The sequence below is a fragment of the Salvia splendens genome, chromosome 10 (genome assembly GCF_004379255.2).
Source record: "Salvia splendens isolate huo1 chromosome 10, SspV2, whole genome shotgun sequence".
NCBI classification, from domain to species: domain Eukaryota; kingdom Viridiplantae; phylum Streptophyta; class Magnoliopsida; order Lamiales; family Lamiaceae; genus Salvia; species Salvia splendens.
Genome location: NC_056041.1, coordinates 18,975,764 through 19,118,411, shown reverse-complemented (window position 1 = coordinate 19,118,411; position 142,648 = coordinate 18,975,764). Strand labels below are relative to the sequence as shown.

The 142,648-nt window shown below is 39.7% G+C and overlaps 14 protein-coding genes, 1 long non-coding RNA gene, 2 other non-coding genes and 1 pseudogene across 21 annotated transcripts; 9 read left to right on the top strand and 9 right to left on the bottom strand.

Moving 5' to 3' along the window:
- Positions 1-11,242: 11,242 nt before the first annotated feature.
- Positions 11,243-13,976, bottom strand: LOC121753013 (subtilisin-like protease SBT1.3). The gene has a single exon (XM_042148143.1). It carries the CDS (start codon positions 13,745-13,747, stop codon positions 11,402-11,404), a length of 2,346 nt encoding a protein of 781 aa, XP_042004077.1. The 5' UTR covers positions 13,748-13,976; the 3' UTR covers positions 11,243-11,401.
- A 25,365-nt stretch (positions 13,977-39,341) lies between these two features.
- LOC121750779 lies at positions 39,342-42,366 on the bottom strand (annotated as a pseudogene).
- A 5,747-nt stretch (positions 42,367-48,113) lies between these two features.
- LOC121750420 (alpha-L-fucosidase 1-like) lies at positions 48,114-50,927 on the top strand. The gene is made up of 3 exons (XM_042144956.1): positions 48,114-48,773; positions 49,128-49,367; positions 50,092-50,927. The coding sequence occupies exons 1-3, from the start codon at positions 48,226-48,228 to the stop codon at positions 50,789-50,791; spliced, it is 1,488 nt and encodes a 495-aa protein (XP_042000890.1). The 5' UTR covers positions 48,114-48,225; the 3' UTR covers positions 50,792-50,927.
- A 959-nt stretch (positions 50,928-51,886) lies between these two features.
- On the bottom strand, positions 51,887-56,726 carry LOC121753414 (DEAD-box ATP-dependent RNA helicase 7-like). Of its 2 annotated transcripts, none has more exons than XM_042148715.1 (14): positions 56,180-56,726; positions 55,806-55,940; positions 55,547-55,687; positions 55,314-55,425; positions 55,028-55,098; positions 54,759-54,928; positions 54,535-54,646; positions 54,142-54,243; positions 53,994-54,054; positions 53,733-53,901; positions 53,553-53,649; positions 53,382-53,476; positions 52,734-52,867; positions 51,887-52,656 (listed from the first exon to the last, which is right to left on the bottom strand). In XM_042148715.1, the coding sequence occupies exons 1-14, from the start codon at positions 56,411-56,413 to the stop codon at positions 52,391-52,393; spliced, it is 1,899 nt and encodes a 632-aa protein (XP_042004649.1). In that variant the 5' UTR covers positions 56,414-56,726; the 3' UTR covers positions 51,887-52,390. The 2 variants fall into 2 exon arrangements, with proteins under 2 accessions (XP_042004649.1, XP_042004651.1); XM_042148717.1 differs by having other exon boundaries at positions 54,759-54,913.
- Positions 56,727-74,482: 17,756 nt separating this feature from the next.
- On the bottom strand, positions 74,483-76,312 carry LOC121752169 (xyloglucan galactosyltransferase XLT2-like). The gene has a single exon (XM_042147094.1). The coding sequence runs from the start codon at positions 76,161-76,163 to the stop codon at positions 74,685-74,687; it is 1,479 nt and encodes a 492-aa protein (XP_042003028.1). The 5' UTR covers positions 76,164-76,312; the 3' UTR covers positions 74,483-74,684.
- Positions 76,313-80,133: 3,821 nt separating this feature from the next.
- On the top strand, positions 80,134-81,781 carry LOC121752726 (serine/threonine-protein phosphatase 7 long form homolog). Its single transcript, XM_042147824.1, has 4 exons — positions 80,134-80,516; positions 80,597-80,684; positions 80,763-81,194; positions 81,263-81,781. Exons 1-4 carry the CDS (start codon positions 80,134-80,136, stop codon positions 81,779-81,781), a joined length of 1,422 nt encoding a protein of 473 aa, XP_042003758.1.
- An 8,127-nt stretch (positions 81,782-89,908) lies between these two features.
- LOC121752351 (wall-associated receptor kinase-like 14) lies at positions 89,909-95,590 on the top strand. The gene is made up of 3 exons (XM_042147371.1): positions 89,909-90,961; positions 93,940-94,011; positions 94,154-95,590. The coding sequence occupies exons 1-3, from the start codon at positions 90,199-90,201 to the stop codon at positions 95,461-95,463; spliced, it is 2,145 nt and encodes a 714-aa protein (XP_042003305.1). The 5' UTR covers positions 89,909-90,198; the 3' UTR covers positions 95,464-95,590.
- LOC121752352 (thioredoxin-like protein HCF164, chloroplastic) lies at positions 95,531-97,739 on the bottom strand. The gene is made up of 4 exons (XM_042147372.1): positions 97,529-97,739; positions 97,248-97,457; positions 96,786-96,889; positions 95,531-96,075 (listed from the first exon to the last, which is right to left on the bottom strand). Exons 1-4 carry the CDS (start codon positions 97,694-97,696, stop codon positions 95,793-95,795), a joined length of 765 nt encoding a protein of 254 aa, XP_042003306.1. The 5' UTR covers positions 97,697-97,739; the 3' UTR covers positions 95,531-95,792.
- A 19,342-nt stretch (positions 97,740-117,081) lies between these two features.
- On the bottom strand, positions 117,082-117,639 carry LOC121752725. Its single transcript, XM_042147823.1, has one exon. The coding sequence runs from the start codon at positions 117,637-117,639 to the stop codon at positions 117,082-117,084; it is 558 nt and encodes a 185-aa protein (XP_042003757.1).
- Positions 117,640-118,540: 901 nt separating this feature from the next.
- LOC121753342 (NASP-related protein sim3-like) lies at positions 118,541-121,122 on the bottom strand. Its single transcript, XM_042148607.1, has 6 exons — positions 120,785-121,122; positions 120,391-120,596; positions 119,693-119,872; positions 119,481-119,571; positions 119,123-119,360; positions 118,541-119,049 (listed from the first exon to the last, which is right to left on the bottom strand). The coding sequence occupies exons 1-6, from the start codon at positions 121,021-121,023 to the stop codon at positions 118,816-118,818; spliced, it is 1,188 nt and encodes a 395-aa protein (XP_042004541.1). The 5' UTR covers positions 121,024-121,122; the 3' UTR covers positions 118,541-118,815.
- Positions 121,123-123,112: 1,990 nt separating this feature from the next.
- LOC121753189 lies at positions 123,113-124,727 on the top strand. Its single transcript, XM_042148394.1, has 3 exons — positions 123,113-123,320; positions 123,429-123,778; positions 123,887-124,727. The coding sequence occupies exons 1-3, from the start codon at positions 123,266-123,268 to the stop codon at positions 124,481-124,483; spliced, it is 1,002 nt and encodes a 333-aa protein (XP_042004328.1). The 5' UTR covers positions 123,113-123,265; the 3' UTR covers positions 124,484-124,727.
- Positions 124,728-124,766: 39 nt separating this feature from the next.
- On the bottom strand, positions 124,767-126,402 carry LOC121753190. The gene is made up of 5 exons (XM_042148395.1): positions 126,242-126,402; positions 126,068-126,143; positions 125,726-125,990; positions 125,440-125,633; positions 124,767-125,272 (listed from the first exon to the last, which is right to left on the bottom strand). Exons 1-5 carry the CDS (start codon positions 126,271-126,273, stop codon positions 125,030-125,032), a joined length of 810 nt encoding a protein of 269 aa, XP_042004329.1. The 5' UTR covers positions 126,274-126,402; the 3' UTR covers positions 124,767-125,029.
- A 361-nt stretch (positions 126,403-126,763) lies between these two features.
- On the top strand, positions 126,764-127,625 carry LOC121750345. 2 transcript variants are annotated; one of them, XM_042144867.1, is made up of 2 exons: positions 126,764-127,099; positions 127,188-127,625. In XM_042144867.1, the coding sequence occupies exons 1-2, from the start codon at positions 126,764-126,766 to the stop codon at positions 127,623-127,625; spliced, it is 774 nt and encodes a 257-aa protein (XP_042000801.1). The 2 variants fall into 2 exon arrangements, with proteins under 2 accessions (XP_042000801.1, XP_042000800.1); XM_042144866.1 differs by having other exon boundaries at positions 127,182-127,625.
- Positions 127,626-127,971: 346 nt separating this feature from the next.
- Positions 127,972-130,277, bottom strand: LOC121750344. 3 transcript variants are annotated; one of them, XR_006039855.1, is made up of 5 exons: positions 129,996-130,277; positions 129,251-129,841; positions 128,825-129,050; positions 128,313-128,752; positions 127,972-128,197 (listed from the first exon to the last, which is right to left on the bottom strand). It is a non-coding gene; the product is annotated as an uncharacterized LOC121750344 (long non-coding RNA). The 3 variants fall into 3 exon arrangements; XR_006039854.1 differs by having other exon boundaries at positions 128,825-129,841; XR_006039856.1 differs by having other exon boundaries at positions 128,825-129,841; positions 130,007-130,277.
- Positions 130,278-130,709: 432 nt separating this feature from the next.
- Positions 130,710-130,782, top strand: TRNAR-ACG. Its single transcript has one exon. It is a non-coding gene; the product is annotated as a tRNA-Arg (tRNA).
- A 1,644-nt stretch (positions 130,783-132,426) lies between these two features.
- TRNAI-AAU lies at positions 132,427-132,500 on the top strand. Its single transcript has one exon. It is a non-coding gene; the product is annotated as a tRNA-Ile (tRNA).
- Positions 132,501-132,750: 250 nt separating this feature from the next.
- LOC121752960 (oxygen-evolving enhancer protein 1, chloroplastic-like) lies at positions 132,751-134,245 on the top strand. Its single transcript, XM_042148070.1, has 2 exons — positions 132,751-133,024; positions 133,370-134,245. Exons 1-2 carry the CDS (start codon positions 132,803-132,805, stop codon positions 134,123-134,125), a joined length of 978 nt encoding a protein of 325 aa, XP_042004004.1. The 5' UTR covers positions 132,751-132,802; the 3' UTR covers positions 134,126-134,245.
- A 1,146-nt stretch (positions 134,246-135,391) lies between these two features.
- On the top strand, positions 135,392-137,756 carry LOC121753362 (pentatricopeptide repeat-containing protein At2g22410, mitochondrial-like). Its single transcript, XM_042148647.1, has one exon. The coding sequence runs from the start codon at positions 135,471-135,473 to the stop codon at positions 137,442-137,444; it is 1,974 nt and encodes a 657-aa protein (XP_042004581.1). The 5' UTR covers positions 135,392-135,470; the 3' UTR covers positions 137,445-137,756.
- Positions 137,757-142,648: the final 4,892 nt, after the last annotated feature.

Genomic DNA, 142,648 nt, shown 5'->3' with positions numbered 1-142,648 from the left:
GTTAACAGAATTTGATGAAGTTTTACTGTAGAACACATGCATGAAACGAGCCTCATCAAGAACTAAGCATTACATGCTCGCATACAGAAAATCAGATCATTTGGAGAGATCTTTAGGCATTTTGATTCTGATTTTGTTAGATGCCAATACAGTAAGGATCCATTTTAGTTTACGTGTGTCTGTTGGTTGTGGAGCCATTTCGTGGAGAAGTGCTGAGCAAACACTTGTAGCTACTTCTGCCATGACAACAGAATTCGTAACTTGTTTTGGGAATCTAGTTATTAAATATGACTGCAATATTTTGTCAAAACGATGCATATTGTTAAAGGTATTGAAAGACCACTTAAGTTATGCTGTGACAATAACTCATCGGTATTACATTCTAAAACAACAAGAGCTTCCTGGTTGTTAAATAAAGAGTTCGAAATGGACAAATACATATAGAGCATAAGGGAACGAATTTGATGATGACGAATCCGCTCATTAAGGGACTAACACTCAAGGTCTTTCATGGGCATGTAGCCCAAATGGGTGTTATGTTGTTTAAGGGTACTTCCGTTCAGTGGGAGTAGTTTTGGTTATTGCTCTATATTGTGTTTTAAACATGAAGTTATAAACTCGTGTTATTCTCTGCAAAAATAAAGTATTGTGTTTTGTCCATTACTTTTGTAATTTGGTTTTGGTTTGGTCTCACTAAGGATTTGGGAGGACTAGTTGGAAATAGACATGTATGACCACCTTGCATGCAATTTCCATGCTACACTTCATAATTGATCTGTTGTGGATTATGTTTGCATATGTGATTACGGATGGGTTTAATCATGAAAAAATATGGTGACTGCCTCTTTAGTCCTGTGCTGATATGGTTGACAATAAGATTGTTCGGGAATACACTATGTGATAGCATATTTGAGCGCTCGTTCGGTTTGTACACATTTATTTGGTGTCATGTGTTGCCCAAGTGGGAGATTGTTGGAAATTTGGCCTTCCACATGACTAATTTAATATATATGGCTATCTTTCAGTTGTCCAATTAAAGTGATCTATTAAAGATTAAAGTTTTGGCTCAAGTGTATTTATTTGTTATGGAAATAAGTGTAAATACCATATGAGATTTTCTATTTGATGAGGGACCGAATAGAAAATAAAGGGGTTTATATTTTATATAAATATAAACTAGGTTTATGGTCCCCAGACGTCAGAAGAACATTCGATATCTCTGTATTCTCTCGGCAGACTATTGCGAAGAATGTCTCTGATATCTTGGAAGATCCATAGCCGCTGCAAAGCAATTCCACCATTCAATTCATTATGGATCAAGGTACGCTTCCGCTTTATAGTCTATGCTCCTTCTCCATCATTCTTGGTTAATCATCATAAAAAGGTTTATGTAATTGTTCACTCAATTAATCCAATATAATGGTCTTGATAGCCTGTAATTTTGACAAGGTAACCTCCACAAGCGTTGACAAATTGATATATTTCTACTTTTTAGTTGACCTTGGTAAGAATATATTTGTACATTCTATAGACAACAAACAAAGCTGCTTAGCCAATGTCATATTTGTAGGGATTTACTGATCTTAGACAACGAATACATTTGAATCTAAATGAAATTAGGATAGTAAATTAATTTAGTCATGACCTTCAACCATTCACCATTATACAGATACTGGCTCCAATTTAATATAGTATGTAGGTAGACATAGAAATTGGATAGCTTTTATAAAGTAGAACGCATGCTTTTGTTTTTCTAGATGGAAATATTCGATGGAACATGACATTGACAACAATTACGAAATACTACAAATATTACTACTACAAGAACACGTGAATATTCTATTTCAAACATTTGAAGCTGAAGTATCACTAACAACTAAACATCTTAATTTGACCATTATCAATAAAATAAATGGCCGACATAGTCCTTTAATTTGTTGCAATGGTAAATTATGTATTTAGCAATTAGACCGTTCATCATTTAAATTCAATTTTTTGATGTAATATTTTATTTATATATAAGGGACATTTAGAGCATGAATAACGCTACGGGCTGGGCCGCAAATCGCGAGTCCCGGCCCGTCCCACGCGTTACACGGAGAAGTGGCACGGCCTGGGCCGCGTTCCCGACCTGGTGACCGTCCCGTGGCCCGGCCTGGGCGCGCGTTACACGGCGCGGGACGGGACACGTTGCGGGCCGGAGGGTTATTTGTGTTCGGGCCGGGCCGCAACCTTTTTTTTAATTCGAAATTATGTGTCTATAAATACGAGCCTTTTGTGCATCACTTTTACGTGCATTCCATTTCAATCCTCTATTATACCATTTGTTTCGGCGTCAATGGATTGGTTCAACAGCGATGAACGTCATATGGACGAGTTCGTTAACTCGCAGAATTGGTACATACCGAGGTCGCCACCATCGCAGCCGACGCCTAGTCCGGGAGTCAGTAGCAACGTCGACGTAACATCGCCGGTCAACATCGAAGAGTTCGAGCTCAGTGAGATGGAGGCCGCCCAAGAGCGGGGCAAGGGCAAGGTCGGCGAGGAGGATGGGCCGAAGAAGTATAGTCCGGAAGAGACAATGTGGCTTGCGAGGAACTACGTCGACGTTGCCGATGATCCTATCATCGGCAACCAGCAGACCGGCAAGGCTTTCTGGGAGCGGATTGCCATGAAGTATAATGCTGGTCGTCCTAAAGGGTCGATCGAGCGTAGCTACGTGAAGTTGCGCAAGCATTGGGGCCGGGTCCAGGCGGATATGAGCAAGTGGAATGGAAAGTGGGCCAACGTAGTCCGAATGTGGCCGAGCGGGCACAGTGAGGCGGACCTCGTCGAGAAGGCGAAGGATGCGTTCTTCACTGACGCGAAGAAGGCCTTCAAGTACTTCGAGGTTTGGAAGCTCGTCGAGAAGAGCCTGAAGTACACCAGCGGTGCCGAGCCGACGGCAACTGGGGCGGCGAAGAGAACCAAAGTTTCCCCACCGGAAACTACTCTTCGAGCGAAGGAGGTCCGGCGATCGACCTCAACGTGACGGACGACGACGTCTTCAGCTCCTCTCCTAGCATTCACAGCCGCCCGATGGGAACAAAGGTGGCCAAGAGGAAAGCAAAGGGGAAGGCAACTTCGAGTAACTCCGCTATGGTGCCACTGCCGATCAATCCGTGTCTGGATTAGATGTCCGAATCTTTGTCGGAGATGAGTGTTACATGGCGGATGAGCCAGCTGACGGAGTTGGCATCGAGGGATACTTCGACGATGTCGGAGTTCGATCTCGAGTTGCACCGTGAGATGATCGCCTACCTTCGCGCCCAAATAAAGAAGTAGTAGTCGTGGCCCGGGTTTCTAGTATTTTAAATTTACTTCGTCTAGTAATGTAATGTTAATTTCTAATGAACAATGCATTTTCCCGGTTTCAATTTTTCAACGAATTGCGTTTACGAGTTACATATGTTGAAGTTGTGAATAGTGTCATTTATTAGTTGCGACCCGAGTTGCGGCCTGCAGGGTTAGAGCAGTTGGGGTCTGAGCCGCAACTATAGAGGAATGATGACGTGAAGGGGACTTGGGGCCGGAACTGGGGACGGAGTTATTCATGCTCTCACGGAGAATGGGTCGATAACAAGATTTACATGACGTTGTTGAATTAAAAATTCAAAATTATGGATCCCCATAATAGTAGTACTATCTATTAAGAGCATCTCCAGTGGGCGGACATCCCACTAGGACATCCCAAAAACACCTCCTGCCACGTCACTAGGACTTCCCATCCCACTGCCACGTCACTAGGGCATCCCCTCCTATGTCCGCCCTTCCCACTAGGACGTCCCGCAATAAAAAAAATCATACATTTACAAATAAAACAATTTACATTTACGGAAATAAAATTTGACGTCAACCCCTCCGAGTCCAAACCTCATACATTATTCAAAAAAATTACGGGAAAAATTAACAACTTCATCGGAAAAATTAACAACTTCATCGGAAAAAACATACATGATTCGAAAAAAAAAATTGCATACTAATAAAAAAAAACTTCATACATTATCACGTCAACCCCTCCGAGTCCAAACCTCTTCGATGATATCCTGCTGAAGTCGAACATGGGCATCTGTTTGCCGCATGTCGGCAAATGCACGCAGCCGCGCGACCTCTCCATGAGGTACCCCCATATTCACATTCGCGGTGGACACGCCGTGACTTGGACCTGCACCCGTATCATCTTCGTTGGTCCACTGAGTCAGTTCCGCAGCTTCATTTTCGACAATCATGTTGTGCAATATGATACATGCGTACATGATATCGCCGATGTTGGGAATATACCACTGCCGTGCAGGACCCTTCACAACCGCCCACCGACTCTGGAGCACACCAAATGCCCGCTCCACATCCTTGCGCGCTGCTTCCTGACGGCTCGCAAAGTATGTCTTCTTTTGTCCGAGCGGATGCTTGATTGACTTCACAAAGACGGGCCAGTTTGGGTATATCCCATCCACCAAATAGTACCCCATATTATGCTGGTTGCCGTTGGCGACGAAACTGATGGCGGGACCAATGCCATTGCACCAAGCGTTGAACAGGGGCGACGACTGGAGAACGTTGATGTCATTGTTGGACCCGGCGACTCCAAAATAAGCATGCCATATCCACAACCGGTAGTCAGCTACAGCTTCAAGGATCATCGTGGGATGCTTGGCTTTGAAGCCGGTAGTGTACATCCCCTTCCAGGCGGCGGGGCAGTTCTTCCACTCCCAATGCATACAATCTATGCTGCCCAACATCCCAGGGAACCCGTGCACTGACCCATGCATATCTATCAGCATCTGGCAGTCTTCGGGGCTCGGACTCCGAAGATACCGCTCCCCGAATATCGCTCTCACGCCCGCGCAAAAATTCTGCAGACACTCGACGGCTGTCGACTCGCCAATGTGGAAGTACTCGTCAAACATGTCGGCCGCGCCTCCATACGCCAGTTGTCTGATTGCGACAGTGCACTTCTGCAAGGGCGTGAGTCCGGGTTTGCCAGCTGCATCCTCTCTGATCCTAAAATACAGGTATCTTCTCTCTAAAGCACCCACGATGTGCAGAAACAGCGGACGATGCATCCTAAAGCGTCGCCGGAATAAGGCTTCCCCAAAACGCGGTTGCGGAGCGAAGTAGTCCGCATACAACCGAATATGTGCAGCAATGTGGTCACTGGGTACTTGAGTTCGACGATGTATCGGCCGAGGTACCGCCGCCTGCTGCCGCCGCTGCAACCTCTGTTGTAGCAGCCTCTCTATCGCACCTTCAACAGCGACCTCCAACTCATTCTCGCTATCACTTTCACTAGACATTCTAGATATACTTGAAATTAGAGATGTAGAGAGAGTAACTTGTTAACACAAGTGGTGCGAATGAAATAAAATTCGACGAGCCGTATATATAGAGTTTAAAAAAAAAATTTAAAAACGGGACGTCCGACTGGACGCCACAATGGCGGACGTCCGCCCGCCTGTCGCGCCGACGTCCGAGGACACCCGACGTCCTCACGGGACGTCCGTATCCGACCCTAAACGCCACAATGGCGGACGTCCCGGTCGCCCGTCGCGACATCCGACCGGATGTCCGACCGGACGTCCGCCATTGGAGATGCATGAAATTTGTTTCCGCCTAACAGTACGTACGTACACTAAATAATCAAAGATCAATTAATAAAAATTAATTTTTTTCCAACGAGCCACTAAAGAAAAGACAATCAATTGGTGGTTGCGCTGAATACATGAATTCGACAAAATTCCACTAGTGAAATTAGTTAGATCCATTTTCTACATTAAATTAAACTCGGAATTGGAACTAAAATTGTAATTGTAATTGGAATAAGAACTGGAATTGGAATTGGAATTGAAATTAGAATTGAGATAGTGATTTAGTATCACAAATTAAAACTAATTAATTTTGGAATTCAATTACAATTTCAAATTTTTCATTCTACAATTTGAATTTCATGTACATAAGATATATAATTGAAATTCCAAAGAGTTATTTATTAGATACATTCAATGCATATATGCATATATCCATAGAACAAAAATTGCACATGCACATATACACACACATAAAATACACATAATACGCGCATACACTATACATACACACTACAGATATTTCATATTATGTGTGTGTAAAAAATTTTTAATTCATATTATGTTTGTGTAAAATTTCTTTAATTCAATTTATATCGTAGTACTTTATTTTAACATCTGTGTAATAATATTTTATTGATTTATCATGCTCTTACGTTGTGTTGAATGAAAAGTTATAAAAAGAGGGAGTTTTGATTAAATAAATGTTGAATAGTCAATGAAAATGAGATAGCATGTGGGGCTTGCTTGGACTAATAATAGCTATCAATCTTTGATTTCATAAAAATATAGTCAATGCTCCAATCAGTCCCCACATGCTTTCCCAACATCAAAGTAGGCAATCAAATATTAGTGCTAAAGCCACGTGGGGGGCTACCCACGCTCTTGTCTTTTTTCTTACTAAAACTTCACCCAATCTATATCTTATTAGTCCCTAATTCCAATTTCCAATATTGCTCGTTCAATAAAATAAATTATACTTCCAACATATTTTTAACGGGATATAATTCACCTCATTTATGATTCTATTATGCGACTTTATATATTTCAAATTTTAAGTTAATTATTTAAGGTGTGGAATAATTTCATTACATAAGTAATGATAATTTTATATGTGTATAACACAATTCAAGTCTAGAAAAAATTACTAACAAATTTAACAAATTTGAGAATAAATCCAATGAACGTATGCATATTTCTGATCATAGTATATATACCTAGAAAATTTTGCAAAAATAAATAAAGATCACTTTATATAATAATTTTAAGTAAAGTATAGGGAAGTGAAGGTGGGCAATAGTTTCACCATTGATCATAACTCAACAACAACTATGTGAAAACGATTATACTCCCAACCAGTTTAAACTGAGTGGGTTATAATATGCACGTATTATTCAAAATTGAGTGGGTTGTATAACATTTTTCACTAGTTTAAATTGAGTGGGTTATAATGTGCACGTATAATTCAAAATGTATAGTTGAAGTCAATTCTACAGTTGCAAAAGAAAAGTAAATTCACTATTGGGCTGTACATGCGCGTGCTGTAAAAATAGTTGATTGGGCCTTGCAAGTTACAACAGCTCAAATAGAAGACTTTTTCACTGTATTTCACTAACCAGTCCAATGAGTAAAAGCCCAACACTCATAATGATTAATCAAAATAATTGCAAACCTTCTTTACTTAAATCAAATGGAGTACTAAAAAATGAATTATTTACTCTAATTTCACAATTTAAGACTGCATAATGAACTAAAACTTTAGCATGAAAGATCTAACATATAAATATTATAATGTATCTATCCGCCATTTGTAGTCCTATAATGATTTAGCTGAGTATGAGAAAAGTAATGAATTTTTAGGAGTAGAGTTTTTCTACGCACAACAAGATTTATAATTGTTCACATTCTTCCCAAGGTACTATGAATTAATATATGTTAAGTAGGTGTGTCGAACTCATGAGTAACAGTAGTATCCGTTACATATGTCTACATTTAGAAGCAGTGGCGGACCCACATGTTAGGGTGGGGGGCCACTGGAACCCCCACAAATATTCAAAGCTATGTATATATATCACATATGAAATTAGTAATTGAAGCAGTAGTTCAAGTTGGAGGCTAGTTGGATTATAAGGCTTTGCCTTCTGCTGGCCCGAGTTCGAATCTAGCAAGGCCAATATTTTGTTATTTCTATTTTACTTGTTTATTTTCTTTGTAATTCTTTCTCGTGTTATGTAGTTTGGAAATCTCAGTGTAAAATTCCACTGCTTATATCGATATGTAGAGAATGTGTTTATTGAATTGTTATTTCTTTTTTTCTTGTTTATTTTCTTTGTATTTCTTTCTCGTGTGATGTAGTTTGGAACCCCTGTATAAAATTCCACTGCTTATATCGATATGTAGAGAAGGTGTTTATTGAATTGTTATTTCTTTTTTTCTTGTTTATTTTCTTTGTATTTCTTTCTCGTGTGATGTAGTTTGGAACCCCTGTATAAAATTCCACTGCTTATATCGATATGCGGAGAAGGTGTTTATTGAATTGTTATTTCTATTTTTCTTGTTTATTTTCTTTGTATTTTTTTCTCGTGTAATATAGTTTGGAACCCCGATGTAAAATTTCTGCATCCGCCACTGTTTAGAAGGGGTTGGCAATGCCGCCACGCTCCAATTTTGGGGCTGGGAACTCACTACACACGTAAAAGAAACTAACCTAATTAAGTAAAAACGTGGACAACTAAAGTAAATTAGGACCTACTTTAAATAACTTGGGCAAGTAACTAGAATGAGCAACGTACATAGACTTAACAAAGACATAGGTAAGTTAAAAGAGACGGACATGTTAAACACTTAACAAGTAAGAAAGTAAACAGATAGACCACTTGAACATGTCATGTAAATGAGAACAGTACTCGGAATGGTTTGACAGAAAGTAAATCTGATGACCTAACATGCAAGAAAATAAGCATGACATGAGAAAATAAAGTTACCTAACTTACCTAAACCATGTCTATGCAGATGCGCTTAACATAAGCCATACTGAGCAAGTACAAAAGGACAATGAGTGCAATGATTACTATTCCAGCACTAAAAAATGCTGAAAATTGAGTGGTACTAGTACTCTGAACACAATTTACATGCCAACATTACACAAACAAGACTAATTCCATTTCCATCATACAAAAGAAAATTCAACTTTGAGGGCAAGAAAATTAAGAACAGCTGCAGTCATACAATAAGGGCACCCGCAACGCTGTGCCGTTGCGGTTCCTATGCCGTTCCGGCGGAACGGTTCCGCGGCGGCACGCGTTGCGGGGTGCGTTCCGTCGCCGTTCCGTGCCGTCGCCATTCCTATGCCGTGCCGCGTTCCGTTCCGGAGGAACGCGGAACGGAACGTTCCGCCACGCGCCGAGGCGACGTGGCGGCCTCCCATTCGACGCGTGAAGCCCACTCACTGCCCCGCGAGTGGGTTTCGTCCGGTGACGCAATAATTCATTTTTTTTTAAAAATTCGAATTTAATAAAAATAATTTTTTTTTTTTGCAACGGTAATTTTTTAAAAATTATTAAAATTGTGTACTTTTATTTTTTTAGGATTTTAATTGTGTGCTTTTTATTTTTTTACGTTTAAGTTGTAATTTTTTTTAATGTTGTGTGTTTTTTAATAAAGTGTGTTTGTTTTTTAAAGTGTGTTTATTTAAATTGAATTGGGTTGGAAATAAAAAAAAAATGAAATTGAATGAATAGTAATTTATGGAACGGTTAAGGAACGGAGGGTTGCAGGTTCCGTTCCTTAATTAAGGAATGGAGTAAAAAAGTACAGTGGGACCCTCAAATAGTGGTTTAAGGAACGGTATAGGAACGGTATAGGAACAGCGTTGTGGATGGCCTAACAAGCTTGAAGATGATGCTATGGAATCAAAATACGAAAAATCTAAACAACTTGGTGAACATAAATCAACAAAAAATCAAAGCAACAACTTAAAAATAGGCAGAATTAAACTACAAATCAACATCAACAGCAATATACTCTAATAGTTAAACAACGAATAAATAAAGAACACTTACAAAAAGAAGTAAAAGCTACGAATTTCTACTTTACAAAACAACATTTGGTTGCGTAAACATAAATGCACCCAGTGGTGAACGGAATGTAGAACTAGGGGTAGGTTGTACCCTCATTTATTTTATACTTTCAGCTAATATCCCCATCATTTTGCTTAAGTTAGTTATTTGCAGTACTAACTTGATCACCTACTGTTGGAGTGGCTGATCATTTCATGCCCATTTTATAAAGTGTACTTATATGGAGTATTAGCTAAACCTTCCACAAACAATCTCACAGGAAAACAATTGTAAGTATACCAGGCAAATTAAAGTTGGTGTACTTTAAAATATTACTACTAATCATGATTATATATAAAAAAAATGTGTGCATACTAGAAAGTGGTACAAAGAGGTCGCCAATAGTAAGTATATAAATCTCAAAGGTTTCATTAATAAAATATGCTACCACTGTACTAAATTATAATTATAGAAATTGATAAAAAATATTTTTGTAATGATTGGAAGATATAATTCAAAGTAGTCCTAAATGGTCATATTATGGCCCGCCATAAACTTAAAATATTAATAAAAAATTGTACATATATTGATGATTCACTTTAATTTATTTCATCTAGAAAGCAACAATTTGTTTTTGACTATATTATCCTTGAACATGAACACTCTAGTAAATAACAAAGAGAAATGTAACCCTCTTTCAATTCTTTTATGTTGATTTCATATCACTTTTTATATTTTTATTTATTATTTTTGTATTATTATTTAAATTTTGTGTGAAATAAATTTTAAAGTTATAATATAAATATCTAATGATATTATAATTCAATTGTTACTAATAATTTTTGTTCTCCTTTATAGCAAAACGTCACTTTTTGGCCATGAAGGATAATGAAAAGCAATAATAACTGTGAACTAGCTAATCGTCAATTTAGAATATGGAGTTTAATGTTTGTATTTCTAGAATTCATTATTAGTGATAATAACATATATACCAATAAAATAGCAATTCCTCTTGGGCATCCACATAACATAAGTAGTTTCTTACTCTACAATTACTCTCCATTCTCCATCCAAATGGAGTCAGAATGCTTCATAAAATTTATGACGATTATAATCGAACTCATTCGTCAACATTATTTTCTTAATTATCATGCAAAATTTTTGTTGTAAATTATTATGGAGAGAGAATGTTGTAAATTTAAATTTGAAGTAAAAAAAATGAGAAAAGGGTAATTAAGTAAAATTATCTTAGCACTAACTATTATTATTAATTTATTACATTGACTTTTATAATTATTTACAAAAATATCATAGTGGCTGGCCACATCATGGCCGCATAACATTACTCTATAATTCATATCCGAAGAATACAAGCTTTAGTAATTAAATGACAAAATAATCACGGGTAAGTAGATACCTAGTGAGACACTAAAAATCAGTTCCACAAAACAAAAAAGCAAACCATCCTAATCTATCAATCAACGTGCTCTCTTCTTGTTTTATGAGTAATTTCACAACACATTACCAAATCCATTCACAGCTTACAATCTTGTAAGAAAAAGATGAAACAAGGTTCAAACGAGCTTTCTCCATCCATCTTCCGTTTCTCTTGGAATGATAAAATCTTGCATAAATTTGATAAATTCAATAAAAGAAGGGAGTAAAACATGGGGGATTGGATTTGAACAAACTCTCCTTATTGCTAAATCCACGCTAGGCTGATCATAACGGCGGCAGCCACGTGATCACCACCGGGCTTCTAACTTTATGCACCGCATTCTTCCATATAATAGCTCCGAACTCCGGAGTCGACTGCCTCGACTTGCTCACGAACGTCACCTTGTACGTTATCTTCTTCACCGCGCTGCTGAACTCCAGCCTCGCCGGCTCCACCCTCACCGACGCCCCTCTGAACGCCGACACCACCACGCGGTAGCTCGACACCGCCGGGCCCACATTCGTCACGGTCCTGTGGAGCGTCACCGCCGTCACGTTCGTGTTCTCCGGGAAAACCGCCGAGATCGCCGGATAGTTGAGATCGCCGCCGTTCCGGAGGCTGTGCCGGCACCTTCTGTTGGCGAATTTGGAGAACACCACCAGCTCCGACGACGTCAGCCCCTGCGCGCACAGGAACTCGAAATAGTCCTGCGCCCCGATGTCGTATACGAGGCCGGGGTCCAGGGCCTTGAGCGGGTTTATGTGGCCGGCACCGTGGTCGTAAGGGGTGGAGGGAGTGGCGGAGGAGGCGTCTTTTAGAGGTTTCTGCATGTTGTCGTGGATGTAAGCTGTAGTCATCAAGGCCGACTTGATCGCCGCGGGGCTCCAGTTCGGGTGCTTGGATTTGATCAATGCTGCCACGCCGCTCACGTGAGGGCAAGACATTGATGTCCCCGAGAGTATGTTGAATTTCGTTCTCCGGGGGTCTGTCGGCAGGCTGGACGGGCCCAATGCGCCTGTCCAGGCTGCCAGGATGTTGACTCCGGGCGCTACGACGTCCGGCTTTAGTATCTCTAGGGAGAGGATGTTGGGGCCTCTTGATGAGAATGCGGCCACTACTGGTGATGGTCTGATTTTGAGCTTTGTTCCCTGAAATGAGAGTGTTGCGGTGGCGTCGCGGTGGGTGGCGTAGTGCTGTTTTATGAGCTTTCCTGTTGACTCGCCTACTGCTACGGCAGGAAGGAGGTGGCAGTCGGCGACTAGCTCCTCTCCATTTGCGGCGGTGTTTGTCAGGATCATGCCTACTCCGCCGGCGTCTTTCACCACCTGCCCCTTTTCTACTCTTGGGCTGATTCCTCTGTCGCAGATTACGATTTTGCCGGCGACGGAGGGGCGGTCGAGGGTGCCTTCAAGGCACATTGAGCTCGGTGTTAGGTTGGTTGAATTGCTACCGTGGTAGACCAACGGATACTGTTTGTTTGGGGAGAGATTTCGGCGGCCTTTGTAGAGAGAAGCTCCGGTGAGATACTGCCCTGTTCCGAGCTTAATTGTCGCGGGAAAGTCTCTGTCCATCGTACTAGCGCCGACGGTGGCCACCCACGGGGAGACGTTGGTGAGGCTGATGGGGTCAGGGCCGCCGTTTCCCGCCGAGCACGACACGAAAACGCCCTTCTCCATCGCGCCGAAAGCGCCGACGGAGAGGCTGTCCCGGAAGTAGGACGAGATCCCGCCGCCTAAGGAGATCGAGAGGACGTTGACGCCGTCGGCGACGGCTCGGTCGACGGCGGAGAGGATGTCGGAGCTGAAGCAGCCGCCGGTCCAGCAGACCTTGTAGGCGGCGATCCTCGCCCCTGGCGCCATCCCACGTGCAGTGCCGTAGGCATAGCCCATGAGATTGGCGCCGCGGACGGGGGCGCCGGAGACGGTCGCGGCAGTGTGGGTGCCGTGGCCGTCTTGGTCCCTCGGGGACTTGTACTCCACCTGCTCGTTGATCTTGCCCGAAGCAGCCTCGTATCCCCTGTAGAACACTCTGGCTCCCACGATCTTCTTGTTGCAGTGGCGCCTGGTGAAGCCGCGGCCGGCTTCGCAGGCGCCTCTCCAGTGGGCGGGCGCGGGCGTCATGCCGGTGTCATTGAAGCTGGGGCTCTCCGGCCAGACGCCCGTGTCCAGAACCCCCACCACCACGTCGTAGTCGGACGGGTTGTAGGAGAGTGTGCTGGTGCTGTCTTGGCGCTCGAGGCCGAGGAAGAGAGGGCTTCTGGTGGTGTGGAGTTGGTACATGGTGTCCGGGAACACCGCCATCACGCCGTACTGCTGTTGCACTCTCTCCAGCTCCTCACCGCTTAGCCGGGCGGCCACACCGTGGAATGCGGTCCCGTAGGTGTAGATGATCCTGTCGTCGTCATCTCCGGATTCGCCTTGCGGGTTGATTGCTGCTGATGTTACGGATTTGATCAGTGAGGAATACCATTGATTGTGGTCGTTGAACTCTTGCGGCTTTGCCCATTTGTCCATGTATATTATGTATGTTTTGTGTGTGGATGGGAAGCTGCCGGTGCTGGTGACGATGGTGGTTCCCACACAGCTCAAGAAAACAACAAGGAACCACCATTTTGCTATAAATTTTGCCATTTTCAATGGCGAGAAACTTGTTCTGTTAAATGGATATAAGCAAAGGAAGTGAAAAATGGTCTAATGTGGGCATGGGAGAGATAGATGAGAGAGAGAAAGGGAGGTATATTAGTGAAGTGTGTGTTGTTGGAGGGTAGTAAATCGAGGTGGTTGGATCATCAATGCATGATTAGAATTAGGTTGCAACACTGAGTTATTAAGGTATCTTTTACAGACCAATGCGAGGGTATGCACAGTGGGACTCATGGTGCAAAATGCGTTCAGTCACTAGATTTGAAGGTACAACTATTCGGGCACAAGGTATCATTAAAACTGCAACATGCTGTTTAGTACGGCCTTGTAAATTTTAGGTATAGCAACGAAATAGTACTAGAACGTATCCCAAATGAATGGTAAGATACTCCCTCCGTCCCGCACTACTCGCACGTATTTCCTTTTTGGGCGTCCCAAGTTACTTGCACTCTTTCCATTTTTAGTAAATATTTTCACCTATAGCCGTCATTTTTTACTTTCCTATACACTCATTCCTTAATCTCCGTGCCAAAAAGGAAATGAGCGAGTAGCTCGGGACGGAGGGAGTATTTACATTCACTTAATTAATGATGGCTTGATTGGAGAAGAGGAGTAAATTTATAGACATTTTTCTTCCTTAATTCAAGATTACTAGCTAGTAATAATTTAACTTTATTGAAAAGGCAAAAGTAGTATGCAGGCGCTGTGAATTGAATGCAGGCAACACATTCGGTAGATATGGGTTGCTATTCTGAATTTATTTTTGGTGGAGTCATAAATAAACCCACGAGTACATTTACTGCACAATTCTTATCCCTAAATGTTTGGTAATTTTGCCTAAATGCTTTTATTAGGCCTTCTCTTGGACCATTTCTTTTCTCCAAACTTTGCTCGACTAATTCAGGAAGAGAACCACCCAACTTATATTTATTATTCCAATATTCTCATATAAATTGGATATATGATCAAAATGTCCCTTCTTATTTTCACAAGATGTCTGCTACAAATATCGTGAAGGGCATCACATGATAAAGGAGATAAATTCGAATCTACGTCTAGCTTTATGAAAATATAATTGCAAAATTAGTACAGTGTGATACTTTGTTTTTCTCTCCTAAAAAGAAACCATCATTGTACATTTGTACTACATTTTGCAGCTGTATAATTGGAAAAAAACTAAAATCATTGTTGTGTAATTTTCTTTTGCTTTCACACACTATGAAATGCCAATAATGCAAAAACTATCGAGTAAAAATTTGATTTGACGTCAGAAAAGTGTATAAAGACGAATTATGCATGTCTCAGTTCTGCCACTTGCCTTTCATTAGTAGAGGAATAAAATTTAATCAATGGCGTTGTAAATTATTATTACATGTGCTGTTATTAAAGTTGGTAAGCTTCCCCAATACATAAATTTTCTTTTTATAAATTATAAATGATGGGATATTGTGCAATTATTTTATAACGTTAAACATACCGTTAACATATTTTAATACAGGATACGACTAAAACAAAAAACAGCTTATAGAATATAGATTCATGTTCATATATTCGTATCACAAATACGACTCAAAAAAAGACTAATATTAAGTAATGGGGTAAAATTTAATCAATGACGTTGTAAATTATTATTACATGTGCTGTTATTAAAGTTGGTAAGCTTCCCCAATACACAAATTTTCTTTTTATAAATTATAAATGATGGGATATTGTGCAATTATTTTATAACGTTAAACATACTGTTACGAATGCACCAACGTCCACTGCCCCGGCGGAAGAGAACGTAGAGGAGGCATCGGCGGGCATTTCCGCCGAACGTGACGAACCAGAAAATGAAGCAGACGCGCCAGCCGAACATGAGGAACCAGAGCTAGAAGCCCCGTCGACGGCCACTGCGTCGAGCAGGGTTCTGAGGCCGAGAGATAGGCTAAAGCCTCCTAGCCGACTCCTCAACTAATTTGAGTCTTTTTTGATTAGTTAGTTATTTTTGGTATTTTTATTTCATTATGGTAATTATTTATTTTCTATTATTTACGTCGGGTTTTCTTTGTTGGTTCTTTCCCGATATGATTTAGGATATGTCGAACCAACCCTAGGGTCCGTAGATTATAAATAGGGCTATTCATTGTTCCATCTTTTATCACCAATAAAGCATTATTTGCCCAACTATCTCGTGTAATACTCGTGGATTCTCAACCTCTGCCGACGAAGAGCGTTCTTCGCGCCAGAACAGAAATCAGCCGCCGACCTTCATCGTCGAAGGCTCCGGGATTGTGTGTTACTTTGGTAAATTGGACCTAATCTCTACGTTAGGAGTAGGCGACTCTTAACACATACCGTTAACATATTTTAATACAGGATACGACTAAAACAAAAAACAGCTTATAGAATATAGATTCATGTTCATATATTCGTCTCACAAATACGACTGAGAAAATACTAATATTAAGTAATGGGGTAAAATTTAATCAATGGCGTTGTAAATTATTATTACATGTGCTGTTATTAAAGTTGGTAAGCTTCCCCAATACACAAATTTTCTTTTTATAAATTATAAATGATGGGATATTGTGCAATTATTTTATAACGTTAAACATACCGTTAACATATTTTAATACAGGATACGACTAAAACAAAAAACAGCTTATAGAATATATATTCATGTTCATATATTCGTCTCACAAATACGACTGAGAAAATACTAATATTAAGTAATGGGGTGGGATCAATTACTAACTCAACTTTTAATTGCTAACTATAACTATAAGCTTTGTAGAGATTTAGTAATTTACAAATTGTCATATGTAATTTTATTTTATTATTATTTAAATATAAAAAAGATAAAAAAAACTACCATAATTAGGGTTTTTTTATTAAAACGTCAATATAATGTATCAAACATATCAACACGATTCATTGAATATGTTAAGATGTTTTAACATTGAAACTGTATATGTATTATATTGACATATTATGATACATATATTGACATTAAACTGTTATTGGCAAATTCAAAAATTTCAAGAAACTTTTTCAAATTTTGACATTGGAACATACGCAAGTGAGATCTCTTTAGAATCCTCACACAATTATCTTTAATGTGATATATGTTGTATAAAATTATAAATTAAATTGAGATAGTTATAATCATTTAAAGTTTTGAGATATTTTTTAACAGTTAGTTATAACTAACTTTTTGTTAATTGTCATTAATTCTCTTCATTGTTATTTTTTATAGAGTGAACTACCTCAAAAGTCTCTAACGTTTCCAGTTGTAACACTGCAGGCCCCTAACAAAAAAAATCGCCAGACAACCCAAACCTTAAACATAATCACATATTGTATTTTTTTGTGACTATATTGCCCTTTAGCCCTAAAAGGGCATTTAGGTCAATCATGTTAAATGTCTGACATTGGCCAGGCCTGCATGCTGTCACGTTTACTGTGACTGACACAAGTGATGGTTGGGTTGGCCGGCGATTTGACATAATTTGCGGCCATTACGTATTGTTCACATAAAAACTTGGGGCAGGTATTTTGAAACCATTTCAAAATATTCACAAGTTAACTCTAAACTTCCCTCCACACCACTTAACTCCCACACCCCTACTCAGTAACCTCTCTTTGTCATTGTTGGCTCTTGCATGAATGGCGCCAAAACGAAAGCGGGTTGGGTCCTCTGGTGCTTCCTCCTAGCGAAATGGGTCTCAGCGTAAAACACATCCCGCACCACCGCCATCGCCACCACGACCACATAGACGTGTACCGGAGGTCATCGATGTCGACACAGAAACCTTGGATGTCCGAGATCCTGATCTGGATTTTTTCTATCCCAAAGAAGAATACACTAAGTTAGGGTTGAAAATCACATTTTACAATTTCAGTGATATATAGTCTCAGTTTGTGATTTAGGGCTCCAAAATTTGTACATTTTTGTAATTTAGATCCATGTCTTGGTTTGATTTAATTCCATTTCTCAGTTTGTCAGAAGTTAGGTTATTTAATTTTTGTCTGATTTTGAATAATCTTAACAGGGGACTCTCCTGGGAAGTTTTCCGTTGCTTTCCATTATGGTGGTTCGTTCTTCGAAACCAAAGAAGAGAAGAAGTATGTTGGGGGATATTTGACTTTCTTCGACGACTGCGACATTAACCACTTCGTGCTGATACACTTGTCTAGTATGTTACATAAGTTGAGGTATGACAGGAAGACAATATGCGGTTTTATTACTGTCATCCAAAGTATAGTCCTGGTTGTGAGGCCAAAGTAATAGGAGGCCCTTTGATGCCCATTGTGAAGGATGCACACGTAATTGAATTCCTCAAGGTTGCTGCTACTAGCACAAAGCTAGTTCACATATACGTGTTGGAGATTACCTGGGCGGCCGCTATACTAAAAAAGATGAAAGATGAAGCGCAAGAGGTTCTCAAATTCTGGCCGGCGAAATCCGCAGGAGTGATTATTGAAGAGATTGAAGAAGCTCAACCAACTGTCCCAAAGCGTCCATCGAGAAGGAAGAGAATACAGGAGCATGTGGTGGTGCATAAGAAGCAGCCTTTGATGATTGGGTGGTATGATAAAGATGTAGAGTTCGATGAATTTCTTATAAAAAGTCTAGAAGCTGATCGTGCTAAGAGGAAAAGGGACGACGAGGTAGCACGTCAAAATTTGGAGAAAGCCTTTGAAGAGGTATCATCCGAAGCAGTACCGTTCGAGTCCCCAGTCTTGCGTCAGAAGCTATGGAAAAAGTATCAGATGTTATACCATCGTTGTCTGAGGTCGAAGTTATGCCACAAGTTCAAGCAGTCCCAGAAGTTGTTGAAGCTATACGACAAGCAATACTAGACGTTGTTGAAGCTGTGGCAGATGTTGGAGAAGTTGGAGGAGAAGACTTCCATGCACACGTGCAAGAGGTAATTGGTTGTGATTTGCAATAAATGAGTATGATATATTACCCCCATGTTTGTGAGTTGTGATTTACATGAATGATTTAGTACCCCATTTGTGATTTAGTTCTGTTCTGTTTGTGTTCATTTGTGTTTACTTTTGTCAGTGTGTTGATTGAGTTTTGTTTTGCGTAGGATGTACTTGGTACGTAAAATTTTGAAAAGCAACTGTCGGTGTCAATGCACTAGAAGATGTGTACCAACCGGTCATGGACGATGGGTGTCAACCTCAAGCGGACATACGGGTTGACAGTTCATTCTTCCCGATTGTTGAGGACATTACCCACTTGAGAGGTATGTACCGAGGGCAACTTATGACGGCCATGGGAATTGATCCAAACACGGTTGGTGGCCTATTGCGTGGGCGGTGACTGAGGCTGAGAGCTATGATCAGTGGAAATGGTTCCACGGCTACCTAGCTGAGGACCTTCACATACATGAGAATTCCCTAAGATTTGTCTTCATGTCTGGTCAGCAAAAGGTACGAGTATTGTGATTTCAGTTAAAAGTGTATACTGCAATTGTGATTTCAGTTAAAAGTGTATACTTTAGCTGTGATTTAACCCTATAGATTAATAGTGTGTTTGTGATTATAGATTTTGTGTTGTGGCTTATACATGTCCTACTGGGTGTTGTGTTACATGAATTTGGTAGGGTCTTGCAAAAGCCATCATTGAGGATTTCCCACAGAGCGAGCATCGCTTATGTGTTCAGCACATCTACAACAACTTCAAGAAGAGATTCATCGGGGAAAATTTTAAGGAAATACTGTGGGAGCTTGCATCGAGTACAACCCACGAATAGTACGTGGAGAGGATGGATGCGTTGCGGATTATATATCCCCAAGCGCATCAATACCTACTCGGTGTTGCTCCAAAAGAAAAATGGGTGAAGGCATATTTCTCTTCATATGTTTGTCGTGATGTTATCCTCAACAATATTTGTGAGACCTTTAATTCGAAGATAGCAATTGCTCGCGAGTTGGCCATTATCACCATTTTAGAGGAGATCCAGACGAGTCAAGTGGAGAGGATTCAGATCAGAGGCCAGTGGATCAAGACATAGATCACGTACTGCCGCCCGTTATCAAAGAGATCGTGGATAAGTTGTACGTGAGGGATTCTTCCTGGAGATCAACATGGAACGGAGAGGATTCATACCAAGTGTCGGGACCGTCAGACCAGTATGTAGTGAACATGCGTGAATTTACTTGCTCGTGCAGATCATGGAAGCTGACTGGGATCTCGTGCACTCATGCCATCGCTACAATTAATAAGAATGGGAAGGATGTATCAGACTATGTCTCCCGCTATTATTTGCGGTCCACAATGTCGATTCTGTACGAGAATGTCATGTACCCAATCAATGGGACGGATAATTGGCCTAAGACTTCTGATGTTGGATTTGAACTGGCACCCCCGAGGACAAAGCGACGGCGTGGATGACCAAAGAAATTGAGGCGTGAAGTGCCCCAGGTTCGTCATCATGAGAATAGATCTGAGTCACTACGACGAACCTTTGTACTCAGATGTCGTCGGTGCGGACAAGCTGGTCATAACAGGAGGACATGCACCAATGATCCTCGTGTAGATGCTCGAACTGAAGTTGGACAAAGTTCACAGCCCAGTGAGCCCAGTGAGCCACCCACGACGGATGGCGGTGACAGGGTTGAGTCGTCTACTATGTTTCAAAATCAAGAGGTACTCTTTCAACACGATTATATGAATTCCCTACCCGTTGGCCTGTATTTTAATGGTTTGTTTGTTACAGACCAGTCTACCTTGTCGGTGACGACCTAGCACACGTCGGTCTACGCGGCCAAACCAAGAGGTAGTATTTGGTATCAATTTTCACTTTTCATTTCCTAACCATTGGTAGTCAATTTGACCGGTTTGTTGTTTGTTGTAGACCAATCCCACTGGTACAAGGGCTAGCACACGTCGCACCAGGGCTCAGCCGCAACGCTGTAGCCGTCGCGGGGATCAGGATTGAATAATCGCGGTGATCAAGCTTGGGAACCTGAAAAGTCTAAAAATGGTGTTGGGTTTTTGTTAGTGCTATTGTATGCAGTTAACTGCCTTTTGACAAACATTATTCCTTTTGACAAACATTATGCTTTATGGGAAGGCTCTTGTATGTATTTGTAGTTAACTGCATTTTTTGTCTGTATTTTTGTACTGTACTTTTGTGTATCCTTTATGGGAGAAGGCCCTTCTTCTATGTTGATAACTACATATACATATGTCATTAATTGAGTACTGCATATTTTAACTTTATACATAGGATGTTATTACACAAAAAGTCTTGTACGTCGGTTGTTATTAATTGAGTATTGCATATTTTAACTTTGTACGTAGGGTGTTATTTCACAAAAAGTTTAGTACGTCGAGTGTTATTCAACAAAACATTTTTTACGCACGGTGGTATTTCACCAAAAGCTGGGTACTTAAGTCGTTATTATAAAACTTCATTCGGGAAATTCATTCGTGACTGTAAGTAGGGGTGGGTCGGTACGGTATACCGTACCGACCGTGCAATACCGCATACCGTACCGGAAAGTACAGTATGACAAAATTCAATACCGATACCGTACCGAATTTTCGGTATACCGGAATTCCGGTATACCGAAAATTCGGTATGATATTTTTTGATACCGTTACCATACCGTTATTACGGTATACCGTACCGTGTTTCGGTATACCGTTAAAAATGGTATACCGAAACACGGTACGGTACACCGTAATAACGGTATGGTAACGGTAACGGTATACCGAAAAAAACCTATTGTGTACAAAATATTTAAAATAACAATTCAAGTGTTCAACTATTTAAAAAAGCCCAAAATAATAAAACTTCATCACAATCAAATCTTGTTCATAGCATTCAAATTAATAAAACTTCAACATTCAAATCTAAAACAATTTATGAAGTCATGATCAACAACATTATCTTCATTTCTTGCAGCCACGTTGTCTTCATTTCTCAAAATTCCACAAAAAATCATTGAAGATGACCCTGCATTTGATAACCTTTATTAATAGTCGAGCATAATCACAATACACAAACAACCAAACCAAAAGAAATGTATGGAGTGTAACATCCATATATCAAAACACCTAATTATTGCAACGTAAACTTGCTCCTGCAGTTATAACTCAACGGTTAATTCATATTTTCACAGATTTAAAATGCTTTTTAATTTCAAGTCTGATATTTAAATGTCAAGACAATTTATTAAAATGCCAACACAAATATGTGTTGAAATTTTAATGTGATCGTATTGACATTTTTAAGAAAACATGGCATTTAAACGCACTCTTGTGGCTATGTGGGGTTAATGTGATTGAAAAAGTATAATTCAAAGTAAGAGGATGTCGAATATTCTTTTGTTTATCATTTCACAACTTTTATTTCGCATAATGAAATAAATATGAAGAAATTAAAATGACCCGTGCATCACACGAGAGTGACACTAGTTAGTAATTTAAATTTGACATTTATTTCTCTTTAAGAATGAAGAATGACTGATCAGTATCCTATTTATTCATCCTTCAATTTAAGCAGTATATAAAATAAGATAGCATACTATGAATTAAACACTAATTAAACGATTTGATTCATTTTCAGCTGCACATATTTTTAATTGACATTTTACGAAGTGGGACAAAGAATAAAACAAAAATTTTAATTACTTTGTATATTTGGAATATGACATTACACAAAGAATCATATATTAAATGGTGTAAGTTAATACAAATTCTTTCAAATGTGCTCTGTTGAAACATATTCCCGATATCGTATTTCCAATCTTCTTTCGGTGTTATGTGCTATTGTGTTTATTATATTTAATAGGAGGAGTTGATAAAAAAATAATTCAGGTTAATTTTGAATTTGTTTGAATAAATTATCATTTGAATGTTTAATTTTATTGTATTAATTGATGTATTAAATTTTTTTTAATATATATATATAAATGTAATATATATATTACAACACATTTAATATTAATATATATATATAATAATCTATCGGTATACCGGTATACCACGGTATACCGAATCTTCGGTATATACCTAATATTCGGTATACCGTGGTATACCGGTATACCGAGGATTCGGTATACCGCGGTATAGAAAAATTGATACCGTTACCGTACCGAAACACTGCGGTACGGTATCATACCGTACCGGAAACTGCGGTATACCGAAAAATCGGTATTTTCGGTATTTTTTCGGTACGGTAAGTCCGGTATTACGGTATAATTTCCCACCCCTAACTGTAAGTGCAGTGAAACTTCAAACTTCATTCGGGAACTTCATGCGTGACTGTAAAACTTCATTCGTGTACAACAATTAAAGTGTCTCTTATTTACCTACCCCTTATAAATGCAGTGAAACTTCAAACGTTTAGTACTGAAAAAGCTCATCTTATTGATTGGAGAGGAAAAGTGTTACCATTACATTAGGAAAATAATTACAACACATGACAACAATATTACAATCTTCATATTTCGACACATTTTGGTGGTTTTGATAATTTCTACATTAAGACGTACACACTCCTCGGTCTTCATGCTCAGTTTTAACTTCAGCTCTTCACATTCGTCACTTTTCAAGCGCAATTTATCTTCAAGAACACATACCTCAGTATTCTTGCATCGGAGTTGTTCTTCAAACCTGTCTCGTTCGAGCTTGATTCTTTGAAAGTAAGTGTCTTGGCTTGGCGATAGACCCGCATCAAACCAACGAAAGAATCTGCAATCATCTTCCTTCCATATTGGACAGCGATAGTAACGTCGACCAGGATTAGCAGTCGTCCTAGATATCACTAGCTCAGCCTCAAGATCATGCTTACAGTTCACAATCTGTGGACGAGGCCAATCTCAATTGAAACTTGACCCGAAAGATTGAGAACTAGAAGAAGACATTGCAACAGGGACCTGAATTGAAAATTAAAACCAAAAATGTTTTCATAACTCATACGCTATTATTTGTCAAACGAATCCCCAAGAACTGGAATGACACAACCCAAAATTGGAACGACAGACATAAACCCAAAACTGAACACAACCAAAATAAACCGAAGGAACTCACAAAAAGTATCCTACAGTTAACCAATCACAAAAAAACATCCTAAATTACCTAAATTGCGATATGAAACTCAGCGATAGGGATGAAAACACCCTAAATTGAACACAACCAAAATCAGTCGCAGGAACTCACATAAAACATCCTACATTTTACCGGTCACAGTGGAAGAACTTACCTAAATTGCGATGTGAAACTCAGCGATAGGGATGAAAACACCCTAAATTGAACACAACCAAAATCAGCCGCAGGAACTCACAAAAACCATCCTACATTTTACCGGTCACGGTGGAAAAACTTACCTAAATTGCGATGTGAAACTCAGCGATAGGGATGAATGAACCCTAAATTGCGAGTTCAAGAATGAGTGCATGAATGAAAATGGGGAAATGAAAATGTGAGAATTTGTGACTTACAATTTGTATATATCGTCGGGAAAGTTGAAGTGTGAGAAATGAAATGAGTTATGAACTGTGCGATTACAGAGGGTAGGGCTGCAACGCCAGTTGAGGTCTGCAGTCTAGGTCCCCAGGTTAAAGGTAAGTTGACTAAAATGCCCCTGAAGGCATTTGGGCATTTTGGTTCGAAAAATGACTACAAATATACGATATGTGATTATATTTAAGGTTAGGGTTGTCTGACGATATTTTTTTTTGTTAGGGGCCTGCAGTGTCACAACTGGAAACATTAGGGACTTTTGAGGTAGTTCACTCTTTTTTATACAATGTATTGATATTCGTGTCTAAATGATCTCATGTATTAATTAAATGAACAAATGTCTATTATTTAGTTGTAGTTAGTAATTTAATGGTGAGTTAACAATATAACAACCCTATTAAGTCATATATTTACTCAATAAATCCATAAATGTTACGCAACAAATTCATTGTTTGTGATTTATAAAGTATAAAAGTAAAAAAGGAGTATGTTACTTAACTATTCCCCAGTAATATATGTATAAAGATAAAAAAAAATAATTAATGGAAAATATACTTAAAAGCTAACATAAACTTGATACTTGGACTTACTACTAAGCGCATCTCCAATTTTTTACACCGAATTTAAATTAATTTTTTAGTATATATCACCTCAAAAAGTAATTTACTTCAACCATTTATTCAAATTTTAAATTTTAAATAATCTTTTAGCACGTGTCTCACCAAAGTTTTGCTATACACTCATATTTAGTTTTGTTCCATAGAATATTGTGAAATGAACATAAATTTAAAGGTCGCGCTATGAAGGACTCAAACCTAAGACCTTTAGCATTAGACATTATTAACCTCTCTACCGTTTGACCAACTCACACACACAAATCAAAAGGACTTTCATGTTTCGAGACAATGTGCCTATACTGAAAGGACTATCTTGATCTTGTTAAGTACTCACTCTGTCCGCCATTAGGAGTTCAATTTCTTCGCGGCACGGATTTTAAAAAATATTAAGAAAAGTGCAGAAAAAAAAGTTACAAATTAATATATCATCTATTCATGAAGTTTTTCTTGCAGTTGTGAAATTAACATTGTTGTTACTGTTGTTGTTAAGTTACAAGTCAGTACGTATCATCTATTCATAAAGAAAATGATATTTTTGCATTTTTAAAGCTATTCATATCATCTATTCATAAAGAAAATGATATTTTTTGCATTTTTAAAGCACACAATTTTTGCAAACGACTCCACAATTCAGAGCTATAAACTGCACTTACACAAAGAAAATGATATTTTTTGCATTTTTAAAGCACACAATTTTTGCAAAGAAAATGACTTGTGTAAGCAATATGAATGCTTGATCAAGGATAAGATAATAAATGAGCTCGTAATATGGCCCACCGATATTAAATAGGAGCAGATATTTTTGTCATTCTCAAATAGATTGTGCAATTAGACTCTCAATGGATTTCAAATTATAATGTGTATTTGTTTTAATTATATGAAAAATTAACTTGCTAAATTTTCAAATTACGTGTTAGTTAAAAGTAGAATGAACTACAAAAAATAGTATCTAGAAAGTGTTTTAGTACTCAATATCCAAATAATTACATTTAGGGTCCAAAATGGCGGATGATCACATTTTAGGAGCCATGTTTAACCATTTTGTCTCCATAAGGGCATATCAGTCTTTTACATAGTCAATTAAGACACCTAATTTAGAATTTTTTCCTTTTCAGATATTTAAATTGTGATTTTTCCTATTTTAGGTACTAAAAAAAGTACAAACCTCATTTTCTATTTACCAACTTTGTTGTTTAAATAATACTGTACTAGTTTTTTACAATAATTCAATCATTTGCGTAAGTTATATTCTACAAAATGCATGCTTCTAATATCAAATGAAGTTTAAAATACAATTTGTATTCCTTGAGTTTTAGGCGGGAACCAGGCTGTCATATACTCAAATAATACTATAAGCTATATACATATTGACTATGGACCTATGTTATTAAATAAATCGTGACAAAATTGTAGTACTTGATTATACAGATGCAGCTGCCATTTTCCTTCAATGCGAAGTGTCTTTTTGCGAGTGGAAATGCCTCCATCAATCTTATACTATATGTGATGATTTAGCGAATTTTTGATGGGAATAAATGCAAGTAATAAATGAAGATCACAACACTGAAAATTACGTGGTTCGATTTACTGAGGTAAATCTACGTCCACGGGAAGAATAGAGGGCAAATTTGTATTGCTTGATCTAGCTTACAGATTACAATACTGATTTGCTATATGAGATTCAGGATCTAGAGAACTTAACCCTGGTCTATCTGATCTAAGTTCTATTTATACATTCGAACTAAGATCGTGGTTTGCAGCCCTGGTAGGGGGGTTGATAACTGCTTAATACCACTAAATAGATCGTGGGTGTAATGGAGGTCGTGGAGATCCTGCATGGGTCCACTATCTCCTTGTTCGGTCGAATACTGAGACCGAACTGCTGAATTTTGCCGATCAGCTTTTGCCGATCTGAGAGTTGAGCTCGATTGGTCGGCTTTTACCGAGCTATAGGCTGTGACCGAACTCTTTGGTTGTGCCGAACTGATACTCTTTCTTGGGTTTTGGGCTGATGGGCCGTCACTGCTATTGGGCTCGCAATTATTGTTTAGTTGTTTAGTTTGTATCCCATCACCACCCCCCCCCCCCGAAAAGCGAAGTGAATCACTTCGGCATTTCGGATAAGTGTAAGGGGGAGGCTGACGTCAGGGGACGTGCTCTGCACGTGTCTGCATTAAATGTGACAGCAAATCCGGCCAGAGAATCCAGAAAAAGTGGGATTTGAAACGGTGCGACGAATTTGAAATGCCTCTGCGAATCTGATAAATATTTCCTTTCTTCATCATTGGAACACTTTTGCGATTATTTCTTCTGCATTCTCTCTCTTTTTCGTAAAATTTTCTTCCGCTTCTTCAAGAATTTCTTCAGAGACTTTCGACCATCAAAGAGTAAGAATCTTGTCTTCTTCTTCTGAAACTGTTTCTGAATCAGGTAGTGGTAGGAAGGGGGGTAAGGGATCTTCTGGCCGGAAAAAGTCCGGGGAGAAGACGGTAGAATATTTTCACAGCATTTTGAGTAAGGATACTGTGATATCCTTACACAGAAAATATTTTCTTCCTGGGGGGTTAGTGGTGATTCCCGACGACACTCATAGGGCTAACTCGCCGCCGGAGGGTTATGCCACCGTTTACGAAGCCTGCTTAGAATGCGGGCTTCGTTTCCCTCTTCCCCCCGCCTTTGTAGAGCTTCTTGATTTTTTCCAACTTCCTTTAGGTCAGGTGACTCCAAATTCTTGGAGGCACTTATCGGCCTTTGCTGCCGAGCTGCGTAGACTAGAAAAGGATCTGTCTCTGAGGGCAATCCTTAATTTCTTTCAGTTTAAGAGAAAGGGGATCCTGGTTTTACTTGATCCCTTTACAGCCCTTTAGAGCCTTCTGTAAAACCAAATGGCCGAAGTGGAAAAATCGCTTCTTTTTTTACAATAGGACAGCGGCTCCGGACTTTTCCTGGAGAGGGCCGAAGTCCGTAATTCCTCATCCTCGGGTAGAACCGTTGGACGAGCTCGAGGGCGAGCTCAATAAGATTCCCATGATTAGGAAACAGTATTTGGAATCTGAGCTCGTCAAGGGTGACTTCGTGTTCGACTCCTCGTCTTCGGACGAAGAGACTGAGGGTGAGGATTTCTTTTTTATGCTTTACTGCTTTAGCGGCGAAAACTAACTTTGTTTTCTTGCTTTTTGGCAGTGAACATGCTAAGCAAGCTTGGTCGCAAATCCTCCGAATCAAAGGAGCCGGAGAAACAGAAAACCACCAGCTCGGCGTCTGATGCCGAGAAGGATCCGAAGAGGCAGAAGACCTCTTCGAGTCAGTCTTCGGATCCAAAAAAGCCGGGATCGACCTCGGCAAGGGGGAAGGCGAAGACTCAGAAACCCCCAAAAGCGCCAGAGAGAGACATTGTCCAGGGGGGTTATGGATCAGGAGTGGTTACGGCCACTTCGGAACATATCTCTGAGCCCTTTTTATGGCCAAAGGACTTTGTAGAGGTGAATTTTCTTCTTGATTTTCTGGCTTTGCTTCTTTCCTATATTTTTTTTGTGGCCCCTCTGTTGACTTTTCCTTTTTCCATTTTCAGAGGAACAATATGCTCTGCAAACTCGTCACAGTTGAACTCTCTAAAGCGTCCAGCGATTATGATGAGATGCAGAGGAATTTGAATGCTGCTCGTCACCAGGCCGAACAGGCTCGGGCAGACTTTGAGAGGGCAAGGGCCGCTATGATCTCGGCTCAGGATGAAGCCCAGCGTGCCAAAGACCAGCTCATCATCCAGAGAGAGCGGTCGACACAGAGGGAGGCGGCTGCCGTGGTTGCTCAGGGGGAGGCTCTCCGTGTTTACACGGAGAAACTCTTTTTGAGCAATCAATTTTCGGCCCTTATCGGTGATCTGCTGAAATTGATGACCAATAATGTTGAGCAGGAACCCGAAGTCGTCTTGCCGCTGTATGGCCGAGAGATTGCAGCGCGTCTCCAGAGTCTGCCGCTCCTTGAGGAGCTTGCGTCTTCATCGGTCCTGCTTCTGCTGAACGAGTCCGTAATTGCCGTGCTGACCGTGACGAGAACATGGAGGCCATCTTTGCCTCCTTGGGGCCTGTTTCACCCGCTTCAATTTTCAAAGAAGAGGGTGAGCAGGAAAATGAGGCCGGCAAGGAGACCGAGCAGAAGGATCAGCAGACCGGCGACGGGCACGCCGAGCAAGAGGTGCAGCAGATCGGCGATGGGGGCGCCGAGCAGGAGGGAGGGAGGAGGGAGGCCGAGGCTTAGACCGAGGTCGACAAGGAGAAAGAAGCTGAAACCCACAGGGAAGCCGGAGACGAAACTGGCGAAGTATGATTTCGTCTCCCTTCTCTTAGTTTAGTTTCTTTCTTTCTATTTGTAAAATGGCCTTGAAGCCCTCCTTGTGTAAATTTTTTCTTGTGAATGAAAAAAATTCTTCTTTCTACACTCGTGTCTTCCTTATAGCTCTTCTTAATCTCTTTTACTCCTATTGTGGTTTACTGCCTGCTCGGTATACTGAAATGTCGAACTAACATAGCTGCTTCGTATTCTTAACTCTAAGGAGCTGGAGGTACTTCACTGGAAGCGGCTATACTCTTTGGCTTTAAATGAAGCTGAGAAAAAAGCTATAGATGACCAGATGAAGTATGATGAACTCTTGGCTCGTTTAGTGGAGCTGGAGTCCAACAATAAGGACTTAGAGTGCATAAAGAAAGATCTGGAGGCCGAGCTGAATACTGTCATCGCTGAGAGGACTGCATATGAAGATTTCATCTGCGGGCGCGGGGGAATGACTATATCTGAAGTTCAGAATCAAGTTGATGAACTGTGGGAGAAGCTTCATGTACTCCGGAAGAACAATGTGCTGGAGAGCTCGGCTTGCCAACAAGTTGTGAAATCATTGCGGCGCTTGGCTTCTCTGTACGACATCATTCTTTCCCGGCGTCCCTCAATCGAGAGATTCCTTAGCCGTTTCCCGCTAACAGATGCTCACACTCCAACTCAAACCTCTAATCCACTTACTCAAAATTCTACTCCAAATCAGCAACGGACTCAGGAGCAACCGGAAACGTCAGGACAAGAACGCCCTGAAGTTCGTAGAGGAGTTGTGAATATGAGTGAGCAAGATCAGCGAATGCTTCGTGAAGAGACTCTTCGCCGCCGAGGTGCTAGAACTTCCCGGACTCAGGGAAGAGGCGGTAGGTCGATCAGAGCATCTCGTCCACCTACTTATTCTTCAACTGCTCGGAACGCCCGAACTCAGCATCATGAGGATTTTTCGGATAGGTGGCTCAACTTTAGCAATCGTAGACAGTAGAATAGTCCTTTGTAATGGTGTAACGCATTCTCGTAGGGCAGCGGAATTGTATGCCCAACAAGACTTAGTAAATGAAATTTTTTCATTTCGCTTCTATCACTGCGTATTTACAGTTCAGCGATTTTTTATTTCATTTATTGTACTCGTCCTCGGTCTTATGAAGTAAACTCTTCTTTGACCGGACTTAGTTAGTGTCCTTATTTGGCGAGTTTTATCGCTTGGATTGGACTTTCCCTAGTTAACCGGAGTGGTTTTCGGCTTATTGCAGTTCGTTTCAGACGAATTGCTTGTTTCTTAAGCTGAATTGTGGAATCTTGTATCTTCCTTAGAAGCTTGGACTCACAATTGTCTTTAATACATGATCTAAAAAAAAGGGGATCAGCCTTTAAGGAACAATATACCTCAGTAACATTTGTAAGAGACAAAACGCACATAGAGAGACAAATAAAAAGGACGAAAAAGATTTTAATCTTTTAAAAAACGACAAGTATAAAGAACAATAAAAATATGAAAGCACATAACCCTAGGACCGAACTAGACACAAGACTGACCGGACCTTGTCTCTTACAAATAGAACTTCTTGAGGTTGGAAATATGCCATGTTCGGGGTACTTGTTCTCCTGACATGTGAGTTAATTTATAAGACCCTTTTCCCAGGACTTCTGACACCCGATACGGACCTTCCCATGTGGGTTCAAGTTTGCCCAGCTTTTCTGCTCGGCTTACTTCATTGTTTCTCAATACGAGATCTCCCACTTGAAACTGCAGCTTTTTCACCCTTTGGTTATAATACCGGGTTACTTGCTCCTTGTACTTGGCTTCTTTTATGAAGGCCAATTCTCTTCTTTCTTCGGCAAGATCTAGTTCGGCTCTCAGTCCGTCGTCATTCAGTTCTGTTGAGAAATTAAGGGTTCGGGGGCTGAGTATGCCGATCTCAACCGAAATTACGGCTTCAGTGCCGTACACTAGACTGTACGGAGTTTCACCGTTGGAGGTTTTTGGTGTAGTTCGGTAAGACCATAGGACTTGAGGAAGATTTTCTACCCATTGTCCTTTGGCTTGTTCTAACCGAGTTTTTAATCCTTTCACCAAAGTACGGTTTGTTACTTCCGTTTGTCCGTTTGCTTGTGGGTGAGAGACTGAAGTGAACCGCTGTTGAATATTCAACTCTTGGCACCAATTCTTGAATGTTTTGTCAGTAAACTGAGTCCCATTATCTGAAATGAGGATATGGGGTATGCCAAATCGGCAAACTATGTTCTTCCAGACAAAATCTAATGCCTTTGAGCTTGTTATCGTAGCTAATGGTTCAGCTTCCACCCACTTTGTGAAGTAATCCACGGCAACGATCAAGAATTTCATTTGCCGGGGAGCTTGTGGTAGTGGTCCTACTATGTCTATGCCCCATTGCATAAAAGGCCAAGGGCTTTGCATAGCACATAGATCAGTCTGCGGCGTCCTTGGGATATTTGCATGGATTTGGCATTTCGTACATTTCTTAACTAGCTGTACTGCTTCTTGTACCAAAGTTGGCCAATAATATCCCCATCTCAGAACTTTTTTAGCTAATGCTCTAGCTCCGATGTGGCTACCGCAAGATCCTTCATGAACTTCTCTAAGGATGTAATCCGTCTCTTCTGGTCCTACACATCGCAATAACGGTTGAAGGTAGGACTTTCTATATAGGACTCCTTCATGAAGTTCATACCGACGTGCTCGGCATGTGATTTTCCTTGCTTCTCTCTTATCCTCGGGCAGTTGTCCTTGATCTAGATACTTTAATATTGGCGTCATCCAGTTTGGTGAACTGGTTACTGAGTGTACTTCAGCTTCATCAATGCTTCTGTGCGGTAATTCCTCCACCTTTGAGCTCGGATATGAGGCCAACTTACTTAAAGTATCTGCTCGGCTATTTCCCGCTCTGGGAATGCGGATTATCCGAAAATAAGAGAAATTTCGGCTAATACTTTGCGCTTTGTCCAAGTATTTTTTCATCCTTTCACCACGGGCTTCACTTGTACCCAGCATGTGATTCACTATGACTTGTGAATCACAATGAATTTTGAGAGATTTGACAAGTAGACGTTGCGCTAACTGAAGTCCGGCAAGAAGGGCTTCGTATTCGGCTTCGTTATTAGTGGTTGGGAATAAGAACCGAAGTGAATAAGTTACTTCGTGTCCGTCGGGAGCGATAAGTAGAATACCAGCTCCACTTCCTGTCTTATTCGAAGCTCCATCTACGAATCCAATCCAACAGTCCGGCGGCTCTACTTCGGGTTTCTGGGGCTGTGTTAGTTCATCATCGGTAGGATTTTTCTGTTCGGCAATAATATGGATTGCCTGATCGAACTTTGCCTCTACAAGAAAATCTGCCAAGGCTTGTCCCTTGATGGCTTTCCGAGGTAGATATTCTATTGAATGTTCTCCCAACTCTATGGCCCACTTGGCAATTCTGCCTGATGCTTCTGGCTTAGTCAAAACTTGCCGAAGTGGAAGATCGGTTAAGACGCATACTTTGTGAGCATAGAAATATGGCCGCAGTCTCCTTGCTGCATTTACTAATGCCAGAGCAATTTTTTCCAGAGGTTGATACCTTGTTTCGGGACCTCTTAATGCTCGGCTTGTAAAGTAGATAGGACGTTGTTTTAGGCCTTCTTCTCGTACAAGCACCGCGCTAATGGTTTGATCTGATGCTGCTAAATATAAGAATATCACTTCGGCATCTGTTGGAGCAGAGAGAGTAGGAAGTTCGGTTAAATAACTTTTGAGTTCGTCAAAAGCCTTTTTCTGTTCGGCTCCCCACTCAAACTTTGGTGCCTTCTTCAAAACATTGAAGAACGGCATTTGCTTTTCGGCTGCTTGGGAAAGGAATCTATTCAGTGCGGCTAGACATCCAGTTAGCCTTTGCACATCATGTATGGACTTCGGCATTGCCATGTTCTGAACAACTTGAACCTTTAGGGGATTTGCCTTGAGTCCTTCCTTTGAAACCCAACAACCCAGAAATTTTCCCGAATCTACCAAAAAGGTACATTTTTGGGGATTGAGTTTGAGGTTGGCTTTTTTGAGCACGTCGAGAGTGGATTTGAGATTGTTTTCGTACTCCGAAGTGCTTCTGCTTTTAACAACTATGTCGTCAACATATACTTCAACCTCTTTTCCGATCAGGTGCCGAAATAGCTTATCTACCATCCTTTGATATGTGGCTCCGGCATTCTTTAAACCAAATGGCATCTTTTTATAAGCAAAAATACCGAAGTCAGTAATGAAAGCCGTTTTTGAAGCATCATTCTCATCCATTAAAACTTGGTGGTATCCTTTATACAAATCAAGAAAACAGAAAATTTCGAAGCCTATCAGAGCTTCTACTTTTTTATCTATGTTGGGAAGGGGGTAGCAATCTTTAGGACACTGCTTATTTAGATCCGTAAAATCTATGCACATCCGCCATCCTCCTTCTTTTTTCTTGATCATCACAGGATTGGCCACCCAAGAAGGATATTTTACTTCAAATAATACATCCGCTTTCAGTAATTGGCGGACTTCGTCATGGATGACTTGATTTCTTTCTGCCGCAAAGAGTCTTTGCTTCTGTTTTATAGGCCGGACTGAAGGATCAATATTTAACCGATGTGTAATTACCTCGGGAGACACTCCAGTCATGTCCAACGGAGACCACGCAAAGACATCTTTGTACTCTTTGAGGAGCTGGATGGTCTTTTCCCGGAGTAGAGGTGTTCCCGCGAAACCGATCTTGACCGTTCTGGATGGATCATCTTCGTATAACTGAACTTTCATCGAGTTCGGCTCCGGTGTGACTTCGTTCATTTCGCCTGCCTCTGACTCCGGCTGCTGTGATTGCTATGCTTGATGGTGCCGATCTGATTGTTCGGCACTTTTAAGCGCAATCTGCAAACATTCTTTTGCTCTCTTTTGATCACCTCGGATGACTGCTATCCCTCCTTTAGTGGGGATCTTGATTGTGAGGTGATAAGTAGAGCAAATGGCCCGAACTGTGTTGAGCCAGTCTCTTCCCAGTATAATGTTATACGGGGATCGAGCTTTTACCACAAAAAACTCGATCACCGTACTGGAGCTAGTAGGCGCTCTTCCTACCGTAATCGGAAGGCTGATAATACCTTCAGGGCGGGTGTCCTCCTGGGCGAAACTTTTCAGAGGAAGTGGGGCCGGACTGAGCCGAGCTGGATCCACTTCCAGTTTATCAAAACATTCTTTAAAAAGAATGCTAACCGACGCTCCTGTATCCACAAACACTCTGTGGATCAGTTTGTTTGCCACTCCAGCTTGAATGACAATAGCGTCTTGATGAGGAGAAATGGCCGGGACGGGATCTGCATCTGAAAATGTAATTACTTCCTCCTTCTTCAGCCTTTTATGTGTTGGCTCCTCTCGATTGAAGCCTCTGCGCTCTGATTTTAGAGACGATTTAGTCTTCCCGGCTGGGAGAGCGTCAATAGTCTGGATTACTCCATCATATTGCGGCTCGTCATCGTCTTCGGGATCCTGTTGCCTTTTAGGATCCTGAGGAGCGCAGTTCGCACTTCTCTGTTTCTTATTCTTTTTCGGCGGCTTGCTTTGGTATTTTTTTAACGTCCCTGCTTTCACAAGAACATCAATATCTGCTGCCAAATTTCGGCACTCCTCGGTATCGTGACCGTGGTCTTGATGGAAGGAGCAATATTTATCCTGACTTCGGCGCGTGGCCGATTTCGTCATCGGCTTTGGTTTTTCGAACATATCAGAATGCAGTTCGAAAATTTCCGCTCTCGACTTGTTCAATGGTACGAACTGAGCGGGTGGTTTCTCAGGATTGAGACGTGGTCCCAATCTGTCTTGTACCGGTGCCCTTTGATCTCTTTCAAAAGGAGTTCGGCGAGGATGTCCCTGATCGCTATGATCGGGCTTCCTCTTGTCTCCTCTGGAAGAGCTGTCTAAAGACCGTTTTCGACGGTCTGCCTCATCAGCACGAGAAAACTGGTCCGCAATGTCCCACATCTCTTGAGTTGTTTGCGGACTGCATTCAACGAGCTTTCTGTAGAGAGCTCCTGGCAGAATTCCATTTTGGAATGCCGAAATGACAAGTAGATCATTGAGATCATCTACTTGTAGGCATTCCTTGTGGAATCTTGTCATGAAGTCGCTAATCTTTTCATCGCGACCTTGACGTATAGAAAGCAGCTGAGCCGAAGTGATTCGGGTTTCAGCTTTCTGGAAGAACCTCCTATGAAAAGCATCCATTAGATCTCTGTAAGATCTAATGCTGCCTTGAGGGAGGCTATCAAACCACCTTCTTGCGTTCCCGATGAGCAGCTCGGGAAACAGCTTACACATATGAACCTCATTGAGACCTTGGTTCGCCATATTATACTGATAGCGTCCCAGGAAATCATGAGGATCCACTAACCCGTCATAAGTCACTGACGGAGTTCGGTAATTCTGTGGCAACGGAGTTCTGGTGATGTCATCCGAAAATGGAGTCTTCAGCGCTCCATACATAGCGAATCCGACATCTCTACGGTATGGTGGAGATGGAGTTCTCCTGTGATTTCGGTAACAAGGAGGAGAAGGAACATATCGGTGGTGAGGATTCTTTCTCCTGGAAGATACGACACTACTGCGGTAGTGACTTTCATGTCTGGAGGGGGAGGGAGAATCCGTCGTTTTCTTCTCCGGCTTCTGGCTCTTTTGCAGGAATGTTAAGAACTCATCCTGCTTCTCAGCCAAGAACAACTTGACAGCCTCATTCAAATCGAGCTGCTGGGGAGGCTCGGGGCGATGACTTTTTGAGTGGTTTGTTCTTTCACCGTGAGAACTGGAGGCAGATTTCTCCCGAGGCTGTTTTCCAGACCTACGGGCTGGACTAGCTTCCTCACGTTCATCACGGACGGAAGTATGGGTATTATGTGATCTGGTACGCATTTTTTTGGTGGAAGAGGATCAAAAACTCGCTTTTATCACAGTTTTGGTTTTCTGTGTTCCCACAGACGGCGCCAGTGATGATTTAGCGAATTTTTGATGGGAATAAATGCAAGTAATAAATGAAGATCACAACACTGAAAATTACGTGGTTCGATTTACTGAGGTAAATCTACGTCCACGGGAAGAATAGAGGGCAAATTTGTATTGCTTGATCTAGCTTACAGATTACAATACTGATTTGCTATATGAGATTCAGGATCTAGAGAACTTAACCCTGGTCTATCTGATCTAAGTTCTATTTATACATTCGAACTAAGATCGTGGTTTGCAGCCCTGGTAGGGGGGTTGATAACTGCTTAATACCACTAAATAGATCGTGGGTGTAATGGAGGTCGTGGAGATCCTGCATGGGTCCACTATCTCCTTGTTCGGTCGAATACTGAGACCGAACTGCTGAATTTTGCCGATCAGCTTTTGCCGATCTGAGAGTTGAGCTCGATTGGTCGGCTTTTACCGAGCTATAGGCTGTGACCGAACTCTTTGGTTGTGCCGAACTGATACTCTTTCTTGGGTTTTGGGCTGATGGGCCGTCACTGCTATTGGGCTCGCAATTATTGTTTAGTTGTTTAGTTCGTATCCCATCAATATGTTTGGTAGAACTTACCACACCAAATTCATGTGAAAGTCGAACTGGCGCATCTGCATATATAAATACAATTATTTTTGGACTTTTATAGTATTACAGTTTGTTGTAACTTTGATTTTATACTCGATCAGTATCTTGTTGAGACAACTCAATTGTTTCGTGGATCTTGATTGAGAATTTAAATTCAATTAATTTAATTTATTTGGGATTAAAATAAGTGGACCACCTTCGTGTATGGTTCAACCCGCCCCAAATCAAGTCAGACTGGTCCGAATATGTTCGGTTATTATTTTCAATTTTCATAATTGAACATTACATAAATTTCTAAACTTAGAGAGAAAAGTCAAAAAATTTCTTTAAAGATTTCACAAAATTTATGATCATAAGCACTAGAAGTAGTTTTGTGGTCTGATTCTCTTCCTATACTTATAGAATATTTGTTGGATTTTGATGTGAATCCAAGGAGATTTAGATAGACTTTATTCTAATAGATATCTCTTAATTAAATAGAATCTAATTTAATTATAGTTTAATTAGTGTTACTATCGTAATTAATACTATGTTTAATCATCCAAATCCAGATTACATAATTTTAACCTTTTTTTAATTTAATGTAATCAAGATATTTTATGTTCATCAATTAATTGATCTTGATGCTAGCCCAATTTAATTAATTTCTTTTTCTAAAGAATGCTAAGACTTCTAAAATGACCTTATATTGTACTAGAATAAATTCCGAATAGTTATTAACCCGACAGAACCGAGTCACTATTTTATAAAGTACGGAATACTAAGCATTCTTATGTGTTGGATCATTGGTATCCATGATATCATGAATAATGAGTTAGTGAAAAATCTGCACATATTAACAAATCTAAGTAGCATATGATCATTTCAACATAAATGAATAAATAATTAACTATCAAAATCTAATTTTTCATATGATAGATTTCAGCATGATGAGGTTTCATATGCTTTTCCAAAATATGAATATAAAATTATACTCCCTCCCCTCCGTCCCAGTTTAAAAGTCACATTTTGCCATTTAAATCCGTCCCAATTTAAGAGTCACGTTTAGAATCTACTATATTTGGACATAAAATTTAACCTCATTATTCATCAAATTTACACTCAAATGCCATTACTTTTATAAAAATAAAACAAAATAAAATTCTAAACATACAAAAAGTCAAAATGGTCTCAATTTCCACTACATTACTTCAATTATTACACACTTCAAATTAGAGTATTTTCTAAATCTCTCACTGGCTCTGCCGATATGGACACGCATGTAAGATATTTTGCTATGGATCCCCTAATCATTCAATCTATACTTATATTACTAGTTTTATGAGGGTGAGACATACATTAAATAAAAAGTTTTATGACATAGGCCAGCGAGGACAAATCTAAGGAGAGATAGCCCACAATGTTAGCAGGCGTCGACGACAACCCTCACAACTCATTATTTTGCTATACGCCATAAATTTATTTCATATCAATAGCAGCTGCTACATGCATAACCTAAAAAAGATTTTTCCCCTTTTCGTTTATCACGGTTTATTATGTAAGCTAATTCAGTTACGTGTCTTAATTTCGACAAGAATCTAGTACCAGCACATGCCTAGAATTGACATGGATGATATACTCATTAAATAATTAATTGAGTAGAAACTGTAAGTAGCAAAGTGCAATTAATAAAACCTACTATATCCATGTCTACCTCTCAATATTTAGGTTTGAGAATTTAGTATCGGGTCAAAAGTTGTTCAACGGCATGGTAACTCACAATAAATAGCAGCATTTAATTATATATAGTGTACATGGTGCTATGGGCATCGTGATTTTCTTAAACATCGTGAAACCGCCTTCTAATTTAGGTTGAGTTTCGTGGAGGCTTAACTACTGACAATTGGATTGAAGCTATATATATAAATATCTCAATTTTTTTTAAATTTATTCTATTAAAAGTAGTATATTTTCATTTTCAAATTAAATTTTCTCTCATATTAATAAAAAAATTATATTTTCTCTTTTTATTTAACACTTAAAATAAACCTTATAAAATCTCATATCCCTAAATGTGACGGAAAGAGTAGTATAGATCCATCAATAAATTCGTGAATAATAAATTTATACAAAACCATTCATACTTTTGGGCCGAATTGCCAATCTCCTCTATATTTCAAGATTTGTTCAATGTTGGTATGATTGGGCCTAGTTCCAGCTGGCCATGGGTTTAAAAAAAGATTTAATTAGAATCTTCTTTCAACCAATGAGCCCAATAGAATCTCGTTTTATTTCACTGATGGGATGAGCCTAATCCAGGGCATCCCATTGACAACTCTATTTGTCATAACAATATTTAATAAAAAAGAGAGATCGAGATATTATTTTCTTTAGTCCACCTCCCTCAATCATGAAAAAGAAAAAAATATATGGGGAAATCCAACTTTCCAGTGAATTGTGAATCGAAGAGAAACTAAGTCCAGACCATTCCATTTTTTATATACAAAAAGTTGTACACTAATTTCTCTATTTTCATAAATTAGGTTGTTTGTGATCGAAACATATTAAACTAACTATCCAAACCATCGCAATTACCAAAAACAAAAAGGCTTGCACAATACAGTTGGAAGATTACAGACACCTACATATGTAGGACATAAGCATGAAGATCAAATCCATGAATTTAGACATATATCAGACCCCAAAAATACTAAATTGGACTAAGATGTATTCAACCTATCTAGGGTAGCTATCTATGCAATCAGCCCAGACTCCTTTTTTGGGCCTCTCCAACAATGGGCCTAATGCATTCCCATACCAAACTATTGCATTTGGGCCCACTCCCCATGCCCAACTGCCACACCCTGTCGCCTATTTTAACCTTTTCCTTTGCTTCAATATAGGAAAGCTCATACCACAAAGAAGATGAAGATTGGTTCCCAAACCTATGTAATGTCATCAATGCAGCTTCAATTTCCCTTTCTCCAAGCTTCAACCCCTTCCCTATTTCCCTGATCAGCGGCTTCCCTGACACCGGTAGGCAAAAATGTTGCATCACGCTTTTGAAATTGGGCACGTAGATCTCCGTCGATTTGTCAAAGTATTTCTTTTTCATAATCGAAATTGCATACATGATCATTTCTGTGTAGGGTAGCAGTTTTCTTCCGAGTATTGTTATGTTCGATCTTAGGGTTTCTCCGGCTACCTGCGCCATGCAAAATAAACAGCATTTTAAAGTCATTTCTTTTTGGAATAATTAAATCTATTATTCATTGGATCAACAAAATGAAAATCCAATAGACCTCTTTAATATTCCGAAAGATGAACTAAAAAGACTAGTGTTATGTAGTCCTATTATAACCTAAACCCTAAAATATTCTCCTTCTAAGTCGATAAAAAAATGCAAATGAGGCTATATAAAGGACAATGATAAAAAAATATTTAATACTACCTACGTCCATGAAAGTTTATCCCATTTTTCCATTTTCATCCGTCCCACAAAATTTGTCTCATTTCACTTTTTACCATTTTTGGTAGTGGACCTCATATTCCACTAACTCATTCCTACTCACATTTTATTATAAAACTAATATATAAAAGTAGGACCTACATTCCATTAACTTTTTCAACTCACTTTTCATTACATTTCGTAAAACTCGTGTCCGGTTAAAGTGAGACAATATTTAGGGGACGGAGGTAGTACTATATAATGCATAACAACTAGTATTAAATTAAAATATAGAGATCAGTTTTAGATAAACTTATTTCAAGATTAAACAAATTCATATAAGGAGTACGAATTCATATAACTAAAATGAAGTAAAAATGACTTTCTATGTTATGATAAATCGATCTAAAAATAACTTAATTAGTATCTAAAGAGGACCTGCATGCAGAGTGTATGATTATTTGTTTATGTAATAAAATTTAATTGTTTTTAAAATACTCTATATATAAAAATTGAATTAGCGCACCAACCACATTTAATAGTTATTATTATTTAGTTGTAAATTACGACAAGCGTCCTCATAAAAGCTAATATTGTGGTCAAATATTTTTCTCCCAATTTAAAAGCCCTTCATCATGAAAAGTGTGCCTCGATCACTAAATAAGTTCAGGTGCATATTATGGTATTCGTCCGATGTATGCTTATGGGAAAGCGACAAAAACCCATCATAATGACATTATTCATGCCAACCTACATAAAAGACAACACAAACCAGTCCGCCCAAACATTTTTAAATGGTAAGTCACGAAATTTCAAAATTTTCTCAATTATCATATGGTAACATTTTTAACGCAATTTTGAAGGTAAATTGGTGCAAGTATATAAAATTTTTGGTTTTACCAATAAACAATGACGAATGACTAAAAGATGCTATTGAACAATTGATAATTTTTAAAGCTTCGGGATTTGTTAATCAAATTTTAAAAAGTCTGAGACATACTAGAATTTTATTAAACTTCATGATTGCAAAATTAATCCCTTTTCACAGTAAAATTATAAGTTACCGTTTCCGTCCCCAAATATGTGGTCCACTGAGTAAAATTATAAGTTACCCTGTGATACTAAAAATAGTAAAAACAAAATAAGGATGAATAACCTGTAGTAAGTCTCTCTTGAGGCAAACTCCAGTAAAACCATCAGAATCCTCATCTCTAAAAGCCGAATAATATCCCTTATCATCAAACGCCCTCTGCGTCCGCACGCTGCAAACCAGCCTATACTTGGCCCTCTTCCTCACCTCCCTTCTGTTGCTCACAAGCACCGCCGCCGCGCCCATCCGAAACACGCAGTTCAGCACCAGCATCGCGCTATCCCTCCCCGGATACCACCCCGTCGACAGAATCTCCGTGCTCAGAATCACCGCATTCGATTCGCCACAACTCTTCAGTATGTCCCCAGCCATGTCGACTGCCAACGCGCTCGCGCTGCACCCCATCCCGCTGATCGTGAAGCTCCTCACGTCCTCCCTCATGCCGAATTTTCTCACCACGATGGACGAGAGAGACGGAGAGGGGCAGAAGCCGCTGCAGTTGACGATGAGGACGTCGATGTCTCTAGCGGAGGTGTTGGTTTTGGAGAGGAGGTCTTCGAGGACGGGGAAGAGGGCCATGTGGACCTCTTGTGTGGCTTCGCGGTGGCTTGAGTTTGGGGGGATGAAGTGGATGGCCGGGGGGAGGTAGGTCTGCTCGCCCTGGCCGGAGTGTTTGAGGACTTTGGCCATGAAGGAGACGCTCTCTTCGTCTAAGAAGTCGAGCATTTTGACGTGCTCGATGTAGGTGGATCGTGGCACGCGGCAGTGGCTTGGGGGCTTGAGGCATGAGAAGTCGACTAGGTAGAGTGGGGGAGGGTTTGAGAGGTGGTGTTTGGCGATGGTGAAGAGGAGGAAGGATAGGGCGGTTAGGGTGTGGTAGATTGGGGACCATTTTTGGAGGATGAATATGGATTCTAAGGAGAAGAGGAGTGCAAGGATTGAGAAGTTTATGGTTTCTGTGAGAATGGAGGAGATGTGGTTTAGTAGAATCTTGTTGTTGTTGTTGTTGATTTTGTTGGTCATGGTTGTGGGATTGTGGGTGAGTGGAAAGTGTCAAGAATTTGAGGTTGAGAGTGTTGAATTTAAAGGGTGCAAGATGTACAAAATGTTGTCAAGTATTAATGCTATGGAGATATTTTCTCATATTTGTGTTTTTATTACACATATGACATATCTTTTGACTTGATGATTCAGCTGGTAATAAATATGTTTGATACAATTATACGTGTACATAAAAATAGAGATATAGGGTCACATGCAAGTAGTCCCTTAGAATTTAACTAAAATCGATTGTAAACCGTTAGATTTAGCTGGTAAACGGTATAGATTAAAAAGGTGACAACTGGCATTTGAATAAAAAATCATGTGGAACGGTAAAATTGGAAACAGAGTAAGATGGAATAGATCTGTATTTGAATACTAGTCGAGGAGATGCTAATTGTATGGTATGGTTGTATTAACTTAACATTTAATTTTACAATCAACAAACTATTATAAATTTGATCAGCATATATTACAACCACAATCCGTATATAAATGAAGTCAATTAATATATATAGTAGAAACTCAATCAGTATATATTGAAAAATTCAATCAACATATATAAAACACAATCATTGTATATTATAAACATAATCAACGTTAAGTAAATGCTCAATCAGTATATAGTAGAAATTCAATCAGCATTCAGTAGAAACTCGAACATTACATATTAAAAACTCAATCTATGTAAATATAATCTCCATTAGTATATATTATAAACTCAATCGGTATATAATAGAAGTGTTGCGTTAATGTGCTAACTATCTTAATGTGCTACTTGCTAACTAAATCAACACATTATATTTAAAATGTCACTACAGTGACATGAATATGTCAACACAAATTTATCTTGACATTTTGCTTAATGTTCTACTTATTCACTAATCAACACTTTATATTAAAAATGTAAACACAATGACATGAGTATATCAACAAAAATTTATCTTGACATTTACAAAATGTCAACACAAATTCATGTCACTGTATTGACATTTTTAATATAGTGTATTGATTTAGTTAGCAAGTAGCACATGAAGATAGTTAGTATTTGATCACATCCCTATAATAGAAACTAAATTACTATACATAAAAAATTCAACCAGATTGAGCATTTTAGTTTATAAAAATAGTAGTAATTTAAATCAAATAAGTTATGAAGAAGTAGTTTAGCGTAATTATACGATTTTCAAGCAACCGTGACTATTTCAATTTCGTCGAACCAAATCAATTTTTGATTAGTTAAATATATCAAATCTGAATATAATTGTAAGCTCTATACCAAATATGGCAGAGAGTTTACCCAATGCCCATCAAAACATATTTACTTCACATAATAGTGCAAGTGCAACACATGCCCCCCGGCCCCACCACGTAGGTAATATAATATAGTAGAATTGGTCAATATTGGTGAGGTTTTTGTAGGAGTGTTAATTCACAAGAGATGTACGTTTCTGAAGACAGGTTGAAATTGAAGTGGTCTGTGTATTGACTAGCAACTCAATTTCTGATCCATTGCTTCAACTCACATTTATCCACTCGGTAAAACATGACACTATCTTTTTAGCAGTATAGTGCTTCACTTTTTGTTTATGTATAAGGAACAACAAGAATGAGTAAGAGCTGTTTGACTAATGAATAAGGAAATATTCCGGAATTAAACACACACTCATTAATTATCAAGTAGATATATATATAGATAACGAAATAAAATACGAGAGGATAAAGGTGACATACAATATTTCTAAATATTGGTGTGTTTGGAGTGTAAATAAAAGAGTGAACTGCACCAAATGGCCCTAACTTTTCGCTGTGTAACAGCAGAGGCCCCTAATTTTTAAAAATCCCACCAGAGGGATCTACCAAAATATGTAATCACAAAACGTATATATTTTGCCATTTTTTGGACGAAAATGCCCAAATGGGCTGAAGGGCAGTTTAGACCTTTTACGTACTACACATGTTCCCTATGCCTGCACATAGTCTGCATGTGCAGGGGCTGTCTTGTCAAACAGTATAGTCGTCATAAGTCCATTCTCCTATTTTCTTTCTCCTTTCCCTCCCTATCCGTTTCATTTTCGTCTTTCATATTTCCCTCTCTAACATAATAGGCGATTATATTTTGTTCGGCATCTGGTTCGACATCTGTTCGGCATCTGGAAATTACGGGTTTTCATCTGGATTTCGCTGAATTTAAGGTATCCACAAGGGTTTAAGCGATTTCAGCTGGAATTTTATTTTGCAATTGGTGGTTGATTTTTTTGTTGTAGGGTTAGCATCTGAAAAACTAATTTGCAATTCTTGGTCGAATTTAATGGTTGTAGGGTTACAGTCGGGGCATGTGGAAAATTTTGCAGTTAAAGTGGATTGGAGGGAAAAATGAAAGAGAAACTACCGCCTAATTGTTTTGGCGAAATGGCTACAAAATTGGAAATTACAATACAGGTCCGAGGGTTTGAAAATAATAGGGGACAAGAACCATGCTTTGCAGTCACATCAAATCTTTTTGCAGGTCCCATCAACAGTCCATGCAGCAGTGGCGGCCATACAAAAGGCCGGTTTTGCCCTTCCAAGCCCTGAGGGTATTATGGTCCGAAAATACACGATTTGTGATTACATATTTTGTTAGATCCCTCTGTTGGATTTTTAAAAGTTAGGGGCATCTGCCGTTATACAGCGAAAAGTTAGGCCATTTGGTGCAGTTCAGTCTAAATAAAAATGGTTATGAGTCATGTTTGCATTTGAGAGAGACAAGAAGTAGGGGGCAAGTGGTGGAAGGAAATAATGCATCGTGAAGCAGCATGTCCCAGTTTTGTCTGCATTTTTCAGTATTTTTTCTTCCCGCTTTAAACACCAATTTCCAACCTTCAACATTTAATGCTTGCTGCTGTGAATTGCTTAGTCTGAATGTCAAACCAAAAATTTAATTTTTATGGTGCAGGAACAATGAATGTACTATTTCACCATTTTATAATATTTACTGAAATAATGAATTCTTGGCATCATCTCAGTAGTGGTGGCTTTGGAGGGGCGAATGCAAAGATTTCTTTTAAGTAGATGCACTATTGGGATGGTGATACTTTTAATTATTATTCGTACTACTATATATTTTAGGACGTCGGTTTAGTGATTTTTATTGGGTTTTTTTCTGATTTATTTATATTGAACAACACTTCTTTTTACGTTGCGTCTAATGCCTCTAATAAGTTCTTTAGAATAATAAATGTATGCATTAAATTAAACAAAAGACAATGTGCAACAAGAAAATAACTTTAACCAAATATTTTATATACATAAATGAATTAACTTAATTGATACTCCTAGCTAGCATGCATACAATAGTTTCGAAGACAATATACAGAGTCCTAGGATTTTTAAGTGCTACCTCGGTCCACGATTAAGTGTTCTAAGTTGATTTGGCCCAAATTTAAAAAAAAATAATGGAAAATTATTCGAAAAGTTAGTAGAGTGTGAGTACTACTTTAATATATAGTTATAATAAAATGTGACTTAAATGAGTTAGTAGAATGTGGAGTCCATTACTAAAAATAGTAAAAAGTAAATAAGACACTTAATTATGAACCAAAGCATAATTTAAAGGGATCAAGAATGACCTAACTGAAGTCTCATAGCGGAAGAAATCAATGGCAAAATTGAGCCCTCAGTCATGATTGCTCCAAAAGTCGTGTAGGTTTTTTGTGACGGTAAAACTTTCATTGGGTATCTCAGAAAATTCGGTTCAACACGATCGCTCCAAAAGTTTTCACGAAATATTGGACAAGATAAGTATCTTTAACTTGATGAGGAGTGTTGAAAAGAAATCAGCTAAAGATCACACAGGGGAAAAGAAAAAATAATGGTCAAAACTTTCCCTATTGAAAATAACATAGAAGTATATAATTGTGTTAGCCTTCAAATAGCATGTAAATCGTTCTCCAAAGTGATAAACACTAAATAAATACGAAATCTTACATTGAAAGTTACTAAATTAAAATCAAAGAATAATTATTAAATTCATAAAAAACTCTTATATTGAATACAAATAAATTAAAAATCAATGAAAAAACTGTCCAGTAATTTTTCTCTCAGAATAAATCTCATATAAAATACAATCCTCTTTTTACCTATGATTATGATGCATATATTGAGTTATATTTTCTGCGATCCACAAGAGCACTTTTAGTGTCACAATGGTTTTAATGCATAATTAGTAAAGTAAATAAAATATAGTTATAGAGCATGAGTATTAGATAAAAGAGTTTTTAAAATTAGAAAGTGCATACTTTGAATTAAAAAGGAAAGAGCGACATATTTTTATTAAGTAGTACTCCCTCCGTTCCTTGTTAATAGAGACATTTCTTTTTGGCACGGAGTTTGATAATAGTGTGTTAAATGAATAGTGAAAAAAGTAAGAGAGAAGAAAGTAAGAGAGATGAAGAGAGAATAAAGTAAAAGGGAGAATTACTTTTTGCCTAAAATAGAAATGACTCAATTAACTTGGAACTTTCCAAAATAGAAAAATGACTCTATTAACATGGAACGGAGGGAGTACAATTTAGGATTTATCATGCCATGGTACCTTTTGAAAGAATTACATACTAGCTAAAAAGGCCATACCTCTTGAAAGTTGAAAGAATTACATACTAATGCATGTCTTGGAGTCTGAAAAAAACAGTCAAAGAAGAGTGTAGAATTTTAAAGTGGGATCTTTCTGTTGTGTTGGTATGCATTTATATGGGGAGAAGGCGACAATACCAATGGTTGACGTATGTCGGTAAACAATTCGTATTTAGGACTTAGGGATTTATTCTAGATGATATATGATACATTAATAAAGTATTTAATTAACAAATAACAATAAGAGGAATATTTGTAATTATTTTCTTAATCAATCATATAATTCAAAATAAATACTTTTTTGAGAGATACAGATAATGATAAACTTAATTTTAGATTTACCTGATTTTTAAATGCAGCCCAATAAGATTCAAAGTCCAATACAAATAATATCTCCTTGTAGCCCAACTCAAATTACTTTTTCAATTAACATACTTCAAAAATTGAGTATTAAAAGTATAAGTGGTAAGATTAAAAAATAGTAACCCCACTTTTAAATAGTCAAATTTTAATAGTACTAATTGGTATCCACTTTTTTTCATGTTATATATCTAAATGGAGTTAAAGAGCCATAACTGCAATATTAATTTAACAATCAATTTTCACATTATCTACCTTCATTTTCATGTTACATAGGTAAATGGAGTTAAAGAGCCATAAATGCTATACTAATTTAACCATCAATTCTCACATTATCTGCCTTCAAATTTTCAAAATTTATTGAAATTATGTTGATGGAACTATATGTTTTTCCAATACAAATAATGGTATCAATATCATTCATTTTATTGATGTCTTTAATAATATTAACAGAGATATAGTAGGCACAACCGCACAATCACACGCATATAGGAATAAATAGATTAAGATAATATCAAATGTGGACCAAAGTTAGTGGCTACGCCTTTCGATGAAGTACACAAAAGTTAGAGATAATAGACTAGATTTACTAACCAACATGTGATTTATATTTGTACTATAGTATTAAAATGTGAGATGAAGGTTTTGAAACAAGAATCAATATGCATGGAGTGACATAGTAGTAATAAAGGCTTCCCCGTGACCTTGAATGACAGTAAAATTCATATGTAGAGACCTTACATTTTCATCTTAGGTGATAATAAAACAACATACCTCAAATCACAATCTATCCACTGCTTACTTTTGGAATCTCTCTTATTTTTGGTCCCCCTTTTTCATAACCCACCCACACAAATTCTATTTTTATTTATCATAAATTAGCATCCCTTCAAACTAGCTATGCAGATGATAATAAGTCATAATGGCTAAAATTCACAATTTCTTTCACATTTCAACATTGCTTTTGTTATTCCAATCAGCCCTCTCATGGAATGATCAAACTAAAGTAGCAACACCACCTCTTCCAATCCCTCCATTGCCATCATATTCCCAACTGAAATGGCAGCAGAGGGAGATCATAATGTTCCTCCATTTTGGTGTCAACACCTTCACCGATAGAGAATGGGGCACTGGCCTGGAAAGCCCGTCCGTGTTCAATCCAACGGGCCTCGATGCCAACCAATGGGCCGATGCAGCTGCTCAAGCCGGCATCTCGTTGATGATTCTGACGGCCAAGCACCACGATGGATTCTGCTTGTGGCCTTCCAAATACACTGATCACTCTGTCATTGGAAGCCCTTGGAAGAATGGGGAAGGAGATGTGGTGAAAGAGTTTGTCGAGGCGGCCAAGTCCCGGGGAATCGATTCGGGCCTGTACCTTTCTCCGTGGGATCGCCATGACCCTAGATATGGACATGATAAGCTCTACAATGAGTACTATTTGGCTCAGTTACAAGAACTTCTCAAAAGGTAAAATTAATTTTTTCTATATATTAGTATAATTCTAAATCATAAGGGTTATACAAATTATGAGTATTACTCAATTTTTCAACCTTCATTTCTAATTGAAAATGAAAGCAAAATTTGAACTTTAGACCTCTCTATGAAAGGAGCATGGGAAACACTAGAATTTTCTTGACTAAATGTGCAGTGTGGTGAGTTATAATATGATCAAAACTTTGTTACACATGATCATTTCATAAAGCCACATCTATACTAATCTTGTAGAATCAAATTGAAACCTATATAGAGTATTAGAGTGTGTGTGTGCTAAAGGAGTTACACATTAACATGAAATTCAATTTTTTGGATAAAATAAAATAGATATGGCGATGTTAGAGAGATATGGTTCGATGGAGCAAAAGGGTCAAGTGCAAAAAACATGAGCTATTACTTCAACGATTGGTTTTCGATGGTGAGGGAACTGCAGAGCAGCATAAATATATTCTCGGACGCCGGCCCGGATGTCCGGTGGGTCGGGGGTGAGAATGGATACGCCGGAAGCACATGCTGGTCCACCATCAATGCCACATCTCTATCAATTGGCAACGCAACCATTATTAGGTAACTCAATCAATCTACATATATCATTGATATGCATCATATTCTTACTATATAAATGCAACTTCCTGATCAATATAAAAGTGAGCGTCTTATTAAACAAGTTATTCATCTAACTCCATGAAAATAGATTGGGACTTCCTATCTATTAATATATATGAACACTAGGAAAAAAATGATTTTTATTCCTCCAATTAACTTTTGTATTTGTGGTTCAAACTTAATGCTCTAAGTAATTTATAACTCGTGAACCTTTTTTGGGATTGTGAAGGTGTGACTCAAGAACTTAATTCGTCAACCAGAATTTCAAAAGGGTTAAAGTTCGATACCAAAATTAAATGATTTTACCTATAAAACTATCAAATACAAAACAGATTAGCAACTTTTTATATCTTTTCAATATAAAGTAGATCAAGTTCACCGATTTCTCACTCCAAAATTCATTTTCTTTTTATAATCCCCAAAAAAAACATTCATAATATGGATGGATAGTGCTGACTGCTGAGTCATATTGTGCCAATAACAAGCTAACATTATCTCCACGTCGCATAATTCATTTTGGATCTTTCTATTAGATATAAGCGAAAGAGTAAACATTATTACTAGTGGCCACATTATTAGTGCCCATTTTGAGACCATGGCACATTCATCTTAAAATTATGTAACCTAATCCAAATGCTCTTTTCTTTTCAATTCAATTATTCAAATATATATATGTACTATGTAGCTATCTCAACTCCGGCGACTCCAAAGGGACAAACTGGCTGCCGGCGGAATGCGACGTCTCGATTAGAACAGGTTGGTTTTGGCACAAATCACAAGCACCAAAAAAGCTTAGTGAACTACTCGATATCTACTACAAATCCGTCGGTAGAAATTGTGTTTTACTAATCAACGTTCCACCAAACACAACCGGTTTGATATCCAAAGGCGACGTGCAAAGATTGAAACAATTTAGAGAAGCAATTGACGCCATATTTTCCTCAAATATAGCTCAAAATTGTTTGGTCAAAGCGAGTAGCCAACGAGGTGGTAAGAATGGAGGTTTTGAGGCGAAAAATGTGGTGGACGACGATCATCTATGGACATATTGGGCCCCGAGTGAGAAGGATAAGGGAGATTATTGGATAGAGTTTAAATCAAGAAGTGGAAAGATCAAGTTTAATGTGATTAGGATACAAGAAGTTATTGGACTAGGGCAAAGGGTGAAGAGACACGAAATTTATGTGGACGGGATTAGGGTTGCTAAAGGAACTACAATTGGATACAAGAGGCTTCATAGATTGGAAAAGGGAGTTGTGCATGGATATAGTGCTATGATCAAGATTGTGAAAGCAAAGGGACTTCCTTTGATCTCTTCTGTTGGCCTACATTTTGATCCCTTTTGGAACCCTAATCAAGGGATTAATGGGTCCATTAATAATTAATTGATTAATTACCACTTTATCTACATTGATTTGATCCTTAAGGTTTTTAATGTTTATGCTCGCACACAACGTGAAATATTCAAGAACATCGTTGTGTTACAACATCTCAAGTGCAATAAAGACTCATGATTTCTTAGTTCGGAACATTTATTGTTGACTGTGAGTATTTATATTTTTTTTAATCTATTGATGCTTGGCTAGTTTTCAATTTCTATTATTTATCGTTTCTTTCATTTTTGTTACACGCATTATTATTCCATGTCCAAATTTGATCCCTTTAATTGAGTTGAGGTGAAACATCTGATATAATGAGCTATCGGGCTTTCAAGCTTATATGGGATTCTTTTGAAACCATTATTTTTCTCGTCCCTAGTGCATTTTCGACATATGACTAAAAATAGCATTACTTTATTATGATATCGATTATTGTATTTAATGAATACTCCATTCATCCCAGTTTAGCAATCCCGGTCTTTTCATTTTAGTTTGTCTCACATCAGGAGTCCCCGCTAGAATCTTTCATAAATGATAATAGATCGGCCTGTATTCCACTCACATTTTATTACCATATATAAAACTAATACTCCTCATTTCAATATCTTTTTTCACCAACTTTTCTTTACATTTTTTAAAACCTACGCATAATTCAACTGAGATTGCCAAAGTGGGATGGAAGGAGTATGAAATAACATGTAGCTTAATGGTAGATAATATTTTTAGGACTTAGGAGAATGAAGTTGTGGGAGAGCCAATTCATATTTTTAAGGAAGGGATAGAGTATAATTCCAGTCAATCAATATTTGAAATTCTCAACAGTCAACAAAATAAGAGAGCGAAATAAAAACTTCAAAAATCGTGAGTAAACGTAGTCTATTAACAATTTGGCTTTTGCTATGATTCTGAGGTTGATATGTTAGCAGTTTCTTTTTAGATAAGAGATTCTTTGAGGAAGACACATAATGCTCACTTGGTCAGTCAGGCGAGGTACAACGATACACAATGAACACTATTAGGTCTTGACGTAGAACGAGTTGATATATGAAGAAATATACACTCAAAGACAATTAGCTATACAAGAAAAGTAGCCTGTGAGCGTAAATGAATATTGATTGATGAGTAATGATTATAATGCATATTGAATGATATGAGTAAACACAGATGATTAATTCTAGTTAAGATGATTGTCATGTATCTATCAATCTTGCATACAAGTGAAAAGCAAGACCTAACTACGTTACTACAATGAAAAATACTCCCTCCGTCCCGGGCTACTCGCTCATTTCCTTTTCGGCTCGGAGATTAAGGAATGAGTGTATAGGAAAGTCAAAAATGACGGCTATAGGTGAATTTTTTACTAAAAATGGAAAGAGTGCAAGTAACTTGGGACGCCCAAAAAGGAAATAAGTGCGAGTAGTGCGGGACGGAGGGAGTATTACTACTACAAATTAAATGGAGGGAAGAGAAGTTATTCTCTTGATAATGATCACCAAAACTTTCCTTTAAAAAATGTTAATAATTACCAAAACTTATATGCCCCTGACATGCCATATTTTACTCAGATTCAGCAATGTTTGATCTGGAAGAGAAATGGAGAATGCTTCACCATCTACGGTTGTTATTCGCACGACCTCTTCCACCACCACCACCGCCTCTAGCGAATCTATCATTCCTCCGATCTGGAAATCCTCCTCTCCCGCCTCCTCTTCCACTGGATAACCTACCATCTCGTCTCTCCAGGTAACCACCACCACCACGCCCTCCACCTCCACCTCCAAACCTCCCCCCTCCTCTTACCTGCTCTCTTTCTTGCAATCGGGGCAATGATTTCACCACCTCCAGGCTTACCCCAGAATGATTTTTCGGCTCTGCATCCCCATGATGCAGCTATGTCATGAGAGTCCATGATTTATAAAAAAGTTCTCAGTATACAGCAGTAACTAACCAGCAATAAACTGGTCCAGATCTTCAGTAGCCACATCAAACACTGCACCCTTGCCATCAGCGGTCAACGAAAGGCCCCTGATTGATTCGACTTTCTCTTCTGGTAGAAATCTTCGGAGAACACCATAGACAAAGCTGGAAAACATCAGTTTTTAAGTGATTAGTGATAATACAGAGAACAATTCACACAGACAAAAGATAATATTGATGCAGAAAGCTCAACAAACACCTCCAACCAGGGAAACCACTATATTTCTACCCAAGCTTATTGTTCTACCAAAATGACACATAGACTCAAGCCTACTTGCAAATGCTCTATCAAGGATATGCCCTTTAGCAAGATAAAAAAGAGACGCGAGAAAAGAGAGGGAAATTTAGAAATTAAAATAACTCAGAACGAGTACATGTTTTGATATACCTTCTATATATATTGGAAGTGAATGATGTCATTGTTACAATACTGAATTTTATTCATGTAAGAAGTTTCTATAGCGAATGAATGTAAAAGACTCAAATGACTCTTTGTGCCAGCTATAGTGTCAATGCGCCGTGAAGAATTAAACATGCTAACATATCATACAGAATCATATCAATGTCACAAATAACGCAAATGAATACAAGTATACCATAATCACTTGTAAGAACTCACGAAGGTGTGTAAATGGGCTTTCCACACTCAAGAAGAACAGTAACATAGTTTTCCATTGAAGTGAGAAGTGACCTACTCTTAATTTCAGTATAGCCCTGCAAAAGATGATGTCTTCTGTAAATATTATATTAACTTGATGTACAACCACACTCGACTTAAGAAAGGAATTACAGCTATTTTCGCCAGTGCCTTTGCTAGCAATTCTGCTGGGGACAGGACAGATGACTTCACTAGCTCTTCAGCAGCATCCTTAAATACAGGTATGACCCTACATATTTTTCGATATAGTAGAAATATCTTGGGTTATTTCGTTACTCCCTGAAAAAATGAACATAAAAGATACACGGGTACCTATCAGATATCTCAGCTATTTTCTCAGCAGCTTCTGCACCAGCAACTTTAGCTATATCTGCAGGCTGTGGAGCTGACATATGTTCAAATTTCACCCCAGATTCTCTTTCTATCTTTGAAAAGTTTGACTTCCTTGGATCATAAAGCATTACAGCAATTCCAGTTTTCCCTAATTAAAGCATCATTATGCTTTCTATATTGGAAAGTTTTCAATAATTATGTAAATCTCAGATGCATAGGATATATATATCAGGAAATCACCTGCTCTTCCTGTTCTTCCAGAGCGATGAATGTATGCCTCTACATCGCGAGGTGGTTCACACTAGAACACAAAACACATGTATTTAACACGTCAAGGCAGAAAACAACATAACATGATCATGATTACCAAAAATTAGTATGTACACACCTGAATAATTAGCTGGACGTCATCAATATCTAACCCACGTGCCGCTACATTTGTAGCCACAAGGGTTGAAAATTTTCCGGATCTGAATCCAGAAAGTGTGACCTGAAAGTTTCGCGCAAGAAATATGAAGACATTGTTTACAAGGTGTACAATTTATATTTTGCTTAATCAGTTAAATTTGCCCTTAATAGTGAAGCTATGATATTCATTTTATGGAAGTTCGACAAATTAAACTAAAAGAATATAAGACCGACGAAACCATACGTATCAATTCATCATAGAAGCACAAGTTTTCCTAATATGCTAGTAATATCTACTGATAAAAGACCGAAAATAATTCTACTACTAGAAAACGAGCAACAGTGAACATAACATTCCTGTATAAGTTTCTACCTCACGTGTAGCCTGTTGTATGTCACCGTGCAAAGCACGTGCTCCAGGTAGTAATCCAGCTAGTGTGGAAGCAGAATCCTTTGTCTCCGTAAAGATAATAGTGCGACCTCCACTGAAGAACCACGGAGGAGAATGAGAAAGAAAGGGAGTGTGTTGTTTATGAAATAGAGTAAAAGAAAATTAAAATATTAACAAATTTAGTAGGATGATAAGAGGCTACCAACCTACTATAGCAGTGGATAATATCAGGAATAATTTGGGATCTGGCAGAGCCAGAGCAGGGAAGAACAATATGTCTCACGTTGGTGCTAGCCTTCATTTTCTCATTTCCAACAAGATCAGTAGTTTTCTTATCTTGTTTTAGAAATTTTGCTGAAATCTGGGATTGAGAGTACTTAAAATTTCTCAATGAAGATTGAAAAAAATTCGGATGAAATAGAGATGCCATATTGTGAGTATAGGAAAGATGCGAGAATGAGAATAAAAGACATACATGCTTCACCCATTCTGGTAAAGTAGCGCTAAAAAGAAGTGTTTGGACTCTACTTGCATCCTCTACCTTGCCTTCAAATCAATAACAGAAACAATATGATCATGAAAAATGAATGAGCACAAAGTAATATGACACTTAAAAAATCACAAAACTTAGCATGCGCGAAGCCACACTCTTAGAAACATAAGCCAAGAACTGCATCTCGGATGTAGCATCAACATCTGAGAACTAGCGTTATAAAATATAGAGCACATACATTTTTATCCTATATCCACTTGTAACATACCCAAGATAAGTTCAACATCTTCAACAAAACCCATCCTCAGCATTTCATCAGCCTCATCAAGTACACGGAACTTTAGTGCACTCAAGTCAATCGTTTGTCTATCTATGTGATCCTGCACATCGAGTTTACAAGCTCCATATGTAGCCATATGCTCTAGTGGAAGCAATAGCATACAGTATAAAATAATGACTGTGTCTATTTTCAACCTCAATATCAACTCCGAGAAAACCAACCTTAATGCGACCAGGAGTACCAACAACGATGTCAACACCTCTTTTCAACTGAATCTGCTGTGGCTGGTATGGCGAACCACCATACAGACAGCAACATTTCAACCCTAATGATCCGCTGTATATCTCAAAATCAGTAAACACCTATGGCCATGTAGGAAAAAGAAGTTAGGTTCAGGAACAAGAAACCGAAGCAAAGTTTAAACTGTGAAGAAAACATTGACAAAGCATTGGAGAAATAGAAAAATGGATGATTATATACCTGAGTGGCCAGCTCCCTAGTGGGTAAAAGCACAAGAACACTTGGTGGCCTTCCATAACCAGTCATCCATGATGTTTTCGCAAGCCCATTCGTCAACGATTCCAATATGGGCAACATAAAAGCCAATGTTTTACCCTGATAAGATTCCAATGTATATTAGATAGACATATTGTGAAGGAATAGATTAAATCACCTGATCCAGGATGCCTAATGTCTTATAATATACTAATCCAACTGTTAAAAACAAGTAAACAATGCTTGAGACTCAGTTGATCATATGCTTGATTGGCACAATAAGAGCTTAAATCCGCAATCAAACATGGAAATCTTAATTGTAAAAGTAAATTGCAATGATAAATAAAAAATGATCTAACCTGACCAGTGCGTGCCCTACCAACCAAATCAGAACCATCGAGAATGGTATTGAAGGTCATGGCCTGAATCGGAAACAAGGACTCGATTCCCTTGTCCTTGAGGGTATCCCTCAACGCCTTGGAAATCCGAAATTTCGTCAGCGCATTAGGATCTTCCTCCCCCTCGTTATTATTGTCGAACCTCATCTTTTCTTCTTGACAGAATTCATGGGCGAGCCCATCTCCGAACTGCATTGCTTCCTCTCCTCCTCTTCAGCATCATGCCTCGATCTCTGAAAATCTCCCTCTCTCGTCCTAATTTAGGTAGTTTTTCTTTTTCTTTTCTTTTTTTTGTATTTTTATTTTTATTTTCCTTGACTTTTTCTGTGTGATCCTTGACTTTAGCATTCTCCATTTTCTTCTTGATTTCAGATGGAAGATAATCATATTCCCCTTCCAAGCACACTCTCTCTAGGTAATTGGCGGGAAAGCGTTTGACTTGTGGGTTCATAGGCGGGGAGACTTTAGCCGTACGATGGAGATGCGTTCCATTCACTCTTGCTAGCTACCATTAGATCTACAGACAGACGGCTCACAATGTTATACTACTACTGCTATATAAAAGGTTACACAAACAAAATGTTATAAATGTTTTAAATTAATATAAAAAGTTTTAAGTTTATATAAATCATACAAAATGTTTATTTAGTGTTTCATATTAATATATTCCCGTCTAAATTAGTTTAACATAGTTAGTTTTCTTACTATTTTCCATTGTTTGTATGTGTTGGAGAATCAAAGCAATCGGAATACCAAAACGAGCAATGCGAAAGGAAGAATAATGTGCACTTGTTGGAGAGAAAACTAAACTTTGTATTGAATGTGTATTCTTGAGATTACAAAAAACTAGAGCTCAAAACTAACTCTAGTTATATCACACTACAACAACAGCTAAGCTCACAAACTCTAACTAACGAGAAGAAAGAAACAAGAAAAGAAAACCAGTTAGAAAAGCCTTCCAACGGCTAGTTTCCTAACAGACAATTGAGAACACAAATGGGCCTCTGGAATTGTCCTTCAACCTTGGGCTGAACATTAATTCACCCATTAACAATTCTCCACCTTGAATTCATCATTCAGCAACTCCAGAAACCGGAACCAAGACCATGTTTAATAGCTTTAAACAATAGTCGAACTTGCCTTTATCCAAAGGCTTTGTAAGCATGTCTGATGGATTGTGTGCAGTGTCTACCTTCTCCACCTTCACTTGCCCACTCTCTACCTCATCTCTGATAAAGTGAAGTCTCACATCTATATGCTTTCACCTCTCATGAAACATCTGGTGCTTAGCAAGGCAAATAGCACCATTGTTATCACAGTTCACTGTCACAGCCTATTGCACTATCCCAAAATCTGATGTCAATCCCTTCAACCACTTACTCTCTTTCACAGCTGAAGTTAAGGCCAAGTATTCAGCCTTCGTGGTAGATAAAGCAACCATATCTTACAATCCAGATTTCCAGCAGATAGCAGAACCTTATAGTGTGAAGACATAACCCGTTTGAGACTTTCTTGTGTCCAGATTGGTGGCATAATCTGAATCACAGAAACCAAGCAAAGCATCACCTCTTCTATCTAGTCTTTGTTCATATAGAATCCCCAGATTTCCTGCTCCCTTCAAATATCTGAGGGTCCATTTCAAAGCATTCCAATGCTCCTTCCCATGATCTGTCATGTACCTGCTTGTTGCACTGATAGCATGGGCCAAATCTGGTCTTGTACATATCATCATGTACATGATGCTTCCAACAATATTAGAGTATGGAATTAGACTCATCTCTAACCTCTCTTCTTCTGACTTTGGTCTCTGATCACAGGATAACTTGAAGTGCTTGGCTAAAGGAGTTCCAGTAGGTTTCATGTTGTGAATATTGAATTTCTTCAAAATTCTGCTGATATAATCAGATTGAAACAGTCACAACTTCCCATTATTCTTATCTCTGATTATATCCATACCCAAAATCCTTCTAGCCTCTCCCAAATCCTCTATTTGAAAATCAGCTTTCAATAGCTCTTTCACCTTTCTGATCTCATCAAAATCAGGTCCAGCCACCAGCATGTCATCAACGTATAGCAGCAAAAAAACATCAGCTGAGCCTTTTTCCTTCCTAACATATACACAGTTATCATATTGTGATTTCACAAAACCATGCCTGCTCATGCTCTCTCCAAACTTTCTGTACCACTGCCTAGAGCTCTGTTTCAGCCCATATATGCTCTTCTTGAGCAAGCACACCTTATCTTCTGACCCATGAACTTCAAAACCTTTAGGTTGGGCCATGTATATGGTCTCCTCAAGCTCTCCATTTAAGAAAGCAGTTTTGACATCAAGCTGTTCCAGAAACCAACCTCTCTGCGCAACCAAAGCTAGGAGCATTCTTATAGATGTGTGCTTCACCACTGGAGAAAATACTTCATTAAAATCCACTCTTTCCTCCTGTTTGAAGCCATGAGCAACTAATCGAGCCTTAAATCTTATCTGCTCCTGACCAGCAGTTTCAATTTTCTTCTTGTACACCCATTTGCAACTTATGATTCTCCTCATCACAACTTTGTCCACTAGTATCCAAGTCTTGTTTCTGATGAGTGAGTCATACTCTTCTTTCATTGCTCTGATCCATTGCTCCTTCTCTGGTCCATCAATGGCTTATGAATATGTAGCTGGCTCAGAATACTCTATCTGCTCAGCCACATTCAAGGCAAAAGATAACATCACAGAATCTGCATATCTTGCAGGCAGTTTTCTTCCAACTCTCCTTGCCCTATCTCTAGCCAGCAAGTAATCACTCTGATCTTCACCTTGCTGTTCTTGATGATCACCTACTGACTCACCAGCAGCTTCACCTTCATCCAAGCCAGGCTCACCAGGCTCCACCTCAAAACCATCACCTATCAATTTGTTGGTTTCAGTAGAGCTTTGATCATGGTTGTGGCAAGGCATCTGCTCCTCCAGGAACACTACATCCCTACTCACCACTACTTTGTGATTCCCAGGCTCCAAGGACCACAACCTGTAGCCCTTCACACCATGCTGGTATCCAAGAATTACACACCTTAATGCCCTTGGATCCAGCTTGCTATCTCTAGTGTGAGCAAAAGCCCTGCAACCAAATGACCTGGGCCTTGAGTAATCTGCCTGACCTCCATACCATCTCTCATCAGGTATATCACCACCAATACTTGATGAGGGACATTTATTGATAAGGTGAGCAGCTGTGCAGACTGCCTCCCCCCAAAACTTCTTCTCTAATCCTGATGAAAGTATCATACACCTCACTCTCTCGAGCAATGTTCTATTTAGCCTCTCAGCTATGCCGTTTTGTTGAGGATTGGCTGGAACTGTCCTATGTCGTTTTATACCTTTCTCCTTATAGAAAACATCAAACTCCTTGGACAAATATTCCAAGCCATTGTCTGTCCTTAAACATTTAAGTGAACAGCCCTTCTCAATCTCTACTTCTTTGCACCAATTCTTAAACACCAAGAATGCCTCAGATTTCTCTTTCAAAACATAAACCCATGCTTTCCTAGAGTACTCATCTATAATCGACATGTAATACCTTCCCCCACCCAAAGAATTCACAGGGGCAGGTCCCCACAAGTCAAAATGTGCATAGTTCAGTGGAGAAGAAGAATGATGTTTACCTGCTGAGAATGGCAGCTTCTTGGCCTTGCCCCTTATGCAGTCCTCACATGGACCAAGCTTTTAATCAGCTTCACCATTGATTAACCCCTTCTTTATCAGCTGCTTGAGGCTGCCTTCTGCAGGATGCCCCATTCTCAAATGCCATAACCTCAAATCTGGAGCCATAGTAACATTTGACTCACCAAGTATGGCAGTAGCATCAAGATAATACAAGCTTCTTACCCTTTTAGCTACCATCTTTATATCAGGGCCTTTGTAAACTGTCATTCTTCCCTCTGATGAAGTGAATGAATATCCTTTAAGCTCCAATGTTCCCAGGGAGATCAGATTCCTCTTAACTTGAGGAACAAATCTGACATCAGTTAGCACTTTCACTGATCTATCAAACATCCTCAACTTGATGCTCCACATCCCCTTTATGTGACAAATCTGATCATTCCCCAGAAGCACTGTCCCACCGATTTGTCTCAAATCCTGAAACCATTCAAGATGTGGGCTCATGTGGAAAGAGCACCCGGAGTCCATGATCCATGAGCCCGCATTAGATGTATCCACCACATTTAATGCCTCTGGTGTATCATCTTCCTCATTTGAGACAACATTTGAGCTTGCACCCTTCTCAGATGCCTGTTTTTTCTTCCAAGCATGACAATCCCGTTTGATGTGGCCTGATTTTTTGCACCAATAACAGGATCGTGTTTCTTTGATTCCACCAGAACTTGCTTTCACGTCATCGGGCTTCTTCTTGAAAATTTTCTTCCCAAACTTCTTGATATGCAGAGACTCTGGCAGAACTTCAGAACGATGAACAGCTCCCTTTTGTAATTCCTTTGACATCAAAGCTGCAGTGACTTCAGATAAGGAGATTTGTTTGTCCCTACCATACAAGATTGCATCTCTCATCTGATCATACGAGGCAGGTAGGGCATTAAGAACCAAGATCACCTTATCTTCATCCGAGATCTTGACATCTACAGCTTTAAGATCATCGATAGTTTTGTTGAATTCCTCCATTTGCTCCATGATGGATTTATCATCAACGAAACTGTAAGAGTACAATCTGCGCTTCATGTATAATCGATTAGCCAGAGATTTGGCCAAATATACCTCATCCAATTTAGCAAGAATCTCAGCAGCCGTCTTCTCATTTTGCACCTCTCTCAGAACCTTATCGCCAAGGCAAAGGATCACGGCGCTGTGAGCTTTCTGAATCATCTCCTCATGCTTTGCCTGCGCTTTATCATCTAGCGCCTCCTTCCCTTTCGCCTTCGGATCCACCTGATTGAGAGCAGCTGCGAGCCCTTGTTGGATGAGAAGAGCCTTCATCTTCATCTTCCACAATCCGTAATCATTTTTGCCGTTGAATTTTTCAGCCTCGAATCTCGACGCCATCGCAATTCCGATTCAATCGATTCCTCTTATTCTACTTCCCACAGACAGCGCCAATTGTTGGAGAATCAAAGCAATCGGAATACCAAAACGAGCTATGCGAAAGGAAGAATAATGTGTACTTATTGGAGAGAAACTAAACTTTGTATTGAAGGTGTATTCTTGAGATTACAAAAAACTAGAGCTCAAAACTAACTCTAGTTATATCACACTACAACAACAAGCTAAGCTCACAAACTCTAACTAACCGAGAAGAAAGAAACAAGAAAAGAAAACCAGTTAGAAAAGCCTTCCAACGGCTAGTTTCCTAACAGACTATTGAGAACACAAATGGGCCTCTTGAATTGGGCTTCAACCTTGGGCTGAATATTAATTCACCCATTAACAGTATGGAAAAGTGACAGCTTCCTAGGACGAATCTGACTATGTTTTACATATATCTCCACGGGCATTATTCGGGAAGCTGCAGCAACTGGCCGCGGTGCTTGGAGACAATTTGGCGGTGTAATTCTGGAACCTCCGGTGGTTTGATTTGATCTCTTGGTTGGAGCTTTGTCATTGTCGTGCTCAGGGGCGGACCCATGTACATTAGGGTTGGGACTAAAGCCCTTAATAAAATTAATTTTTAACCTTTTTCGTTTTGTAAATTTTTAAAATTTAACTAAATTTAATGCAAATTATCATGTAAAAGCCCCTAAAAATAATCTAAAACACCCAAAAATATACTTTACAATAAATTTTAGAAATCACAGCCCTTATCGTTATTTATTTCTGCATCCGCCCCTGGTCGTGCTCTCCTCGGACTCCACTCCCTTCGGTTGTTCTGCTTCGGCCGGTATCTCACCCCTTCCTCGGGCGGTGTCTCCTCTTCTCCTGTCACCGCCTGGCTCCCGTTAGTATCTTCTACTGCGACATCTGTCGTCGGCTCAGCCGGGTAGCCCACAACAAAAAAACTCGCTATTTAGTGACGGGAAATTTCGTCACTAATCAGCGAAATTTCTTCATATAACATTGTTAGTGACGGACTGAGTATTGGTAGATCCGTCAATAATTAGCTTGTCAATAAAAAATGTTAGTGACAGATTTTTCTGTCACTAATGTTACTAACCCATCCAATGACAGAAAACACATGTGGTAAGTTAGTATTAGTGACTGAATAATATGTCACTAATTAGTGACTGCCGCATTTCTGTCAATAATCCGTCACTAGCCATTGAGCTTTTGGCCTCTAATAGTAATTCTGTCACTAATATGCGATTTTTGATTTTTTTGTAGTGGCCGGTGTTTCCGTAACATTCTATTAGGAAAAGAGAAGATTCTAAAGGTTCTATTGGCTAGGTTGACAGAAACCGTGGTGATGTGGTTGTCGAACGAGGAGGAATTCTGGGGTGTTATGGAGCACGAGTCAGCTCCTCTCCGCCCAGTCAGATTGCAGCAGATAGCATGGGAACACAAACGGTGAAATGGAGATACATTCATGAACACTTTGAGTCACATATTAAACTTCCAAAAGCAGGTCTCACTTCTCCTAACCCATATAAATAAATGTCACCGACGGGAACACAAATGACAATATATTCATCAACATGGAACCAACTGAACTCTCAAAATGGGGATACTATAATATTTAATGATACATCTTGAGCATATTTATATATATAGAGAGAGAGGTGTGATCAAATACAAACTCTCTATAATACAAACTATGCAAACTGATGTCAACGGAGTGTACAAATTCTGTCAATGGGGGCTGATGTCAACTGAATGTACAAATTCTGTCAACGGGGGGGCTGATGTCAATGGAGTGTACAAATTCTGTCAACGGGGGCTGATGTCAACAGGGTGTACAAATTATGTCAACGGGGGTGTACAAATTCTGATTGTTCGATGTCAACGGTGTGTACAGATTTGTAGGAAATGTTGACATTAGAAAAATCTCTTATATTTTTTTTAAGAGGATCGTCAATGGTTCCCCATCACCCCCATGTTGAGTTCGAGAAATGGCAAGTAAACTAGCCCCCAGATGGGTACAGACCCGTAAACTGCCAAGCCAGCAAGGAAACTAGCCACCCCCGGATAGGTACAGGCCCGTAAACTGCCAAGCCAACAAGGAAACTAGCCACCCCCGGATGGATACAGGCCCATAACCTTGTTAGGCCCACATAGAAAATTAATCCCAGAATTATATTAACCTTTGATTAATTGTATTAAGTGCGTAGGATTAAAGTTTGTATAGTTTGTATTATAGAGGGTTTGTAGTTTATCACACCCCTATATATATATATATATATATATATATATATATATATATATATAGGGATGTATTCATTTCCTTTTTGTATCTTTTGTTCTTTGTTCTTTTTAATCTCAGCCTCACGATTTTGTCATCCGACGATTAGATTGGTGCCACGTGTCATTTAATAATGCAGATTTTCAGTTGAATAATGCACACCGACTAATAATGCACCATTATAGTGTAATAATGCAGATTTTCAGTTGAATAATGCACACCGACTAATAATGCACCATTATAGTGTAATAATGCACATCATCTGGACCGTTGATGAATGAGATCTAACGGCCCATATTAAGAAGAATAAAATATCTAAGGGATGAATAGGAGAATAACGCTCCCCAATATATATATATATATATATATATATATATATATATAGGGAGATGATCAAAATAAGTATGTGTTTAAATCCAGAAATGCAGACCAAATCTCAGCCCTAGGATTAGATGATCTAATGGTCAATAATTAACCAAAAACACGGAAGGTCATAATTAAGCAATTTTAGGTCATATTATAATATTTGGATTTAATGTCATACTAAGATCGTTTTAGGTCATGCTTTGTTAGCATGACCTATAAATTACCTAATTATGACCTAAAAGTGCCCTAATTATGATATTGTTCTGCGTTACTTAATACAAAAATGCAGAACCAAGCATACAAAAGTCATTTTTAGGTCATTGTAAGCTTATTTTTATGTCATTATAGTAAGGATGACATGAAGTGATCTTAACATGACCTCAAACCCAAAGTTTATAATATGACCTAAAACTGCTTTACAATGACCCTCCGTGTTTTTGTTTATTTATTCACCATTGGATTGTCAAATCTCATGGTCAGGATTTGGTCTGGATTTTGTATTGAGATCAAGTTTTGTATTGATCATTTTCCTATATATATATATATATATAGGTCCATGATCAATTGAGATTTTTTAGGCTAATTGAGAAATGAGATGCAACATCAGCCATTCATTTTTATTAAATGAGTGGTCCAGATTTTGCCACAAAAAAATATTTTTAGATTAATTTATTATGAAAGGGTATAATGGTAAATTTAGTTGAAAACAAATGAAAACTAACTTCTCCCATCCCATTCTTCTTCCCTTACGCCTCCACCTTCTGCTCATCTCCTCCCCCACTCTTTTCCGACCCTTCTCGCTGATGCTCCGCCTCAAATCACGGCAGCGCTCCTCCTCACCCCGTCACCAGCTCCTTCCTCGCCGGAGACGCCTCCGGAGGTGGAATCCCTAGCTCGTCGTCCGACGCCTCGAGCAGATAGCCTAGATCCGGCCGCGATTCGCCGGAATCCGACACCAATTCGATGATTCCTTCCTCAACCTCTCCGGATTCGCCGCAATCCGACGCCGATTCGACGATTCTTTCCTCAGCCGCTCCGGATCCGTGACTGGAAGTGGGAGATATAGTGATTTCCTCCTCGAAACTCTTCATGAACGAGTCGAGGTCGTGGATGGAAGTGCAGAGATCGGAATCCTCGTCGATTCCGTCCAACAGATCCTCCCTCAGCCGCTCCACCTCCGGCGAGTCAATCTCCTCCGACCCCGTCTCCGTTTCTGTTATGGAATTATCAATTAAGCTATTGCATAGTTGTATACTATGATGCTTAGAGAAGATTAAGTCAAATAGTTGTTATTTTTTAATTACAATAATTGTTTTTGAGTTGTTGACAATATATACAAGCTTTTGACATTTGATATACAAACTGATACATTTTACTATAAGTTGTTGACATTTGATATATAAGCCGGTGACACTATGACAACTATGGTGCATATCGTGTCAATGGCACATACATGTCATGTCAACTACGGTACATATCGTGTCAACTACACATACAAGCCATGTCAACTGTGTTACAAGCTATGTCAATTACACGTACAACCATGTCAACTGCACATAGTAACCATGTCAACAACAATTATAAGTCATGTCAACTAGACATACAAGCCATGTCAACAATCTGACACATTAAAACACAAAATGACACTTATACCCCCGTGTTGACATAATGTGATAGCTGTTGACATTTAGTTAATCTTGTGGATTAGTGGCTGATATTGCATCTCATTTCTCAATTTAGCTAAATAATCTCAACCTAATAGGACCCTATATATATATATATATATATATATATATATATATATATATATATATATATATATATATAGGATTGTATTCAATGTCGAACTAATTTTAAAGACCGAACCAGAGACCAAATCTCAGCCATCCGATTTTATAATCCTGTGGATATAATAAATCATTCAAATCTTTAATTTTTTAATCTTAAAAATCGGCTTAGGGGTTGTATTGGAAGACTGATATTTTCAGTAGTTAATTCTTTCCTAAAATCATACACAATTATATATGGAATATATTGTCAAAATTTGTCCATTATCCCACGTTAATTATTGTAGATAGATAGTATCACTATTTTCTTTTCTTATACACTCAACCAATATTAATGAAGGATTCAATCACCACCACATCAACAAGGTAGATCAACGAGATTCATAGATTGTCTGCCACACACATTGCTCAAGCTTGGGATTTCATCTCTATTGATTCACGCCTGCAATTACAGCTCCATCATCAATTTACGTTTACAATCACATCTCCATTGTCAAGTCACGCTTGTAATTTCACACAATTCATGCGTCTTCAATTGATCATTGGGTTCTATTCCAACACTAGACAACCAAGAGGATGAAGAGAATGAATCCGAAATTAAATTTATTCAGTTTAAAAAGAAATCAGAGCATTATATAATACATTTAAAAAGAAAAATGGATTATGGGGAGTGGTTGTTGTGTTATATAACTTCATCTTATAATCAAATTTCTTTATCTTTTAGTGTAATAATTTCACTTGAGAAGTGGACATATTTTAGTTATAATGAAACAAATTTCAACAATTTAAAATAAATAATTTCATCTTATGACATTATTTCTTCATCTTGTTAAGAATTCAATTCATCTTATATTGTAATCAATTCCCCTTATACATTTAAAATGAATCAGATCTGAACCATTGAAAAAAATCCAAACTCATATCTTGAATGAAGAGTACCAAGAAATCCTAAATTGAGAACTAGTTCCACAATACTAGTAATTTGGTTCACCATGATACACAAAAAATTGAAACCAATGGAAGTTTAGTAGAACCAAATAGATAATCAGTGTGAACCGAATAAGATTTCAAAATACATATGTAAAATCTTATTCGATTGGTTTAATATACAATGAAAATGGATAGTGTATGCTTGAATTAATCTTCTTGTTTTAACTTTCGCCAACATCGCATCCATTTTCCCATTCATATGTAGCTGTGCGCCTGGCCTTGACATTCCTCTTCACAACAGGCTTCTTGGCATCACACTTCTGATTTAATACAATTGAAAATACACATATTAATCAAATATTCAAAATTTATCCCAAATAATAATTTAATATCTTCATATTCTAATTTAAACCTTCATAACGTAACAATAATTTCATCTTATACTTTTATTACTTCATCTGAGTATTTAATAACTTCATATTTTAATTTAAACCTTCCAAAAAAATAATCCAAATTTGAAGCAAACAAAATTTGAATCAAATCACTTCATATAACAATGTAAAAACTCCATCTTACACTTAAACTACTTCATCTTTACTGTAATCAACTATCTCTTGATTAGTGTTCATTAACTCCAAAAATCATAACCAAAATAGTAAAAAAATAAATAAAAAAATGTAGACAACAATTGAACCATCCTAGACCATAATCCAAAGACATCGATTGATTTATCTTACCAGTCGTTTCCTTACAGGCGGCAATCTCGGGTATGGCCTACTGGTTTGCGCACCCCCAACCTTTACACAAGCAACAGTTGTTTTACACGTGTTCAACAATTTCATTACAAAACATATATCTACACTTCACCAGAGACTAAATTCCAACTACAGAATCATCTTTACAACAGAAATAAGCAAAAAAGAACAGAAAATACTAACCACAAATACACTAGAAAATGAATCAAAATTTCGAAATTATAGTATGAAATCACTTCATCCTATCATTAAATTTCTTCATCTTTTAATGTAATAACTTCACCCCGAAAGTGGAAACATTTCAATTAAAATGAATCAAAAATTTCAACAATCCAAAATAAATAACTTCATCATATGATATAATTTCTTCATCTTAAGAGGAAATCACTTCATCTTACATTGAAATCAATTCACCTTATACAGTTAAAAAAACATGAAGCTTACTAAATTAACGTATCACTGAACTCACCACCACCAGATCTGGAATGCAGATTCCGCTCATCGACAACCAAAATTCAAAACTTTAGTTTGTAAAGTTTTCATCGAATGGTAAAATTGTAGAATAAAAATAATACCGTCAAGTTTGGATCACCTTGTGTCCACCATGGTGATAATTTTTTGATAACTAGGGATAAGAAAACGGACTGATTTGAATGGTGCTGACGTGGTGGGAGAAGAAGATTAAAATCGGGCCATCGCGGTGAGGGAGAATACGATTGGAATCGCGCCGCTGGTGTGGGAGAAGATGATTGGTATCGCTCTGCCGCTGTGTGGGAGAAGATGATTTGAGTCGTTCCGCCGCGTGGGAAAAGAAGTGGGGAGTTGAAAAGTGAGGACGGGAAGTGGAAGTGGAAACGGTGAAATTAAGTTTTACCCTAATTCATGGGTCCTTGTTTTACGCAGAATCAATTTTACTGCTTTAGAAAAAGACTATTATATCCCTTGGCTGAAACAAATAATTAACCGGATGAATGAGGGGATTAAGATGTAGTTTCTTTAATCTCAGCCATTAAAATCTAAATCCAATGATCAATATTTAGTCTCTAGTTCTACACTAAAGAGGAGTTTGGCATATAAGGGGACCCTATATATATATATATATATATGTATATATATATATATATATATATAGGGTTGTGATCAATTGAGATTTTTTAGCCTAATTGAGATGCATTATCAGCCACTCATTTTTATTAAATGAGTGGTCCAGAATTTACCACATGGAAAATATTTTTAGATTAATTAATTATGAAATAGCAGAATGATAATTTCCCTAAAATTTGCAAGCTCACTCTACGAATCATGAGATTAGGGAAGAATCCCAACCCAAATAATGGCGAAAGAGAAGAATTTCTCCACCCCCTTTCCGCTAACCTCCCATTCACTCAGTGCTTCGAATCTGCGCGTCAAGCCACTCTTCTCCGCTACAACTACTCCGAGGACTGCGATCTCTACGTCGTCGGTGATTTGTACAACAACGAAGTCCTCACTCCTGTTGTCATCGTTGTTCCTCGCCGCCGTGTAAGCTCCTTCTCCACCCCTAATTTATCTCCTAATATCTAATTCTGATGTGAGTTATTCGATTTGAGCGACTGAATCGCTTAATTGTGAGCTGCAGGGGAAGGTTGTGTATCCTAGAGAGGGGGGAAGAATCAGAAAGATACGATCCGACGTATTTGCTGCCGTCGTTGCCGGAGGTTGAATTCACGGAGGTGTTCGATTCCGCTCTCAATTTGATCAGCAAGAGGTTCAATTCGAATATTCCTTTTCTCGGGAAGATCAATTGCGCCCTAGGTTTGGGGAAGGAGAAGAAGCTAAGGGGGAAAATCAACGAGATTCGTGAATTCGCGAAGAAAATCATGAGAGAGAAGGAATCGGAGCTGCGGCAGATTGAATCGAAGGATTTACTCTCTAGCTTTCTCAGATCTGGTCAATCCGACGAGGAATTCGTCGTTGACGTCGTGATCTGCTTCATCCTCATCCGCGAAAATCAATATCACGAGTTGTTGACAAGCTGTTGACATTTTGCTATAAGTTGTTGACATTTGATATGTAGGCTATTGATATGGGTTGTATGATCATGATGCCAGAATTACAAGAATTGTTTTTGAGTTGTTATTTTTTAATTATAAGAATTGCTTTTGAGTTGTTGACACTTTATACAAGTCGTTGACAAGCTGTTGACATTTTATATATAGACTATTGACATGTCGTTGACATTTTGCTATAAGTTGTTGACATTTGATGTGCAGGCTGTTGACAAGATGTGAATTGTTTTTGCGTTGCTGACATTTCAATACAAGTTGTTGACATTTCAACTTTTATTTTTATGCCATTTTAGAAATGAAATGACGATAATACCTCATAGTTGACATAATCTACTTGCAGTTGACATTTCAAAAATTTTGTGGATGAGTGGCTGAAAATGCATCTCAATTCTCAATTAAGATAAAAAAAAATCTCAGTCTAACATGACCATATATATATTCAATACGGAGGAATAAATTTTCCATTATCAAACTGAACACAGTAAAACATAGTGAATAAGATGAATTAAACATACTTAGAAATAAGAAAACTAACAGTGTTAATCTAATTTAGACAAAATGTATCAATATAAAACACTAATAAACTTTTTGTACGATATAAGTAAACTTAAAACTTTTTATATTAATTTGAAACATTGATAAAACATTTTTTATGTCTATTGTAATTACTCCACTATACCACTAAACTCTTTGCTAACCAAAAACAAAATTATGTTAGTATTATATGTCAGTTTCTAATTTGATTGTTTTTTAGCTAATGTATCTTGCTATCGATAAACGAAAAAATCTACTTGTCAATACAAATTTTGCGAAAAAGGAATTATACAGAGTTAAATAACTATTTTTCTAGTATTAATTTTCAATTGCCTGTACAACTTTTTGATACCGAGAAAAATGATTAGGATCTCTAATTATACACTAAAACATAAAATGGAGTAGATAATTACTACCTATATTCAGGTTTACACTAAATCAAACCTAGAACACTTTTTCAAATTTTAGCTTCGTTTATTTTGTTTTATGCATTTAGTTTGATCTAGATTTTCATAAAAAACTAAGCTCAATTTGGCATTTTATTTATTTATTTATTTAAAATTATAGAAAAAAGCAAACAAATCGAGCTACGTTATTTCATCGGTCTATTGGCAGACTATTGGGTTTGTGTGAGCAGACTAAGTAAAATGTATACATGATACGTTTTTGAAACATTAGCACACATGCTTATTGTTACTATAAATTAAATGTAGTAGATGAGAATACAAAAAAAAAGAAGATAATCCTCTCAGTATAGGCACATTGTCTTGAAACATGAAAGTCGATTTCAAGCCCGTAGGGGCGTAGCGCAGTTGGCAACGGAGGGGCAGATCTTGCTGCAATGAGTCTGGGTTCGAATCCCACTGCTGTCGTGTAGTTGCTTCCATCTCTCAGGCACAAGTGTGAGGCCTTGGGAGATGGGCTTCTGGCAGCCATTGGGTTAAGGCCTCCCCCTTAACGGGTTACTCCGTACCTTGATTGAACCCCTCACATGATGTCGGACCGGAGTGTGGAGGCCGCCAAGGCGACGGAATCGCCTTTTTGCTGCAAAGAAAGTCGATTTGAAGTAGTAACGTAACACTGCAAAGAAATAAGATTCGACAAAAAAAGGACGGAGCAAGGGAAAAACTTCAACTTTATAAACACAAACATAGTTTGTCATTAGGTACTGTATCTGTTAATCTATATTGATCAACACTCCGTTTATGCAACCAATAACCAATAGATCTCAATGCTATAATTTTTCATGTTATTCAAGATAAATGAGTATGACCGTCCGTCACTCAAAAATTATTTACAGCTTTCGAAAATACTTAAATAATCATTTATGTTACGTTCTTTAAAGTTCTCTACATGTTAATAAAGTACTGTAAATGTTATGAACATGACCAGTAATATTACTCCATATACTAAACATTATAAACAACCCCCCGATCTCGATTATTGACTCGATTCAGTCCACATATTTCACGAATCTACTAATTTTTTTACAAGTGTCAGTAAAACTTCCCAGCAATAAAAAGCATAATTGAAGACCCAGGGCAGTATTATTGATGCAGTGGTTGAAAGCTGGACAAAATGTTAATACCTACTTTCATTTTCATAGTTAATACTCCACATAACATAGAATTACATGTGTGTTGTCACAACCATAGCTAATTTCCTTTTCATCTAACAATCATAAATGTTATGTACTCCTTCATAATAATTCAATCACCAGAAACCCATTCCCAACCTAGAAGACCAGAACAAAACTAGAATATACAAATACTTCATTCATTCCACTCAAGATATTCACTTTTCTTTTTTACTTAGTTCAATTCAAAATGTCTTTTTTTATATTTAAAAATAAATCCATCTATCCTTATTAAAATATTCAAGTACATTTTCTCTCTAAGAGCATCTCCAATGGCGGACGTCCGGTCGGACATCCGCGACGGGCGACCTGGACGTCCGCCATTGTGGCGTTTCAACTCGGATACGGACGTCCCGTAAGGACGTCGGATGTCCTCGGACGTGCGGGCGACGGGCGGGCGGACGTCAGCCATTGTGGCGTGGGTCGGACGTCCGGTATTTAATTTTTTTTAAACTCTATATATACAGCTCGTTGAACTTTATTTCATTCGCACCACTTGTGTTAACAAGTTTCTCTCTTCTTTTACTACAAATTTCATTTCTACTTAATGGAGAACGACAGGAACTCCCCCGCCACAAGCAAGTCGCAGACTCCGACGTTTCCCGCCGAACTGGAAGGAAACTCTAGCGGAAATGCGACAACGGTTCCGGCAATGTCAGGGATGGGTGGAATGGGTAGGATGGGTGGTATGGGTGGTATGGGTAGGATGGGTGGTATGATGTCCCCTTACTGCAATATGTACAATTGGATGGGTGGGATGGGTGGTATGATGCCCAGGGCAGCGGGGATGGGGGGCATGACCCCAAATATGATGGGGATGGGGATGGGTGGGATGATGCCGGGGATGATGCAGACCATGCCTGGGGGAGGGGGTGGCAGGTGCCCTGAACCACTAGCGGACGATGTTTATCGGCCGGTTATCGATATGTAGTCTACTGATACCCCCTCCAGTTTTGTTCCGGAGAATCAGTTCACCGGCGTGGATACTTTCTCTTTTGAGGAGTTGGGGCTATCTCCAGTCAGGGAGACTCCCGATGATGTGGGGACAGCGGCAAGGGGCAGGGGCAAGGGCCGTGGCAGGGGCAAGGGCAAGGGGAAAGCCACGGGCTCTTCCTCGCGAACGGTGGCTAAGGAGGAGGATGATGAGGAGACGGGAAAGAGGACGGTCTGGAGCGTGTGGGAAAACGTAGCGCTTTCGAAGGCTTGGGTTTTAATAGTCGAGGATCCCTATGTCGGTGCTAACCAGCATATCGACAGACTGTGGCATCGCGTCGCTGAAACCTACCTCACACACAAACCGGCTGGGGTGAAGTGTCGCGTGCCCGAACAATGCCGGAAATAGTGGGAGCGGTTGAGGCCTAAGCTTAGTCGATTTGCCGGCCTCTACCAAAACAATCTCCGCCAGGCAACCAGCGGTATGTCCGAGGAGGATGTGAAGAACCGTGCCTTGGCGCAGTACCCCGACAGATCCTTGAAGTTCAAAGATTTCGACCAGTGGGAGGCCAATCTCGTGGTGAAGGATTCCCAAAAGTTTTGTGGGGATGTCGAATCGGGCTGGCAGAAGCGGACGAAGATCAACGCTTCCGGTGAATACAGCAGCAGTGCTGGTTCGCACGAGCTCCCGGAAGCCGAGGAAGTGTCCCCGCTACCTCAATCAGACTCCCGCAGGCGTCGTCGCCCGATTGGGCAAAAGGCTGCGCAGCGGAAGGCTAGGGGAAGCAGCAGCGGTAGCGGGTCGTTCGAGGTCCAATCGGAGGCCCCTGCTCCCCCAGAAGAGTACGATCGTCTCGCCCGCCCGCAGATAACGACTAGTTTGGTCCGGACCATGCATAGGTGGCATAGCACGACAGATCCTGTGTACAAAAGGATGTTAAAGGATGTCATCGATGGATGTCGGTGCGATTTGGGGATGCCACCCATTGGAGATGATGGTGCCGAGATTAGCGGCGGGGACGACGGGGGCGGCACGGGCGAGGGCGAGGGCGGCACGGGCGACGAGGACAACGCGGAGTGAGCCGAGTCTAAATTTCCCGTATTATGTTATTTTTATTATGTAATTTTTTTCTTTTTTATTATGTAATTTTTTTTCTTTTTTTTATGTAATTTTTATGCTTTTTTATGTAATTTTTTAAATGAAGCATTCGCAATTTTCCCGTATTCCGTGTCAAAATTATAATTCCGTTACGTTTATAAATAATTGTGATTTTTTTTATTGCGGGAAGTCATAGTGGAAAGGGCGATGGGAATGGCGGATTGTGAATGGTATGTCCTAGTGACGTGGCAGTGGGATGAGAAGTCCTAGTGACGTGGCAGGAGGTGTTTTTGGGAAGTCCTAGTGGATGTCCGAATGGAACATCCATGCATTGGAGATGCTCTAATTACTCTCGTATCATTCAAGAATGTGGACATCTTACGGAGAGAGTAATAATTAAAGTTTATAATCCCAAACAAATCAAAGCAAAATCAATTTCAAATTAACTAAATTTTATTTATGTGAGTGGAATGCTACATCTTTATGCTGCATCTGCATTTGTCATAATGAAATATCTTAGACTTCAATGGTATTTTAATTTCACCACAGCCGCGGATCATACTTTAAATAGCCACAAATCAGAAAAAAACGTTACCAACCCAAAACAATTAATTAAATAACAAACAGAGCAAACAAAATCATCAACCATGAATCATTGCAATTAAACACGATTAAGAAAACAAGAATCCTAGTACAAGAAAAAAACCACGTGTGATTAAATTGCCCATCTACAATGAAGTGAAGCACATAACATACTACTCCATATACTACTAGATGAGAGTAACAAATTCCTAATAGTGATATAAATTTATAAACAAACCCCAAATAAAGACCTAACAAGCCATAGCATAGGTATATAAATAATTCCATGATGCAATCTTTATTCTAAATATAATCGTATCATTATGTAGTGATACAAAAAATATTACACCTATGTACAATATAATAAACTCCACAAAATAAACGTTCGAAATTCCCTCTAATCTAGAGTATAGTAATGTAGTAGTACCAAAAATCATTGCAATTCTGTAACAAAAAATAAATACCTTCCCTTCATTTCCATTTGTAGCTTTGTTCTTGCTCCTTGACTCTGCTCAAAACCCCTTCCACAGCCACATCAAATGCATCACTCATGCCCTCCAACCCTTTATTATTATTGGCATATACAATCTTCGGAATATATTCAATCACCTTTTCCCTCATTTCCTTCACCTTTTCCTTACTAATCTTACTAAGAACCGATACGATCGATGTCCCGTTTTTTACCTCATTTCGGTGAATGAAAACCGAGTAACTTTCCCGCTCACCCGGAAAGAACCATTTGTACTGCAAGTAGGCGGTTCGGTACCAGAAGAAAACCGGTATCGAACCGGCTACCATGCAATCGAAAATGGAGCGGCGGGTGAAGCTATCCCCCCTCGGCTGGAGACAGAAATCCGAGTCGAGGAAGGCCTCCAAGATAGCCGAGCTCCCCTTGGCGCACTTGGAGCCGCCGCAGTCGACGACGCGGCAGGAAACCGGCTCGGAGTAGCACTGGTTGAGGAGGACGCCGCGGAAGTCGTTCTTTATGTAGCCGCGGGTGGCTCCGGCGAAGGAGAAGAGCTTGGTGCGGTTGCGGCTCCGGGCGAAATCCTGCCAGGAGCGGACGTCGGCGGTGGAGGCGGGGTGGAAGCCGGTGGGGTAGGGGACGGCGACGTCGAAGTGGTCCCAGGGGTTGGCCTCGATGAGGAGGCGCGTGATGTTACGCATCTGCGGGAGGTAGAAGCAGCTGGAGCCCCAGTCGCTGATGCGAGAGCGGCGGAAGTCCCAGGAGATGCGGCCGAGGGTGATGAAGTGGTCCCAGCCGCCGGATCTCTGGAAGAGGGGCTGATCGGAGGCCCAATTGAGCAGCATCTTGCAGTGGTGGTCGCGATCGGCTTCCGTGGAGGTTTTGTTGAAGATGGACTTCTCGATTGCGAGGCCGAGGTAGAAGGGGATGTAGAAGGCGGTGGCGGATTGGGGATCTGATGTTCGGCAGCGGTAATTGAGCATCCGGCGGTGGTAGATGAGCTCCAGGGAGAATTGGTCGGTCCAGAACCACGCGGCGCTGGCGTCCCGCGGCGCGATTTTGGAGATCACGGCGGCGGCGGGCTTGCCGAAGCCGGAATTGGAGAGGGCATCGCAGCGGGAGGACCAGGGGTTTATTTTGTCGCAGTTTTTGACGATTTCGGTGTTGAATTGCGGCGGGAGGTCGTAGGCGTAGAGTTTGCCGTGCGGGCAGGGAGAATCAGGAACTGTGTTGGTGACGGTGACGGTGAGGGTGGAAGTGGAATTGAGGGCGGGGGTGGAGGGGGAGAGGGAGAAGGGGAGGGAAGGGGCGGAGAGGAGGAGGAGGAGCTGGAGGAGGAGGACGGCGAGGAAGAACCATGTGCGGCGGTGGTGGAGGGAGAGGTGGGGTTTGAGGGAGGCTAGGAAGGAGGAGGCTTTGCGGTCCAAAATGTCGGGGGTTTTGGGTTTTGAGTTGAACGGAGGTGAGTCGGTGGGGGAAAGCATTTGATGCGGTGGCGGAGGCGGTGGCGGAGGGGTGTCGGTTGCGGCGGAGAGGGGAAATGATTTTTTTGGTTAGATGCAGAAAATGAAGGTAGACTAGTGAGTATGATTTGGGGTGACCAAATGTTATGTGGACGCGTGCAAATTGGGTTTATCCCGAACCGACAACTATATATCTTCTGCTTTTTTTATTCTAAATGCTCCAAACCTTAAACTTTTTAGTACTAATTGTTTTTTTAGATTCCTCTAAACATTGATTATTGTGTGGTTATACATTTAGATTTATTATTTTCTCTGCGTTCGATTGTTTATTTTCATGAATATAGAGCAGTTTCTCTTTTTTATTCTTTTTCCTAGCAAAAAACGATATTCTTCATTTAACTTTATTTTATTTTTATTTTTCCTCTATTTTAATTTTTAACATTAATTTATTAAATTTTGTGTCTAATAGAACAGAGGAAATAATTACAAAATTAGCTATGCAATTGGTGACTCTCAGAACTGTCGTTTAATGAGACGTGGAATTTTAATTTTTAAGAGCAAACTGTCGAAAATTATATATTAAATATGTTTAATACTCACTCCGTCCTATTGAATATGAAAACTATTCTATCGACTTTGAAAATTTACTAAAATTAAAATAATCCATACAATTTATTTAGTATTGTAAGAACATTCCCGGATGTCAAACTATAGCGCTTTTAACTCATTTATTTATTGGATTCAAGATTCATCTTTTGGAAGATTAAAACAATATAATTGATTGAACAATATAATAGTAATACTTAACCACAATGCAGTTTGATTAATTAAGGAATTAATTTTAATTAAGGTTCAAATCTCTAGATATGGCATACCTGATTATATATGTATTTTTTTTATGTCAGGTATATCACGTTTGAATTTAACCAACATTTCGTAAGTTGAATTATACAACGCGGAATATGGCTGAATTTTTCTTTTTCAAATTGAATGAAAGATCTAAAAATAGACATATATCGATTGATACTCGTTGATTGAGTAAAATAGATGACAGCCTAAACTGAAGTTGTAAATTTTGGAAGAAAGTGCAGTCCTATCTTTAATTTCGTCGGTTCATAATAATTGGAATAAAGTGGAGTGTTTTATTTAAGTCATATACCCATTTATGATTCGTTAAACGTGTAGGGACTAACAGCCACCGATTTTGAAGTTAGACTGTAGTAACATTATTGGAACAGGAACATACGTTTTTACTATATGGAGTAATTATTAAAATATTTAAACTTCTTTATAAAGAAGAAATAAATAAACATAATTTTTTAAAGAACACGTTACAATAATTAAACTTTTATCTCCGACCATTTAGACCAAAATACACACATCCAATTAATCTTAGTTGTCTTCAGGTTTAGCTCTTTCTACTCTTCACAGTCCAATGACTCCAATTGAATAGGGAACCACATCAATAAACATTAGGATGATAGTGCATCTATCATGCATATGATTATAATTACAACATATTAATATTTTTAATATAATGATAATAAATTATAATTGATTACTTATATCTTAGGATTGACAAGTAATTGGGTTTAAATTTGAATCTGGATGTTAATCTTTGTAAAAGCAGAAAAGACAACTCAAAATTGAAATACTATGCTCAAATAATTCTAATGAAATCCAACCAAAATCGATACACTGAAAACCAAGCATAATTTAGTTTATACTCATAATTAAATAAATAGGGACATGTAATTAAATAAATATATAAATTAGTGGACTAACATAACATGACCGGTCATAGAACATATTAATATAGTATAATTTAACATTAATGTTACGAAGAAAGAATAAATTTAAAGTATTGTAATCCAGTAGATTTAACTCTTTATTCTCATTGCAGTATCATGCATGGATTCAGAAAGACAATTTTTATATATTATGGTCAAATAGCACTATCCACAGCCAATTAACATCATAATACATTCGATTTTAATGAGTTCACTTTTCTTTACTATTATTGGTACGATCGTTCCCGATTAGTTTATGAATGACAATGAATCAACTCTTAAAAACGATATAGAATTACTTGATAGAACTAAATAGATGAATACAAGAACGTGGTATAGTAAAATGACGTCACAAACAAAGTGATTATTCGTTTGATAAGTCGGATAAATTTATCAATAAATTTAAAATTCAAGCAAGAACCCAAGAAAAAATAGAACTCATAATATGAGTGTATGCTTGATACATAGGAAAAGCCAATAAAGGTCTTGTTTTTTTGGTTTCTCCAATGATTGATACATAAATAAGGGCAAGGAAATATGTTTTTCAACTTCACTTCACTACTTTACCATATCTTAGTTTAACTATGAAACGAATCCTTAATGATTAAAGATAGATTGGTGTCTCTTGTGATGATGCAAACGGCCACTTGTGAGGAAGAAATACACTTTCCCACACTGGTGTCTCTAGTGAAGTTGAAGGAGGAAATCGGGTTTATAGGGCAGTTTGTCTTTAAAATCACGTAAATGTACCCATTTTGTTATCTATTCCATATATAGGAAAAACGCCAATAGGAAAGGCGTTTTTATTAAGTAAAAACGCCAACTAGAATGGCGTTTTACAATGTTCAAGTATTTTACCCGTATTTACTCATATTACAGTACATTTAAACACGCCAATCAAGATGGCGTGTATATAATAAAAGACGTCAATCCGTGTGGCGTGTCTGTGCTAAAAGACGCCAACCTCATTTGCGTCTTCACTAAAAGACGCCAACACCATTGGCGTCTTTGTTCAGAAGCATATACTAGCAGCCAGTCGCGAAAAATTAACACCACAGACCCACTTCGCGATTTTCTCTAGCAGCGGCCAAATCCTTCGCAAATTCGTCCGTGTCTTTGTGATTTCGCCCTCCATTCATCAATCGGTGCTAGTTTTCCCCAAATTCGTCCAATTTATTCGGTTAGTATGCTTATCTTTTACATTATTAGAGTAATTGTTGGATACTTAGCTAGGGTTTGTAATGTGTTGCGATTTGAGTTGAAATATTGTGCATATGGATTATTTGTATGACGTTAGTGTTGATTATTATGTTGGATTGTTTGGGTTAAGTGAATTTGTGTATAAATTTGATTATAAACCAAAATCGTAGGGTTTTATAGCTTAAAAATTGGGCAAATTGATTTGGTTTATGTGGGTTTTGGTTAATGTCTTTTTTTAGTTTGAAATGTTAATTTTGTGTACATTGTTAGGTTGAAATTGAAATTGAAATTGTTAGGTTGGTTAAACTAAAATTGGGTAAGTTGAATTGGTGGAAAATTGATGTATATTGTTTATTTGAACTGTTACTTTTGTGTAGGTGAATTGTGTTATGATGTTGAAGTTGTGTATTGTGAATTATTTGATATAGGTGTTCCATTTTGTGATATTGTATTAAATTGTTTGTAATTATTGAATTTGTTTAGGTTTGTTTGTTGTTTAATTTGGAATATGAATGTTGTGTAGGTAATTTATGGCATCTTCTTCAACTTCTCGTCGTCGGCTCTTATGTGGTCCTGAGGACCCCTCCGTATTATATCTGCAGAGACAACACTTCTCTAATAACATATGGGCAGGAGTGCCATCGGAAGACGTACGGTGTAGAAGATACGAAGGAATCATATGGGATGTTCCCATAAATCCTCGTGTTTTGGCGGTTATAGATGAGATGGGGTTCGGCGGGATGTTGAGGTGTGGTCAACCGAAAGACATTGACCACCATCTTATCACCGCTTTGATTGAACGTTGGAGGCCAGAGACTCACACGTTTCACTTTCCAGTCGGTGAAGCGACTGTGAGCTTAGAAGACGTGGAGGTCTTATGGGGCCTCAAAACTGACGGTGAGCCTCTGACGGGTTACATCCCCACTAAGGATGTCAACTATTGGAAGGATGTTTGTTTGGATTTTCTTGGCTTTATTCCAGATGTAGTTGATCTAAAAGAAATGAACTGGAAGCAGACAAGCTTATCAAATCAACTGCGGATTGAGTTGAGTGATGACCACGAGCAATACATGTACAATCAACGTGCTCGTGTGTATTGTCTGCTGTTACTGGGTGGTCTACTGATCCCGAACGCTACCGGTAATAAAATTCTCTTCTTCTACCTTCAGTTTTTCATGGATATAGAACAATGTGCTAGCTATAGCTGGGGAGGTGCGACTCTTGCCTGCTTGTACCACAATCTATGTGAAGCTGCACTTGGTAAGAGGACCGATGTCGGGGGAGCTCTTACATTGTTACAGCTGTGGGCTTGGGAAAGAATCCCAATTATTAGACCGCAGATGCTGAACCCCGCGCCCGTAGACTACTTACCATGTGCAGTCGCGTAAGTTGTCCACTAATTACTCTTTTAAGCATAATTTTTATTGATTTTTGTGTTGTTCGCTCATAATTTAATTTTTGTAGATGGACTGGTCGGGCCTCTTATGTAAAAGCACCGGGGCATTGCATTGAAACTTTCAGAGATCAGTTCTCAACAATGCATGCCAATCAGGTAATTTACGTAACCTAAATTGTTGCTAGTGTGTTGTTTTGATTGAACTTGTTTTGACTAAATAAGTTTCATATTTAGTTTATTTGGAGGCCGTATGAATCGCGAAATCTGCCGGATGTTTGTGTTGCCGGTCGTCCTATATGGACGTCGATGACAACACTAATCTGCTGGAATATGGTTGAGCCACACATGCCACAGCGGGTGTTGCGACAATTTGGGATTGTCCAACCTTATATCCCGCTTGTCGACCGGTTCCACGGATCTGATTTTACGAAACAGGATCGACGTGGCAAAGCAGGTCGGAACTGGGTTCAGTGGCACGCCAATCATATACAAGATTGGCATAATAGGCACGACACAGTGTATGTTGATTTGGAGTACTCATTGGTGCCTGTTGCTACTGATGAGTACATGGATTGGTTTCGCCGGATAACCGTGGTGTACCTAACAAAACCTGGGGTGCATTCTCATGAGGGCTTCCATGAAACGGCGGCCTCTCATCACTACGCGGTAGATTTCAATAACTTTTCTTTATTTATATTCATAAGATGAAATGTAATTAACACTGAAAATTGTAGGTGGAGACCCTTCACAAAATACGCCACTTTCTTAGGGAGCAAGACATGTCAGGACGGCTGGATTTATTCACCATTTCGAGAATGGTTGAAGATGGCCTCCAGATATGTGGGGAAGCTGAGACGATGGACCACTGTCCTTCACAGCGCTCTGAGCTGGACCTTGACATGCCCGTGCGGCAAAAAGCGAAGCGGCGTGGAAAGAAGAAAGTTGGTGGAGAGTCGTCATCATCAAGGATGGATACTCAGTTGGTTCATGATTCTGATGACGATTTTGTGGCTTCACCTCCACCAAGATCTGCCGTGCGGGGTCGTCACTCTGTCAGCCACATGGGTGGTACAGGAGAAGATTTCGGTCTCAGCGATCAACAATCTCCACCTCGGTCTTCTGCGAGAGACGACTTTTTTGGTGTTGATTTAGAGAATGCCGTCGTTGAAGATACTCCTCCGTCTAGAATCCCTAAGACCAGCATCGGGAAGGGAATCCGTAGTCTGTTTATGCGTAAAAGGCGAGACGAGTGAACGTTGCCCGAACTTTTGATATTGGTGTTTTTACATTGATTTGAACGCTTTATATAAGTAATTTGATATATTGTATTGATATTGGTGTTTTTTCATTCATTTGGCGTATGTATATTAGTAATTTGATAAATCCGCTTTTTATACGTGTGCATGTTGATAATTTGAACTCTTATAATTTTTATTGGTACATTTTTTTGAAACACGCCACTCACGATGGCGTTTTTAAGTTTGAAAATTTTTTCCAATTTTTTGCCACGCCAAGGCTGAGTTTCTGAACAAACACGGCAAGCTTACTAGGCGTTTTTTAAAACACGCCAACGTCATAGGCGTTTTTCCTATAAAACGCCATCTTCAGTGGCGTTTTTTTAAACACGCCACTCAAGATGGCGTTTCTAAGTTCGAAAAAAATTTTGCAATTTTCTGCCACACCGAGGTTGAGGTTATGAACAAACACGCCAATCGGCGTTGGCGTCTTTAAAACACGCCAACGAAATAGGCGTTTCTAGATAAAAACGCCAACTTAGATGGCGTTTTTTAACACAAACCCGCCAACTTAGATGGCGTTTTTAGGAAAAATGCCATCTTGAGTGGCGTTTTTAAATAAACTAAATTTTACGTTTTGTGTATTCCATGACTCGCCAAAATATAAGTAAAACAGAACAATGTTCTATTCAATAAATAACTACGACGCCGCCAAAATATAAGTAAAACAGAACAATGTTCAATTCAGCTAAATAGTTGTTACACATTCAATTGTCTCGCCTTCTCCGCGTAAAGAAGCTACGGATACCCTTCCCGATTCTGGCGGTTGAGAGTCTAGACGGAGGAGTATCTTCCACAACGACATTCTCTAAATCAACCCCGAAAAAATCGTCGCGTACAGAAGATCTAGGCGGAGAATGTGGGACATAACTGAGACCGATGTCTTCGCCTGTACCACCAGTGTGGCTGACAGAATGCCGACCTCGAACTACAGATCTTGGTGGAGGTGGAGGCATAACATCGTGATCGGCATCATCAGTGTGGCTGATAGAATGACGACCTCGAACTGCAGATCTTGATGGAGGTGGAGGCATAAAATCGTCAGCGGCATCATCTACCAACTGAGTATCCATCCTTGAAGAAGCATTCGGGCAGTTGCGTCTGTCGTGCCCTGGTTGACGGCAATGTTTACATCGGCGTCGGGCGCGTGGCTGGTCAGCTTCACGGACATCCATCTGATTAGGAATCCTAGTAGTACGATATCGACCTCGACTTTTAGGCATTAATTGGGCTCGTGAACATTGCAAAGTCCATTCAAGCACAGCCCAATAATCTTGGTGTCTGATTGGATTGAACACCGTAGAATATTGGTGTACCCAAACACTTGTGCGGTATACGTTATCAACAAGCGACAGCATGGGCTCGTTTCTAAACCGCGCAACTGCCGCTGCATGTGAACATGGAAGTCTCCACATCTGCCACTTTTGACATTTGCAGTTCGACTCCAAGTACTTTACCTTCCACTTATTACCGCCCTTTCCACCAATTCGACGCTTTGTTCGAACCACGTAAAGCCCTGCAATTGTGTTTGGGACTCTCACATTATGTAATTGACCTTTTACATCATTTTTGCACACCTTTTCATGGGCCCACGGGGTAAGTGGTGTGGCACACTGTGTTGATGCAATTGACCGCTCATTAAACCATTTTATTGTCCTCCAAAATATCAGATCAATGCAAGCTTTAATTGGGAGTTGTCTTGCGCCTCTCAACACATTGTTGTAAGATTCAACCATATTAGTGGTCATCTCACCCCATCTTTTGTGTTTGTCATACGCCAAACTCCATTTTTCTAACTCCACGGCATCAAGGTACTGCACAGCCTCGTTGTTGATGGTTCGAAGTAAACGACGTCTGATCTTAAACTTGCGTTTCTTTGTAGCAATACCAATTTTCCAAACAAGTTTTTTTACCATGATGCCTTTGTGATTCTGCAAAACATTTTTTCTAACATGTACCAAGCAAAATCTGTGATGCCCCACATTGGGTTCTTCTTTCCATATGGGAGAATTCATTACATCTATGATTCCCACATGCCTATCAGATATTACACATATTTCATGCTTGGCTACGTGAATTCTAATACGTTCCATAAACCAATTCCAACTTTGTATGGTTTCCTCATCAACAATGGCATATGCAATAGGCAAACATTTCTTATTAGCATCAAATCCAACGGCAATAAGAATTTTACCTCGATATCGTCCACGTAGATGAGTTCCATCAACGGTTAAAACTGGTTTGCATAGTTGAAAAGCCTCCACAGCTGGACCAAAAGCCCAAAATACGTACTTGAAAACCTTGTTCATACCGTTGCTTAATCTTTCATCATGTAACCATTCGACAATTGTGCCAGGATTTTGTCTTTGCAACTCATTCAAATAACCTGGTAAAACTTTGAAATTTCACGCCCACGAACCATACACAAGCTCAATAGCTGTCCTCCGAGCATACCATGCTTTCTTGTAACTAACTTTCACATGAAATCTATTTTCAATATCCGCCACAATTGCTTTTACCTTGTAGCAAGGATCGTTTTCTATCTGATGTCGAACACTCAACGCTATCATACCCGATGAAAGATTAGCGTGCCCATTATAATTACGATCCCCCATGCAAGTATGAGCAGTGCTAAACACTCTAATTTGCCAGTGTTCATCATGCTTCCTCAATGTTGCTTGGCACTCCCACAAACATGGCGGTAAGGACTTATCTTTCGGATTTCCTTGTGGCCACTTACAAACTGCATGCCATCTCTTTCCTTTACTTTCAACAACTGTATATTGTCGGATTTTTTCCAAATGCCAAAAAGTCACAGCTGACTTCAATTCCAATTTGGTTTTAAATTTAGTATGCAAATCGACATTGCTCGGATCTTTTTCACTCCAATAATGCACATTGAGATCATCAGACTCAAAGTTTTTTGGATCAAAACTATCATATGGACCTGGTAAGGTGCGAAAATAGTTCATACCAGGCTGTGGGAACTGTGGAACTACTCTTTCTCGTACTGCTCTTCCTCCAATTGATGTTTCGCCAACCACTGTTTCTCCAACCGGAATGGATGTTCTTGGAGCAACAAATTGGTCCTCATCCGACGAAGCACCATCTGAATCTGTACTATCCGGATCGACATCTTCAGAATCATAAGGTGATTGTGGATCAAGAAAGTCGGCTTTATCAAGACCAATTATGTCCTCAACCACAGCTGGGTTGTCACTGTCCCCTAAATGCACGCCTCCAATATCAAAATCTTGTGTTGTATCGAAGCATGGTTCTTGGCCTCTCGTAGACGTACCAACATCAAAATCTTGTGTTGCAGCGAAATATGGTTCTCGGCCTCTCGTAGACGTACCAACATCATTACTCATGAGATGATGACTATGTTGTTGAGTAATTGACGAATACTCAACATACAATTCAATTTGACCTCATGTAGTCATACTCTCACTAAACATTAGTGGCATGTATACTTCTTCTAGTAAAATACCTATATACGTGATTGAAGATCCATAGAATATATGACGTTTCCATACTATTTGAAGTTTGTTTTCAAATCTGTTTATCCACATTTTTTCACAAATTGTTTCCACAAGCTTATCGTAGGAAATACTTTCATCCAACATAATCAATCCTTTTGCAAAAGGAGGATCATATGAAATAACTGTTCCGGGAATTATATTTCCACCCCAATATAAATGGACACACCACGTCATACTATCTGCATTAATGTCAAACACAAATATTGGTCAAAAATATTTCTTTACAGTACACTACAATATATACTATCATAACAACCTATCAAATATGGGTAAAAAATTAGATATACTACAACATATAATACCATAACAATTGGTCAAAATATTTCTATTAATTACAATACAATTTATAATACTATAACAATCCATCAAATAATTATATAAATTACACTACAATATATACTATCATAATAATCCATCAAATATTGATATTGGTAGACTAATGTTTGGAAGAATGAGTTAAAAATTAGTTATACTAACCGATTGCGAGTACTAATATTTGGAAGAAATGAGCCAAAATAGAAATCTACACGCTTCAATCCACCACCGGGTTGACCCGACCAAGGCAAGCGTTTTTGCGTTTTTCGGCTTTGGGAAGGTTTTTCGCGTTTTGGGGAGGGAGGAAATGTGATTAGGGTCTGCGATTTTGGGGGAGATCTGAGAAATATGGTTCAACCAAAAAACGCCGATCAGGTTGGCGTTTTTTACGTTAAACACGCCAATGACCTTGGCGTTTTATATCGTAAAGACTCCATCAAGATTGGCGTGTTCAAATTTAAGTATTTTGGTTAAAAATACGAGCAAGATACGGTGCCATTGTAAAATGCCAACTATGTTGGCGTGTTTGCGTATAGACACGCCAATATCACTGGCGTTTTTACTTATAAACACGCCAACTTCATCGGCGTTTTTCCCATAAATGGAATTGATAACAAAATGGGTACATTTACGTTATTTTAAAGGCAAAGTCGCCTAGAAACGCGTTTTTCTCGAAGTTGAAGCCGAGAAAAAGTACAAGCTACTTGAAGACATTAGAACCTTGATTATCAATGTGGAGAAAGAAATATATATGGAGCTAGAGAGAGAATAAATTAGCGTAAAAACTAAAAGAGTGAGAAAATGCTAGTATGTGAGGTGAAAAGGCTAACAGAGAATCAAAACACCAAAAGAGACAAAAACCACAATCACAAGAGAGAAAGAAGTGGTTGTTAGCTTTTAGGCTCAACCTTGGGTGAGTATTAAATAATTCTACCCGTTTGAGTGATGGTTGGTGTGAGGTTCTATCCGCCTTTTACTAGCATTATATGTGCATTGCTTTCTAGCATTTCTGAGCTTATGATGCAAGAAATCGGATGCATAAGTTTCGACGGATTCCCTCGAGCATTGCCACTAACTTGGGTGTTGTCCCGGATGAAACATGTGAATGTAGGCGATTTTGGGATACTCATTTGTGTTGATGGTTTTATAACTTGTGAATTTGTGGTTAAGTCTTGAATGTTAAGCTTAACCTTGTGTGCTATGATGACCCTTTTATGGGAATTCTAAGTCATGAGAATAGACTAAAAGTTAGTTTCCAAAGATAGTGTAAAAAACTTGATCCACTTTTTATCAGTCTTAAAATAAAATTGCAAATGGAGATTGTTATTCTATATAGCTAAAGGTAAACAAATGTACTACTCCTTATTAACATATACTAGTGGTTAGCTTCTAAATACGTGCAACATGCATTAATTTTGATGATTGGTCTAAAAAATCAACAGAAATATTTAAAAACGATTAAAGATAGCTGATGAAAATACATAATTTGCTGTGTATTAAAGGAAAATTTAAACTATTTTATGAGATGTGATATGAAATTAGATGTGTGTGGGCATGAGCGAGCATGGCATATGGGCTGGCTGTAGTGACAGGATAAACTCATACTATAATTTTTGTTTGGTTTCTTCAATTCTTTGTAGGGTACAAAGAATAATCCGATGCATTGATTATAAATTGTATAAATCATCACTAACTCACTATGTATATGTTTGAATAAACCAACCAACCCATCACTAATCATATATGCTAATACAACCGTATGGCCTTGTTCAATTAATGCATAACAAATTGCATGTGGTGTGATATAGCATGTCTATTTCCAACTAGCCTTCTCATACATTAGTTAATCAACTATAACAAAAAACGACAAAGTTGAATAAACCAAATAATCAAATTTATAACATACTATATATTTCTGGAAAAGAACATGTGCAACAGTCTTGTGTTGTTTGTTAAAGCCTAGCCGATGGTGATGGATATGGGCTTAATATTGGCAGTCAAAGTTCTCTCTCACACTAATTTTATCACCTATTTTTTGGATGAAGATATGTTGATGATGTTGGAAGCAGCGTCTCATAGTTTTGTAATTGGAATTTATAACATGTATCATTAGGTTAATCTAGTAATCCATGCTTTAGTTGTTTTTTTTGGAAGTTTTTAATATAGTCCAACATAATGTCTAAAGATTGCACATATCTATGACTATATATTGAATGACCCGAAGTAATATATAATTATTAAATTAATAATTTATGGGGTCAACTGATTATCTATAAAAGTATAAGGACTATTATTCATTTATTCAGATAATATGGGATTATAGTTATAAATACTAGTACATCAATAGAATCTCATTCCTATCATTATCATTATGACAGAAAATAAAATACATATTATCTGGAAAATCATGAATCCTAACGAACGTATGCTGGCATTTTTTGGTGAATGGGAGTGAGAATTTCTGTTCCTTTTCGCGTCATTTCCAAACAGTACTGCAACGGTTCTGTTGCCAAATTTTTGCTATTGTTGATGGGTTAAGAGTTTGGGCTTGTTAAACTCAGCCCATTTTGTTTTCTTAAAATTTACTCATACCTTTGTTTTAATTTGTGTGTCACTGCAAAATTTTGGTCCAGGCTCAATTTTATTTTTAGGCCATAAAATTTCGAATTTTTAGAGCTTTTTGGGCCACCGATATTGTAGTCTTTATTTGATGTCAGCCCATTAACTATTAAGAAGTCCTTAAAAACTTTTGGTCTACTATTTCAGAATAGTCCATGATTTACTGTATCGAGAATAGTCAAAAATTTAATTATATTTTTTATTAAGTAATATACTCTGTACTCCCTATGTACTACCAATTATAGTGACCCATTCTTTGGACTATATAAATTTTTTATAATGTTATTTCTTTTTTATTAACTAAAGAAATACAGTATAAGTAAAAATAATATATTTTCATTTTTGATAATGGGTCATCTTAGTTATGATATTTAAGAAAAACGTAACTCTATCTTCAGAATTAGTATTAAAGATGTAGTAGTATTTTATTGATGGTATTTTATGTGTCATGTAATTTTCCTTTTTGGTGGACTTTAGGGTTGAGTGACGTAGATATTCTGTATAAAAGCTTGTAAGATGCGTTGGAATTATAATAAGGTTACGTAATCATCGTATATATCGGGTTTGAAACTTGACAGTAGACTAGTTCAAAGTTGAAGCGCAAGGCTATTTGACGGCTATTTGACGTCCGCCAGCATTGGAGATGCTCTTAATGAATAATAATAAATTAATACTCTCTCCGTTTCATAGTAATAGAATCATTTTACCATTTTGACATGTTTCATATTAATAAAGTCATTTCTCTTTTTAGTAAAATTGAACACATTTCTCCACGTCTACTTTATTATCTCTTACTTTATGCCCTATTCATCTCTCTACCTTTTTAATTTTCCACTTTATTCTCCCTTTACTTTAACTCACCTAACACAATTTTCTTAATCTATGTGCTGAAAAAAAACGTCTTCATTACTATAGAACGGATGAAGTAATAGTCAAGAATAATACATCAGATTCATGGACTAGCATTATTTGCAGATAGGGCTGGCAATTTTTGACACGACACGATAACCGACACGAACCGGCAGGAAAATAATGGGTTTGGGTCAGAGCTTATTGGGTTCGTGTCCTTATCGGGTCAACCCATTAAGGACACGAAAATTTCGTGTCGTGTTCGTGTCGGGTTCGTGTTATCCGTTAACAATACGTGTTCGTGTCGTGTTCGTGTTATACGTTAACAAATAATATTTTAATATTATTAATTCTTATTATTTTCATTTTTAATAGGTTTAACTGTTATCAGGTCGTGTTGTTATCGAGTCGCTATCGTGTGATCTCGTGTACGTGTTGTTATCGTGTCGTGTTGACCCGAATTGGTTCGTGTCGTTAATGGGTTCGTGTCGTGTTCGTGTCGTGTTCGTGTCTGAGGGTTTCGTGTCGTGTTCGTGTTCGTGTTTGAGGTTTTCTTAACGGGTCGTGTTCGTGTTTGTTGTTATCGTGTTCGTGTCGTTATCGTGTCGACACGATAACGACCCGACACGCACGATTTGCCACCCCTATTTGCAGATGACCAAACTCATAACCAAGGGTAGAAACGTCATTTCACGCATCTTCAGCAAATCTTATCTACGCGAAATGAACCTCATTCCATCTCTGCACTTACACATTCGTCTTCTCCTTCCTTCCCTCCTCACTCGTTGATGATCAGATCACATTCAAATCGATAGATATTTTCCATTTAGCAGAGCTGCAGAAGTTGGAGCTGAAATTCGTTGGAAATTTCAAAGCGACAGAGCAAATTATCACGCATTTAAAACGGCATTTAATTTCTCCCCACCAACTTCAACTGTGCTCTTTAATTTCCCTCCATTAATTTCTCTCCTTCGCTAGTCAACTTCTTCAATCATACTACTTCTCTCTGTATCTCGCATCATGCTAGAGAGCTTATAGTTTCTCATAAAAATGATTCTCGGTTTTCTCCAATCAATTATCCTGTTACTGTTATCAATTTCCAATCTATCCTTGCCGTCTTCCGCACTCGACATCAATTCCACTTCCTGCAATCGGAACTGCGGCGGAATTCCAGTTCAACACCCATTCGGTTTCTCAGATTCTTGTCAAATCAAGCTGAATTGCAGCAGCAACAACTCCGCGATCCAAATCGGCGGATTCGACGTCTACAACGTCACGTCTGATCACATCTTAGTAGGTATTCCGGCCAAATGCCACCGTCCGATCGACGAATTGAGCCAGCTCTTCGGTTCGAATTTCGCCCCGACGTGGCGTAACGGCCTCCTACTGGAGAACTGCAGCGCGCCGATGAATGATTGCGTGGTTCCTCGCAGATTGGTGATGAGCACCATGAGTTCGCAGGACTGCCAAAGGGGGAACGGAAGCGAGGAGAGATTAACGTGCTATTCCGTCGGGTCAAATGATTCCGCTGAGTTTTTGGATTACGAAACTGTGAAGAAAACGGGGAATTGCAGCTTTCTGTTGTCGTCGATCCTGGTGGAAAATGCCACCCAGGGCTCTTCGATCGCGCTCGATTTTCAGAAGGTGGAGCTCGGTTGGTGGATCAATGGCAGCTGTCACGGCGTTTGTGATCCCAACGCCGACTGCACGGGATTTCGGTATGAAGGAAAGCTGCGGCATCGCTGCAAGTGTAAACATGGCTACGTCGGAGACGGTTTTTCGACCGGTGGCGGTGGAGACGGATGCCAGAGAGGTCAGCCTTTGCTCTTTTCCTTCCCTTCTTAATTATAAATTATTTAATTAGCGTTTCTGACTTTGGGGAAAATGTTGAATATTGACCAATGTGAAATTTATGCCATTTTAGCTTCGGCGTTGGCCTAATTAAAGATTTTTGGCCTTGGTGAAAGTGGAAATTATTGAGCTGCTTTTTAGCTGTTTTCATTCATTACACTGAGGGGATCTGGTCATATTGATTGAGTATTTATTAATGGTTGGAGACTTTCTGAGTTGCTGAAAGAAAGTAAAGTACTATGAACTAAGCTTGGTATTAGATGGATGGGTTTATTATGAACGAAGGTAGTTATTCCGTTACAGCTTGGTAGATGGAACGAGTGAAGAAACAGACTCAAAGTTCTGTTTCCTACTTGAATTTTTTAGTCATTCACTGGTTCCAAAATGATAGTCTAACCCCTTTTCTCCCCGAATTTCATGGATAAAACGTAGTAGTAGCATTTTGTATCAGATCATAATTTATTATCCAATCTTCAACTTTGCTACTGAAAAAAAGACAAGTCAAATAACAAGGAAAAAAGAAGTTGATTTTAACATTAGTGATGATATATCTATAGATTAATCGAGATAAGTCTACTAGGTTACTAGTTATCATCACTAAGAGCATCAGCAATGGCGTCCGTCCCGCCGGACATCCGGCACGCCTAGTTATCATCAATAAGAGCATCAGCAATGGCGCCCGTCCCGGCGGATGCCGGACGTCCGCGCGGGAAGTCCACCATTGTGCAAGGTCGCGACGGATACGGACGTCCGCTGCGGACACCGGAGTTCCGCGACGTTCCGCGGACGTCCCGATTTTTTAATTTTTAATTTTTTTTTTGTTTAAAAGTTTATATATACGGCTCGTTAAACTTCATTTCATTCGCACCACTTGTTTTAACAAGTTTCTCTTTCTCTAAATTTCTTTTATATATCCGTAATGGCTGGTAGTGGTAGTGGTAGTGGTGGGCATTATGAACACATGATGCGGCTAATTCATGCACGTGTGCGGGAGGTAGCGGATAGGGAGGAACAAGGGGCCTTGGAGCCGGCGGTAGCTCGACCCATCCATCGTCGATCTATAGTACCCTGGGACCACCTCGCTGCACACCGTCGGTTGTACGAGGATTACTTCGCTCTGGAGCCACGATATGGGGAGAACATGTTCTGGCGACGTTTTAGGATGCATTGCCCGCTCTTTCTGCGTATCGTGGGCGCTTTAGAACGTCGATACGGGTATTTCAGGGTGCGGGAGGATGCGGCTGGTAAACCCGGCCACACGCCGATTCAGAAGTGCACTGCCGCAATCATGCAGTTGGCATACGGAGGCGCGGCCGGCATGTTCGACGAGTACCTCCACATCGGCGAGACGACTGCCCGCGAGTGCCTGAAGTATTTTTATCAGGGCGTTAAGGAGATATTCGGGGATAGTTATCTTCGGAAGCCTACCCCCGAAGATTGTCAGGCTTTGCTGGATATGCACGGGAATCAGCACAGGTTTCCGGGAATGTTAGGCAGCATAGATTGTATGCACTGGGAGTGGAAGAACTGTCCCGCTGCCTGGAAAGGGATGTACACTACTGGTTTCAAGGGCAAGAATCCCACGATAATCCTTGAAGCGGTAGCTGACTACCGACTGTGGATTTGGCATGCCTATTTTGGAGTAGCCGGGTCTAACAACGATATCAACGTCCTCCAGTCGTCGCCCCTTTTCAACGACCAGTGCATGGGCATTGGTCCGGCCGTCAATTTCATCACCAACGGCAACCAGCACAATATGGGCTATTATTTGGCGGATGGGATATACCCTATGTGGCCCGTCTTTGTGAAGACGATCAGATGCCCCGCAGAAGAAAAGAAGGTCTATTTTGCGGGTCGTCATGAGGTAGCACGCAAGGATGTGGAGCGGGCATTTGGTGTGCTCCAGGCTCGATGGGCGGCAGTGAAGGGTCCAGCACGGATGTGGTATGTTGACAGCATCGCCGACATCATCTACGCATGTATTATCATGCACAACATGATTGTCGAAGATGAAGGTCCAGCAATGACTGATTGGACCAATGATGATGCTGATGCTGCGGGTCCAAGCCACGGCGTGGCCACTAGCAATGTACGCATGGGGATACCCCACGACGAAGTCGATCGTGTCTGTGTATTTGCCGACATGCGCCAAAAACAAGCCTATGTTCGACTACAGAACGATATTATTGAGAAGTATGGCAGCGGAGGGGTCGTCGTTGATGTAGTTTTTACTTATTGAAATATATATTTTTTTAATTTGGTGAAATGTATTTTTTTTTATTTAATGGAATTTTTTTCCCTATTTGTGTCGGAATTTTAATTCCGTAAATTGTTTAATTCCGGAAATTGTTTAATTTGTGAATTTGTGAATTTTTATTATTGTGGGAAGTCCGTCGGTATATCCTTGGGGATGTCCGCCATTGTGCAGTGGAATGTCCGTATGAGGTGGCATCCGCAGTGGGATGTCCGTATGACGTGGCAGGAGGTATTTTTGGGATGTCTGCGGGGATGTCCGCCACCCATTGCTAATGCTCTAAGAAGAAAAAAAGACAAGAACATTATTTGTTAGTGTTGCCACTTGTTGATTGGACGATCACTATGTCAAAGCTTTTCATTTTATAATTGCAAGTATGGGAAGATCACATGGTCACCAACCAATTTGATGATATGAAAGTCAAAGGAAAGAGATGATTAGCGTATGGTAGTAATCCAGAGTTTTCGTTCTAATGCTGTTACCGAATGTGCATCTCCAAATCACAATAAGCCCTTTGTTTGAGACTGAATATTCATCTTGTTGCAAATACAACTGCTGAACAGCAAATAACTAGTGTAGTTGTTTAATGAATTGTTTTCATATTGATCATAAGATTATTAGGTGAGCATTTCTAATTATTTGATGTGGATTTGGAAACTTACTAACTTTGAATTTTTTTCTTGTAGAAGCTGGAAAATGCCATGCTACAAGCTTGTCTTTTCGATGTGGGGGAACTAAAGTAGGCATGTTTGTTGGAGGTACTTATTTGGTTACTTAAATCTTATAGACATCTGCTTATTGCTTAAGCTACCATTCTCCACATTACAATACCAACTTCATAGTTTTAGCTTTGGAGCAATTCAATCATCAGTCATCACTGATCTTGTTCAATTTTTTTAGGGATTGTTGCTGGAGCTGGTTTGGTGGTGGTTTTAGCACTGGTCTGTTACTGCGTGAAGAATAGAGCTAAGAGTTCGAAGAACAGATTAAGCGCGAGGCGGCTGATCAGTGAAGCAGCAGGCAACTCGAGTGTGCCCTTGTATACTTACAAAGATATCGAGAGAGCAACGAACAGCTTCTCTGAGAAGCAAAGACTAGGAACAGGTGCCTATGGCACAGTTTATGCAGGAAAGCTCCATAACGATGAATTGGTGGCAATCAAGAAAATAAGACATCGTGATCACGAGAGTGTCGACCAGGTGATGAATGAGATCAAGCTTCTGTCCTTTGTAAGCCACCAGAATTTGGTCCGCCTTCTAGGGTACTGCATCGAGAATGGCGAACAAATCCTAGTTTACGAGTACATGGCCAACGGCACCCTGTCCCAGCATCTGCAGCGTGAGCGAGGCTCTGTGCTTCCATGGACGATACGTCTCACCATTGCTACAGAGACAGCTCATGCCATCTCCCACCTTCACTCAGCAATGAATCCTCCAATATACCACAGAGACATCAAGTCCAGCAACATTCTGCTAGATTACAATTTTAACTCCAAGGTAGCGGACTTTGGGCTTTCTAGGTTTGGCATGACCGACGACTCCCACATATCCACAGCACCGCAAGGTACCCCAGGCTACCTCGACCCTCAGTATCACCAGAACTTCCATCTTTCAGACAAGAGCGATGTCTACAGTTTTGGGGTGGTTCTTGTAGAGATAATTACAGCCATGAAAGTGGTTGACTTCTCTCGACCACACAGCGAGATCAATCTTGCTGCTCTAGCTATTGATAGAATTGGGAAAGGCCGGATAGATGAGATAGTCGACCACTACCTTGAGCCGAATAGAGATGCTTGGACACTTTCATCCATTCATAAAGTAGCTGAGCTTGCTTTTAGGTGTCTTGCTTTTCATAGAGATATGAGACCTTCAATGATGGAAGTGGCAGATGAGCTAGAACAGATCCGGGTTAGTGGGTGGGCACCTATGGAAGAAAATATGCACATGGGTTCCTCAGTCGCCTCGAATTGTTCATCGCCATACCAAGGAAGTGAGAAATCATTTAACATATCAATAGCAAAGAAGACGACAACCATGTCATGGGTAGGAAGTAGGAGGTTGGTTGTTCCACAGAGGGCGGCTACCACTGCTGCTGCCCTGCCTATGACAGAAGAGGTGAAGAACAGCTCACCAGTTTCGGTGCAGGATACTTGGTTGAGTGAAAAGAGCTCACCATCATCCAACAGCTTATTGAATAATGTAGTTCGATAAACTGGGCAACTTCTGCTTCTTTTAACCTGCATCTGTTATACATAAACTTCTGATGGACACTGAGAAGACAGATCAAAGTTTTGTACTATTTAATAGTGTGAATATAAAAAACCAAATTCTTACACAATTCTTGTTCAAATATTGCATATTTGATTTCTGAATAAAATAAGATGTTTCTCTGCAACTATAGTATTTTGTGATGAACCATCAGCTTTTGTGAAGTTGTGTAAAAATATTTTGGTTCTGGTGCACCCTATGGACACTGGTTTCCATGAAAGACAGACTACAAAATTACTACCAACAGTTTGGCCTAAACATTCCTAAATTCCCTATCCATGACTTCTCGGATCAACAACTTGATGAACTTTTCTTGCTTCAGTACTTGAATATTGTCCTACAACACGTGCATGAGGCACGTTTGCTGCCCCCCGAGCCAGGGCATCAACATTTTCAAGCAGGTACAGACGTGGAAGGCGGCCTACCACATTCCCCTCCTCATTACCATCTTTGTCAAGAAATGCAAAATGGGGAATGCCCTCAACACCAAATTCATCAAGCTCTTGTTCCCACTTTGTATTATCAACGTTCAACATAACAAAATTTACTTTGTCCCTAATAGCAGCAGCCAAAAGTCAGAACAAAGGAGAGTAAATTCTTGTAAAAAATTATCATGACTTGCATCCAACTCCATATTTGAAATGAAATGTCAAACTAATATACTTGGACACATTCATTCAAGCAAATTAAGAGACTGGATGTCTATGTAACGAAGGATTGAAAATTCAGTAACCTGGCTGATTTTTGCACTCATGAAAACATAATATTTTGAGGCTGAAAAGACCTATATCACAATTACCACATTTATATTTCCACGTTTTTTACCAAATTCTGAAGGTTAAGGAGCAACAAACATCACAGATGTTAAATTTATACTCAAAGACTAGTACATCATACACCAAATGCTTTAAATAGATGGCAGATACTTATAATCAGTAGTCTACAAGCCAATTGGATGGTTAAGCATCACAAAACACTAAGATACATGTATTTCACCCACGACTGTGATGAGCCAAAACATAAATAATACTCCCTCCGTTTCCTAAAAATGGAACTTTTGAAACAACACGAGTTTAATACTAAATTGGTAGAGTAAGAGAGAGATAGAAAGAAAAAATATGTTAGCGAAAAATAGACCCCACCTTATAGAAAAAGAAGTTTCTTAAAATGAAAAGTTTCTATTTTTAGGAAATTGACCAATATGGAAAGAGTTTCTATTTTTAGGAAACGTAGGGAGTAGCATATAGGAGCGTTAAGATACTTACTTAAATTGCTGTTTGACTTTGTAGACATCCGGTGCTAACACTCGACATACTTCACACCAATCTGCGTAAAACTCAACAACAGTGGGCTTGCCATTTGAAAGAGCCTGTACATGGAGGCAAAATCAAAAGGCGATTGACTGCAAACTCATGAATCAAACAAGCATTACATGATTCAGACATATAACTCAAGGAAAAACAGCCTCTAGTGCAAAATGAATATCTACAATGCTAGTTAAAAATCAAATACAGTAGTTGACAAAAAAAATATCCTAATACTTGAGCAATCTTCCATTTTAGGGGCATTCACTTTTCATGATTGATAACATGGGATGTGAATCAAACAACTCTCATGAAAGAATGCATCAAAGTAAAAAAGCAATAACTAAAGTAATCAAGTAATCAACACAGGTCTTAGTTTAATGCATAAAACTATGCTGGAGAAGTAGAATAAGAGGAAGAAACCTCTTCGTAAGGCAATGCTAGGGCGGACAGATCCTTCAAAGATGTCCCGCCAAAGTCCAAGCGCGTAGAGGCGAACAATCCAACTGCTCCAAGCATAGAAGCCACCGCAACTCGGCGGTTGAGATCTTTAGTTGGATACGCCGGCAATTCAGCGCCAGCTGACGACGTCGTTTCAGTCGCAGCGGCATCAATTCCGGATTCAGGCTTCTCCTGAAAGAAATTGCTTATGATTAGCGGAATAATCGCTGTTGGTGTAGTAGAAATGAGGTGTACTAGTCTACCTTAGTTGAGGAGGGATCGGAATTGTTTCCGCAGAAAATCCTGTGACGGCGGAGATCATTCTCCTGAAAATGAGAGGTGAATTTGAGGAAGCGCGGCGGGTGGAGATAAGAGTGGGGAGATGAGGAGCGGAATCGGGGAATGGTGGCGATGCTGGAGGTTGAAGCCATGGCGGAATGATGGAGGTTGTCGTCGAACTAAATGGTCAAACACTTAAAGGCGTGTGTACTCGAACACGAGAAATTTCGGAATATAAGTTTAAATTCGCTGACCGGATTCAATTCGCTTACCTTTCGAAATATGGGTCCGGGACATGCGAATTTTTCAGAATAAGAATTTTACTTTACACCTTTTTTTATTTTTATTCTCTTCATTTTTCTTATTATTTCTCTTCCAATAATTATAGATTTACTAAATTATCCTTTAACCAATCTCTCAAAAATTTCATTTTACCTCAAATTCTCTCAAATTCTCACGTTCACGCCGCCTCCACCTCCACCCTCCACTTCGCCGCCACCTCTTCCTGGCGCCTCTTCACCGTCTCTGCCTCCACCCTTCACCACCTCCGCTTCCACTCTTCGCCGCTCTTTCCAATTCCGATCTCGAGCAACCTCTCCTCAATCCCATCAACGCGTAATAATCCACGTTTCCGCTCTCTCATCCGGCTAGCCTCAATCCCATCAACGCGTAACAATCCTTACCCTCTATATTCGTGTAACTCAGAGAAAACATACACACATCTTGGCACTCTCTGATACGAAGTTTCAAGCGGTGAACTGCCACAAGTAACAACCTACGCAAAAAATGTAACAAGCAACATGAAAATGCAACTAGATAGATTTACAGTACAAGAGAATCACACACTTGCAACAGAGAGAAGCATAATAAACTTCATTTACAGGCAGAACTCAAACCAGTACATGTTCCCAAATTGGTGGGATAGAGATCACAAACCAGTCGATAAGAAGAAACAGAGGATCTTAGGTATTCTAAACCATACCACTGATTAGAAATTTAAAGTTAAAAACCTTCTTCACATAGTTTGTTTATACCAATAAATAGTTGCAACTTCAGAGTTCTTTTTATCTATTTATTTTGCGTTATTGAGTTGTGACTACTTTTTGAAGGCTTCATAGATTCTGAATCCCATTAACTCTACATTCCCTTGTTAATTTAATCAATGCAAAAAGGCCAAGGAAAAACTTTGCAAGTCAAAAACATATGACGGATCTACAAAAACAGTTCAAAACAAATAAATTCCTTATAGAGAGCTAAGTGGAAGACTGAAACATAGCAGAGTGAAATGTATTTATCAGTTTCAACCTTAATACATAAACAGAACGGTAAAGCATATAGCGCGTGAAATCGTTTGGAGTGACGTAAAATAAAAATTTTGAGAGATGGGTTAAAGGATAGTTTAGTAAATCAATAATTATTGGAAGGGAAATAATAAGAAAAATGAAGAGAATAAATATAAAAAGGTGTAAAACCCTTATTCCGAAAAATTCGCATGTCTCGGACCCATATTTCGAAAGGTAAGCAAATTGAATCCCTTATCTCGAAAGGTCAGCGAATTTAAACCCATATTATGAAATTTCTCCTCGAACACACACCATGGATTTCACAATTACTAGTGATTACTTAATTTTAAGTCCAAATCAATGTTTTAAAATCGGACCAATAAACCGGTAAGGCATAAACATCTCAACTATCTTAGCTTAAATATTGTCCTTTATGAGGTGCCTATCAACTTACACATGTTTCGTACGATCATGTTGAACTGGATTCTTCGAGATACTTATTGACGCATTGTTATCGCAGAACAACTTGCACGTTTGAGATGAATAAGTTCCAACTCCTTCATAAGTTTCCGCAGCCATAGTAGCTAAGTCAGTCCACTCTTAATACCCCGAAATTCTACTTCCGCGCTAGAAAGTGCCACCACCTTTTATTTTTTGCTTCTCCATGTTACAAGGTTACCTCCTGCAAAAGTAAAGTACCCTGTTGTAGATTTCCTATCGTTTGGGTTTCCGGCCCAATCAGCATCAGTGAATCCATGTATCTGTAAGTGCCCATGCTTCTCAAAAAGAATCCCGTGTTCAACTGTCCCCTTCAAATATCGAATAATCCGTAACACTGTCTCCTAGTGCTCCTCTTGGGGTGCATGCATGAATTGGCTTACAACTCCCACAGCATACGCAATATCTGGTCTTGTATGTGATATGTAGATTAGCTTCCCGACCAATCGTTGGTATATTCCTCTATCAGTCTGTTTTGCCCCTTCCTTTATCTGCAATCCGTGGTTCTGAACCATTGGAGTATCTGCTGGTTTACAATCTACTATCCCAACTTCAGCAAGTAAATCTAGCATATATTTTTTCTGATTAATGAAGATTCCCTTCTTTGATCGTAGTACTTCTATTCCCAAGAAATATTTCAACGGCCCCAAATCTTTCATCTCGAATTCGCTGAATAGGTTTTTCCTTAGCTCTGCCATTTCCTCAGTATCATCCCACGTAAGGATCATGTCATCCACATATATGATTAGACACGTGATTTTATCCCCTCTTTGCTTGATAAACAATGTGTGGTCGGAGTTGTTTTGCTTATACCCATACTTCTTCATTACCTCTGTGAACCTGCCAAACCAAGCTCTTGGGAACCGTTTCAGCCCATATAAAGTCTTCTGCAGTTTACACACTTCTCCTCCTTGAAACTCGTCAGTGAACCCAGGCGGGGGCTCCATAAAGACTGGTTTTGGCAATTCTCCATGTAGAAAAGGCATTTGTCACATCAAATTGATGAAGTGGTCAATCCTTGTTGGCAACGATCGAGAATAGAACCCTTATAGTGTTGATCTTAGCCACGGGTGAAAAAGTTTCAGCGTAGTCGACCCCATAGGTTTGGGTGTATCCCTTTGCCACGAGTCTGGCTTTATATCTTTCTATTGTGCCGTCTGACCTCCTCTTTATTGTAAACACCCATCTACAACCGACAGTTCTGACTCCTTCAGGCAACTTGTCTTTGACCCACGTGTTGTTCCTTTTTAGTGTCTTCATCTCAGTAAGCATGGCCTCTCTCCAGTGTTTATGCTTCATTGCCTTCTCAGCTGACTGCGGAATCTCTTCTTCTTCATATAGGGCAGCTTCAAATGCTCTTGCCATTTTTGCTAGGTTTCCTTACACAAAATTTGCCACTCTGTATCGGCTTTTCTTCCCAATCTTTTCAGGGGAGTATCTCTTTGGTGGAATTCCACTTGTGCTGCGGGGAGAAAGGACATATCTCCCAGTGTCACTGTCAATTGTGTTGTTTTCTTCTGATATTTCTGCATTTGCAGGGTCAGTATCAACCGTATGGACATTTGGTTCAGTAATTACCTCGGATATCGGCGGAGAAGGATCGAGGGATCGCGGTTGAGAAGACTCACTTGGCGAGACATGCTCGGCGGCAGTGACAAATGGTTCTGTTAGATCCTCTCGAAGAGTTTGGAAGTGGCACAACCCAACTTAGATAGTCCACAGAATTATCAGACTCATTCTCCCCCTGACTACTAAGGTAGGTGTGGAAGAAAAATTCTGTCTCCAAGAAATTACAGTTCATGGTGGTGGTGATCTTTCGGGTGCTGGGATAAAAACATCGGTAGCCCTTTTGGTTTACCCCGTACCCAACGAAGACACACTTGGTGGCACATGGGGATAATTTGGTTCTTTCGTGTTTGGCAATATGGACATAGACCGTGCAGCCGAAAACTTTGGGTTGAAGGTTCAAGTGTTGGGGAATTTTGGATAGTGAGGACAGGATATCGAGTGGGGTTTTTTTGTTTAGGATTTTTGAGGGTAGGCGATTCATGAGGTAGACGGATGTGGCTATGGCTTCTGGCCAAAAATGTTGAGGAACTTTGGATTCCATCATTAGGGCTCGGGCTATTTCCAGGATTGTCCTATTTTTTCGTTCAGCTACCCCATTTTGTTCAGGTGTATAGGCACAAGAGGTTTGATGGATCATTCCTTTTTTTTTGGAAAAATCTCATCATGGGGCTATTAATAAATTCCCTCCCATTATCGGATCGAAGAGTTTTGATTGAAGTATGGAATTGGTTTGGACCATATGAAAAAATAAGACAAACTTATCCATAACCTCAGACTTATGTTTCATGAAATAGATCCATGTCATTCTAGTGCAATCATCAACAAATATAATGAAGTATTGATAAGTCGTATTCTAGACCTTGGTTACGGGTCAGTATGATGTGTTTAATTGATTATATTTGCAAAACAGTTGTTTAAAGTGTGCAGGTTAAGCATTCTAGCCAGTAGGGAAGTTTCGGAATGTTCAGGTGAAGAAGGCGCCAGCATGATCTCATACTGATCAGTATTCGTGCTAAAACGGCTTGAGATGAAGAAGACGGATAGCTGGGACGGATTACCCACAATTAAGGGCAAAGAAGTCAAATTGCAACGAGGATTTACCCTAAAATCAAGGGTAGCCTCCCTATAAAAGGAAGCCAAATTGGAGAGGAGAGGGATTCACTCATTCACCACCATCTTTAGGTAGAAAGTTCTCTCGGTAGTTTCAGTCTTTCAGCCGTGTCCCGCTTCTTGCCTCGCCGTAGCCATGATCACTTGACGTTCAGATGTTCCCAGAATTCCAGTCATTGTCCATTCCAGCCAGCAAGATCGTAGTTTAGAGTCTCATCGTCCGGAGTGGCAAAACACTTTTACTTTGCTTTCGTAGTTTTAAATTTCTCGCTTTCCTTACGTTGGATCTTGTTTACCTTTGGATATTTTCTGCTTTTGAAATACTTTGTTGAAGATCCGAACGAGTTTATGCTATGAAGTTGATTTCCGTTTCGTTTATTGTGGTGTTTCTTTATTCCCTTGCCTAGTTAGCTTAGATCTAAAGTTTCTCGGTGTTTAAAGTGCTGATTCTCTCAATTCCGTTTACGTAACAAATTTCTTTAGGATAGATAAACAAGTACTGTTTGATCGGAAAGTAGGTCGTTGCATGCAAAGCTTAGTTTAATTTCTGAATCGTTCTTTCATGTTGACCAGTATGCAGAAGTCCAGTTTCAGTGTTTGATTTCGGATTTGATTTCTTAGTTTTGGATCTGTGTTTGTAAGTTGTTAACCTGAGTTTTTCCGTGTTGAATCTGGAATTGTTATCTGAATTTTGGAAGTGTTTGTTGAAGAAGATGATGTCTATTTCATTTGGAGGGGACCACTTACTTTTCAAGATGCTTTTGCTTTTGTCCTTCACTTTTAGTTAAGCCCTGTCAGCCCAGTCACAATACTTCCACTACACTCTGAATATTCTGTTTAGCCCGAAATAGAAACCCGTACCTTCCAAATATTTTCTGTTACAAAATTGTCCCCCCATTCCACGTACACAGTTACATTCCAAATGTTTTCCTTACCGTCTGACCAGTAGAACACCTCCTTCAAGTTCCAGCCTAGGTAGAAACTCAACCCAGCGTGGTAGCTAACCAAATCTTCCGATTGTCACCGCGGTAGTTTAAGAACGCACCATCTCTGTGGGATTCGACCCTTACCACCACTATACTGATCAGTAGAAGTGGGTTGAGGAATCTTTGAAACCAAGGTCTAGGTTAGTTAGGATTTCTATCCTGATCAGTAGGATATATCCTTGCTTGAACGACACCTCCACACCTTAGGTCCTTTCAAATGGCGCCGTTGCCGGGGATGGATAGCGTTATTTGCAATTACTGTGAGTGATACTTCGGTGTATATATTGTGCATAACCTTTCTTTTTTTTTCTTTTCTTTTCAGTTTATGAGAAGCAGTTCGGCTCCTGACCAGTGGAGGCCGAAGATACTTCAGCGAGGATCGATACTCGTAACCACTCGATCCGGGTTGTCGACGGCTTTATCTGACTTAGGTTCGAGTAGCGACGAAGAACAATACAACATAGAAGGACCAATACCAGAGGAGATACCACTGTTGGAAGGCATCCCAGTTCTGATGGCCGCCAACGGAGATGAGGATCCAGAGATCGGTACCCTTAACGCGCATACCGAGGGAGAACCATCGCAAGCCATAGTCGTCACTCCAGGGCAAACCGCCTGCGATGTGAAGCCTCATGTGATCGCGATTCTGCCTACATACTGTGGGAAGAGCTATGAAGGGCCGTATGAGTTTCTGCATGAGTTTTGTAAAATTTGTAGGGCGCAGAGGAGACCAGCAGGAGCGAATGAGGATGATTATAGGTTGAAGGCCTTGCCATTTGTGCTCAAGGGGGAAGCCAACACCTGGTTCATGCGCCTGCCCCCCAACTCCATTGAGACTTGGGCCGATTTCAAGTCAGCATTCCTAGGCGAGTTTTTCCCGTCATCAAAGACAAGCGCGCTGAAAAGGGAAATAACTAATGTGAAGCAAGGATATGATGAACCCTTGAGCGATTATTGGGCAAGATACATGGGTCTTTTGGAATCATGTCCCAACCATCGCATGGCGGACATTGAAGTGCATCATACTTTCTACGAAGGTATGAACGCGGTAACCAAGGATCTAGCAAATTCATCGTCAGGAGGAAGCTTCACACAATTACGGGTCAGCGAAGCGAAGAGAGTCCTAAGGAAGCTACTGAATGCAAAGAAAGAGTATGACCATTCAAGGGAAGGATACAACCGAGAGCGGGCTGCTGTTGTCTTGTCTACTGATCAGGAAAATAAACTGGAGCAGAAAATGGACTTGAAGATGGATGAGCTGAAGAAGTCACTTCTGAGTGCGATCGAGAAGAGCACCCCACCACCTCCCCCAGCTGGGAATTACAAAGGTGCAGAACAGGGAAATCAAGGACCGAACTATGAACAGCCTAGTGACTACGTGAATATGGAACAGGTCAATGCTGCGGGGTACTTCAATTCCAGTGGGCATTGGATTCAGGGTAGACAACGGGATGCACCATGGAGGGATCATCCAAACTTTCGATGGGGAGACGGGGGCCAAAATCAGAACCAAGGACAGAACCAGTATAACCCCAATCCAAACCAAAACCCTAACCGTGGACTAGCAAACCCAGACTACCAGCCCAACTGGTCAGGAAGAAACCAACAAACCCAAAATCAAAACCCACAAAGCCAAAACCCGAATCCTGTTTATGTACCACCCCACCAGAGAAACTTCCACAGTTTCCAAAATCAGCCAAATCATGCACCCCAACACCATCAGAACCAAAATCAGTTTCAAGCCCAGCACCAGAATCAATATCCTCAAGATCAGTACGTCCCTCCTGCCCAGTATAACCAATACCCGCCTAATCAAGGCCAGCAAAACTTCCAGAACTACCAACACCAAGGGCCGAATCATTTCCAAAATCCGAACAGGCCAAGGAGGTCCGTTGAGGACATGATGGGTGAAATGCTAGCGTCACAACAGAGCATCAAAGGAGAATTGCAATCCCATAACGAGGTCGTGCAGGGGATGCAAAATGCCCAGAAAGAACATAAGGCGAACATGGATATGATGAATAGGCAGTTAGCCCAACTGGCCAGTTCGGTGGGTGATTTGAAGGGAAATGCGGGGAAACTACCATCTACAGTCCAAATACCCGAAAAGGCAAATGTGAGTAAGGTTACGTTGAGGTCAGGAACTACTTATGACGCGCCTCAACCCAAACGACCTAGTGGAGGATCTAACGGAACTAAGATAGGAGGCGATACCGTTTCAGCGGAAGAACTAGGAAGGCCTATGCCTCAGATGCAGGATCCATTCTTCTTGGATGCTACACCAATTGCAGGAGATGAACCCGAAACCCTACTGACCAGGAAGGAACCTCATCGAGAGGAAGAGCTCAGAATGGAAGCCCAGACTCAGGAACTACCCCGGAAAGACTCCAAGAAGGGTGCTAAGGGACAAGTAGATGAGAAAAAAGGGGAGAAACCATTCCCATTCCGATTTGTTACAAAGAGGAAGAAAGAGAACCCGGTTGACTATTTGTCGATTTTTGGGAAGTTGGATGTCACCATACCATTTCTCCAAGCCGTGAAACTACCCCCCCTTGGGAAATTCATAAAGGATTTCATAGCCGGGAGAGCCCAGAAAGATGGCAAGATTATGGTGGAAGGGATAGCGTCAGCAATAGTGCAAGAGACGTTACCGCCCAAGAGAGCCGACCCAGGTATGTTTACCTTACCAATAACTGTTGGAGATGTGAAGGTCGAACATGCAATGTGTGATTTGGGGGCATCTATAAATGTCATGCCATTGTCTATCTATAACCGGTTGAAGGGAGTGAGGCTGTCAAGTACTAGAGTATTGATCCAACTGGCTGATAGGTCATGCATAAGTCCGGAGGGAGTTTTAGAGGATGTATTAGTTAGAGTGCATGATTTTACATACCCTGCTGATTTTTATGTGATCAAAATGAGTGAGCATGAAGCGAGGGAGTCTAGTGGAGTCTTGTTAGGAAGACCATTTTTGAGAACGGCCAAAACGATCGTGGATATGGCTGAGGGGACAATTTGCATTGATTTCCATGGAGAGAAATTTACTTTTGATATCAATGATGCCATGAAGAAACCTATTGATTCTGAAAATCTATGCTATGTTGATGTGATTGACCCTTTAGTCCAAGATTTTCTTGAGACCGAAATATTGCAGGAGAGACTCCAGGCTTTAGATGTATATGAACAGGCTGACGTAGAAGCTGCTGCATGGTGTGATCTGATCAGTAGCCAGGGGTTGACCGATGAAGAAATTGAAGGAGCAATCAAGGATTTTTGTCAAAAGTCGGAGTTCATAGGAGCCGCAGGGGCTCAGCTACCAGTCAGTATAGAAGAACCATCAGAAGGAGATTTAGAAAAAGGGAAAGAGTCCGAGAAAAACCCCCTAACCGAAGACACACTTCCACCCCAAGTTGAACTGAAGAAGTTACCCTCGAATTTGAAGTATGCCTTCCTCGGAGGTGAGGACTCCTATCCAGTGATCATCAGCAGCAGCCTTACGAAGGAACAAGAAGCTAGGCTACTGACCGTGCTGAGCAAGAACAAGAAGGCGATTGGATGGAGTCTTACAGATTTAGTTGGAATTAGCCCCGACGTCTGCATGCACCATATTAGGCTGGAAGATGGAGCAAGGGCATATCGAGATGCCCAAAGGAAAGTAAACCCTAACATGCGAGAGGAAATATTGAAGGAAATCTTGAAGTTGTTGTCGCTAGGGATTATCTATTCAGTGCCAGACAGTGAGTGGGTCAGCCCAATCCACATGGTTCCAAAGAAGTCGGGAATCCAAGTCGTCCAAAATGAGAGGAATGAGCTGATTCCAACGAGGCTAGTCACGGGTTGGCGAATGTGCATCGATTACCGCAAGCTGAACAATACAACAAGGAAGGATCACTTCCCTCTGCCTTTTATCGACCAGATGTTGGAGCGACTCGCTGGGAAGAAGTACTTTTGCTTCTTGGATGGGTACAGCGGATATTTCCAAATCTACGTGGATCCTGAAGACCAGGATAAGACCACCTTCACTTGCCCATTTGGAACTTATGCATACCGGCGCATGCCTTTCGGCCTATGCAACGCTCCAGGTACGTTTCAACGCTGCATGATGAGCATATTTTCTGATTTGATTGAGGATTGCATAGAGATATTCATGGATGACTTTACGGTCTACGGAGACTCGTTCGATTCTTGCCTTCATCATTTGGATATAGTTCTTGAGAGATGTCAAGCGAAGAGTTTGGTTTTGAACTTTGAGAAGTGCCATTTTATGGTCACCGAAGGGATTGTTCTGGGACACGTGGTCTCAGAAAGGGGAATCCAGGTAGATCGAGCAAAGGTGGACGTTATATCTAAATTACCGTTTCCTACTGATCAGAAGGGGATTAGGGGTTTTCTGGGGCATGCCGGATTTTATCGACGATTTATTATGGATTTCTCCAAAATCGCCCAACCCCTTACCAGGCTACTTCAAAATGACGTGGAGTTCGTTTTTGATGAGCAATGCAAGGCTGCTTTCAATCTTCTCAAGGAAAAGCTGATATCCGCACCTATCATACGGGCTCCTGACTGGGACCATCCTTTCGAAGTAATGTGCGACGCCAGCGACTTTGCGGTAGGGGCCGTGCTGGGTCAGAAGATCGATGGGAAGAGGTACGTAATTTTTTATGCGTCAAAGACTTTGAATCAAGCCCAGCGGAATTACGATACCACTGAAAAAGAGATGCTGGCAGTGGTGTATTCTTTCGAGAAGTTCCGGCCGTATTTGTTGGGATCCAAGGTCATAGTATATACTGACCATGCAGCCATTAAGTATCTGATTGCCAAGAAGGAATCCAAACCACGCTTGATCCGATGGGTACTCTTGTTACAAGAATTTGATTGGGAGGTGGAAGATAAGAGAGGAGTCGAGAACAAGGTGGCAGACCATTTGAGCAGAATAATGCAAGATGGAAACAGTGACGGAGTGCATGATAAGTTTCCAGAGGAACATTTATTTGAGGTGATTTTTGTGCCCAGGGAAATTGATTGGGAAGTAGTGTACAAACTTACTGATCAGAATGATACAGCAAAAGGAAAGGAGAAGGTAGGGCAGGAGCCATGGTATGCGGACCTGGCTAACTACCTAGTAACTGGAGAACTTCCAGAAGCACCAAGTGTTACCAAGGCACAAAGAATGAAGATCAAGAGTGAAGCAAAATACTACTTTTGGGACGACCCCTACCTATGGAGGGTAGGATCCGATCAAGTGATAAAAAGGTGCATTCCTGACTGGGAGCAGCGGGATGTTCTAACCCACTGCCATTCGTTAGCATGCGGAGGACATTTCGGATCCAAGAAGACGGCAAGGAAGATTATGGATAGCGGCTTTTATTGGCCAACACTCAACAAAGATGCATACGAGTTCTGCAGAAGTTGCGAGCGTTGCCAACTGACCGGTGGAATATCTGCCCGGGACGAAATGCCGCAAGTTCCTATAATAGTTTGCGAGCTATTCGACATATGGGGAATGGATTTCATGGGGCCTTTTCCTTCGTCCTATGGCAATCTGTATATCCTAGTCGCGGTAGATTACGTCTCCAAATGGGTAGAAGCCAAGGCCACAAGTACGTGTGAAGCAAAAGAGGTGGCCAAGTTCTTAAAGAGTCATATCTTCAGCCGGTTCGGAGTTCCAAGGGCGATCATATCAGATCAAGGTACACACTTCTGTAATCGCACAATTGAAGCCTTAATGAAGAAATACGGTGTGCACCATAGACTTTCCAGCCCGTACCATCCGCAAGCCAATGGTCAAGCGGAGATCTCTAACCGTGAGATAAAGAAGATTTTGGAGAAGACTGTGAACACTTCGAGGAAAGACTGGAGTGTGAGGTTAGAGGATGCTCTCTGGGCGTATCGAACAGCCTACAAAACCCCCATAGGCATGTCCCCTTACCGGATCGTTTTTGGGAAGATGTGCCATTTAACGGTTGGGATCGAACATCGAGCATACTGGGCAGTACAGAAAGTGAATATGGATGCTACAGCCTGCGAAGAGGAAAGGAAGCTGCAGCTGCAGGAGCTTGAGGAACTTAGGTTGGAGTCATTCGACTCAGCCATGTGGTACAAGGAGCGAACCAAACTGTGGCATGATCGAAATCTGAGAACTAAGGAGCTCCACGTTGGCCAGAAAGTACTACTCTTCCAGTCAAGATTGAAGCTTATGCCAGGGAAACTCAAGTCCAAATGGAGAGGACCTTACATCATAACTGCACTCCGATCCAACGGGGCAGTAGAAATTTCAGGGAGTTTTCCTAACTCGGAACCTTTCATAGTAAATGGAAATAGGTTGAAAATATTCAGGGAGAATAGCGAAGTGGGTGTAGTGGATGAAATTCCACTACAAACACTTACATCGGTTTCATACTGATCAGTAAGATAGGAATTTGGAATTCCACATGGCTAGTTCCTTTTTGATAATTTTCTGCGTATACTGGCCAAGTAGGATTCCAAATTACCCAAGAAATGTGTAAATATTGTAAATACGTAATTAGTCTTTGCATGTCAGATAATTCCTAAGAAAATCCAAAAAAAATATTTTCGGGCCTTAAATTTAATTTGGAGTACACATTTACCAAGAGACTACCTATTTGGTGCTATTTCAATTCTAATTTAAGAGCCCATTTGAATTATTAGGTAGGTATCGAGAAAAGACGAAATTTTGAATTAAGACTCTTGCAGCTTTTGCAGGGTGGCAGCGGCTGGAGTGGCGTGGAGCAGAGAGAGTAGACGCGATAGCCAATCAGGGGCCAGCATTCCTAACCGCCTTCAGTCCAAGCGTCGCGACCGGCAACTCCCTATAGCCGGTTGCAACCACCTGCAACTGCTATCTCTCGCCTAAATTAAACGACCGTCCCAAACTTTATCCCTTACAAACCCTCATTTTCAAATTCCCTTTCTCAAGAGATATTATCCCATACTCTCTCAAGAAAGCGTAAATCACAAACCCTCATTTTCTTCCATTTTCTCCCAGATATCAAGACCAAATTCCACTGTTTACAAGCCCTAATTTTCAGCCATGGGGAAGAAAGCATTTGCTACCAAAATCAAACCGCCCTCAAAGAAGGTCAGTGAGGAAAGAAACCTCGAAATACCACCACCACTAAACCCACAACGTCCCGCGCCAACACAACAAGCCCCGCCGATGGTCTCTCTGGATGCAATGACGGAGTTTCTCCGATTGCAGGATCCGAATAGGAATTGGGCAGCGGAGTTAGAGTATTTTAACCGAGGTAGAGGGCAAGGGAGCGGAGCCGGAGCAACTCATGCGGCAACCATGCCAGTAACCACTACGCAACCCTTGACCCCTATTTCATCTACATTGCCGATTCCGTCGATGATTCCCCAGGAAAGCGACCCCTCAACTGAAGCCGAAATGACAGAGACGGAAGAATTTTTTCCGACGACCCAGGAAGCCGAACTTGAGGATCTCGAAGCCATTGCGGCTTATTATGCCTCTGATGAGGAAGAAAGAGCGGAAAGGCTGAGAAGGGAGCAACAAGACCAGGAAGGGGGAGAAGGAATTGAGGAGACGCCAGAAGTGGAAGCGGTTCACCAAGAAGTAATTAGGGAGGAGATCGACCTGAATAAGTCGGCCCAAAAGCGCGGCCTCATGACGGAAACGGAGTTTGAATCAATAGTGGAGGAGGTGAATCGCAGGGAAGATACTGCTCTAATGGCTGAGGGTCTAGACCTCGCATCAAGGGCAGTAGGAGAGGATGAACAAGCTTTTACAGAACCCATACCGAGGGATAAGGCATCCCAGTCAGTAGGGGAAGAGGAGAGGGAAGAACAGAGTGAAGAAAAAGGGGCAGAGCCAGTTGATACCCAAGTGGAAGCAGGGGATGATCGAATGCAAGAAGAGGAGGGGAGACCAACCGTAGACACTCAAGTGCCGGAAACTGTGGCGCCTCCCGTCTTAAAACCCCACCCAGTGAAGCGGCAATTGGTCCTGAAGACGCGGGTATCTCAGCGATGCCTGGGCAAAAGAGCAGCCAGCAAGGCCAAGACAAACACGGCTGAGACCCCAGTAGAGATCGAGAGCGAGGAAGAACCTGCACAGCCTACTGCTCAGGAGGAAGAAGCACAATATCAGCGAGAAAGAAAAAGGAAAGGAAAAGCCGTTGTGAAGAACAAGCCGAGTACTAAAAAAACGCGTACCGTGAACACAAGCATCGTGATCACTGAGGCTGACCAGAGGACCCCATCAAACCGGCAAACACAGAGTGACAGTGAATATGAGATCAGTGAAGAATCTGAATCCGATAGCGATACGACCATGGAAGATGAGGAGTACAAGGAGCAGCAACTCCCTAACGATCATCGGGAACTATTGCATCCACCTGCAGAACCACTCCGATATAAGCGTTGGACGGTGGAGCTCACAGATGACGTGGTAGAGGGGATGAAATTTTTTGACTCCAAGGAGCTCCAATCCATCTATCGCACCAAGAACGCAAAAGGCAAGAAGGTTAAGTGTGGAAAGGTAATTCATCTCCCCTCGTTAGATGAATTGAAGGTTCGGGAATTGTTTCTCGCCCTTTTCCACGAATTGGGTTTTGAATGGCTGTTAAGGAATGAGAATTTGAATGTTCCGGTCGATTTGGCCAAGGAATTTTTCGCGACCTTTCGATTCAAGGTCACAACGGATTTGGATGAAGAGTGCATCAGTTTCAGAGTATTTGGAGGAGAGATTAGGATGAATTTGATTGAATGGACTGTTCGGCTAGGGATATGCAGTTTGGAGGAGGCCATAGGGCCCGAGTGGAGAGATAGGGAGCGGGGGATTCCCCGCAGGCATGTGGACTTTGAGCCCCAGGTAGCTTGGGAAGAGCTTACTCACCCCGGGGCAGGACAGTTTCAGTCCACTATCTCCCGATCTATCCATCTCAACGATCCCAATCTACGCCTGGTTCAACTCTTCTTGGGTTACAACCTTTTAGGACAGTCGAATTCGGCAGTCCGGACATCGATGACGGAATTGTATCTTATGTGGTGTGCCAAGAGAGGCAAGAAGTTGCACTTAGGGTTCTGGACTGCATACACATGTCACCTCATCGCTACCCACCCAGCACGGAATATTTCCCTCTGCCATATATTGGGAATCTTTGTGCGAAACAATATCACCGTTTCAGAGGACGAAGACTTAACACCCTTGGCGATGGTGGACGGCCCAGGATTGTTTGATACCCTCCTATTCGTCCGGACGAATGCGGTATACATGAGGCAAGGCGTGCCACACTTCTACGCGATGGGAGAGGAAGCTACACCCACGGCTCGGTTGGCAGCAGCTCATGAAGCACCGGCACACGACCAGAGACAAGAGGGGATGGAAAAAGCTATGGAGAAGATAGCGGAGGGAAGCAGGCAGATAAGGGCAGACATGATCGGATTGGCATCGGACCAGGAACAGCGTCAAGCCAGAATGGAGAAGGAAATGGATGAAGTTAGAAAGGAGAATAAGCAATTGAAAGCAGAGATGGTCAAGCTAGCGGCAGTGATGGAAAGGATGTTGAAGAGATCTGCAGAGCAGGAGACATTGTCTCAAAAGCAAGACGCTATGGAGACGTTAGTGACTACCTTGGGAGAGGAAAATCATCGATTGATCACGGAGATGGGCCGGATGGCATCCGTGATAGATGTGTTGTTGGAAGAAGTGACCAGCTGGAAGAAAGAACAAGCTACAGGAACAAGCGGCCATGCTGGCCAGGATGTTGAACCACAAGTCCCAGAGACCGTAGTGAAGGAGCAAGAGGAAGAGAAAGCCGAGGTGCTGGCAACTGCCGAGGAGCCGGCAAAGGATGATGAGCACCAAGCTGGAATGGAGACAGACCAACCGGAGGACCAACCGATAGAACGACCTGCACCACCTGCCCCACGAAGGAGCAGGAGACTCCGATAGACCCCCCCTACTGACCAAGTTAGTTTTTCTTTTTAAGTTTCAGTTTTTCTTTTAACTTTTCGTATTGTTGTTATAAGTTGGTTTTGTTTAGGTAGTATAATTTGTGTTTGTACGCAAACCCCACTTCAAAACACTTAGCCTATTCCATAGTCTAAGTGTGAGAAGTTAAGGGTTTGTTTCTTTGGAGCATGTTTTCTTTGTTTTGTTTGTTTTGTTTTCTATGTCGCATGCATGTCAGCTCACACTTAGCCCATTGCATGGTCTAAGTGTGAGGAGTTTGTATATATGTGTTTGTGGTTATGTTTTGTTGATCTCTGTATAGGTGATAAAACCTCTCTCACTTAGCTTATTCCATAGTCTAAGTGTGAGAAGTTTTTGTTTTAGTTTTGCTGTTTGTTGTCTGTGTGCCATCGTACTGGCCATTACCTTTTCCACTTCACAGCCTTATCTGAGGGCAGACACTTGTGAAGTGAGAGGGGGGACGCAATGGCCAGTAAGATGTATGTATATATGTGTAGTCTTTGTGTTTGTGCTTTTGTTTTGTTTTGTTAGGTCTAGTTTTATGTTGTTTGTGATTGGGCTTAAAACTCAACTGTCTTGAGCTGAAGGTGAGGGGAATTGAGGGAGATAGGACATGCTGGAAAACCTAAACCATCCCCGTTAGTACCTCCTAGTTAGGATAGATGAGGTGAGTATGAGAGAAAAGCCCATGCTTGGAGCCAAACACGAAAGCCCTCTAAAATGCGAGTTATAAGCCTTAAAGTGGAACCACTTTCCACATATATAAAAAAAAAAGAGAGAGGCTGCCACAATTAGCCTAGGGTGAAGTGATCACGGGTAGCAAATACTGAAGGCTGTAGGAACCCCCCCCCCCCCCCTCGTTTAAAAAAAAAAAAAAAAAAAAAAAAAAGCCGCCTTTAGAACCCTTTCTTCTTAACCTTTTATATACCCAGATAAACACCCCAGCCGACTGGGACTGTGTAAGGCATGAAACAATGGAGCTTACTGGCCAGGAAGAAGTGCGGAAAAGCAGAAACCAGCTGGGCGAAAAAGTTAGAAGAAAATCGACCAGAGAGTCATTCCCAGTCCAAAAAAAAAAAAAGAAGAAGGAATAAGGGTGGCGAAGCCACGAAAAAATAAGACAAACTTATCCATAACCTCAGACTTATGTTTCATGAAATAGATCCATGTCATTCTAGTGCAATCATCAACAAATATAATGAAGTATTGATAAGTCGTATTCTAGACCTTGGTTACGGGTCAGTATGATGTGTTTAATTGATTATATTTGCAAAACAGTTGTTTAAAGTGTGCAGGTTAAGCATTCTAGCCAGTAGGGAAGTTTCGGAATGTTCAGGTGAAGAAGGCGCCAGCATGATCTCATACTGATCAGTATTCGTGCTAAAACGGCTTGAGATGAAGAAGACGGATAGCTGGGACGGATTACCCACAATTAAGGGCAAAGAAGTCAAATTGCAACGAGGATTTACCCTAAAATCAAGGGTAGCCTCCCTATAAAAGGAAGCCAAATTGGAGAGGAGAGGGATTCACTCATTCACCACCATCTTTAGGTAGAAAGTTCTCTCGGTAGTTTCAGTCTTTCAGCCGTGTCCCGCTTCTTGCCTCGCCGTAGCCATGATCACTTGACGTTCAGATGTTCCCAGAATTCCAGTCATTGTCCATTCCAGCCAGCAAGATCGTAGTTTAGAGTCTCATCGTCCGGAGTGGCAAAACACTTTTACTTTGCTTTCGTAGTTTTAAATTTCTCGCTTTCCTTACGTTGGATCTTGTTTACCTTTGGAAAATTTCTGCTTTTGAAATACTTTGTTGAAGATCCGAACGAGTTTATGCTATGAAGTTGATTTCCGTTTCGTTTATTGTGGTGTTTCTTTATTCCCTTGCCTAGTTAGCTTAGATCTAAAGTTTCTCGGTGTTTAAAGTGCTGATTCTCTCAATTCCGTTTACGTAACAAATTTCTTTAGGATAGATAAACAAGTACTGTTTGATCGGAAAGTAGGTCGTTGCATGCAAAGCTTAGTTTAATTTCTGAATCGTTCTTTCATGTTGACCAGTATGCAGAAGTCCAGTTTCAGTGTTTGATTTCGGATTTGATTTCTTAGTTTTGGATCTGTGTTTGTAAGTTGTTAACCTGAGTTTTTCCGTGTTGAATCTGGAATTGTTATCTGAATTTTGGAAGTGTTTGTTGAAGAAGATGATGTCTATTTCATTTGGAGGGGACCACTTACTTTTCAAGATGCTTTTGCTTTTGTCCTTCACTTTTAGTTAAGCCCTGTCAGCCCAGTCACAATACTTCCACTACACTCTGAATATTCTGTTTAGCCCGAAATAGAAACCCGTACCTTCCAAATATTCTCTGTTACAAAATTGTCCCCCCATTCCACGTACACAGTTACATTCCAAATGTTTTCCTTACCGTCTGACCAGTAGAACACCTCCTTCAAGTTCCAGCCTAGGTAGAAACTCAACCCAGCGTGGTAGCTAACCAAATCTTCCGATTGTCACCGCGGTAGTTTAAGAACGCACCATCTCTGTGGGATTCGACCCTTACCACCACTATACTGATCAGTAGAAGTGGGTTGAGGAATCTTTGAAACCAAGGTCTAGGTTAGTTAGGATTTCTATCCTGATCAGTAGGATATATCCTTGCTTGAACGACACCTCCGCACCTTAGGTCCTTTCAAGTATCGAAAACCATTTCCCCCAGTAAAAGGTGCAGGACCCCACACATCAGAATGTACTAAAGAAAAAATAGATTACACACGAGTGTTCGAGAGTTTAAACGATTGTCGGTGGATTTTAGCCAAAACACAAGTTTCACAAAAGAAATCAGTAGGAACAGACAGGTTCGGAAAAAGCAATTTAAAGTAACCAGGGGAAGGTTGTCCTAGTCTTCGGTGCCACAACCAAATTTCTTATTTCGTGGACCCGTGAGCCAGCATCGCACTGCCAGTTTGAGCTATCTCGTCCACGTAGTAGAGTCCACATTTCTCAGTGCCACGCCCAAGTATCCTCTTCGTCCGAATATCCTGTAAAATGCAGAAATTTGGGTGCATCAGAAGAGTACAATTCAATTCTCTTATTACATGACTGATAAACATCAATCGCTGAGATAATGTCGAGACATATAGACAGTTCTCGAGACGCAAAGTAAGAGATATTTCAATAGTGCCAGACCCTTCGACAGTAATCAACTCCCCACTAGCTGTTTTAATATAAGTCTTAGTAATCTTACTCATATTAATAAAGTCATTCCTATCTGGGGTCATAGTATCTGTTGCCCCAGAATAAAAAATCCAACCCTTCGTCATATTAGCCCATTTATTTACATGAAATGCAGCGAAATTTTTTTCTAGGGGGGCAAAAGGATTTTTTGACACAAAATCACACATATGGGGGCTAATATCCGAATTTTTATCACACTGGGGGTCAAACAACAATTTCAAATATTCTGGGGGGCCTTCTTGCAAATCATGGGGTTTCAATTCTAATTTTGAGAACATAAGGGGAGGGTGGCGTGTTTTAACAAAATGCTTAGGGTTTGGTTTCAAACCAAACCCGTTACCTCCACTAATCGGCGCCGCTCATTCCCTCCCGGTGAAATTGCCGGCTCCCCGGACGTTGCCGCCGTCGGTTGGGCCCTCCTGACTTTCGGCTAGTACGCGACCGGTCACTCCCCCACGATTTCTATGTTGATTTCGTGGTTGACCCTCCTCGGTGATTCCGAAGGCCATTTTTACCTGCGGATGTGCCGCCCTCATCCTCAGCCTCTCCTCCCATCACTCCGGGTATCCGAGTCGTTTGAAGCATGTCTCGTATGTATGCTTGGGTTTTTGGCATTGTGTACACCAGAGACCGGATTTATCTGGTCGTCCTCCCGACCGGCTGGCAGCGACGGTGGAGCGATGTGGTCCTTCGTTCCGGTATGGTGGGCGCCGACTCTGGGCAACGAATCCACTCCCGATGCCGTCCCCAGATGATGTATTGTCGGTGTCTCCGCCGATGGCTTCGCGGGTGGGGGATGACGACGCCGGTGGCATGATTTGGCGTCGAGCTGCCTCCGTCTTCACCCACCCGTAGGCTGATTCCACTGATGGGTAGGGGTCCTCCTTGAGGATGTCTCGTTTGATTGAGTCGTATTATGGATTCAATCCGGCCAGAAACTTGAACAGTCGTTTCTCGTTTGAATGGGTTCGGTATTGATTGACTCCCTCGTCGCAGCACGTAATTGGCTTCTTCTGGCAGCGATCGACATTGATCCACAGCCCGTGGATCCTCCGGTAATACGTTTCCAAGTCCATATTGCCTTGTTTGATAGTGATTATTTTCTCCTCCAAGTCGTAGATGAGGTATTTGTCTGCCTTGTTCTCGAATGTTACAGCTAGACTATCCCACAACGCTTTTGATGTTTGATGATGAGCGAAATCGGCAATAATTTTATTTTCAATGTTATCGACGATCCACGAGAATACCACCAAATCATCCTCTTCCCATGCATCGTATCCCCTGCTCCCCGGTTCTGGGGGTTCTTTCCGGATGTGTGCATAGGCGCCTCGGCCTCCTATCTTGACTTTCATAAGTCTAGACCACAATGGGTAGTTTTTTCCGTTGAGCTTGAATGTCACCGTGACATTCTTGCTATTCTTCAATTTTGCTGGCTGTTCTGGATCGGTTTTGTTATCCTCTGTATCTGACATCTTTTGTTACAGGATTGGCTATTCTGGTTCTTGGCTAAGGAAGGTCGGGATTGGTATTCGGCTATGATGAGAATTCTCTGAGCCGTGATCGTTTTTCTGGCTCTGATGCCATGTTAAAAGGAATCGGTAAAGAAGTGATTTTCATATATTCATTCATATGTTCATTATACATTAGGCACTATTATATAGTATTAGGATAGACTATACAAGGAAAAACACTTAATTACATTGATTTGGTATCTTCTATGTTTAGTATAATATATTCTTCCATATCTTCTGTAATTTGGAGAATATCCTTCGTGATCTTTGTAATCTTCTCCAACATCTATTTTTATGTTTAGGAAGGGCGAAGAACACAAAAAGAATGAAACTATTAATTTCCTTATTGATTTCATCCATATACTACTTGTTAACTAAAATGGAATGAAATATAAATCAGTAAAATTATTCTTCAAACAAACGATTAGCTCTTTTCATCAGTCTTAAACTTCTATAAAAGCATAGAAAAATCAAGTTCGATTCTCACTGTCCAAATTATGTGAATTGAAGAAAGTTTATAGACTGTCCAAATTATGTGGAATGAAGAAAGCTCTTTTCATCAGTCTTAAACTTCTATAAAAGGCCACAGAGTCTTATACAACATTTTAACATTGTTTGTCCTGATTATTATGTTGTAACTTATTCGAAAAAACCTACCTCAGATAATTTCGAAATACTGGTTCGTGACCAAATTTTGTACATTTCACAAAAAATGCTAAAAGTAGCAAACATTTGATGAATCCATGAAATTTTGAGACATTTTAAAACTGGATGAAACATAATAACCCCAAAAATTATTCATTTTGGTAAATTCCACAAGTCAACCAGCGCATTAAAATTAAACATTATAAAAAGCTGCTCGTAACGCATAAAATAGCTTTTTTATAGCTAGACACTGAATCAGTAGTGTTTGATGAGAAATCAGTAGCCATATTACATAATCATAAGTCCATAACAATGATGCACAGATGCACCAAACGAGTTGAAGACAACATAGAAGAATAGAGCCAAAAATTAATCATTCTTCTCATTCATTCCTGCATTGACGTTGACCTCACTCCCCCTATCGCCATTGTTTGAGGAATCGATTGCAGGTTTCTTAGCAGGGATGGATTGTGCAGTCGAGCTCATCACAACTCACTTGACTCCTCTTCCCACCACGCCTAGATGTGTCACTCCAGCAGCGCTACTTGTGTGAGCTGTAGAAGCAGTTGGAGAGTCTGCGCCACCAGTGGTGGCGGTGCCCATCTGCGATGAGCTCATTGCTGGTTCGTTCTTCTCAAGAGCCCTGGCTTTTGCAGACATAATCCCACCCAGGATATCTGAGAGGATGGATTTTGGGTTTCCGACAAGCTGTTGAAGATCTTCAAGCTGCAACGAAATGAATACCAGTTAATACAATGGCAAAGAAACTCTTCATGTGAGGTTCATTTAGTCATCTTGCCTTCTTTTCTAGTTCCTCACAGAGACCAGTCAGTGTTTCAATCTCAGATTCTATATCTACAGATGGTTGAGCAGTCGGTCCCATCTCGGAAGTGGTTGATTCTTCTGCTGGGGAGCTTTTTGCTTCATCTGAAAGTCGCTGAACTCTTAACTTGCAAACTGAGATAGCTTTTTGACAATATGTAATAGCTTCTTCTGGTTTCGAACCAATTTCAAGACACAGGCAAATCCTGAAATTCCTGAATTTCTGTTAAGGAAGATAGTACATATTTTAATTTTCTGGAACATGCTTGGAACCCAAAGTAATTCTAGATATTCCATACTACTCGCCAATTTGCAAATATACAATTCAAGGATACAGCTCAGCGATAAGCCGACTATCAGGTTCAACCAAGCGCTCCAACATAGAGAGTGCCTTCAAGTAGTCACTCTGTGAAGTCTCAACATCCTCTGGATAAAGAAAAAACTTTCATAATAAGCAAAGAAAGACAAAACGACCACTCTCTAATTTATAAAATGCCATTGTAAAGATTGTTGGGGAAAAAGGAGGGAAGAAAGAAAAGAAGAGGACCTCTTTCTAGAGCTACTTCTGCCAAAGCTGACAATATGTCCACCGTTTCCACTGTGTCCCCTGGGACCTTCTCCACAATGGCCCGAGCAACATCAAGCATCTTCCAAGCCAAATCAAGGTCAGACTCGTCCTCATCGCCATCAGGTTGGTCTTCAGCATCACTATCACTGTCTCCTTCATCTTTCAATAAGACATCAGAAAATGTACATACAAATAGTAACTAACTCCTTAGTGGCACATGACCGCATATGCCAAGTAAACAAAACCACTCTGTCAACAGTAATTGAGGAACTAGGGCCATAAAGAGCTATGTGAAGCCCATATTGGCTAACACTTTTAACAACCAATAGGTTAATCTTATAAAAAACTTATGATGTACATAACCTTTGTCAAAAACAATAGAGTGAGGTATCTTAACGTGCTCTGAACATGTATCTCAGCCAAAATACATGAACAAGTGTCAAGCTGATACTTACAAGTAAACTGCTACTCATGTTTTGAACTAACAACTAAGTCCTGATATATTATTTACAGACACAATATACCAAACACATATTCAATAGCACAGTTCCACTTACTTAAGCATGTTACATGATGTATATAATATCAACATAGAAACCATTGATAACATCACTACATGTAGAAAAAAATGCACAAACGGTTACTAAAGAGTCTTTGTGATCAATTTGCATATTCACCTTGCTCCACATTTTTCGCAGAAGGTTGGACATTGGCATGGATTTTTGATGAACTTTCTTTACCGAAATCTTCACGAGAGGCACCCTCTTTTTTCGGCATAGAAGCCAATGGATCAGACTCCTCTTGGGCTTTGTACAGCAGAGCACATCCATATTTATAGTAAGCAGCAACACACTCAGGGGCAAGTTCACCAAATTTTGCAGCCCTAAAACCAATTATGAACCATATCCAAATTTCAGGCTACAGAGAAAAAACAATCACAAGAAAATGTGTGAATACTATGGAAATTCACAGAAGATCAATAAACATAAACTCTACTCTTACTAATTTAAAAAATCATGCAAATTCCCGAGCTCCAGCTCTAGTGTAATACATATATATGATGAATATCACCTGATTTCTAGGGCACGGCTATAGCAATCAGCGGCTTCAGCGTAATTGCTATCCTTGGCGGCTTTAGAGCCACGAGCCATCAACTCGTCTGCGAATTCCAAGGTCTTTTCTCTATCATCGTCGCAGGTGGATTCCTCGGGGCCAGCATCGTCACCGGACTCAATCGCCGCATTGACAGAGTTAGGGTTTTGCTCGTCAGCGGGGCCTTGCGCTGTGGAATCCGCCGCGCCATCTGCCATTTTCGTATTAAGTAACAACAAAGAGGGAAATCTAGCCCGCTCTTGCTCTCGTTCAAATGGAAATGCAAAACCCTCTGGCGCAAAATTGAAAAATGGAAGGAGCTTATATAATGAGCCGCCCACGATGAAACGACAGCGTATCCGGATTTGTCGGGGTGCAGTGATCTTAGTTTAGGAAAAATGATCAAAATTTTTGTTATTAAATCTTCATACCACAAACAGAGTAGACTAATGTTTATGAATCCTATCTCCTAATTCACTTCGGCAGTTTGGTACACAGAATTGGAATTGAAATTCTATGAAATTGAATTGGAAGAAATTGAATTCTAATTCAATTCCAAATTCTATATTTGGTAAAGTGAATTTATTAATATGAAATTGAATTTGGATAATTTGTGCACACAGTGTACACACACTACACACAAAATAATACACACACTTCACACAAAATACACATATTATACACATAATACACACACTTCACACACACAGCACACACTACACACACTTCACACGCTACACAAATTTCACACATTTTTCACACATTTCACACACTTCACACACATTTCACACACTTCACACATTTCCCGCACTATACACATTACACACACTACACAAATTTCACACACTTTACACATATTTTACACATTTCAAGCATCCGATTTTTGGATTATTTTTTTCAGTTTTAGAATTTTTTTCCGATCGGAATAAAAAAATTGAAATTTTCCAAAAGTTTAAACCGAACCAAATTTAAAATTTTGGTTTGTGAATAGTGTGTGTATTTTGGGTGTAGTGAGTGTATTTTGTGTAAAATTTGTGTCGTGTGTGTATTTTGTGTGTAATGTGTGTATTATGTGTATTTAGTGTATAGTGTATGTAGCGTGTGTATTTTGTGTAGTGTGGGTATAGTGTGAAATGTGTGAAATTTGTTTAGTGTGTGTAGTGTGAAAATTGGGGGAAGCATGTGAAATGTGTGTAGTGTGTGAAATTTGTGTAGTGTGTGTAGTGTGTAGTGTGTGAAATTTGTGTAGTGTGAAATGTGTGAAATGTGTGTAATGTGTGAAATTTGTGCAGTGTGTGAAATGTGTGTAATGTGGGAAATGTGTGAAATTTGTGTAGTGTGTGAAATTTGTGTAGTGTGTGAAATGTGTGAAATTTTTGTAGTGTGTGAAATGTGTGAAATTTTTGTAGTGTGTGAAATGTGTGTAGTGTGAAATTTGTTTAGTGTGTGTAGTGTATGAAACGTGTGAAATGTGTGTGTGTGAAATGTGTGTAGTGAAGCTATCTAATTTTATGGCTATTTGTAATTCCAATTTTCTACATTTGATATAGAATTCAAATCATGAAATTGTAAAATTTGGAATTATAATTCAATTCCAATTCTTTACATTTTTGTGATACCAAACAATGGAATTAGAATTGAAGCCTCCAGCTCCAATTCCATAGCTTTAATTTCATGTTCCCAAACACGCCCTTTAAGAATTTAATCTAGATACTTTCTAATTAGTAATTACCAATTCCATGTTCCCAAACACATAATTTAATCTAGATACTTTCTAATTAGTAATTACTGATGCATTCAAATAGTATTAAATTTTACGACAAAGATGGCCATTCTGCCCATTTCACTTGATAATAAGATTTCCAATATCTTTGCCTCGTGAGTGTATCATAGCATCCTCCCTCATCCCTACGTTCCATACTCTGCTAAATAAAAAAGATCATATTAAAAAAAAATGGGGGATTGGATCCACAGTAAATAGAATTGGAGACTTATTGCTAACGAATACTCGAGGAATTTTATCTAGCCATAAGGACCCGTTTTATTGCTTTTTGTGTGAAAAGATGGATTGGATAAATTGCTTGGATAATTTTGGCTTTAACCAAGGTTTAAGCAATCCAACTATGGGAGTTTTATAGCAATTGAAAAAAATGGGTTGGGCTAAATATTTGGTTAACCCGTTTCGGTCGTTTGGGCACGTTTGTGGACTGAGGATTAAGAAGTTGCATTTACCTTTTTATCCTCAAAATTGTGTGAACTGTCTTCTTCATTTCCCAAATGAAGAAAATCGAATTTAGCCCTAAATGTATCCCGCCACTCCAATTAATCTTCCCGCCTCAGACGTAACTCCATTATATAAGGAGTGGTCTTCACCCTAAATCAGACGACCGCCATCCACACACCTAGTCTCGCCGCAGTCCAAGACGAGTTCGAGCTAATCCTTCCCGTGCATTGAAACCAATGGCGAGCTCTCAACGATCCGTTGGAAGCATCTGGATGTCAGACAACATTGGAGGTGTAGGAACTTATAATATTTGTTGTTGTTTATTGAGAAATCAGTGTTTGTCGTTTCAAGTGAACTGAATATGTTCGTATATGCAAATGTATGTTACATTATAACCAGGTTTCCCCACAAGTGGGCGGAAGCAGGGGAAGTCGGACCGGACACGTCGTAGCTGGACTGCAGCAGAGGAGATGTGCCTCCTGGGTAGCTTAAAGGAATTGGTGTCTTTGGGCTGGAAATCCGACAACGGATTTCGTAATGGCTACCAACAGAAGCTCGAAGACTCTCTACGCCTTGCGTTTCCCAGGTGCGACCTCAAAGCAAATCCACATATCTCTTCAAAAATCCATACTTGGAAGAAAATCTATGGTGCGCTTTCGATGGTCTTGGGCCTTAGTGGAGTCGGGTTTAATTTGAATGGGGACTACAAGATCGACTGTAATGAGGAGCAGTGGGAGCAAATTATCAAGGTTGGTTACAAATGTGTTTGAGCTCCTCTATATCACCATCTACTTTTTCATTAATTTGCTTCTTCATGTTTTAAACATCATTCACATAGCAATACCTGATTTTTGTAGGCTGATTGTGGTGCACGCTTTCTGCGAAACAAGGCTTGGCCTTACTACGACGATTGGACGATCGTGTTTGGCAAAGACCGAGCGAATGGTGAGTCTTCCAAAGACACTGAAGCTGCTGTTGAACAGTTGCACGTCCAGCCACTCCCTGCTGACATCAACGGAGACGAGTACCACGTTAGCTTCGACAGCTCATTCGATCAGTCAATGGAGCACGACCACACATCCCCTGCAACTAATGATGACAGCGCGTTCAGCTCAGCGAAGGACGGTGCCCCTCAAGCGCGCAACAAGAAGAAACGTAAGTCGAGGGATGATTTTGATGACTTGGTGCAAGTGATTTCGAAGATGCATGAAGCTACCAATGACAGGCTCGAACATCTTGCCAATCGAATTGGGTATGAATTTGATCTGGCTAAGGCTCGACAGGAAGTGTTTGAACTAGTGAGTGGCATCCCGGGACTGACACTCGGCCAAATCTTTGATGCCTCTGACTTCATACTGGAGAAGGTTGAGAAGCTTGACTTCTTTATGAGCCTCCCTCCAATGGCGAAACAAGCTTATGTGTACCGGGCCTTGGAGAAGGTTGTCGTCATTTAAGAATCGTAGCAGCTCGACCACGTACCCTACTTATTATTGCAGTATGTATTTGCTTTATATTTCCTGATGTAGATATGAAGCTCGGTAGGGAAATTTGGATGTGGAAGTCTCATCTTTTGCGGTAGGTTGAAGGGCTTTTTGTATATAGTAGCATGAATGTATGGGGTTTGAACTACAAACTGTAAGGGACGTGGCTTTTGTATGAATGGATCAGTAGTTATGGCATTAGAAGTATTTATTTCTACTCCCCTATCAGCAACTGATATTTCAAGAAGATGAAGCATACAAAAACTGGTTCATATCATACTATAACAGATTCTTTGTGAAAATTAAACATACATGAACAGAATCTTTGTGAAGTTTCTACTCCCCTATCAACCGTAGAAATGATGCATCAGTGGGCACACATTTGTGAAGAGTAAGCATACAATAACAGATTCTTCCATGAAAGGCTTAACAAAAATCCAAGTACACCCCAAAAACTTAATGGTTTCATGATGCAACATCATTCAAAAGCGGAAGAAGGCATAACATTAGTCCACCAAATCAAACTTGAAAGGTAACATAGAATTGTACCTCGTCAACGTCGATTAACTGAAAGGTGCACCGCATCCCTGCGCGGACACGGTTACCGATCATGAATCGCTTCCACCCACGTTTAGTGCGAATCTTGCCATGCTTGTTGCGGAGCACCATCTGCCAAGTCCGATCCTCCACCGTAAAATATGCCCCAACACACTCCGATGAAATCATACAAAGATGTTTCTTACAGAAACCCGATGGAAAACTCTGCAATTGAAAATACTATGGCATGACAATTGGAGTTTAGAAATCAGTGAATTGGGCTTCCACCCACGGTATTGAACTTGCAACTACCAATACCAATTGACTGCATTGACTGAATAAAACTAAAATATATATTAACACAAAAATTTTATAGCAATGAAGTCTCTTACTAATGAAAGCTCATGCTTGGGCTTCTTCAGCATCACACTAAACTGTGGAATCACTCCCACCTCCAAATCCTCAGGCGCTGGGTTGTCTTCCGCTCCAGAGTCGTCTGAAGAGTCATTTTCAAATGACTCGTAGTCGTCCGAGGTGTCCAAATCAGGCTCTACCTTGGCTGGACCTTCCCATGAGGGATCCCACACTACATGGAAATTACAAGACGAGTTCGACATAAATTTATATAATTAATTACAAGAAATCTCTTCACGTGTGTGGTAAACGTTGCAGACCCACCATCATAATCGTCCCGGTGAGGGCAACCATTCTTAGCGTCGTAGCGCATCACATGGAATTCTCCGGCTCCAATATGAGTGAACGTTAGGCCATCCCCGTGGGATATATAATTATCTTTCACAAATATTTCCCATCCAGACATGAAGTAACAACCATTGGCAAATTTTATCATTGTCACTACCCACCGGTTTCCATTTGCCATTGAGAGTGTGCAATGGAGTGGGAGCTCAGTCCCATACTCTCTCACCCACTGTGCTGGAATGCGCTACATTTGAAAATATTGAACTTTGATATTTAAGCATATATACTACAGTTGCAAACAAGAGAAAACTACAGTCTTACAATGCTCTCGCAGTTCCGAAATCGTGAGAACCGCTTCAAGAAACTTGGCAACCGATAGTAATCCGCACACCGAACACTACTCCCAAAAGTGCAACACAATTAATATTTGTTGTTGTTGCTTAGCCTGAGGAAACAAACTTTAAAATGAGGAACCGTGAGGCGTTTGAAACTTACTTAGCAAGAGCACTTGTGCTTGATGTTGCCATCGTCTGAGTGCTCCGTTGTCTCCCTGATTGAGATTTTGCAGGCCGCACGGTGAAAGGAGAAATATATGAGCCCCCAGGGTTTATCTTAGTATTTGTTAGATGTGGAATCGCTTGATTTTTGTTAGGTAGAGTGGCGTAAATGCTCCAAACCTACCTCCTAACATTACCATTTATGATCATGTTTGGATAATCCATTTTCAATGAACATAACATCACATATTAAAGGTGAGTTCGACGTACAGAGGCTTATCCTTTCAATGGAGGTTGTGATGTGCGGCGTCGATAGGGTTCGCGGTAGGAAAACGTCATTCACATATTAAATGCCTTTAATGAAGTAACCAATAAATATGGTGGTGGTTCCACCCGCAACAACCAACTTAAGCTTTTATAAAATGCTCCTAAACACTCTAATTAAAAAGTAATTCTCTTCACTCTAATAGAGAACCAGGTCCCTCGTCTTGTTATTTCAAAAAAACTGCCGTTTCATAGGATGAGTATGTCCATCCCCCTCCAAGCCAAGTTCTTTTTCAAGGGGTTGTGGAGCCCGAGTGTGGACGATGTTATCCTCTCAACGGCCATCAGGATGAAATCTGTCCGCGGATGGAATGGGAAGCAAGTGCCGGCTGAGGTTTTCTTCGAAGCAAGCCACGCGGTTCTCACGAAATTGGGTTGTAAGCTCACTCCTGATGATATCAAAGAGCGAATGCAGTTCTTCGAGCTGCGATATCGTACATTCAAGGCTGTTGTGGCGACTTATGGAGTAACATGGGATGTGAAAGACCACATCATTCAGGCAGATGAAGCTGTGTGGAAAAAAATCTTTAAGGTGAGTTCTATTGCTTGTCATATTCGCCCTCCTTTTAGCAACATTTTGAATGCTTACGTACTAGGTTTATTTACCTGTATAGTATCAGCCGTTCGCCGCTGCTTACTTCCACTGTGACGAACTTGATTTCTCCCGTCTCGCTATTGTATTTGGCATGGAGGACGTCAAGGTCGAAGATTCGCCAAATGTGATCGTTATCTCTGACTCCACTGAAATTCTGTCTCCACGGTTTGTGCATACCATCACCACGCCCACTGATCCTGGCGAAGTGAACTCACCTCTTATCACTGTGAGTGGTTCGGTTCGTCGCAAGCTATTCGATGAAGAAGGGGATTCTCGCGACCGTGAGTCCAACAATGGCCATCTCCCGCCCTATTATTCTCCTCCGAACGGTGTGAAACTTGATTCGTCATTGGGAAAGCCAAAGCTAGATGACATCGTCAAACAACTGACTCCTCCAGATTGCTCGCCAAATGTGTACTCATCCGCTTCTTGGAGCCCTTTTGGTGGGTATAGGAAGCACTGACTGTGAGCTATGCAGACCATGCATAGCCCTCCTTTTGCCCTACTAGGTATATATTTCCAAAATGCACGCCTCCCCTTTTGTGACACTATATCTACGAGGTTGGCAAAGTAAGGAAGTCATGTTAAGCTTAGGGAAAGCACTTACTAAAGTAAGTGCTTGGTGAAGCACTTACTAAAGTTATATTGCTACAATGCCCACTGCATAGTCCTCCTTTTGTCAATTTACTAGGTATATATTTCCCAAAATGTACGCCTCCCCTTTTGTGTTAATATAGCGACGAGGTTGGCATTGTAAGGAAGGTATGTTAATGTGAATTATTAAAAAAAATCCACTGTGAAGCACTTGCTAATTAAATATTGCTTGTTTAATTTGTAGAGCACCACTCCAAATACGGATCAGCCATCAAACATAAAACCACAAATCCAAATATGTCAATAAAACATAGTACAGAATAGTGATACAAGCATATGATTACATTTTCTCCACAAACTTAAAAAATACACGGTTCTAGTCCAAAAAGTGAAGCTTCATGCCGCAAATTCTATTGATTCTTATGCATCTTCTCCCATGTACTACAGCACAAAAGAAGGAAATAAATATTAGTCTTTCATGAAGATGATGCAACATGTTTTTTATATGACAATATAAACAATGTGCATATTTAAAAAATACATATGAAACTCTCACCGCAGCCCACATTGACGCTGCCATAGCATCACGTGCATTGGTCCAGCCTTGGGAAGGTTCTACACCAGCCACGAAATCACCATCCTGCACATCTTCTTCATTTCCATCTTCTTCGTTAGCGACAGCCAGCTCAATCGGGTCCGATTCCATCTCAGAGCGTATAAAATTATGGAGCAAGAAGCAAGCAAGTATGATATTAGTTTGGACCCCGACTGGATAAAATGAGGCACTTCTCAAGATCCCCCACCGCATTTTCAGTACGGCAAACGCACGTTCAATCACATTCCTTGCTCGAGTGTGATACATGTTGAAAATTTCCTGGGGGTTTTTTGGGGCTTCCGTTGCAGGACCCCATTCTTTTAAATGGTAACGGACTCCTTTATAGGGTGTTAGGAACCCCTCACAGTTTGCATAACCATTGTCACATAGGTAGTAGTTGCCTAAGTATGGTATTTGAAATGAGAAAATATTGCAAGCATTAATAAAATGGAAGAGTTAAAACTAAAATGTACCTTTCGGTACTCTCAATCCCTAATCACGACTCAAAGCATCGCGTAGCACACGACTGTCTCCAGCTGAGCCCTCCCAGCCCGTCAAGACATATACAAATCGCATCCGCCGATCACAGACCGCAAGAGTGTTGGTGCAAATTTGACCTTTCCTGCTACGATAACGAGGCTTATCGGCGTTGAGCACCTGTAAATTTATGTGTGTTCCATCTAATGCACCAAGTCACCCCTACAACAACATTATCACTCAAACTTTCGCATAGCAACGGAGACAGAGGCCTCCGTATACACATAAATCAATATAACACCCACATAGCAATTACAAAGGCCTCCATATACACATAAATCAATATAACATCCACGTGGCAATTACAAAGGCCACCATATACACATAAATCAACCAAAATTTGTACATATTTTTGGGAATACCTTGAACCACTTCCACCTGTTATCGTTGCAGTCTTCAGCCACGGGATCAGGAACAACGAGAAACGACCGATGGAGCCGAAGCACCGCCCGTAGCACAGCATGAACATACTTAGAAACTGTGAACCCGGACCTCAAGAAGTCAAATTTAACTATTCTGTTCTTTTTGTGGTGTGCAAGAACTGACAAGAACATGGCAACTTGTTCTTCTATCTTCACATACTTACCATCGACTAACTCCCCTGTTTGGCGTAGAAGAAAGCACAATCGTCCAAATGTGTTTCGATCCATACGAAGATTATCAAAACATGCAATATCTGATACTCCCTTAAGCCGATTTAGGTGCCTCACTTGTGCAGGAATTCGATTCCGACGACCAAATCGAGCCCGTCTTAGCAGAGTACTCACACGCACACGCCGTCGGTTCCTTCTCAGGTACAACAAAATAGCAATGCTTACATCAAATTGTAGGGTTTGGACCATTTCTTCCACTTGCTGAAGCGTGGCAACACTTTTTGTAATCCTGTTCGCCATAGCCCTCGAGAAGGTTTGTATCCCCTAATCTGCAACTCGCAGAACCCCCAATTGCGCCGGCTACAATGAATAGTCATACAAAAAGAAAATGCGATCAGTATGCAGCAATTAAATCGCCTCGTATGTCGTCAATTAAATCGCCCCAGTATGCAGCAATTAAATCGGCGGCTAGTATGAATGACCATACAAAATGAAATTGTTTGTAAGATTATACCGAATGCTTACAAGCTGGTTCGTATGCAGCAATTAAATCGCCTCCTTACTCTCCAAGTTTGGATGTGGAAATTGCAGATTGGAGGGGCACGGTAGCCATTTTGCTCCTTAATCCAGATGGAGGCGGTGACTAAGGTTTATAATCCATAAGAAAGTGACGGACTATTTTTAGCCTTTTTTCCAACCCCAACAGGGAACAAAGCCGGGTCGAAAAGATTAAACCCGGATCATTAGGAAAACAGCACAAATGTATCAAACGCTGGATTGTGGTGGGCCCCTCATACCTTAATCTGGGTTTAGGCAGCAATAAAACGGGTCCTAAATGTAATAGTCATGAGAAAGAGATACAAGAAATGTGTGGAACATGAAAATAAAATGATTCTACTACTATGGAACAAACAACCAAGAGAGTATAATATATAATTTGTCAATGATACCACAACTACCTCTATGTGTATTCTAGATTTATTTATCGAGATCAACTACCTTCTATAGTTTTGTAGTGACAATCTTAATGAAGTCAATTTTCAATATCTGATATTAGTATGGGTTATGTACTTAGAATAGGTGTAACGTATATATTTTTAAAAGTAACTGGTGTATTGTTAATTTTCGAAAAATGATTTGAAACTTCATAACATTTTGTAATAGACTATGATTGAACTAAATATCGTCTGATAATATAAAAGGCATAGCGATGAACGATAAATTCAAGGACTCTGTGGCCCAATGGATAAGGCGCTGGTCTACGGAACCAGAGATTCTGGGTTCGATCCCCAGCAGAGTCGTCTGTAATTCACTACTTATAATTTTTTGTTGCTTCAAATTTAATTTTATATTCTGTTCACATTTGTTTTGTTTACCATTCTTGTTGAATTTTATTCGTTTTTTGTTCAATATTTTGGTTTATAATCAATCATTCGCCACTTGCAAAAAACTGAAAAGGGGTCTCAATCTTCTTCTTGTTGCACCATACAAAAAAACTCTCAAATCTTGTTTGTGGAAAACTTAGGTGTGCGCCATAAGCGCAAATTATGACACGTTAATTGTGAAATTAATTATGTATTTGTTCTAATATTAATGAAAGTAATTAAACCGTAAACATTAGGTATAATTTAAAATTTAAACTAATAAAAGCGCATACATCATTGTGATTCCAATTCTGTAATAGATTGCAAATAGTAGTATTTTGCAATAGCATTAACTCAAAAAGGTGTTGTGGTATAAATTGGAATCTCTTATCTCTTGACTGATCACTAATATATCCAAGAGCGAAAAACTCTCATATCTAGTTGCCAATTGAGTTAATGAATAATATTATACTCCATGAATAGTACTTCTCAAGTAATTAGTAAAAAATATACTCTCATATCTAGTTGCCAAATAATTTTTTATTAATAGACATTAGATTCTTATACCGAATAAATTTCATTTTTATTAATAGACATTACATTCTTATACCTAATTTATTTTCAGTCACATTTTATTATAATGATTAATGGACCCTGCATTCTATTAGCTTATCACCCTCACATTTTTATTATAATACTACTAATCTATAAAAATGAGACTTACATTTCACTAATTTTTTCAATTTACTTTTTTTACATTTTTAAAAACTCGTGACGGGTCAAAGTAAGACATATATTGAGAGACGAAAGGATAATTTATTATGAAAGTGTGACCACATTTAATTTGCAAACCAAAAGCTAATAGTCTTTCTCAATTAGTGAAAGAGTCTTTAAGTATTTAATTCTATTTTCTAAAACACTTTGTATGTACTATGATCGAGACCAATGTATATCATCTCATATTGTTCATAGACCATAGATAACATTATTGATTCAGTAGTAGATACTCCCTCCGTTCCATAGTAATGGATGCATTTTTTTTCGGCACGGAGATTAAGAAAATTGTGTTAGATGAGTTAAGTAAAGGGAGAATAAAGTGGAAAATGAAAACGGTAGATAGATGAAGAGAGAATAAAGTAAAAGAGAGTAAAGTAGGTGTGGACAAATGTGTTGACTTTTACTAAAAATAAAAATGACTCTATTACTATGAAACGTACCAAAATGACAAAATGATTCTATTACTACGGAACGGAAGGAGTAATAAATTTGAAAATTGGGTCCAACAATTTGTTATATAAACATATGGAGTAATAAAATTAAGATCTGGTCCCATTTTGTAAAAGATAGCTCGACTTCTGCGGTAGTAATACTATCGTTAATCTAGACATTTCCTCCTTTTATTACACAAATATTGTTACATAAGCTCATTCGATCATTTCAATCATGTAGATACAGTATTGCATCCATTGATAATAAATTCTACCCTAATTAGATTCATTTAGTTACTTGTTAACAGAGAAAAAGAGACAGTAATTGGTTACTTCTTTTATCGTTTATAGTAATAGATATTAATCATTAGTCGGCCTATTAGCTCAGTTGGTTAGAGCGTCGTGCTAATAACGCGAAGGTCGCAGGTTCGAAACCTGCATGGGCCAATTTTCTTATTAATATGTTTTTCATTTATTTTTTATTATAATTATAAAAACTTTAGTCCACGCCAGCCATAGGTTGAATTGGAACCAATGATTAATAAGCTTTTTATTTATTTTTTATTATAATATAAAATCTATAACTGAATTGAAAATAGTCCACGTCAGCCATAGGTTGAATTGGAACCAATGATAGAAGCTCTTATCCTATCTTTTTATCGTTACAACTTACAACACAGTACATACCCATACCCATACAAAATATAGAGTTGCATCTCCGCCTCCATTCAAAGAATCACCACATAATCATGGCAACGTCATCATTACAGGCGGCCGCCACCTTCATGCAGCCCACCAAGGCTGGCCGCAGCAGCCTCCATTTCCGCCCTGCTCAAGGCATCAGCAAGGCCGTCGGAGTCGAACCCTCCGCCGCCAGATTGACTTGCTCTCTCCAAGACTTCGCTCACAAATGCACCGACGCAGCAAAGATCGCTGGCTTCGCCCTCGCTTCCTCCGCCCTCCTTGTCTCGGTATTCATCACACCCCCTTCATCTACGATGCCGTTGTAGTTATTGTTGTTTCATTTGCCAGCACCCTCCCTCAGTCTGTTAATGTTAATGTGGATTTTAGGGAGGTTTTTGTTATTATTGCATCCGACAAGTCCTTTATCAGATCGGCCAACATTTAAAGTACAATTGCTATATCAGCATTTTTCAGTTTCAGTCCATGGTTAGTTAAATTTAGCCTATAGTCTGCAATAGCATAATAGAAATCTATAGGATTCTATCCTAAAACCAATTCAGCGATACGATGATGAGTCACCATTAGACTTATATAGCAGTTTCAGTTCTCTTTTGACACATGCACGTTGTTAGGGAGCAAGTGCTGAAGGTGTGCCGAAGAGGCTAACTTTCGACGAGATCCAGAGCAAGACCTACCTAGAAGTGAAAGGCACCGGGACGGCCAACCAGTGCCCCACCATCGACGGCGGCGTCGAGTCGTTCGCCTTCAAGGCAGGCAAGTACAACGCCAAGAAATTATGCCTGGAGCCAACCTCGTTCACCGTGAAAGCGGAGGGCGTGAGCAAGAACGCCCCAGCAGAGTTCCAGAAGACGAAGCTGATGACGCGGCTGACCTACACGCTGGACGAGATCGAGGGCCCCTTGGAGGTCTCCCAGGACGGCACCCTCAAGTTCGAGGAGAAGGACGGCATCGACTACGCGGCCGTCACCGTCCAGCTCCCCGGAGGCGAGCGCGTGCCCTTCCTCTTCACCATCAAGAATCTAGTAGCTTCTGGAAAGCCCGAGAGCTTCGGCGGGGAGTTCCTGGTGCCGTCCTACCGGGGCTCGTCCTTCCTCGACCCGAAGGGCCGCGGTGGGTCCACTGGTTACGACAACGCCGTGGCGCTGCCGGCTGGGGGCCGTGGGGACGAGGAGGAGCTGGAGAAGGAGAACAACAAGAATGTGGCGTCGCTGACGGGGAATATCACGCTGAGCGTGACGAAGAGCAAGCCGGAGACGGGGGAGGTGATCGGGGTGTTTGAGAGCATTCAGCCGTCGGATACGGATTTGGGATCAAAGGCGCCCAAAGATGTCAAGATCCAGGGCGTCTGGTATGCGCAGCTTGAATAGTCTTAGTTTTTTATGCTTGCTTTTTCTTTTCTTGTTTCGAGTTTTGTTGCAAGTGAAAAGGGATCATCGAAACTCCTCAATTTTAAGATGGTGTACATTAACAATAATTATTTTCAGTAATATTTCGCACATACAACTTCGTGACAATTGGGAACAGTTGTGAAATGTAAAATCCTCCATCCTCCATCATGGTCCCGTAAAAATATAACATTTGTCATTTTTGGAATATTCCTTAAAAGTAGACCAATTTTATTTAAGTAATTTTTTTTCTAAGGTAGATTACATTCTCTACTACTAATATTTCAATCATTTTTTCTATCTATTTCACTCTTACTTTACCAATTATTCATTAAAACTTGTGCCGTTATAAATGTTATCTAACTAAGTACAATTTGAACAAAGCCAAATTTAATTTTTATATATAAATTCTATAGAAAAAAAAATTAAAAATGAATCAAAAATTGAAGATAATTTGCCTTTTTAAATGTACTCCATTCTAACTCTTATAAAATACTCATTCTGCATACAATTTAAAGAACTACTCCTTCTGTTCCATGTTAATAGAGTAATTTTTATATTTTAGTAAGTTCCAAATTAATTGAGTCATTTCTATATTTTGGTAAGTTCCAAATTAATTGAGTCATTTCGATTTTTAGCAAAAAATCATTCTCACTTTTACTTTATTCTCTCATCATCTTTCTTACTTTTTCCACCATCCATTTAATATACTATTCTTAAACTTCTTGCCGAAAAGAAATATCTCTATTAATAAGGAACTTAGGGAGTACTATTTATTTATATTTTTCTATTCGGTATGCAGATCTCACACTGTACTAACTTTTTAGATTCACAATCTATTACAAAATGAGTTTCACATTTCAACTAATTTGCCATTTATTTTTCTTCACAAAGTTTTTGAACTTTTTAAAAACTGTATCGAATCAAAGTGATATTTTAAATGGTGGAGGAAGGAGTAGGTATAAAATTGTACCCCCGTTCCATATTAGTGGGGATGTTTCCTTTCGGCGCGTGATTTAAGAAAAATTGTGTTAAACGAGTTAAGTAAATGAAGACTAAAATAGGAAATGAAAAAAGTAGAAAGATGAAGACAGAATAACACAAGTGAGAAAAAAAATGTTACTTTTATTATAAATGAAAATGACTCAACTTCTATGAAACGTACTAAAATAACAAAATGTACAATCGAAGGGAGTAGTATATATATTGGCTTGCAGATACTTATTTGGGAAAAGTCGCTTCATATGCGATAATAAAAGTGCATATAGAGAGACAGATTTATGTTTATCGCCAAAATTATGATGAGGAACATTGGAATGTAGAGCCAATGCTCAAGTTTTCTAGACAACTGACTGTTGTTACACACTTCAAACACACTTTCCCAAGCTCTCTACACACTTCCGCCGCCCCAAACTCTTCACTAAATTTCGATTGTTTGATCGAAAAATGCTCGTCGATGAGCCACCTGAAAGCTCTCCAGGCCCAAATCACCATCCGTGGCCTTGCCGGCGACGCCGTCTGGGTTAGCAAGCTAATATCCTTCGCTGCTCTATCAGCCTCTGCCGACCTGCAATACGCGCAGTACCTGTTCGACAGAATTCCTCAACCGAATAGGCACATTTACAACACCTTAATAAGGGCCTTTTCCAGTCGGATAAACTCAGATAAGGCGATTTCTCTTTACTTGAAAATGTCGCGTTTTGGTTTAACGCCGAATGAGTTCACATTCCCTTTTGTTCTGAAAGCTTGTGCTTTTCAGAAGGCGTGTGGGGAAGGGATTTCGCTGCATTTACAAGCTGTCAAATTAGGGTTTTTTGAGTCTTATGTAATGATTCAAAACGGGTTTATAAACTTCTATGCTAGTTGTGGGATGATTGACTGTGCCGGGAAAGTTTTTGATTTGATGGAGTTCACGAATCTTGTGTCGTGGAACTCTATGATCAATGGTTATGCAAAGATTGGTCTGTGGGAAGAAGCTTTCTTCCTTTTTGGTGGAATGAGGGAAGATGGGATCGAGCCGGATGGCCACACGTTTGTCAGTTTGCTATCTGTTTGTTCCAGGATTCATGATGTGGAGCTGGGAAAGTTTGTCCATTGGTACATTGAGATCAATGGGGCTCCATCTGATACTCATACGAAAAATGCTCTTCTTGATATGTATGCTAAGTGTGGGGATTTGCAGATGGCTGAGGCAATTTTCATACGGATGGCTGACAGGAATGTCGTTTCTTGGACTTCCATGGTCAGTGCATATGCTAAGCACGGCTTGATTGAACCGGCTGAGAGAGTTTTTAACTGCATTCCTGTTAAAAATGTGGTTTCCTGGAACTCGATGATCTCGTGTTATCATCAAAACGGACATTACAAGGAGTCTTTAGAATTGTTTTACAGAATGTGTGATTCTTGTGTGACACCTGATGAGACCACTATGATTACTGCTCTTTCATCATGTAGTCAGCTTGGTGATTTAGTGCAAGGAAAGAAATTGCACGACTATTTGCTTGATAATGGCAAGCGACCTAGTGCTACTCTGTGCAATGCCCTCATGGACATGTATTCAAAATGTGGTTCTGTGGAAGAAGCATTGGAAATTTTTCTCAACATGCCGGAGAAGAATATAGTTTCATGGAATACAATCATCAATGCTCTTGCTTCACATGGATCTGGATATCGAGCTATTGAGATTTTCCAAGAGATGGAGGCAAGTGGGATGCAACCTGATGCTGTTACCTTCTCCGGATTGCTTTCTTCCTGCTGTCACTGTGGTCTGGTTGAGATTGGGAGATACTACTTTAATAAAATGAGTCGAGTGTATAAAATACAATACGATATTGAGCATTATGCTTGTATGATTGACATATTTGGGCGGCAAGGGTTGTTGAAGGAGGCAGTTGAGCTGGTTGGGGAAATGTCAGTGAAGCCGGACATAGTTATCTGGGGCACGTTGCTTGGTGCTTGCAGAATCCACCAGAATGTTTGGATTGCAAAGCTCGTCCTAAAGCAAATACTAGAGGTGGAGTCGTATGCTGGAGGGTTGTATGTGCTGATATCAAACATATTTAGTGAAGCTCGGCAGTGGGAACAAATGAAGAAGATGAGGAAGCTAATCAAGGACTGTGGTCTCAGGAAGACTAACGCAGTTAGCTCCATTGAAGTTGATGGTTGCGTTTCTGAGTTCATGGTTGACGACAAGAAACATGAGGGTGCTGATCTAATCTACGTGATGCTCAACCAGCTAAAGGATCACTTGGAGTCTGAAAATGATGTCTGTGGCTCTCTTTTGGAGGCTGTGGAAATTTAGAACCAAGATTCATGTCAATGGCATCCATGAGCCAAAACTGGTTCTGTTTTTTGGGATCCATGAGACAGTTTTGAAAATCAAGATGGCAATATTGTTCATTTAGGACTTTAGGTGACAGTTGGTAAGCAAGAATGTAACATAATGTACAAGTGACAGTATTGTTCCTTGACTATATTTTTCCTGTCATTCTTTCGCCCTTCATTTCGAGATATTGAAAATCGGTGCTTTTTGTACTTAATTAATCAGATATGTACTAGAACTAGCAGGATAATTATCATGTTAAATTATAAGCTTTTTCAACTTTATCATTAATTAGCATAAATATTCTAACTTTAAACTATTGATTTTATGTCAGTTGTAACTTTCTAGCAACCGAAATCATCGGATTGCCAGTGCAATCCACATAAAATTGACAGAATATGATCAATATCATTTTAAATTTCAACTATCAGTTATATCATGAACTATAAAAATATTTTTCAAACCACAAACTCTTCCATGGTAGCCATTCCATTTGCATGCCCGAATGAGATGGAAATCGGCTGATATTATTCTGGATCGATTTGTCACAAGTCCAAACTATATTAAATCTAAACCCAACAATAAAAAGTCTATGTTGCCCAACCAAATTCAAGTAACTTGAACCATCCTAAATAAAATCAAGCCCAATGGTACATGAATAGTAAAATATACAGTGCATTAATAACAAATTCTGGTGTTAATATTCATGACCGTATTTATAGAGAAAATGTAGCTAAAAACACTATTTATAGAGAATATGTAGCTAAAGAACCAAGCTCACAATTTTTCAAAAACAAGAAAAACCAATAGATGTTTTAGAGATGTTCGGTATAAAGACATTAATTGACTTGAATATATAGTGCATCGAAAGATAGTTGCATATTGTTTCTATTATTTTCTTTTCAATCGTGATTTTGTGGCATTAGGGTGAAGCCTTACTACTGATGAGTTTTCTAATTAACAAATATCACTTGAAAAATTCGTAACTCATATCGGAGATAAAAGTAGTTCACGCAATAAAGCTAGAATAAAAAATGAAACATTTTCGAATCAAAGATAGAATGTAACTTATGTTGTCAGTAGAGGTATTACAACAAAAGAGAAAGCATATCAGGTTCGTTTAACTACACTCTTAATTTTATTCATTTTCTTTTTTAAAAAGTTTGCCTTTTAAGGGACATGACGAGTCATATACTTCTTTAAATAAAGACAATTTTCTTGAGTCGTTACAATCGTACGGTTTGATGAATGATGAAGTTTGTAAATTGATATTGAAAATGCTCCCGGAAATAATTAAATGATATCGTTGTCAATTCAGAAAGATGTGGTTAGTGTTTGTGTAGTTGAAACCACACTTGAAATATTGAGAGAACTTGTAGATCGATTCTTTTCTATCGTAGTTGATGACTCATGGGGTTGCTCAAAAAGGAGCAAATGACAATTGTTATAAGATTTGTGAACGAGAATGAAGAGATAATAAAAAGATTTTTAACTGTTATTCATGTTAAAGAAACTACATCAATTTGTTTGAAAAAAAACTATTGATTCTGTATCTGCTAAGTTTGAGTTGTCCATGTCGTGAGAGCCCGAGGATATGATCGAGCATCAAACATGAGGGTGTCACCTGATCTCTTAAAAGAAGTTTCTTGATTTTTAAACAAATTATGCTCATTTTCATGTTTGATACTCTATCATTATCTTGGTCTTTCACTCTTGACAAATATAACTAAAAACTTAGCATATACATTATCATTGGTCTCTTTTAAACAAATTGATAGTATAATTTTTTAATATGAACAAGGGCTAAAAATATTTTATTATCTCTCCATTCTCATTCACAAATCTTATAACAATTTTCATTTGTTCATTTATTGAGCAATCCCATGACTCATCAACTATGATAAAAAAGAATCAATCTCTAAATTCTCTCAATATGGGTGGTTTTAACTTCACAACCACTAACTACTTTTTTTTTAAATTAACGGAGGTATCATTTGATTATTTCCCGTAGCATTTTTCTAATCATTTTCCGAACTTCATCATTCCTCAAACCATACCATTGTAATAACTCAAATAAATTGTCTGTATTTAATGAAATAGATGACTCATCATGTCTACTAAAAGAAAAACCTTGATATAAAGAGTTGTTATCAAATGAACTCGATACTCTTTCTTTTTTTGCTATAATACCTTTACGAACAACTGACACTCTGTCTTTGATTAAAAACAATTCATATTCTTTTCTAGCTTTGTTGCGTGACCTACTCTTATCTCCAACATGACCTTTGAATTTTTCAAGAGCTTTTTCCAAGTAGAAAACCCATCAATATTGCTATTAATAGAAGCAATATTCAGCATCTTTCAAGGCACTATACTGAAGCCAATCATGATCTTTGTTTCAATTGTCATTTCTTTGATGTGTTTTTAGAAAATTGTGACCTTTTGGTTGACAAGGGACTTTAGCTACTTATTCTCTACGAATACGGTCACGAATATTCACACCATAATTTGATATTCATCAAATTTCTATTTGGTTTGGGCGATTTCCTTTTTCCTTGGTTCGATATCGGAAGCAAACGGAAGGGGCGACGATGGAAAATTTACGATCGGGTCCATGGTACCCGTCGGCCGCAGAGGGGGGATCTGGACCCCTGATCCGCCACTGATGTGCTCAATAATTTTGCAAAAACAACTTTATTTTTGCCACCTAAGTTTTTTAAACAAGTGTTTAATAGTACATTGTAGCAACCCGATATGCAACGTTGCCTAAGCTTGAGGTTAAAAATATTCAAAATTTCTTGGTATATAATTGATAATATAAAAATAGTTTGATGGTTAAAAGTGATATTTATAAGTTTTTGTAAAACTTAATATCGTATGACATGAGTCTTACTAGCCATGTTAATTAACAGTTCAAGATTAAAATATTATTTATAATAATTTAGGATAGTAATTGATAAATCATAAACTCACGATAACTTGAAGTTTAATTTGATGATTAACTTTTATAAATGTATAATGATATGAAATGCATATGATTTACAATAGCGAAATGAAATAGTACATATTTGTCCTCTTAGAGAAACCTTGTGTTTCCCACTCGATATCAATAAAAATAACCATAGGTGTGTGATCAAATACTAACTTTTTAAATAAATTAGTAGATATATATGATCTAGTAAGAGCTATATCTAACCAAGAAATGCTTCCAAAAAAAAGAAATGCATGAACCATCCATTGTTAGACACTTTATAAAGCAAAATTGAAGAGAAAAAAGGGCTAATTAAAGATATATTAAAAGCAAGTGAGACGAGGCCGGAAGTCAATGAGAAGAAGTAGTCCCCGGCGGCGGGCAGCTTTGGCGGCACAAGGGACAGGAATAGATAAGGGTGAGCCAGTGCAAAATGCAGTCTTGATGGAAAACATGGCCGCAGGGGATCCGCTTCGCTGCCCGGCCAAAGCGAAATGCATATGATTTACAATAGCGAAATGAAATAGTACCTATTTGTCCTCTTACGGCATCCGCAGTGGTGCGGATGTCCCGGCGAAATTCTCCGCGAAATTCCCAAAAACACATTCTGTCACGTCATAAGGACTTTCCACTGCACTACCACGTCATACGGACTTCTCACTGCACAGTGGCGGAATTCCAAAAGGAATTCCCACAATAAAAAAAAATTACAAATTCACAAATTAAATAATTTCCGGAAGTAAAAAATTTACGTAATTAAAAAAATGAAATAAAGCGGAATTCCGCGGGAGTCGACGCAATGTCGGACGTCCCTGCGGAATTCCGCTTAACGCCTCCTCAACCCAATTCCGTATCCGTGGCGGGCACGCCTAATGGCGGACGTCCGTGACAGAATTTCGGGACGTCCGTGGAATTCCACGCGGAAGTCCGCCATTGCGGATGCTCTTAGAGAAACCTTGTGTTTCCCACTCGATGTCAATAAAAATGACAACATATTTAAAGGTTTACACCACTATACAATGTACAATAAAAGTTGTAAGAAATTTAAAATTTAAAAGGTAAACTATTAACCAAAAGTAGTACTCCATCGATCTTTTACACTAAACAATCATAGGTGTGTGATCAAATACTAACTTTTTAAATAAATTGGTAGATATATATGATCTAGTAAGAGCTATATCTAACCAAGAAATGCTTCCAAAAAAAAAGAAATGCATGAACCATCCATTGTTAGGAGGCGTTCGCTTAACCTGTTGGGGAAATATAAGCCAAAAGGTGGAAAAAGACGAGTCATAAAGTTCTTGCTAAGGCATTCTTCCAGGCACTAAAACAAAATATGGAGATAACATAATTTCTCATATCAGCACCATAGTCATTCCATATTCTGCAGTCTTACTAATATTTTATCCTGATCAATGTACTTGATAAAGTGAATGTGCAAAATTAAGAGATTAGTCAATTTTCAGCAACTGAAGGGGCTATTTTGGTCACTCAAATCATAATATTGGTGTGGATATTCACTGGTCCCTAAAACAAATTTAGAATGCAGCCAGTTATCACATATCTAATCTAGGCTTATAGGTATCAGGTACCACTCATGCCATATATTTTCCAACAATTAATGATCGAGAGTATTACATACTATGTGCTTTCTTGAGTAAAATCGAGCACCAAGTAATTTTCTCCTTAAAGCCATGAAATCTCCCTCTGCCCCACTAAAATGGCTTGATTTTCTTTTTGAGCTGTCTTATTGATAATGGCTTGTTTCCTTCTTAAAACGCCTTTATTAGACATACAACTTTAAATAACATATATTACTCGCAGACCTTTACACTACTTTTAACTCTACTAAATACATGAGCCCAAAAGTTTTGAGTCATTGTTAGTAGGGATGTCAATCGGGCCAACCCGTTCGGGTTCGGGCCAACCCGTTCGGGTTGTCGGGCCGTTTGGGTACGGGCTATTCGGGTTATGATTTTTTCGGGTTATAAAAGTTCGACCCTAACCCTAACCCTTCGGGTTTCGGGCTAACCCACCGGGTTATTCGGGCCAATGCGTATTTTTAATTCTTTTAATATTTTCAAAAATAATACGTGTTTTAAATTTTCTTTAATTATATACATATTTTTAATTAATCATTCAACAATGAAATACATATTTTTAATTTTCTTTAATATTTTTAAAAAAGATTAAGTTATTTAAATTTAAATAA

Excerpts from the sequence above, each read along its gene's own strand:
- LOC121753013 (XM_042148143.1), bottom strand. The coding sequence starts at position 13,747 with ATGGCAAAATTTATAGCAAAATGGTGGTTCCTTGTTGTTTTCTTGAGC.
- LOC121750420 (XM_042144956.1), top strand. The coding sequence starts at position 48,226 with ATGGCTAAAATTCACAATTTCTTTCACATTTCAACATTGCTTTTGTTA. Across the intron at positions 48,774-49,127 it reads TTACAAGAACTTCTCAAAAG|ATATGGCGATGTTAGAGAGA; the intron begins GTAAAATTAATT and ends AAAATAAAATAG. Across the intron at positions 49,368-50,091 it reads GGCAACGCAACCATTATTAG|CTATCTCAACTCCGGCGACT; the intron begins GTAACTCAATCA and ends TGTACTATGTAG.
- LOC121753414 (XM_042148715.1), bottom strand. The coding sequence starts at position 56,413 with ATGCAGTTCGGAGATGGGCTCGCCCATGAATTCTGTCAAGAAGAAAAG. Across the intron at positions 55,099-55,313 it reads AGATGTTGAACTTATCTTGG|GCAAGGTAGAGGATGCAAGT; the intron begins GTATGTTACAAG and ends ATTGATTTGAAG. Across the intron at positions 52,868-53,381 it reads AAGCCCATTTACACACCTTC|CTTTGTCTATGGTGTTCTCC; the intron begins GTGAGTTCTTAC and ends GATGTTTTCCAG.
- LOC121752169 (XM_042147094.1), bottom strand. The coding sequence starts at position 76,163 with ATGCTTTCCCCCACCGACTCACCTCCGTTCAACTCAAAACCCAAAACC.
- LOC121752726 (XM_042147824.1), top strand. The coding sequence starts at position 80,134 with ATGAACTGGAAGCAGACAAGCTTATCAAATCAACTGCGGATTGAGTTG. Across the intron at positions 80,517-80,596 it reads TACTTACCATGTGCAGTCGC|ATGGACTGGTCGGGCCTCTT; the intron begins GTAAGTTGTCCA and ends TAATTTTTGTAG. Across the intron at positions 80,685-80,762 it reads CAACAATGCATGCCAATCAG|TTTATTTGGAGGCCGTATGA; the intron begins GTAATTTACGTA and ends TTTCATATTTAG.
- LOC121752351 (XM_042147371.1), top strand. The coding sequence starts at position 90,199 with ATGATTCTCGGTTTTCTCCAATCAATTATCCTGTTACTGTTATCAATT. Across the intron at positions 90,962-93,939 it reads TGGAGACGGATGCCAGAGAG|AAGCTGGAAAATGCCATGCT; the intron begins GTCAGCCTTTGC and ends TTTTTCTTGTAG. Across the intron at positions 94,012-94,153 it reads AGTAGGCATGTTTGTTGGAG|GGATTGTTGCTGGAGCTGGT; the intron begins GTACTTATTTGG and ends CAATTTTTTTAG.
- LOC121752352 (XM_042147372.1), bottom strand. The coding sequence starts at position 97,696 with ATGGCTTCAACCTCCAGCATCGCCACCATTCCCCGATTCCGCTCCTCA. Across the intron at positions 97,458-97,528 it reads CCGATCCCTCCTCAACTAAG|GAGAAGCCTGAATCCGGAAT; the intron begins GTAGACTAGTAC and ends AATTTCTTTCAG. Across the intron at positions 96,076-96,785 it reads AAAGTCAAACAGCAATTTAA|GGACAAAGTAAATTTTGTTA; the intron begins GTAAGTATCTTA and ends TGCTGCTATTAG.
- LOC121752725 (XM_042147823.1), bottom strand. The coding sequence starts at position 117,639 with ATGTCAGATACAGAGGATAACAAAACCGATCCAGAACAGCCAGCAAAA.
- LOC121753342 (XM_042148607.1), bottom strand. The coding sequence starts at position 121,023 with ATGGCAGATGGCGCGGCGGATTCCACAGCGCAAGGCCCCGCTGACGAG. Across the intron at positions 120,597-120,784 it reads AGCCGTGCCCTAGAAATCAG|GGCTGCAAAATTTGGTGAAC; the intron begins GTGATATTCATC and ends AATTGGTTTTAG. Across the intron at positions 119,873-120,390 it reads TGCGAAAAATGTGGAGCAAG|ATGAAGGAGACAGTGATAGT; the intron begins GTGAATATGCAA and ends TCTTATTGAAAG.
- LOC121753189 (XM_042148394.1), top strand. The coding sequence starts at position 123,266 with ATGGCGAGCTCTCAACGATCCGTTGGAAGCATCTGGATGTCAGACAAC. Across the intron at positions 123,321-123,428 it reads GATGTCAGACAACATTGGAG|GTTTCCCCACAAGTGGGCGG; the intron begins GTGTAGGAACTT and ends CATTATAACCAG. Across the intron at positions 123,779-123,886 it reads AGTGGGAGCAAATTATCAAG|GCTGATTGTGGTGCACGCTT; the intron begins GTTGGTTACAAA and ends TGATTTTTGTAG.
- LOC121753190 (XM_042148395.1), bottom strand. The coding sequence starts at position 126,273 with ATGGCAACATCAAGCACAAGTGCTCTTGCTAA. Across the intron at positions 125,634-125,725 it reads TCACCGGGACGATTATGATG|TGTGGGATCCCTCATGGGAA; the intron begins GTGGGTCTGCAA and ends ATTTCCATGTAG. Across the intron at positions 125,273-125,439 it reads CCAAGCATGAGCTTTCATTA|AGTTTTCCATCGGGTTTCTG; the intron begins GTAAGAGACTTC and ends TTTCAATTGCAG.
- LOC121750345 (XM_042144866.1), top strand. The coding sequence starts at position 126,764 with ATGAGTATGTCCATCCCCCTCCAAGCCAAGTTCTTTTTCAAGGGGTTG. Across the intron at positions 127,100-127,181 it reads TGTGGAAAAAAATCTTTAAG|TATCAGCCGTTCGCCGCTGC; the intron begins GTGAGTTCTATT and ends TTACCTGTATAG.
- LOC121752960 (XM_042148070.1), top strand. The coding sequence starts at position 132,803 with ATGGCAACGTCATCATTACAGGCGGCCGCCACCTTCATGCAGCCCACC. Across the intron at positions 133,025-133,369 it reads CCTCCGCCCTCCTTGTCTCG|GGAGCAAGTGCTGAAGGTGT; the intron begins GTATTCATCACA and ends GCACGTTGTTAG.
- LOC121753362 (XM_042148647.1), top strand. The coding sequence starts at position 135,471 with ATGCTCAAGTTTTCTAGACAACTGACTGTTGTTACACACTTCAAACAC.